At 37.7% G+C, this 121,896-nt stretch overlaps 10 protein-coding genes across 17 annotated transcripts; 4 read left to right on the top strand and 6 right to left on the bottom strand.

The window, feature by feature from the left end:
• Window positions 1-14,798: 14,798 nt before the first annotated feature.
• Window positions 14,799-21,369, bottom strand: LOC143429756 (dopaminechrome tautomerase-like). Of its 2 annotated transcripts, none has more exons than XM_076905511.1 (5): window positions 21,153-21,369; window positions 16,837-16,973; window positions 16,248-16,577; window positions 15,914-16,163; window positions 14,799-15,758 (listed from the first exon to the last, which is right to left on the bottom strand). In XM_076905511.1, exons 1-5 carry the CDS (start codon window positions 21,367-21,369, stop codon window positions 14,818-14,820), a joined length of 1,875 nt encoding a protein of 624 aa, XP_076761626.1. In that variant the 3' UTR covers window positions 14,799-14,817. The 2 variants fall into 2 exon arrangements, with proteins under 2 accessions (XP_076761626.1, XP_076761628.1); XM_076905513.1 differs by lacking the exon at window positions 21,153-21,369 and adding an exon at window positions 19,001-19,037.
• A 3,737-nt stretch (window positions 21,370-25,106) lies between these two features.
• Y-e3 (yellow-e3) lies at window positions 25,107-33,468 on the bottom strand. Its single transcript, XM_076905763.1, has 32 exons — window positions 33,247-33,468; window positions 32,328-32,533; window positions 32,042-32,220; window positions 30,918-31,381; window positions 30,534-30,777; window positions 30,257-30,437; window positions 30,013-30,180; window positions 29,926-29,945; window positions 29,805-29,859; window positions 29,672-29,681; window positions 29,569-29,630; window positions 29,415-29,491; window positions 29,320-29,340; window positions 29,174-29,262; window positions 29,046-29,090; window positions 28,857-28,876; window positions 28,700-28,777; window positions 28,549-28,597; window positions 28,428-28,446; window positions 28,230-28,343; window positions 28,132-28,145; window positions 27,927-28,030; window positions 27,738-27,813; window positions 27,652-27,682; window positions 27,528-27,592; window positions 27,400-27,471; window positions 27,131-27,357; window positions 26,896-27,059; window positions 26,423-26,638; window positions 25,961-26,232; window positions 25,533-25,665; window positions 25,107-25,426 (listed from the first exon to the last, which is right to left on the bottom strand). The coding sequence occupies exons 2-32, from the start codon at window positions 32,524-32,526 to the stop codon at window positions 25,220-25,222; spliced, it is 3,675 nt and encodes a 1,224-aa protein (XP_076761878.1). The 5' UTR covers window positions 32,527-32,533; window positions 33,247-33,468; the 3' UTR covers window positions 25,107-25,219.
• A 3,270-nt stretch (window positions 33,469-36,738) lies between these two features.
• On the bottom strand, window positions 36,739-40,799 carry LOC143429758 (dopaminechrome tautomerase). 2 transcript variants are annotated; one of them, XM_076905521.1, is made up of 6 exons: window positions 40,667-40,799; window positions 38,694-39,195; window positions 38,482-38,584; window positions 38,318-38,406; window positions 37,402-37,694; window positions 36,739-37,232 (listed from the first exon to the last, which is right to left on the bottom strand). In XM_076905521.1, the coding sequence occupies exons 2-6, from the start codon at window positions 39,192-39,194 to the stop codon at window positions 36,980-36,982; spliced, it is 1,239 nt and encodes a 412-aa protein (XP_076761636.1). In that variant the 5' UTR covers window position 39,195; window positions 40,667-40,799; the 3' UTR covers window positions 36,739-36,979. The 2 variants fall into 2 exon arrangements, with proteins under 2 accessions (XP_076761636.1, XP_076761637.1); XM_076905522.1 differs by having other exon boundaries at window positions 40,628-40,799.
• Window positions 40,800-47,184: 6,385 nt separating this feature from the next.
• Window positions 47,185-49,633, bottom strand: Yellow-g2 (L-dopachrome tautomerase yellow-g2). The gene is made up of 3 exons (XM_076905438.1): window positions 49,385-49,633; window positions 48,949-49,204; window positions 47,185-47,808 (listed from the first exon to the last, which is right to left on the bottom strand). Exons 1-3 carry the CDS (start codon window positions 49,627-49,629, stop codon window positions 47,185-47,187), a joined length of 1,125 nt encoding a protein of 374 aa, XP_076761553.1. The 5' UTR covers window positions 49,630-49,633.
• An 847-nt stretch (window positions 49,634-50,480) lies between these two features.
• Yellow-g (L-dopachrome tautomerase yellow-g) lies at window positions 50,481-52,076 on the top strand. Its single transcript, XM_076905485.1, has 3 exons — window positions 50,481-51,000; window positions 51,194-51,611; window positions 51,755-52,076. Exons 1-3 carry the CDS (start codon window positions 50,512-50,514, stop codon window positions 51,985-51,987), a joined length of 1,140 nt encoding a protein of 379 aa, XP_076761600.1. The 5' UTR covers window positions 50,481-50,511; the 3' UTR covers window positions 51,988-52,076.
• A 3,258-nt stretch (window positions 52,077-55,334) lies between these two features.
• LOC143429754 (ubiquitin carboxyl-terminal hydrolase 31) lies at window positions 55,335-71,554 on the top strand. Of its 2 annotated transcripts, XM_076905508.1 has the most exons (5): window positions 55,335-56,443; window positions 57,742-57,843; window positions 65,837-66,210; window positions 68,441-69,851; window positions 70,200-71,554. In XM_076905508.1, the coding sequence occupies exons 1-5, from the start codon at window positions 55,556-55,558 to the stop codon at window positions 70,323-70,325; spliced, it is 2,901 nt and encodes a 966-aa protein (XP_076761623.1). In that variant the 5' UTR covers window positions 55,335-55,555; the 3' UTR covers window positions 70,326-71,554. The 2 variants fall into 2 exon arrangements, with proteins under 2 accessions (XP_076761623.1, XP_076761624.1); XM_076905509.1 differs by lacking the exon at window positions 57,742-57,843.
• A 2,731-nt stretch (window positions 71,555-74,285) lies between these two features.
• On the top strand, window positions 74,286-113,011 carry Tty (tweety). Of its 5 annotated transcripts, none has more exons than XM_076905515.1 (9): window positions 74,286-74,402; window positions 94,552-94,760; window positions 104,159-104,431; window positions 105,094-105,428; window positions 105,619-106,050; window positions 106,269-106,370; window positions 106,450-106,692; window positions 107,866-108,059; window positions 112,831-113,011. In XM_076905515.1, the coding sequence occupies exons 2-8, from the start codon at window positions 94,623-94,625 to the stop codon at window positions 108,035-108,037; spliced, it is 1,695 nt and encodes a 564-aa protein (XP_076761630.1). In that variant the 5' UTR covers window positions 74,286-74,402; window positions 94,552-94,622; the 3' UTR covers window positions 108,038-108,059; window positions 112,831-113,011. The 5 variants fall into 5 exon arrangements, with proteins under 5 accessions (XP_076761630.1, XP_076761629.1, XP_076761632.1 ...); XM_076905514.1 differs by lacking the exon at window positions 112,831-113,011 and adding an exon at window positions 108,218-108,356 and having other exon boundaries at window positions 74,291-74,402; XM_076905517.1 differs by lacking the exon at window positions 112,831-113,011 and adding an exon at window positions 108,218-108,356 and having other exon boundaries at window positions 74,291-74,402; window positions 106,450-106,542.
• On the top strand, window positions 108,457-109,006 carry LOC143429761 (uncharacterized). The gene has a single exon (XM_076905525.1). The coding sequence runs from the start codon at window positions 108,457-108,459 to the stop codon at window positions 108,712-108,714; it is 258 nt and encodes an 85-aa protein (XP_076761640.1). The 3' UTR covers window positions 108,715-109,006.
• Window positions 113,012-116,011: 3,000 nt separating the features above from the next.
• On the bottom strand, window positions 116,012-119,882 carry LOC143429755 (putative pyridoxal-dependent decarboxylase domain-containing protein 2). Its single transcript, XM_076905510.1, has 10 exons — window positions 119,726-119,882; window positions 119,418-119,603; window positions 118,526-118,939; window positions 118,169-118,450; window positions 118,027-118,098; window positions 117,693-117,929; window positions 117,273-117,617; window positions 116,910-117,195; window positions 116,579-116,836; window positions 116,012-116,506 (listed from the first exon to the last, which is right to left on the bottom strand). The coding sequence occupies exons 1-10, from the start codon at window positions 119,789-119,791 to the stop codon at window positions 116,256-116,258; spliced, it is 2,397 nt and encodes a 798-aa protein (XP_076761625.1). The 5' UTR covers window positions 119,792-119,882; the 3' UTR covers window positions 116,012-116,255.
• A 690-nt stretch (window positions 119,883-120,572) lies between these two features.
• Window positions 120,573-121,566, bottom strand: Mrpl12 (mitochondrial ribosomal protein L12). The gene is made up of 4 exons (XM_076905526.1): window positions 121,502-121,566; window positions 121,101-121,344; window positions 120,880-121,008; window positions 120,573-120,792 (listed from the first exon to the last, which is right to left on the bottom strand). Exons 1-4 carry the CDS (start codon window positions 121,561-121,563, stop codon window positions 120,676-120,678), a joined length of 552 nt encoding a protein of 183 aa, XP_076761641.1. The 5' UTR covers window positions 121,564-121,566; the 3' UTR covers window positions 120,573-120,675.
• Between the last annotated feature and the right edge of the window lie 330 nt (window positions 121,567-121,896).

Consider the following 121,896-nt stretch of genomic DNA (forward strand, 5'->3'; position numbering starts at 1 on the left):
CTAATGAATCTGCACACGAAAAATTCGCACCAGCGGAAATAAGGTAATCGTAACTGTTGACCAACTTTGCGCGGGGCACAATGTGGAAATTCCACTTTCCTTCTCCCTTTCGCCGCTTCCAACTACCACGACAAAATGAACACAACATGCGACGTCAATCAACATTGCAAATCGGCCAGAAACTTTCCGCTGAGCTTGTGAATTTGCATTACCGAAGAAAGAGGACTTCGAAAAAACCGTTCCCTTTCATTAGGCGGAATATGAAAATCAAAGTTAACCGTGTGACATGTGGTTTTCAAAAAGAATTCAACCTTCATAATCTCAGCAATTTTTCGAATAGGTAAAAGTATTATTAGATTCGTACATTTTTCTCCCTTTTATATATATAATAAGTAGCCTTTTTGTTAGAGCGCTAACAAAGTGTTTTGAAATTATTTTTATTTTCTAGTCGTCGTGTATTTCTACTGCTATATTTTATATTCTATGCTTCGTTACATACTGAAATTATTATAGCTAGAAAATTTTATAACAGCCTTTAAGAGCACATATTCCAGACAGTTAAATTGTATAATGATAGATCATATCAAAGCCGTACAATTTTAATATATTTAAAACACCACTAATAAATTTTTTACTTACGAATAAGAGCTTATTTCTAAGGGTATTTTATAGTAATGGATAATCTCCGAATTTTGCATTAATAAATTACTCTTAATTCAAATATGGAGTGTTTTAAGTAATATCTACAAATGTCTTGAATTTAAAATGAAAGTATCGGCATGATAAATATTGTAACTGTTGAGTATAATGAGGATCCAATGTGGACTGTTTCGAATGGATGGAAATTCCGCGGGAAAATCAGTATCTAGGAAGGAACACGATTGAAGGGGAATAAAACCGTATTGTCGCGAAACCATACTCCACGATAGACAGGTATTTTACGGTACATGAAATTCAGCAAACACCGTTCCGGGGGACCCGTAGTTCTTATCTGAACATTTTACAGACGTTCTCACTGCCATGCTGTCGATACATAAAATTTCACATCCTTGGACATTCTTCCCAAAAAGGGAATTAAAAATGTAGGATTAGTTGTGGGGGTGGTCAGTTAACGTTCAAGTCCGAGCGATTACACTTTGCTTAAACATTTTTACAAATTGATAGCTTATGGTAATAAACAAGTTAAAAATAAATTTTTAATTGCCTCTCTACTACATTTAACTTAAGAAATAATTTTATCTATTGTCATAATACTTCTAGTTTCATTTTCCCTAGTAACTCCTTAATAATTAAACTAATTGTTTATTTAAATTCAATATAATTTTGTATAATGGTTACAATTTCTAAAATATTATTAATTTCCAGTTATTTAAATTTATTAGAAAATTCAATATTAAATCAAATTATAATTTATTTTACATAGGAAGGGATTTATCATTATTATCATATTATATAATATTTTAAACTTCAATTTAATTATATATTCAATTATATATTGTGACGTGGTGACGTCACAAAGCCTCTATCATTTTGGCTTAGCGATTACCACCCGCGCACGGAGGGAACTGTAGTATGTAATCGATAGGTTACCTCGTAGAATCGTGTAAGTTGAGGTTCCTGTCTTCATCCCGATATGAATGAGAAGGCTCAAAAACAGGCCCCCAATGGCGTCACGAAAATGACTAAGGAGGAATCCCTACAAAGACTGTGCGTCGAGGTAGCGGAAAAAGGCTCAAGGGTGGACCGAGAAAAAACAACAGTAATCTGGAAAGCAGATCATTCTCTTCACCCGAAGACCTCCGAGGGGATCGGCACCACAGTAGACCCGTCCAGCGAAGTACCGACCGACAAGGAGAATGGTGAAAGTCCTGGGCAATTGACGACCTGAAGAGGCCCTGCAATGACCCCCAAACACCACCCCCTTGATCCTGGCAACGACCAGAGCACTATATAGGGTGCAGGAAAATAGTCAACCCCCTCCTAGCCTCTTAGAGACGGGTGGCCAGACCACAAGCCTTACAGACGGGCCACAAAATTGAAGCGCGAACAACAAGCTAGTTTCAAGCTAGAATCATTCAAGACGGTACGAGTGTCAGGAGAGTGTCACGAGCGAATCGAGGAAAACGAAGAACCCCGGCCTCGTTCACTTTGCGAATGACAACGTGAATATTAGGACCCATTACAGAGAGCAACGAGCGCGCACGAGAGAGAGGGAGAAAGAGTGCTTGCGCGTAGATAGCAATGAATCATTGTATATCGCAACATTGTATGTATGTTCATAGTACCGGAAGCCACGTGCGTCAACCATTCGAGTATAAAGATTTCTCTACAAGATAGAACGATTACACTGAAACAATATTCTTACAATTCATTATTTAACTAAATCCCTTCGCCAAGTTTGTATGTAAAAACTCGCAGAGACTCAACCCCACTATTCTTGCGTTCATAGCACGAATAACTTAAAAGTTCCTGCGGGTGAACTGTGGAACGCGAACGCCACGGAAAGAAATGATCGCCGAAATCCACCGATCAATGCCCCGAATAATGCCGAAACGCACGGCCCATTCCTCCAAGGAACCTCGGGAAGGATCGCAGTGGCTTGCATTCTCCTTGAGAACATTAATACGAATAAATTGTTTTACGTTGTTCTACATTGGTATAAATAAAATATTCACTTTTTGAAATTCTTTAGAAATTTTAATGAGTAATTTATGTTCGTGTGTTTGAAAAATATCCCCATCTAATATAATTATGTCTGTTTGGAACAGTCTAACGTTGTATATCTACTATTTTGAACATGGTGGAATCAAGTACAACACTTCATAATTCCAAAGAAAAATTCTTCACAAGATACGTGATTTAGCAAGAAGTGATGAATCCGGAATTCTGAATATAAAAAAGCTGATTTTGTTATTCGGGTCTAATATTTAAGGGTTTTGCAAGGAGCTTGGGAAGGAATAGTTTCATAAGTTGGAGGGGGTAGCCAAGGGTTAAGGATGAGACATACTTGTTAAAGGTAACGCATTGTATGAGTAATATTAGAGTACATCACTGTTTGGGATAAATCCGTATTTACAAAAGATAGTAATTATGGTTATGGCGCATAAAATAATGAGTTGGCATTCAATAAATCCACTTTGAAATATCCCAAATATCACTTAATATGCCCCAATTAAAGCCACTTTAAAATGTCCGAAAAATCATCTAAAATAGCTCAATTAAAGTGACGTTAATATATCCCAATAATTGTTCAAAATAAAGAATTCTAAAAATCTTCGAAAATAATTCAGCTAAATCTAAAAAAAATCCTAAAAAATCTGAGAAAATAGCCCAAATGAAACTTAAAAGAATTTTCAAATATCTTCGAGAACAGATTAATTGGTTGTAGGATGTAGATGAGAATAAAGTACAAAACTTGATTGCTCAACGTTTACTGGGCGTATTTATTTCTGATTCACCCGAAGGTTCATACAAGAATGCCTTCTTAGGCCATTCGTACTAGCCTCGAGGACACCCTCAACGTCATGGCCCATTCGTATGTTTAGACAAGGCCCCGGAGTGGGGCGATGCCACAGGGAAATGCACACGGCCCTCGTTGACCGTCCGTGCACCCTGTTACCCGATATTTCTTACATGGTAGTAAAAAATCTTCAAAGTCTAACTAAAACTGCAGTAAAATCTCCAAATAATCTCCAAAACCATAACAACAAATGCTACAAAATAATTTTCCCAATGTAAGAAATATCGGGTAACAGAGTGCACGGGCGGTCAACGAGGGCCGTGTGCATTTCCCTGCGGCATCGCCCCTCACCGGGGCCTTGCCTAAACATATGAATGAGCCATGACGTTGAGGGTATCCTCGAGGCTAGTACGAATGGCCTAAGAAGGCATTCTTGTACGAACCTTTAGGTGAGACACAGAATAAATACGCCCAGTAAACGTTGAGCCATCGAGTTATTACTCCATTTTCCTCAACATCTTACACCAAATATTACGAAAATAGCTAAAAAGAGAAAATCTCAAAAAAATCTCCCAAACTAAAACTAAAGCAAAATATCCAAAAGCAATCCAACTAAAAGAAAAAAGAAAATTTCTTGGACAATAGCTCAACAGAAACCATAAAAAAGGCTCCGAAAACAGCACGACTAAAAGTAAAAAAATTCCCGAATATGTCCCAAATAAGACTAGAAAAATAGTTCACTCTTAGTCATTATATTCTCTAACTATTCGCTCTTTACTCTACCGCTGTTCACTATTAACTCTTACCGCTTTGCTCTGCCGCTGCCCGTCAATAACTGACTCATGGTCACGTCCACGCCATCCTTATCATTCTCAGTCATACGATTTTATCGCCAGGTCCTATCACTCGGTTTTAAACACTCTTCTTTCGCACGTCAGCCTCTCGAACTCAATCACATACAGTCACTCCATTTATTCTGTTCTAAACATCCTGTCGTCTTAAGTTTCTACGCATATCCAGTCGCACACAAATAGAATCATCCATACTCTATACTTAAATGATAGGATGTTCTTAAAAATGTACAATATTACAATTGGGATTGACCAGCATCGGCTATGTATGTTGGTGTCTTCAGATCATGGTCCTGCTCGGCCTGGTACGATAGTTATACGACTCGTCTCATACTCAAATGGAACACGTTCGTAACCATTTTAATTGTTACAACTCGAATAATGCCGTCGGATTCGGAATGAATGTTGAGTGCCCTACATCGAGGCTACAAGGTCCTCTGTCAAGCACGATAGCGCTCTCTTTGATACTCTCGGTACCACCGACTCCAAAATGTATCTTTTTTTTTTGGCCGGGAATCGGGATGACATGGTTCTTCGAATCAGAGAAAGGAATTAGAATCGACGATCGATTTCAATTGCACGGTTGTGGAAATTCTCGAGTGTCAATAGCTCAGTGTCTGCAACTCGTAGCAAGTGATACATAAAAGGTACCACAAGCTACAGAAATGTAGTGCGCGTGATAGAGTGAAGTTACGATGACGTTGGCACGCTCCCTCCGATAATCCATCCGAATTTCGTCTTCTGCAAATACATATTGGGATCATTTGGACATTTTTTTTTAGTTTTAGTTGCGTTATTTTACCTGATTTTTGGGATATTTTAAGGTAACTGTAATTGTGTTATTTCAAGTGATATTAGGAATTCTCTTCTTAGTTATAGTTGGACTATTTTAGATGATTCTTAGAATTAAGGTCTTTGTTTTAGTTCCATTAGTTTAGGAATTTCTTTTAGTCTTTATTGTACTATTTTAAGTAGTTTTGGAATATTTTAAAGTAGTCTTAATTATGCTATTTTATGTGATTTTTTGAGTTTTTGTTCCTAGTTGTAGTTGAGTTATTTTAGAACATTCTTGAAATTTTTTCTTTTTAGTTTTAGTTGCGTTATTTTAAGTGATTTTTGGATTTAGATCAGGATATAGAATATTGAATTAAAAAAGATGGCCAAAAATCGGATTTCTGTCTTAACAAAAAAAAAATTAAAACTGATTAGGGGTGTCTTTTATTGGTTGAAACTGGTGATGATTTACGAATTATGCCGAAGATGTGGTTCAAACTGTGGCGGCCTCTCGATACTCGCCACTGGAGGGACAGCACCACTTACAGTTTCCCAAAAGTATACAAACACCTATCCGTTTCAATATATATAACTTCCGACCTGTACCTAATATCCCAGTGTTTAAGGCAGGGCCTGCTAGGTACCTTACTGATGAGTCCACTAGCAGGTCCAGGACGAAACGTTCTTCCCTTTCTTCTCCTTCAATCTTTCCTCTTTCATCCTCACAGCAAATCGAAGCAACGCGCTCATTATTAAAATTTATTTGTTCGTCATAAGGTTCAGGATTTGCAGTCGAGTTACTTTCATGATCTATTCTTTAAGTTAATGCGCTTCTTGGTTTTATTACTCGGTATCGGAAGACTTTGGATCAAGTATTTCCGTATATGTTACTCGAGGATACGTCACGTACCTCAGAGTTACCTTTAGACGGAAGCGGTCAGCCTGCACTTTTCTTTTTGTATAGCTTTTCAACCGTAACGATGACCGTTACCCTTATTTGATCACCGAAAATTTGCAATTGACAAATCCGCGTGTTTCAAGTTCTAAACACGATCATCCTGAGTTTTCCTTGTCAATCACTCATCACCAGTCCAGCATTTGCGTTTTGCTCTCCACGCTAAACACTCCCAACAGATCAAACTTGGCATGTAAAACATTTAATTTGTTAAAGTATTTATAATAAAGAGATAATTCTATTTTAAACAAAACTCTAATTTCGAACTAATTCTAAGCAACTCTAGTATGTTAAACGAAGTAAGGAATCGTCTATGTCACGTTTTTGCACTGTTGATGACACATGCACTATTGATAGAATTCTAAGGATTCTAAGAATTTACCATGTGGCAGATGTCGGTCAGTACACGTTCTTTTTGACCCTGCTTCCCATCTATGGTGTCAATGCCTTGAACTGCCAACCACAGCCCTTGCCATCAAAGATAATTTTGCATTGAAAAACTCCAGTTCTTGTAGTCTTAACGTCCTCTAAGCTTAGTAATTCCAAAAGTTACATGCTCCCGACGTGCCGCGTTTCGCTATCTTGCAGCACAATGGGATTTCAGTTCTCAATCACAGAATTTCCCTCACAAATCGCACAGTCACGATCATAAAACACTTCAATCTTCTGGACCCATAACCTGTAATAGATTCACCGGTATAGATCAGTCTTTGACTATGATCCAGTAGGATCAAGGAGATTCTGTGAAAAACACATGTTGCTTCCAGTTCGGGGTTTTACTCAATACCACCAGAAACAGACTACAGGAACAGGAAACACAAAAGTATTGTAGGAACAAAAGTCGGCCGAATAAATGAATGTCACTAATTATATAAAGAAAACTGGCGCCGTTTTCCAACATTAATACGTCCAGATATTCTTCAAATTTACTTATTCCCATGTTAGGTGAGACATAATAGCTAGTCGACTCAGATTTCGTCGATTGTTATCTCTATCATGCTTATCTTAGCACAATGTGTGCCATACGTAAAGTGTTTTTTTATTGAACCCGGTTATCCGTGTTGTAGCGTCACCCGTTGTATCCATTATCCATAGATCTACTATTTTATATGGTTCTGATATTGTGAGCATATGTACGTTTAGTAAATACGCTGTTAGTTAGACTTTGTTCGCGGAGACCATTGGCGCTACGCATACTTGATACGAACGATATATGAAGCGAAATTTGAAGATTTCTCAAGTCTAAAGGCGTACATCGCCCATATAACCTCGCTTGGTCAAGAATTGGGGAGTCTTCAAGAAAAAGTTAAAAAAAATATCTTGTAGCAATGATCTTCCAGGGTTTACCCAGGGCCAGTACAGTCGTGACGTTATATGCTAGAAAACAAGAAATGATTTTGGACACAGTCATGCCTAAACTTCTAGATGACCGTCAGCGAAAAGATAGTGCAGGTTCAGTTGCTGCCAAGAAAGATGATATGCCAAACACATCGAGTACAAGCAGGTGGGTCACATCATTAAAGAATGTCGTAAGCCCAAGAGATAAGAGTCACCAACAGCAGAGGACAACAAGAAGAGTGGTAACAACAAAAACAAGAAGTTTGGTTCCTCCAAGAAAACTTTTTTGTGTCCCTTGTCTGTGAAAAGACCTTCAACTCATTCTATAGTTGTTGATTCTAAAGCTGAAGGACATATATCTTTGGATAAAAAATGACTTGAGAATTATAAAGAATATGATCATAATCAGTGTCATTATTGGTGATAACCGGAGATTATCTGTTGTGACGTGGTGACGTCATAAAGCCCGACCCCGCCTTGTAGCTCGCTGATCACCAGGAAAGCGGTACCGACTATTGCAATAGTATTAGTTTGCGAAAGGCGTAAAATATGTCCTTTTAGAACCTTTTCTCACTTCCGCCCCCCCCCCCCCCCCCGTCTCTCTCTCCATTTCATGGGTTCTCATGTTACGCTGGAGGAAGAAACGACAAGGAGGAAAGGCAGAAAAAGACGTCCCTCCAAACGACTGGAAGACAGCACGTCCCCGGGAGAGGCTGTGCGTTAAGGTTACGTGAAGGGCTCGACGGTGGAGGAGTCTGGAACATGATCAACTACGAAGACACCCCAACCAGATGAATACCAAAATAGGCCCTGCAATGATGTGACCGTTGCCTACCGTTCACAACGATGGAGAAGATGTTCAGGAGGATGATAGGGTGCGAGAGGGATCTCAACCCCTCTTAGCCCCTAAACAGAGGTTTACAAGTATAGCGGTTCTGCAGGTGAGCTGCAATTTAAAGGATCAGGAGAACACCCCCCCCCCCCTTCCCGCCCAAAGACATCCGAGGGGGCGAGAAGCAGTGATCGCCGAAACCCACCGATCGATGCCTCTAATAATGCCGAGGCACACAGCCCCACCTCACCAAGGAGCCCCGGAAGAGGATCCAGGAAGCCTGACGACAACAGGGAGAATCAATTAGCGAACAATTCAGCCAGCGAAAAGACTGATCTATAAGCGAGCGAGTTTTGAGTAAAGAGTGTGCGAAAGGAGGAAAGATTGCGAGCGAATTCCCAAGGGCCGACAGACATTCCGGATTGGAAAAGAGAGCGTGAATGCTTATATGCTGAAACGTCTCATTTCCCTGCTGCATTTCTTTTCTTGCGTATTGTATATTGCATTTTATATCCTGAAGCGTTTTTAGTCAAACCCGTGTCGAGGCAATACGAAAAGAAGGAAGCATTTCGAAGTTTCGAGGGTTCTCAGGCCCCGTATTTTCCCGGGTTGCGTAGTTTTCGTTAGTGCTACAATTCGGGTAGCTGGCGCCCAAAGTTTTTTTTTTTTTTACTCGTAGCTTCGAAATACTTTCGTACCAACGATTATTTCATGTCCGCAATCGCGTAAAGAGTTATACGTGATCGATTAGATTGTACGTATTGAAGATCTTGTATTAAAAATACATTTTCAGTTAACTGTGCTTAAATAATACCCATTCTTTCGAGCTCCCCTTGCATACTGTAGACGGGTTTCCGTCACACTGTTTAACTGTTAACTGTATTAACTTGTCTGCTGGTAATGACACAGATAAAGTGTCAGGTGTATTGCATGTACCTGGTTTGACGACTACTATTCTGTTATCTGCTAGTCAGTGTACTAACCATGGACTAAATGTCTTCTTTACCATGACTGACTGCAAATTCATTCACGCTTATGGCTGCGTGTTAGTAATTCTGTACTAGGTACTGAGTAAGACCAAACAAATGGTTTGTATCATTTGAATGGAATTGCTGGTGGACAATCTATATGTGTTGCTAATATTAAGAAACATGACTTATGACATCAATGGTTTGGTCATATTGGAAGCCAACTAACGATGTGAAGTTTGCAGATATCAACAGTGAAATATGTGTGCAGTAGGAAAACATGCAAGACGAAGTTTTCCTTGTTTAGTATCACCTAAAGTGTCTAAGACCTTGTACATGTTGACTTATGTGGTCCTCTGTTTGAAAGCTTTGATAGGGCAAAATATATACTGACCATAGTCAATGATTATTCTAGATTTGACAGTTTATTTTTTTAAAAATCAGAATAAAAATAAAGACAGATTGAAGAAATATGTTGTAAAAGAAATATGGTGAAATAACGTGGAAAACGATGTGAGATCTTATTGATAAGTCTGACAAAAGAAATGTGGTTAAGTGTAAAAAAGTGTTTAAAATTAAAAAAGGCGGTAACAGGAAAATTGTCAAATATAAAGCTAGACTTGTAACTGTTCAATGTTCTCAAAAATATGATATTGATTACCTGGATACTTATGCATCAGTTATCAGGTATAGCACACTAAGACTGTTTTTCTTGTTGTCTGTTGAGCTTGTTCTGCAAATTTACTATGTAGACATTTCCATAGCTGTTCTAAGTAGGGACTTAAAAGAAGAGATTTTTATGAGTCACCAGAGGGACTTGATATTACAGTTGGAGAAGTGTGCAGACTCGGAAAGGATGTACATGGGTTGAAACAAACAAGTAAATGCTGGTATGAAATAGTACATTAGATTTGGACTGAAATTGATTTCAAACAATTGGAGAGTGAACCCTGTGTTTACATTTGGAAGAAGAGATATAGGACTGTCATAATTGTATGTAGATAATTTTTTCATTGACTAGCCTTTTTGTAAACACCAATAGTATAGCATCTGGTTCAGGTACTTTGTTATAGCTCAATTTTGCTGCCATTTTTATTTCTTCTTCTGTGATCTTTTCCATCGTATGTTCTTGTTAATTGTCAATCTGTGTTCTTTGTACTCTTGTTACATCTTCTTGCGTGAAAACAAATAGTTCTTTTATTATATCTTTAATTGAAGTATTGTTCATTGTTCCCTCATCTGTATTTGTCCTAATTTTGTTCATCACTTCTTTATATAATTTTCCTCAAGAGTAATTGTCCATTGTTCTGATGAATCTTATGAGACCCTTTTCTTTGCTATTTGTGATTATTCTTTTAACTTCTTGTTTCTTTTGTTTTAATAACAGTTTCCATTTTTTATTTATTTTATTTTATTCTTTTTTTGTTTCAATATTCTTTTTGCCACATCTGTTACTCCCTTGTCGTACTTTCGTAACCGCTCCTCTTCCATTTCTTTCTCTCTTAGTTATAGCTTTTCCATTTCTTCATAAATTCGGCTTACACATTCTCAATTCGCGTGCTTAACGTAATAAATTAAAGCATGTTTCGCGTATTTAATGTAATAAATTAAAAACATGTTTCATTCTTCTCTCTGTCCTCGTCTTTTAAAATATATCCAATGCAATGTACCAATCAAGCACATCCACTTTTCATAATTTGGAATAAAATCCTCTATCCATCATCATAATATCTATTTTTGATTTGTTAGAATTTTTTTAAATGTATGTGTTGTCCTGTCAGATTTGTCGTTACTACATTGTACAAATCCGGTACTTGAACAAACTTTTCAATGCAACAATATAGAAAGGAGAAATTCTTAATGAATGGATACATGCTATACTTATATTGATAAAAAGAACGAGGAAAGAAGGAGAGAAAACAAATGGTTATAAACCATTTTGCATAATTCGAAGACTGCAGAAATTATGGAAGTAATTCACAGTCATAGACTTAAGAAACAGTTGAATAACAGTAATTAACACAGATTTAGGAAATTACATAGCACAATAGATGCCATAATTAAAGTTGAGAAGAGGGAAGTGAGGAGAAAACAATGAATGGTGAGGAGGAAACAATTGAAACTAATATATTCGGCAGAATACATTGTAAAGGGCGGACAAATGATTATAAGAGGGCCCAGTATTAATATAATACAACAGCAACTGATAAGAGCATAGAGTAAAACTAAAAATTAGTTATAAAACCGCAATCTTAAATTAACAACAGACAAAACTAAAATCATATTTTTGTAAAAGTGAAAGAGGGATCAAGGAAAATCCAAATATGGTTACAAGAACATCTTACAGGGCATGGATACTTTAATTGTTATAGGAAACGATAGATGAAACTGAAAGATTAAAATCTAACTTTTGTGAGACCGATCCAGACAATGCGGAACATACCCTGTTTGATTGCAGAAGATGGGAGGAAGAAAGGTGCATCCTTAGAATGCAAGTAAACAATGTTAGAGATATTACTCCACTAAATATTATTAAGAAAGTAATTAGATATAAAAAGACACGGTGAACGTATCAGACATATGAAAGAAGTATTAAATAAAAAAATGGGAAACGAGAGGTATGAGGAATGGCAGAGCAATATAGAAATATAGAAAGAAATTGAAGGGGATGGCAACTTTTATAAAAAAAAACCTCCTTAATAGCGATACAATATAATATCTAAAACAAAAGAAAAAATTAATTAAGAAAAGAATATAAAAGCAATAAGATAATAATTGATTGGACTGGAGACAATATGTTGATAACTTGCTACACAGATTAAATTGAACAATATAACATCAAAAGAGAAGACACAGATGTAGATGTAGTATAGCGAACCACTAAAACAAATTAAACAATTAGTAGGTCCTAAGAAATAAAAGGAATAAACATTAAATATAAGCAAATGTAAACCAAAGTAGATAAATATCATTAAAGGATAGAATAAAGCTAATGAAAATCCAATGAAGTTTTAAATTTATAAAAAAGCAAAGGATAGTTAAGAATGGAGCAATTTCTAATAGGCATGTAAGTGATTTATAAACTTAGTGGATAACAAAAATAAATGTAAATTAACACAACGTTAAAATAACTATAGCAAACAATAATAATTTAGAGAACAAGTAGATTTAAGATTAAGAACAGAAAACACAGAGACTAAATAAATACAAGATATGAAAATATCAAGAAATAAATGATAATAATATAAATAATCTAACAAAGAATAATAATAGAAGAATAAGAAATACTTACAGGACAGGGCAAATAGCAAGAATAAAACAAATAAGACCCCCATAAGGGATTATAAAGACAATATAACATCTACAAATGCGAATTTCTTAGCAGACACACATCCAGGTCATAGACTTAAGAAACAGTTGAACAACAGTTGAACGAATGATAAATTAGTTTAGTTGTTAGTATATAACAATACAATAAAACAACAGCAGCAGACCATAGTTAACGATAGTAACAAAGATAAAAAATAATTCAATGACAGAAATAAATAAAAGAATGCATATACATATGGAATATGAAAATGCTTAGAATCTTACATTATAACAAATAATTAAACACATAAATAGGAATTACTGTGGCGAATTTAACAACATAAATATAACAATAGATAAGAAAGACCGTAAAGTCAAAGAAATCAAACGTAAAACATACCCTAAAAATATCCGGAAAACGACAAACGTTATTGGAGCATAAAACACCACATCACGAACAAATGGGGGAATAGATGGTAGAGGAAGAAATATCCTGTGTACACGGAAGGAGGAAACAACAAGCCCGAACAGTCAAGTGTAACAAAGAGAACACCACGCTGAAGGAGGACAGCATTATAATAAAGAAACACAAATAGGGATGCAGGAAAGTAGAAAAGTACAGACGAAATAGCTACACCCGAAACAATCGACACTAAGAAGCACAACTATTGTAAAGGAATTAATAGTCGAGACGCAAAAAATGTATAATATGTTACCATCGTATTTAATATAACCCTCTGTTGTATGAATTTTTAACAAGTTGAAAAAAAATATATATATAGCTTTCTCAATAACTACATTGATGGCGATATTCGATACACGACGGTGTAGCCACATGGTAGAAACGAATTGTACAGTTTTTCTCAAGTGCTCCGTTAAATCCAAGTTATTTTAAACTTGGTTTCCTTCATTTCTAGACTTCATAGCCATTGAATTAAAGAAGACGATTTAACAAAACCTGCGAACAGGATTATAATAAAAATTTTATTTATCGCACTTTAAATTAATTTGAACGTATTTTATTTTGAATACAGTTTATTTTATCTAATGTAATAAAACTATTTTGTTAAATATTTTGTAATTATTTTCTTAAATATATATAATGTGTATAATATACATTGCACTCACGAGCAAATAAATCGACACGCCTAAAAGATATATTGAGCCATCTAGTTATTTCTATTTTCCACACTTTAAAGAATTCTTACACTTCTCTTGTTTATTTTATATAACATTTATGTTCTTATATTTTTATAATCGTAAACATATTTATAGCATAATGTTTATATTATGAGAAATTGTTGGATGCCAACTTACTATTTAATGAACCTTTGCTATCATCACTATCCTATGTAAATACCGATTCACCTACATTCGAGCCTGGACCACTATATATAAGCTAATCTATATCTCTCTGACGCCTCATCCACCCTCCGCAGCATCCATCCCCATTGGTGATCCTGAGAAATCCCGGTATTTGAAGATGGGCAAAGGAAAAGGAAGCCAACAATGTAGATACGTGATAATCCCTGAACTTAATTTGCGAACGTAAAACGTGATTGTGGCGCGCGCATTGTTCGCGGGACACAGCGGAAATTTGATTGAGACCCGGGACGTGACAGTACGTAGAAATTGTGTAGATCAGTTACCGTCGGGACTACCGATACATGATGGCGGACGGTTACCGACGGATGAAGTATCACTTGACTGTTGATATGAGCGTGACGTTAAGAACCGGAAGTGGGTTGACACATCTCGGAGACCGGTGATTATTATGAAAGCCGGTGATCGCGATGGTAACTGTTCATACATATGTTTACAATGTATGAACATCTATAAATATATTTTAAGTTATGAGCTCTTAAATTGAATTGAAGATAATAATACATGAAGAGCGTACATTTCTGGGGATAAGTGACAGGGATGACGGTCCGAAGTAATGAGTAAACCGGTTCCGGATCATCAGTGCGAGCATGGTGAAGGGTTGAGCTCTTATAAAACGAAAAGTGGCCGCCCACACGAACTCAGCCGAATCTAATCGAGGTCTGTGGAACTTAAGCATATCAAGGTTAACATCCTGAATAATTTCACCAATTCGTCTAACTATCGATTTATATGCGATTTTAATTTTAAAACGAATAAATATTTTTATCGATATCCATTTTATTTGGAACGTTTATAGGATTGATTCGGGTTAATTTAAATTAGGTTAGCGTTCAAATCCAGTTAAATTCGATTCACATTTTCTCCATTGTCCAACATACGGCACAGTAGTTCTACAAATGGTTTGTTCGCGAGTGTGCAACAGTTGTACAGATATGTTTGAATTTTTAACATATCTCATTGTAATTGTGCTCGTGGGCAGGCATAACGTAACTAGGATCGCAAACAGTGTTCTTTACCGCCTCTTGGACATTGGCCTTGTACACCCTGTAGTTAATCTTGCTGCTATCGACGCTTCCGTAAAGATACATGGCTAATCTATTAGAGAGCAACCAGACATTCTGATCGTATTCATGGTCTACCCTGATATCATTCGGAAAGACCAAGGACAGATTACTGGTCCCGATAACTCCGAGATTCTGAGGGATATATTCCTTCCTAGTGTCCCAGCACCAAACGGAATCCCTGGTCACCATATTGAAAAACATCACTCCGTTCCTATCGATCGCGGAGCCAGAGGAATGACCGTAATCTTTGGCTCTAGGTCGACCAATAGCCACGAAGTAGTCAACGTTCTTCTCGGCTGTACTTTTGTCACCGAGAACGGACGTGGACACAGCGAATTCTCGGAAGCTGGACATTGGATGGAAGAACAGAGTCCTGTCATTGTGGACGTCCACTGGACTTAACGCTAAGCCGAAGATTCCGTCGGTCCATTGGAATTTGATGCCGTGGAGTTCGTAGTTAGAAGCCAACGGATCGGGAAAGAAGAAACGATTTTGGATCCTAAAAGATGAGTCCTTGAAGAAGTCGTACACTAACAGTCCATAGCGAAACACGTCCGCAGCATAGGCTACTGCTGCATTGCAGTCATTGTTTCTGATGTCCACGACGATGTTCGCATACAAGCTGTCTTCTTTCACTTGATCCTCCGGCACAATATACTTTCTGATAAGATTGTCCGTTGTAAGATCGAAGATGAAAATCGTTGGCGGGCATACTTGTTTGCCGCCATTTGACACGTCTACTTTGCCAGAGTCGAGGACCCAGAGACGATCGCATTCGTCTACCTGGATCCTAAAGACAGAAGTTAGTCCGTCGCAATTTCCTAAAAATGCAATGATGTTTAAATTTCGATCGGATCACGCATCTATCTGTCGATTAGTTTACAATTAAATATATGCTTATGGAACTGTGCACGTTGCATAGTCATATATATATCCATGGATCTAAGTAACTATGCTTTATACATCACGCTCTAACCGCTTTGATGCCATGTCCAGTCCGGATAGGGTCTTAGCTTCGGACTTTTCGTCTTCGAGTTTTTAGGCACCGTAGTCAACGTCGCTGGAATGCCAGCCTTCCATTTTGGGAGAGTTATAAACACTTTGTCCTTCCAAACCTCGAGACCGAGTGGTAAATTATTTTCTGCGATGAAGTCTCCGTTGAAGATTGCAGAATCTCGCGCCTCGATGCTATCATAGTCGTAATCTATGGTGGGCCATGCATAAACCTACCAGATCAGAAGCAAAACTTTTATATAGTAAACAAGATTCAAATTTTTATTGTATTCTCTTTGATTCTTCGAAGAACTTACTAGTTCCATAGCAGGGCCAACATAATCATCCTCGACGTGCCCACGACCAAGATCATAATTAAATCCATGAGATTCTAGCTGTTTCACCGAATACAAGTCCGTTTTAAATACATTTAAATTTCTATTAGGCATTCTCAAGCTAGGTCTTCTCTGGAAAGTCGGCGAGACGTATTCTCTCGAGTCTGGTGTTGATCCGTAGAGATGATTACTATATTTAGGCGTAGTGGGTAACGTGTTCACTAAATTCTCCTCAGGTTTTGGCGTGTCGCATCTTATGTGGCCAGGAAGCTCATCGTGGTTTGATATCAAGATCTTATAATTTTTTAAAGACTAGAATAATATTCAATAATAATAAATATACCATTCACATAGAGACATAATCTTGCGCTTATTAGTAATCAAAGAAGTATTACACCCAATGATAATACGATAACAATTGTCCACTAATATGAAGCCCGTACGACGGCTAATATGAAACTTGCTGTGCGCGGAGAATGTGTTCTCTAACCACTCTCGTTTGCAATTATTGTTTTTCTTGTCGACGCTAATTCACCGCGATTAAATTACATCAGAAGGAAATGGTTCGTACCGAGCGAAAGCCCGAAGACATGCTCCTCTGACTCGTTTTAAGATCGCGAGAAAGTGCGTTGCTTCCAGGCTGGACCGCGATCTCCTGGAGGCCGAGCAGGCACACCGATAGTAACCAAGGCACTGTGTTCACCATGCCTGAAAAGAAAGGAAATTCCGTTGCGTATACGAGAATGGTGACCTTCGCTGACCGATTTCCCAACGAAGTTCACGTTAACCCGGTTATCAAGATCGTGGTTGTTGTATTTCAGCAGTGTGTATCGATCGTTGTTGTGTAATCGGTACGATAGGAAAGCGAGAAGATAAATCGTGCGGTTTCGATAATACTTGTGGGAAATAGTCGATGCCGTGCTAGAAATAACATTTGAATAAAATCGTCGAAAAGCCGATTCGTAAAAGAAAAAATCTTCTTGATCTAACGCATTTTATTTTATTCGGAAATAAAAATAGAATTTGATTACCTTTTTTTCCAAAAGGAGCCGTGAAAGGAGCCTTTGTTTTAGAGAAAAATTTGACGAGAAAGGATAAAATTTAAAAAGTTCGATGCTTCTTCTTTGCCAAGAATATTGCAATATCCTTTGACAGTTAGCAAAGGAAAAGCACTGTAACTCTATTCATGACAAGAGATATAATATTTATAATGACGAGAAAGACATCGTTCATTAAACTGATGAATCTACGAAAGTCAACGATGAAGAAAAGTTTGAGTGCGACTTGCAACTGCAATACTGTCCCATTCTTGGCCGTGTCGTGACTAGCTTCTACAATTATATCGTAACTTTCCCATCGATACTTCTTCTAGACAGAACACTCTTCCTTGCTCAAGTTTATAACCCAGGAAATATTTCGTTGAAGAGGGTTATATACTCTTATACGAGATGTACAAAATAAATTGTACTCTGATCTTTGAAAGTGGAATACGGCAATTTTCAAAGTGCTTTCTCGCGAAGGGAATGAATGGAATAAATGATACGCGACTAAATATTGTAAAATCAAAATTTTCGTATGGGTGTCTTACCTCGTTAACCATTATCGAAAAAAATGGTATTTGCATATAATCCAGAGTTTGATCAATCCTACCTAATTACATTCTTCACCAACGCGAAAACGAATATGAAATGTGTGAAAGAGGTATTCCGTTACAATTTAGTAGCAAGATGGATATCTATTCCCAAGCTACTATCCATATCTAAATTACAAAGTATAATAAGTATTATTGTAAGTATGTAAAAAAAAAAAAATAAAATAAAAGGCACGAAGCGGAAAGAAGTATTTAGAAGAAAATTAACAGTTTAATCGAAGGTGAAATTACCTCAGACCTTGCAGACATATCAATGAAAGTATTAGCTGCACCATAAAAGACCGCGACAAGATGTAATTAACTCGTGCACCTTTGTGCTATCCAGGAAGGCAGTAAATTTTAAATGGAAGCATGCGCGTTCATAGACCCAAGATTATTTTGCGATTTAACGACTTTCAAGGTGGACAGTGTTGCTCGACTACACTTTCCCTTGAGAAAATCCTGAAAAGTAACACGTTGCGCCCAATTGCGATTCCTATAAAAACTAATCTTATTGCGACCTCTATATCTAATGTACGATAAATTCCACCGACGTAAAAAAACAATGATAGAAACAGAACATTACGACGGGCTGAATCGCTTCTTAATAAAGTTGTCCAATCTAAATGACTCGAAAAACTCTATAGAACGCGTCAGGATCTAATAATAAGATCCGTTGCAATCACTAAACGAATTACATGTTCTCTTGCAATTGAACATTCATCGATTAAACGATGACACGTTTACCTCGTCATCGTGAATTTTCAGATTAGCTATATATAAGCAGTAAACTATTAGCTTAATACGTACGTATACGGTTAGAAAATCTACAAAGTGCAGGTTAAGCGCACCGTTATAAAGCCTATTCTAAAAATTCTTCGACGCAAGAACAACTAATTACAATGTTAGATACACGCTTATCAGCTCAATATGATTTATGAAAATAGTTTTATTTTTTCAAGCCTGCTATGCTAAAAGTTTATAATATTTTAGTAATAATTGATTAACCCGGTTCCATTGTACATAATTAATGACAGTAGAACATTGGACAACATTTAGAACGGTATAAGAATGTAATATTGCAATTATACCAATGAAAACTTACTCGAAATCTTGAATGGTAACATCAATTTTATCCCCTCGATCAAACTATCTGGAGGATTCCTAAAAATTACGAAAAACGTTCCTCAAGGTAACCCACTGACTCTCAAAGTTCCCAGCAGCCTGACGGCCACGCTAATTTTAAAAGTAACAAATGTAACGTCGAACGGTATTCAAATTATAAACACCAAGGAAGAAGAGAAATAAAGAAATTTTATTAAATCTACGATTTTTACGTTTTTTCCGATTTTCCAATGGAGTACCGCCAACACCGCGCGACAAATGCCAGATGAAGATGTCCGCTCGGGATGAGAGCGTGGACGTTACCAGACTGCCATATTCACTATCCGGGTCATAAGTATGTCTAGGTGTACTACGAAAGGAGAGAATGGCGAATCCCTTCTCCCGAAGAAGATTTTCCCTCTCATCCGCGTTACGAGAGGCTCCACGGTATAGGTCATTGGCGGCGAGTTCATGGGAGTTGTGTTTTGTGCTCGTGAAGACAAAAAACCGGAACCGCCTGCCTCTACAACTATGCTAGACACGAAAATGCCAGATCGATTGGCAACTAGAGGGACGATCGATAGAAAACGTTCTTATAAAGGCACGGTTTTGTATCAAAATTATCTAAGCCAAGAATGTACAATGTCGAAACTAATCTTTTATGCCGATAACTTTCCAGCGTCGTCACAGATAACCACATTCCGATCGAAGATCCTATTGTCTGTGGAACGAAGTGTGAATCAGTAAGCAATCCGAGTTGAAATTCGAATTCGACCAGTACAATATATCTGTCACGTAAAAAATAAAGTGACATTTCCTGATAATTGCCGAGGATGAATGATTCAAAATCCGTTTATCCTTCATAGCGTCGATTTCAAAGACGCGTTGCAAAACAATTTTCACTCGATTTCACACATTTACGCAATTGATTGATCTGATATCTAAGATAAAAGAATTAAGCCACCCGTATAATGGTCTAAATCAGCGCGATCGATGATAAACTGATTAAGGATAATGATTAGCAGTAAACGTAACTGATAAACGTAATCCAATTAACCAGTTGAACAATTCCACTAATGATACGCGATTATTACTGAGCCTACCAGATTAACTCCAATTAAATGTAAATTATGTTGTTTGCACGTTTATAAATCGAGTAACTATACCAATTAAAGGAACATTGCTACCGTATTGTTTCTCACGATCTCAAGCATCAGCGTACTTGCTACTCGCGCCTATGTTTGATATTTGGAGCAAGTTTTGAGCAATTGTGTACTTACGTATTAATCGCGTAAGGAGTCTCTAAATTTAAGTAGTAAAAGATGAAGCAGTAAGAGAAGAAGTAAAAGAAGAAGAAAGAGGGAAAGACGATGAGATAATGAATTAAACGAGGATAGATTTGAAATTCCATTGCCTCTTCCATTCTGTTCGAGGCAAAAGCATTTCTATCATACTTGCTTAATAGCCGCATATAGAAAGTGTATATAACCGTTTATATTATATAATTGCATTGCTAGCGATACACCTGCTCGACGCCTCTTATACTTTTACGGATGAAAAGATCGTATATAAGCTTTTGATAGAATCTTTGATGTGCAACATGGCGAGCACGCATAGCCGATTTATGCGATAGAACAATGTTACGCAATGATGAACCGTGCTAATTATCGCTGAGTCGAAACAGCAGAGACTGTTGGAGCAACTGCGCGTGTACGTTATTCTGGAAAGTAATTTGCTTTTACGACGTGATCCTATTTTTATGAGGACAAACCGACCCGTTCACTTACATTGTTGTTGCACGACGGAACTCGTTATGACAGCCAGTCCTATTCTAATTCTGGCTGCATTCTTTTCATTTTTAAACTTGAGCGTAAAACATCGCACTGGCGCATTATGTTCCGGTGTTTGATTTCAAAATTGGTACGTACCTACGTACCTACCCGCTTGTATCTTTCAAGTTTAGTTTCTTTATCAACGCGTTGTGTCATTTTATTAGTGTACCATTGTCATGGTTTTATAATACATTAATTTGAGAAATTAATATGCGACTGATAGGGAGTCATAGGGAGTTTTTTTTTTATACATTCCATAATTAGGCAGAACAGCTAATTCGAGTGAAGAGGGGGAAAAAATAAAATAGTAGTTAAACTGACTTGTACTTGCAGATGGACGTTTCTTAGGCAATTTTAGACCAAAGTCTTCCTGTTGGTATCTTAAAGTGGGATCGTTCAACTTGTACGCGATGGAATGGCGTGGAGAGACGTAGGCATAGCTGTTCGATCGTTCCGGCATGTCAACCAAAGTCCATGAATTTTGCGACAAGTCACCAGTTCCGGCTTCCGAAGCGATGCTCCACCTTTTTCTCCTCATGGTATGATGTCTATGGGAACGCGACGAGTGATTAGTCGCGCATCACAATTGAGAAGTGCAATTGAGTCGGCGAGAAAGTGTCGTGGAAAAAAGGTGGGTGGAATTTCATAACAGCTGCAATAACACTGTTCTCCATGTTGCTTATTCACAATATAATTAGAGACTATTATTTGAAACGATACCGTATTGAACGATACGAAAATCAATTTGAATGTCAAATGAATTTACCATTAATAATCGACATTTTCACTTTCCCAATTTAAATTAATACTTTAGGTCTGCGATATGAGTTCTGTAATTTTTTCTGAACCAGAAAAATATTGTACGTAACAAAAACTTCACTGTGCTGATACATAACTTTTACACTACGTAAATAGAGACGGTTGGTTAATTTGACTTTCAAATATTTAGAACATTAATTCTTTGACGCGACTCAACACGAAATTGATCGGGAAAACTACGATCGGTAATTTGCAACTGAATTTGGTAATTAAATATTTTACTACAACGTTTAATGTTCACTGCAGTCTGTCGTTGGCGAACGTTAGCTAAATGTGCTCTACTATTTACGTACGAAAATTTATTTATTCAATGATTTACATACAAAAAGGAAAAAAAGCCTTAGAGTTTCTTTAATTAGAGTTATATCGTTGCTATAATTAGAGAAGGAAAATAAGTGAAAAATTGCATACTAATTGTCTCTGTTGCAGCGATTAATTAAGGTGACTACTTAATGTTAATACATGGTACGCAACAAGTCCACAAGTGATACAAGTGACACAAGCGACTCGAACGACATAATTATCCTTAATATTAATATCTGGAGCATATCCTCAGAGTTGTTCAGCTTATCCGATAACATTATGGTACTTTATGATTTATTAATCATTCGCTAACATGACATGCTTATTTAACAGACGTCTCGGTCTATCAGAGATGCACCGGGAGGATGCACGTTTATGTATGTAAATTAAATGCAATGTCACCGATACAGTTTCACGTTTTCATAAAAAAATTTGCATGCATTAAAAATATACTACGTGCTCTGACACAACTTTGAAACAATGATTATCTATCGACGAAGAAGAAGAGGAATCAGTTCGCGTAAAAGATACGAATGGACGAGGATATATTACTTTTTCTTCTGTGGCCCAATCCAACTAAACGAATCGCTAAAAGATCAAGCTCATGGTCATTAAACTGACTGAAAAGAGACGGAGAAACGTATAATTCTCATTACACAAAATGGTACCGCTCTCGTTCCAATGACTCGCTTGGTAAATGACGCGAAACCGCGCGAATTCAGTACAAACGTCACTTTCCATCGGGGAATACTTTCCGTTTCGCGAATCATTTCCGCCTCGAGTCGAGAAACGGATGAGAGCGAGAAAATTATTGCGCGCTACTCTATAATTCACGATGATGAACGTCGTAGTTGTCCTCTTTGACTCACCTGACAGCCATTTCTCAACCCTTATGCTAAATTATGGTAGCGCTGGCAATAGTGGCAGAAAGTTATTTTAGAAGCTTCCTTTTATTTTCTTCGCTTATCGATTACTTTATACCTTAGTTTGACCAAATAGAAAAAAAAAAGTAATAATAAAACTCGATCGTTTACTAAATTTTTAGTGCATACAACTACCATATAAATAACCACTGGCACAGAAATTTGTTCAATTTTCACTTTTTCTTAACTCGAAAGTTTTTTTTAAAGTTGTCGATCACCAAATGACTACAAATGCTTCGAATATTGTTTTTTTCACCCTGGTTGACAAATTGCGAGGGATAATAACCCGCGAGCGATGCACAGAGCCGTTCGGTATTGTTTAATCTGGTTGACTGGCACTCGAGAACCGATTGTCAGCCAGAAATTGGATCGAAAGGTTTGGCCGAACCACGAAAGCTGGAAGCGAAGAATTTCTTCCGGGTACAGATTTTCCTTTCAGGAGGATCATTATTTCGGTGCATCAATTTAATAATCGATAATAGATAATCGTGCTTACACCTAAACGTTGCTTCACAGAGTATTTCGCGCGGTTACGTTCATATTCAATTTTATTTCGAGTTTATCTGATTTAAACAAACATCGTATGTAATATATTATATTAATAAAATTCAACCTGGAACGTTGCATTAGATCCGATTTTATAATGCTTGGTACTTTTTTATGATATTTAATACTTACTATAAATAGTTACAATCAAATGTATACTTTTGAAAGAACATTTTCGAACATTTTCACCTCGCAGGATTCGTGTTTTGTAACGATAGAATTTCATGGCAATAATGTAACAGATCAGATTTCACTACACATATTAATAAAATTTATCTATGATACTTCTAATAAATCACATGTATCGTGTATGGTTGAAGTAATTGTAGAAATCGCAGACTTGTTCGGCGCACCGAACCATCGGAACGGGCAATGTTAAGAGTCGAATTAACAATTACCTGAATTCGATAGAAAGTAACAATTTTTTATATAACACGCATTCTCAGCTAAGTAGCCTTACAGATGAGTCCATTTGAGCCAGACTCTCCCTTGCATCGGCAGCGATGCACAAAAAATAACACGCGGCTCCAACAAAATTATGTTAAGGAAAATTTTATTTAACCCTTTTATAGTACCGAACAACGTTAGATCGCCGTAAGGTAAACTTGCGAAAAATTCCGTTGACGATATATCGTTGCACGTGAATCAGTATGTAATACGATTCAACAAATTTAACATTGAAATAACCTAATCATAAATTCAATAAAAACAAATTTTTTATTATTCTTTTCTTGAAATTCCATTAAATATTAAAGTTTATGCACAACGTCAATTTTTCGTTCGGCATTAAAAGGTTAAGTCACGTATGTAAATAACGGTCTAACGATGGAGATATTTAGTAAATCATTTATTTTAAAGTGATATATCCATTTAAATTTGTCCAGTTTCGCAATATTATTAAAACTCCTACATTAGTTTGAAAAGAATCGAATGAACTCTAATAAGTGGAATTGTGCATTACGTCATTCATGATTCCAATCACGATTCGGTCGAGACACTCTTAAGCTACAATTTCAATGGACTACTCGTTCGCTTGCGTACACTTCGTGTGTACTCTTCGTAGTTAGGTTTTATTAACTGCTATTTAGAAAACCTTTTAACCAATAACAGTATGTTTATTAATATACATACAATATCTCACATTTGTTCTATATGTATATTCAGTGATATTCTTCATAAAACTGATATCGCTACCGTAGATGAGCATAGAATTTAATTAGCGTAGCGATTTTCAGGAGAGATGATAAAAGAAAATTTTACGCGTTCGATGGTTGTGATCATTGTGTGATCATTTGTTTGTAGGTATTGCTCAATAGTCAAGAGGTTTTTCAACCACGTTACGCAAGCGTTTTAAACAAATGCGAACCGACGTCTCGTTGAGCAGTGGGCACGAAAATGGCACGACTAAGATCGATGGTTCTTATTGTGATAGAAATAAGAGCAGGTCACTCTGCTCCTCGCAAGATATGACAATGTAATGGATTTTTATATTCCATATAGTTAGCTTAGAAAGCATTTCAGTAATTAGTCAATTCGTACTTATTTTAGAAGACAATCTCTTAAATATGCCTGTTTGTCAAGTTTTCATTCCTTCTCCTATGTGTTGTACAATAGATGAATGAATTTATATTGGAGTGAAACTTCGTCAAAACCTTGGCTCGTAGTTATGAAATAGTTGAAATAAATATCATGTAAATGCAAAGCGATTTATTTCGTGGCTATGGTACGGAGAAGTTTTAATTATTTGGAGTGTATACAGATATTTCGTAATATTTGTTTGTTAAAATGGCGGCCCGTTTAGATTGGCATGCAACGACTATTGCATATCAAGTCTTTCACTTTCCCGTTCAAGATTCGGAAATTCACCTCGTTGAAATTCATTGTTCCCGTAGCAACTTTCTGATATCTGTTAGTCAGAGCCCAAAGTACTTCGTCTCTACTGGAACGTTTCACCTTCAAACCACTGGTGAATTGAAGGGTCTTAGAGTTCGCGGCAACCACGTCCTACAATTTTTAAATTATTTCAACTTTTCTCTCTAAGTTTTTCTTTTTATACTCGTTGCACGCACATTTTGCTTAATTTTTTATATACGTATATGCGATTACTTACAAAATTACTTTTTACAAGTGGTTTCTGTTCATTCCAACAGCCGATTGACGTGCTATTCACGAGTCCGAAGAAGATAGCACCAGAATCCGATACGGCTTTAGCACTGGCTTGAGTCAATAGAATATCGTGGTATCTAAACATAATCAGTAGTAAAACGCAAGGTATTTATAATTATTTGTCTGTTAAAACAAGGAGGATGATATTTTTACGCTTTAAAGCAATCACTAAAAACGTGTCCATCAGTATCAAACTGCTCATAAAACGATAAACGATATTACTCTCGTGTGGAGAAACATCTTCTGTGTTGTTTTCCTTGAAAACAAAATCCAACTGTGTCCCTCTTAATTTTCAAGCATCACTCGTTGTTGCTAATTCTATTTTATATATTTTACACAGGTCAGTCACGCATGATTTATCGTTGCACTTACACTTGGTAATTCACATTGCCGTTTTGCGAATTTCTAAGCTCCTGACTCTCCACAAAATCAAAATCATACGAGGACATAGGACTGAAGTAAAGTCTGGAGCTTCTGCTAGAGAAGGCCATTCCCAGGATCCCGTCCTCTAATTTGAAACTTTGTCCCTCGATCGTGTACACGCCAGCTTTAGGATCAGGTAAGAATGCGCGCGAAGTAAAACGTTTAAACGACTGACCGTTGTACACGATTAAACCATAACCACTCACATCTGCTATGTAGACCTAGTGCAAAATAAAATTAAAATAAATTCTAATTAACTCGAAAATTAATCCGACAAGTTTGTTAATCGTTTTTAACGTATTGCTGAGTTTTTTTTTTATAAAATCCCTCTTCCGAACTCGAAGCTCGATGAGACTCATTCAGTATCGCTATTCATATATTAGATATGTTAGAGATATGTTAGATACTTACAACTGTGTCCTCGCATCTCTGACCGCGGGTATCAACCACAGGCGTGACCAACAATCCATTTCTGGTAGTCAAGTCCGTTGCAATGTTAATTGGTATCTTTGCTCTCTTCAGCAACTTTGAAGTGTGCAGGTCAAATGTCAGCAATTGTGGTGGACAGACCGCGTCGTTACCGTTGTAACCAGTGTCTAGAATCCACAATCTGTCGCATTTGTCGATCTGAGAATTAAGTATGTATGTACGATTTAATTGAATTATTCTGACAATAGAATTTAATTTTTTTATACTTGTATCGTTTCAATGCTTTTAGATGTGTGAATACTTTATATATATGTAGAAGAATTGTACATGCCATACTACAGCATAAGACGCGATAAAAAAATTCGCGATTCTTCTTGGCATCCTTAAAATCTTCGATGTATAACTGATTAATACACAAAATGGTTGTACGTGATTGGAAAAAAATGTTTTATTACCGCAACTCTGTAAACACTCGTGATACCGGAACAATTTCCGGCTTTCGCCCAGTTCCAATCAGGATACGGTTTCAAAAGAGGTCCACCTTTACCAGTTTTCTTCGATATCACGTTCACTGAGGAAGGTACACCCTTGTCTCTTAATATGGTGACAAAAGTCAGATCTGCAACAAATAATATTATAGTATCGTTCCAACGCAAACATAAAAAGAAATTCGCCGAATATTTATTTTACCGTTCCACTTATCGACGTCTATGGCGACGCTACTCTTGTAGTCGTATTCGCCAGAAGTAATGGCAGCTTGTCTCGCATCCTCGCTACCGAAATCGTAGTCGAAATATTTCCATTCGTAAATAACGTTCAGTGAATTAGCCAAATTTTTTGTCGGTGGTAGAGGAATTAGCCATGCGCGACTAACCACGGTGAAACACACTATCGATAACCACCGGATCATCGTCTCTCTATAATAAAAATAACGGACGGAAGCAGAAAAAATGTTATACAATTCAAGTGAATTCCATGTGCATTCTTTTATGCAGTTTAAAGAAACAAAAAGTTTATACCAAATAAGTATACTTCATTTAATAAATCAAGTAAAATGGTTAAAAGAAAGTGTTCATTTCCTTCTTACTTTATTTGTATTTTTTCTTTTTTTGTAGTCTGGCGAACGGAATGAACGACGGGAAGAACAATTGGCTAGATTTCGAACGAAGGAGCGGTTACGAGTGAACGAACAATTGCGACCAATGGCTAACCAATAAGTAGGTATATAGAAGCCCAAATGACCTATATTTTATAGATAAGAGATAAGAGAAAATTTATATTGTCGCATATTTAATGCTTGTTTTCCCTGGGCACAGGTAATCTATTTTTAACATCGTTTAAACTGTCGAGCGTAAGTAGACGTTGAGTAAGCACTAGCACAGTATTATTCCGCGAAATTGTTAAACAGATAATAAATTACGAAACTTACCGTGCCAGCATAAGTAAACATTTGTTTTATAATTAGTGTCGCAATTTCAAAGCATACAGCTGTAAATGTGACAATAAAGTGTAACATTCATAAACACTTTGTTAATAGGTGCTACGCGAGAGTAAATAAATGATGACCGATATATCGTCTCGCGTCTACTTCTTGATAGTTATTTCAAAATAGGACTAATTAAGTTTTATAAAAGCGGGAGCTTTCAGTGGATTTTGTTATAGAAGTATAATACATAGATGTATATGCGTACATTTTAATTAAGAACTACATATTAGATGGCTATGGTCATCCAAATATTTTCAATCTCTACATTCAATATTATAGAAATTGTTGCTTCAGGCCGATTACCTTGGACAAATTAAAATAAGACATGTTTATTCGTATTTTAATATGAATTGCGTGTCGCGGAACGAAATATGTGATTAAAAACAATACACAAAACGTAATTAAACGATACATGTACTTGGTTGATAAGGTCAATGCAAAAAATTAATTAAAAATCTATTTCTTAACCACCATTGCCATTTTTACATACTTTTATCTCACATAATAGTTTATAAGTTTACTTGGATGAAATGGTTGAATGGATGAAATTACACGATTTATTCGTCAGAATCCGGATCCGGTTGGTTCTGAACGCTTCGACATGAATAACGATATCATTCACCTTCGGTAGAAGATTTTCGGCTGGTAATTATGCGAAACGAAGAGCCTAGCTGGAAAAATAAGTAACTTTGGAAGGGGCTATGAGGAAAAAAATAAATTGATGACATCCTGACTAAATTGTTTCGTACTTGGGTCGTAAACTCATTAATTGCGCATTGTTAACGGAATTTGGTAGTTATACTTAATAGAAAATTTAGATTTAACAGTTTGAAAGGTCGCTAGTGTTTTAGCTCGTAAATATATTTTGGTTACAGTCTATCGATAAATCTTGGACGCTATAATCTAATTACGAGAAAAGTCATTATTTACTTCTGAGAATCATTTCTATTCTATAAATAATTATTACTTTTTAATCGTAATAATTATTACTCTTTGTACCCTTTGAATCTTAAATTTTACATAAGCAATCGTATAATATTTAATGTATTATATGTATAGTACGGAGATTATTTTATTAACATACACAAATAACATATGTATTATAAACTTCAGTAAGACTCTTCTCGTGAAAATATGTTTTCCTTGCAAAATAATGTACTACCGCTAATGTATAAACACGGTATTACCTAATAACCGTGGTTTTAAACTAATTGTAGAATATTTTTCTAATTTTCACTTATGCATACGTTTGTTTTTCCATCTGCGAAGAAAGTTTAAAGTGATTAAAATAACAAAAGTATTTTAATTGTAACAAGTGATTCACATTTTGAAGGTTCTGTCATTACGTTGGAAATGTTTTCGTGTTTTACGACGAAATTACATTCGAGTTTACTTTGCAGGTAACAAACGTTATCTGAAATCGCACAGATAATCGTAAACATTTGCATGGAATGGCAAAATTATAAATTATAGTTTGTATACTATTACATACGTTTTTCCTATTTTTGTAACATTTTTAATCACAAACAAAATAATTTCCATCGTACAAGGCATCACATAAACATCTATCGATTCGGTAGAAAAACATATTTTGTGATGCGTCATCACGAGGTCGAGTGGCGTTTCTTTTATTACATAGAACGTAGAGATCGCAGCAAGGAAAGCAGCGATCGCAGAGAAGTGTATTGTTCTCTGAATGCTTTACTAAAAAAAGTATATATATGTTTATATGTAATTACAATCACTTATAAATAACTATGAAGCGTTACAAATAATTATTTACTTTGTCAATTAGTCAATTAGTCAATTAGGAATCTTTCAATAAATTCTAAGTATATTTTGAGAAAAAAAGAAAGATAATAAAAAATTAAAACAAACATCTAAAATTTATAAAGCAACTGCAAACAGAATTTCTAATAGAAACTTGCTTCACCTTTACACGTGTAACAGTAAATAGTCAATAGTCAATTAAATTTATATTACACACGTATACATATACATATGCGTACACGTACTCGTCTTACGATAAACTTATGAATTAGAATAAACTTTGCGCGCACCACGAGCAGTAGCGAGAATTAATTACAAGTAAATATTTTCTTCAACTCCGTTACTTCCATTACTTTACTGAAAATGTTCACTTCTGAAATAAAGAGGACGCGAGTTCGTTGGAAAAAGATGTCGTGGGTTGTGAGAAAAGTGGTTTTCGAAGTGACGGTAATAGTGAAAAAAGCGCTCGGTCGTGGAGAACGGTCTGTTGGCGAAAGGCGAGTGCCGCCACGATGGCGGCGAAAAGTTCGAGAACTGCTCACGGTGCGACGATTTTCATTGGATTGTGTGCAAATGCCTTAAGGAAGACACGTCGCATTTGGTACCGCGGACCAACTCGTGTACGAAACCGGCTTGGATCCTAAAGTTGGTCTCGTTCGCGTGCAACGAATTACTCATGTATCTCTGAAAAGACGCCGTGAGAACCCATAACTCTTGTCTACGATTCTTCGATGTTACAATCTGTAATGAAAGATTAACGTTTCTATTGTAATTATTTTAAATAATATAGATGGATATTTGAAAGTGCAGAAATAGGTTCGATTATTTCATTTATACCTTCATGCCAGAGGGGAACTGCAACTTTTCCGAATCACTGACAACTGTTCGAATATTCTTCCCACCGTATTCAGGATAATGCTTGCTGTTCCAGCATCCGATCGCCAGCTCCGAAAGCAATCCGAAGAAAAGCACTCCGTCACGATCCATGACCTCAGCCGCGGACTGCGACGATCTCTCGTGTTCGAATGGAACGAACGACCTCGCTGCAGCCTCAGGGTTCTCGTTAAAAATGGTATGATTCCTAGATATAATCGAACAGCGATATTTGAAACCTTTCAAGGTTACCAGCCCAATAGTTTTAATCGATTACACATTGGTATCGATCACGTATGGGGAACGCAACAGTGGTCGATGCCTATGGTTAGCAGCGTTGAAACTCACCTGATTACAGAAGCAGGTACACGCGCTTCGACTCTGCTAGCCAAAGAATGAAAGTAGAGAGTTCTATCCCCGTCTCGAATAGGTCCCAAGGCGAGACCAAGGATGCCGTCCATTAAATCGAACGTATCACCTTTGATGTTAAACGTACCGTAAGGTGGATAAGGATAGAAGAGATTGTTGACGATCTTCCAAGACTTCGAGTGTCGGAAATCGTAGACGAGCAACGCGAAACCCGTGACGTCCGCGATGTACGCGAAGGTATCTTTGCACCCGCGATCCACGTCTCGAATGTCTACAACCACGGTAACGAATAACGAATCTTGTTTCAAATATTCCTTCGGAAATTTATACCGAGTGATCAGGACGTTCTCCCGTAACGAGAACACGAGGAGTTGTGGTGGACATATCCTCTTACTCTTTAAAACTCCTGTATCGAGAATCCAGAGTCGTCCGCATTCGTCAATCTGACAAATTGAAATAAAAAAATCCCCCTGAGAAAGTTCCCCACTACTTCCGCAGTGAAAAATCATTGGAACGAATTAAATTGATTTATAGCGTTTTCATATATTGTATAGCGATAGGAATCTGCATTTAGTTCTGATAACGCGTGTACGTCAATGGAAACGAAGTTAATAAAATCATTCGGGATTGATAGAAACGATAAAAAAACGCGTTTGAATGATGCAAAATAAGCATTTCCCAGCCAGATACTGATTAAATTGTAACTTGGAACTTGCGAGTTGATAACTTATCGTTCGTTGTTTGTGTTCAGACTTCTCCTCAGATATGAGTAAGCGTGGGAATTCCTTTGGATGGAACTAATGCCAGATTAGGAATCGGGAAATGTCCGCATTACGAACTAGCTATATTTTTCTAATAGTTTGCGAATAATGTAAGTCGCCATTGATCGTATCTTCGTTATGGTTTCTTTACAAATTCATCATCAATGTGTCACAAGGACACAATAGATTGCAAACTGATTGTTTACTACTCTAATGTAAATCACTTGTCATTTCAATGTAATCACCGCAATGGAGTTGCCCCATTTTCCAAACGACTTTCGCAATGAAAATTGAAATTTAAAAGTATCTTTTAAAAAGTTCTATTCAAGTGAATATGTATACCTGCATTCTGTAAACACTGGTGATCGAATCGCAGCTACCTAGAGTATTGTAATCCCAATTTGGATAGGGTGCAATTATAGGATTACCATCTACTGATACCTGCTCGGTGACATAACCCAGAGTTAAAGGCACGCCGTCTTGAAATCGTGGAATGGACACAAAGACCTTCGATTTGTGTTCTTCAATGGATAACAGAATGTACAGCTTTTACATAGTCATTGAAAATTCCTCGTAAACGTATTCATTGATTTATTTTTTATATGTTTGGAAGAGAAATGAGTTTTACCTTCAACGTAAACATCCACGTCAATAGGTACCGGGGCGCCAGGTATAAAGGCTCCATTATTAATGGCAGTCTGTTTGGCGTGTTCGTTTGGAAAAGCAAATTCCAAACTTTTCCACGAGTAAATGGTCTTCATTTTTTCAATAGCTTCTAAACTGACCGTTAGCAATAGCATTAGGACCGCCAAGTAGAATCGCCTCATCTCCAAACTGAATGCAAACAAACTTTATTTATCATATGTCCTTATTTATAATTTACTCTGTTGCAGCCTTATGCACGTTAGATGGGAAAAATAATTTTTCAATGATGCTTTGTAATGTATTGTACGTAATTGTTTGAAATTAAATACCTAGTGTTACGACATATCCGAGTGTAGTGTTTCCCGCATCTGATTCTATCATCCAATGATTACGAATGCTAATTTCGAATTTGCAATTTCGATATTTGTTTGCGAGATTAATTTACATTTCGTGACTAAAAGATGGAACATTTCTGACTTGTTAATGTTTCTTAAAGCGACATCTCCAACGATATGTGCAGAGTTTGTACACACGCGTGCGCGCGCACATACACGCATATACACAAAAAGCAAATTTGTGATTCTTAATTCATACACTTAACAATCGCAGTCAGTAAAGCATTCGTAAATATGGTAAATTAATATTTTTCTTCCATTAACGAACGTTCGATGATTAAAACGATAACAGTATGTAATAAAAATTTATTTTTCTGTCAGCTAAATTTAAAGTTACGTTGAAAAGTATTAAAAAAGTTAACGGTTGGTTAATTACAATTCAATGGAAAAAGTATCGGTAGGTAGTTGGATTTTTCTCTAGAGAAATGAGACGAATGATCGTTTAATTATCGTGTTCCTATCATGAAAAAATTGATAATGATAAAACGTGGGCATTTCAAAACTCACCTGGTTACAAAACGTAGCGAAGTGGCACACTGAGTAGCTCGCTTCCGGTTTCCAATGTGACCGCCGTGAGTGCACTTCCGTTGCCCCGAATCGTTCAGGGGAACACAACGCTGTCCTTATTGTTCGTTCTCTTGTATACGTGGTCTCCTATCGGTGTCACTTCGCTCTATCCTTCCGTAGAACTTTCACCGTTACAGAAAGGTATCAATGCAAAGTGTCGAAAAAAGTAATCGTAGAAAATGGGTTTTCAATTTCCTTCCGAACGATCGAATGATTCAATTTGCAATAAGGCCACAAAATTAATTAAAAACACTTCCGAATATCCTCAAATATATTAAACGTGATTCATTGACACTCTTCGAAGTGTCTATTCGAATAATTGTCTCTGTACGAAACGATAGACGACCGATCAATTTTTATAATCCTCGTTTCTTCGTTAAGAACTAGGATCGTGCCATTTATTTTTCAGATTTAAAATAAATGTGTACTGTGATGCAACAATGCTTGAAAGATGGCACGGACTGACACCGACTGACTCTCACATAAGAAGCAACGAATCGAATTTCGACACGATCAACTCACCGAAGATGAGACAGAGCGGAACGTTGCGCGCGATGTCGCGTTCGACCACTGACTAAGAGCACAGATGTTCGGAGAGCAACGATCCCGTCGTCAAACAAGTATTCCTTTAGGGGGATCTAATAGGTCGCCAAGTTCGAAAGAACATCATGATTTCATCGTTTAGGGTCGTGAAGCAGGTTCGTCAGAATTCATGGAACTGAACATGGGATTATCCATGTTTTATTTACAAATGATTTACAAATTACGTTAGGACAACAGAATGAAAGTTTCTCTTCTCTGGTAACAAAGATTGCTCCGTCGACATATTGCTGGATACTTACCTGCTATATTTGATTGAAAATAGTCATTTGATTGGTAACTGTCGTGATTTCTTCAGGAAATTAGACGACCTTGCTACGATTCTTAACAACTAAAAAGATTTCTATAATTATGGATAAACAGCAGCGCCTACCTTCGTGCATTTGTAAACTATTTTTAATTGACTAAAACTTTGTGTGTAAAATTGATCAAAAATCGGAGAAAGATATCGTATATTAGCACACAATGAACGAGTCGGGTATCAATACCTTATTTAATGAATATTTTGTTTTGCATACCTCTTTGTAAATAGTAACGAAAAAAAATTGACTTCTTATATGTGTAAGTTTTGCCATATTCCTCTTCATTGGGGTAAGTATTTCCAAAAATGTCATACATTAAAAAAGTATTAGAGTAAATAAAATTAGTGTATAAAAGAGTGGATAATAAAATATTCCTAAACATTATTACGCTATTCTTTAATACTAAGTGAACTTTTAAAACTTAATCCATACTTATGAAATACTGTATACAAGCTATATTCCAAATTTCATTGAATGTCATTGTAATCCTATCATTAGTTGCGAAGATATTACTTGTTTTCTAAAGGGTGCACAAGGGTTTTTCATATTTCACTAATTTTCACCCACCAAACGTATAAGTTTAGTTGACGCTGTTATCCGCTCATAGCGTGCTAGATGCTTCGTTCAAATTCGGTTACTTGAATTCTTGATGTTTTTACCGTCATGTATATTATTACCGTCATATATACACATTATGTCATATATACTTACTACATCTGATTTATCGTCGCGAGTATCAGAAGCTCTGAATTCGAAGAAATTGAATGCAGCACAAAGGGAATTTCCGAAGAAATCATAGATGATACTTTTTCGTAATCACCGACTTGAATGCATCGATGCGTGCCGCATATAGCGTAACACGCTTGAGAGAAAACACGTGGTGGGTAAACCCCGATATATCGTTAATGGAATTGTAGACAAGTGCTTTCCGTTACCGTAAGTATGAATTGTAAACTTTTCAAATAATACGACACAATGTTTGTTTTACAATTGGAAAAGTCCAGATTGTCTCTGTGTAAGAGATCAAACAGTTTCTTGCAAAATACAACGATTTTTCGAGGAATTCAGGTCAATTAATCATCTCTCTAACGGAGCAACGCCGTTGAAGACAGTTTTTCGACAATAATAAAAGCAATATTTCTCTCGGTCGGCAATACACGAGCATTGAAGTTACGAAATACTGATTGTGTGTATTTTCGGTTTTTTAAATGAGATCCTTACGTATTCGTTGCATCGTTTTAAAGTGAAACTTTATCTAACAATACGTGTTTCAATAAATCGCACAAACTATCGTCTTTCTTAATAAATCGTACTTTGTGTCTATTACATCGTTTATTATCATGTTATTATCACAGTATTATCACAGCGAGGATATTTACCTCAAAGTCCAAATCAATTCGCAAAAAATGTACTGAAATTCGAATCTATTTGTATCTTTGATTGATTTAAATTTGTTCTTATAAGCTTCAATAATAAAGACAAAAATAAACTAGAAATTTGTATAAAAAAGAATCAAAGGTCAGATAAATTATATACCGCTTTAGTTGAAATATCTCGTTTCCAAATTTTATTAAATAGAATACTCAATTTTTATGTCTCTAATGACTTGTTTAGTCTGAACGAACAATTTATTAAAATTTCAAGATATAAGTACGTAAACGTATATTGAAATAATAAGTATATTTATAGATGACCTCATTTAATTACGTTCCTTTAATCGGCAATGAGACTGACTCCATTACACATAATATCATCAACCTGTGAATGATAGGTGACAACAAGTGAAAAACAAATTTTTCAAATAATTTATAGTCATTTTTTTTATTCCAACAATTGTATGACAGAATAATTTTTATGTATGAAATTACTCTGAGGTGTATATGGTACATATGTATACATATAAATGTACACGATAATCGTATAATATCATCAATCATGTAACTGCACGTACAAGGCTTATTTAATAGATAAATATAATCGTATATCCCCCAAGGTTATGAATTTCCAATTCATTGATCGTTAATTAATTATTTATTTCCACGAAATTCTATGACATCCCATCAGCGCAGTAAATTCTCTATTGAAAACGTCATTTTGTTTTTTAAATTACTTTGCTGTTCTGAAACAAAAGGAGGAATGCATATTCTGAATAAATTTACACGTAACCCTAATTGTTTTCGAATGATTTATTGATACAGTGTTCTTGGATGCTTGGTATAAAATTTTGCTCTCGCTAATTTTTTAATCATTTTTCATTTACAGAGTCTCTCTCGAAGTACTGTATATCTTGCAAGTACTTTTGAAGGAGCTACAATTGGATGTGCAGCGTGAAAGGAATAATTATACAAGGAAAGAAATATCGTAGTTGTTAAAAACCAATACTTATCAAGGAACAAATAGGTCAATAGTGTAGTAAATATTGTTCGTCACGGTGAAACTTAATACCCTACGTAAATCCTATTCTAAAATTATCATCTATTTTTAAATTATTTAACAACAGTATCTTGTATATATTTTCTTCTACTAAATATTTCTACTACATATTTTTAAAATTATTTTCGTATTCTACAGTATTATATACTACAAGAATCAACGATGAGCATTTTTATCATCACTGACTGATCATCTATTAGGGCACTCTGACAAAAAAAATTCAAAGGACACTCTCGATTCTCTTTATTCGATGATATCTCCATCTCGATACAATATCAGGGGAGTTTAACCGAATCTCCTATCAGGCGTGAGTGAGCATTCGATTTCCCTTCTCTCTTTTAGAAAGCTATCGTGTTGTTGTAGAATGGCGATGGGAAATAAGGCTGCGTGAAATAATTAAGGATCGCAGATTTCGTTGGATGTTGCATGGGCATCAATCTCATGATTCGAATGTTGACATCGCGCGCGTTCACCTCCCGAATGAAGAATTTTTGGAATCTACTGGTGAGCAGCCAGAAGTTACCGTTATCGCGGTCCGCCCATCGAATCTCAGCGACAAACTGTAACTTCTCTGGACTATATGCTAAGATTCTGAAAAATGTATTTAAAGTTAACAGAAAAACAAAAGTTGACGTGTAATAAAAATATCGTAAAAATTTCATTTAAATTAATTATAAACAGAGAAAACGATGTTTACGTAAAAGATACAAGGTGTGTAACGTGTTTTCTCGCACGAGTATACTGAACAATAAATTGGTACCTTTGTTGATTGGTCCGCGGTTGCCAGGCGGCGATCGCCGTTTCTGTAAATGGCGAGAACAAAATCGTATCGTCACGGGGATCAATGGCCAGAGCGAGACCTTGACTGGACTTTTTGCCCACCAAGGTCACAGGTAGTTGTTCGCCAAATGCTGGAGGGCCTGCCTGAAGCGCGGTGGTTGGCACGCTGAACAGGCGGTCCGTCGCCAGAGGTTGATAGTATACCAATCCACGTCTCGCGGAGAACGTTAGACCAACGATTCCATCGAACAACTCGAACGTGTCATCACCGATCTACGAATAATAATGAATTTTATGGAAGCATGCACGGGAAGACTCGTGCAAAAATATTTGGTTTATTTGGTTAATCGTGCGATTTATTCGTGCTGAATATCGTGAGTGACGAATTGTTCCACTTCTTCTTTGAAGAATGAACTTTTTAATTTAAATTTCACGTTGGTTAAACGAACACCATTATTTTTGTTCTATTACCTATATTATACTTTTCCAAGGGTGCAGTTTGTCCTCTAATTAGTTCTTTACAGTTCTCGTATTATGCTATGTTCGTATTTCATTTCATTCGCACGGTCTCATTATCGACTGTTCACTTTTTACGGATCACAAGTTGCGTGCAGCGGTCACCTCAGCGTGAAATTCCTCGAGATCTCTTGAGTAGAAAAGTGCGCGGCGCAAAAAATAAAATCAAACCAACCGTTGCAGGATTTAACTTGAACGCGTAAATATTCAATGCTAGAGAAAACCACGCATAACCATGAAATTCGTTCATACGATTCGTTTACTTCGCGCGTACAGCCCGCACCTTATACCTTCAATTTTTTGAAATCGTAATTCGCTTATACAAAAATTAATAACGGTTCCAAAATGCGACTGGTAAAACAGTATCGATAGAATCTTACCCTGTACGTTGCGAAATCTGGATTAGGGAACATCGAGGCGTGTGTGACGCGCCAACTTTTGCTTGCCGCGCCATCAAAGACCAGCATACCTTAAAAAACAGAAAAGTACGGTCAGAAGAATCTCATAGGGAAATCACATATAGACCCTTGGGAATGTTAGTTACCGGGTCCTGCAGTGTCAGACATGTAAAGAAACACGTCGTCACAGGTTGTCGCCGCGACGTCGTCGATGATTAGGTTTGTCAGTAACGTGTTAGGCCTCAGAACCTATATGCAAACAGAATCGTTAAAGACTGTTATTACGCTTTGTTAAAAAAATATAAACTCTTTTCTAATGAAAATAAATTTAAAAATGTGTATATTTTCAGTTGCCTACCTCTCGTGGGAACGTGTACTGCCGCGTCAGAAGGTTGGTTTTCAGATCGAACACCATTATTTTCGGCGGACAAACGGGTCTGAAGTCGTCGATCGACGTCATGATACCGCTGTCTACGACCCATAGTCGATTACATCTATCTAACCTTGTTCTATACACCGAGATCAACTTCGTACAATTCAGGTCGCCTATTCCAGCGGTGTGCCACTCCCAGGATGGGTAAGCCTGAAGCTGCGGGCTGCTCTCCGGCGGAATATTCCTAGGGATGTAGCTTAAGGTCGCTGGGACGCCTGCTCGTAACCTTGGAATGCTGATGAAGATCTTGTCCCAAGTGATTTCGATACCTGTCGGCACTATATTTTCTGGACGATATCGATTGAGATATTCTTGATTGTAAGGGAGAGCAAAATCCAGTAAAGGCCATTGGGCCATAGTTTCTAATACATCTGCGGTTCCTAAGACCCAGGTGAATCCTATCAGGTGAAGAATTAATAGCAGCATCCTGCGATGAAAGTAGACGAAGTAATGTTAGAAAAAGAAAGAATGTGTATATAAAAAATGATCGAGTAATTACATTAAATTTGAATGCACGAGCGTAATTTATTTTGCGTGTAATCCGTTAGGCAGTTGAAGCAGAACTCTAAATATTTTCCAGTAGTTTGCACAAATATTAAAACCTAAAACCCTACCATCTTTGGCAATGTTATGAAATAGAGGTGGGAGCAGTTAGTGAAAGGGAATTACCAGTGTTTTTGGCGGTGAAAAAAATGAGGTTGTACATATTTAACAAAAGGTTTCCATTTTTATGTGCCACAACTTACAGAGAGGTACGATTAATATATGAAATTTAACATTTGTAACCTTGTAATATATAATTCAGGTTTGCAAAACAGTTTCAAATTTATTTGAGTTGTACAATGTTTAGATACTGACCACTGAATTTAGTTACCGTCACTGTATCTGTCGATCTACAACGTGGGCAACGTATTTGTATCTAAATATTTTCGATAGTATTTAAGATTGAGACAAGTGTGAAAATCACGAACGCACGAATACTGATTACATGACTGTGGATAGGCGTTTGAATAATTGTTTGCCAATCAATAATCGATTAAATCCTATATCGCGTATGGCAAACGTGTGTCGAGAAAGCTAACGAGCGTTGCTTTCCGTGTGTCTTGTAACAATCAGTGATCACAATGCACGCGATACAATGATGTTGATCGGATATCTGTTAACAAGAACATCCACCTCTCGAACGTTATCGCGCAATTTTTTTATTTTGAGATTTCTTTCTTTTGGAAAATACATTCCATTTTATTTGAAATAAATATTCGATCGTTTTAGCAACGATCGTAATAATTCGAGAAAAATTTGAAGCAATTAATTTAAATTTATACGATTGTTCACCCGTTACGAACGATATCGTATAACTTGTTCTAACGTATTACCATTATGCAAAGTTGTATAGTAGAAATATAAGGATGTAACACTCGATTTCAAATTTGATTTTTTGACGAATGGAAATGTTTAAATAACAGAGGAAAATATTTTTTTTTTTAACTTGATTGTTATTAAATTTATTGCGTTCGATGTTTCGATTTACGTCCGACTAATGTTTCTAACGAGCCAAATGCAATCGATCAAAATATTTGAAATTGCTTGGAAATCTCTTTCACTTCATGAAGTTAGAAATGTCAACCTTTACATACAAGTTATGTCAGTTTACTACAGTCACACTTCAACGGTAGAGTAACGGAATTTAACTTCATCCTAGTTAATTTCAGATCGTTTATACATCGTTGAACTATATCATAAATTCATCAGTTACATTATAACCGAAACAAGTAATATATTCATTGACAAGTTCACAAGTTCGTTATAAAACAATGGGTCCTCCACCACTAGAATTCGAACGAATTTAATACAAATACCACCTGAAGAACTTCGAAATTGTATGCGATAAAACCAACCTTATCGTTCGTATAAAAAATCGTGAAGCTCGGATGAAAAGTTGAAGTAATCCTCCGGCACAACAATCACCTTCAACGAGATCGTGCAACCAACTCGAACCAGCTGCGAGTCAGTTCTGCGAGCGCGAACCAAGTCCCGTCGTCTGGGCACCAACTGATCCAATTTCCTTGCATCGGTCCGAGTCCCCCCAAAACCATCATATCGTGTAACCATACATACGGCGGCTCGACATATCGAAGTCGGACCTTCTTGATATTCAGAAATACGCCTTCGCGGAATGTGTGCGCGTAATCTGGGTGTGTTCGTTTGTTCGAAAGGTTACCAGCGCTCCTCCCACTGGTTAATTCGGCAACCCGTTCGATTTTCTATTGAAGCTATTAAAGAAATAGATTTTGAAAAAAAAAGAAAAAAATAAGATCGATGTGAATCATGATATCTCGTGTTTCCATTTTGTATTCGATGATCATTTGCAGTATTTCTCCTATAATCGTCTACACGACCTCGTCTATACCAAGGCCGAGTAGTCAAATAAACCGTAATAATTCGATGGCAAAATGTGTTTAAAAATGTATTTCAAATATTTCTGTTTACGGTATATGTATTTTAAGGGATTTGATCGCACTGGACGATGATAAAGCCTAGAAGTTCAGATAAGGTGTGTGTATGCTCGATGCTATTTTATAATCACTATACTGGGGAAAATGATTTACGGACAGTTGCCAGCCATATATGACATCTGGCAAACGCCCACCCGGAATGTAGTAGCGCAATCATGAAACAGGTGAGAATTCGAGAAATTGTATTCCAGCCGAGAATTGTATTTCCGGCAACAAATAATTTTAATAACTCTGATAACTCTTTAAATCAATTGATCGAGTCGTTTTAAAGTTGCAACTAAAAATTACGCACACGCATTCACGGCGCTGGCATTGACTTTTATGAAAGCGTCAATGATTCGAATATCATCAGTCTAGTATCTTTCCACAGTTAATTTAGCATACTTTTATTTATTTATTTTTTTTCTTTTTTCTTTTCATTATTGCCTATCGAAAAACGTAGGTGTATTAGGAGCAATGGGTGTGGCCTTTAGCTCCGGGCACTTTCGATCGAAGTTACGTACCAAGGCCTTCCATATAACATTTACCCAATCGTATCATAGGCTCACACAATTGCCATTTGCTTCACAAACTGGTCGCAACTACGTGTATCGGTGGCTCTGAACTCGATTTTAATCGACATATTTATTATCGTTTCGTTTTCTATTAAACTATGCTTCAACGTCTATTCTGCGGGCAAATCCTATGCGATGATCTCAACAGATTGAAATAGCCACGTTTTACTGTACCACATACAAGCCATTCGCAATTCACCCTGATTTTGTTCAATAATATCAATCTTTAACATTTATATTTACAATTGATTCAAATGAAATAATAAAATCAGTATAATTGATTATTCTTATGGCTTGCAATGCTTATTGCTAGTATCTGAAAGTCAATTATAACAGCGTAACTATTGCGTACGCCATTATAATACCATTAACTTAATCGAAGATACCAGGCTGTTACGCTGAGACTCGCATCCGATACGCGAAATAAGAAGAAATGACGAGTTAGGACGCATTCTAACGCTTTATCTTACAGTTATTTTATTTACATAACGCTTTTAGAGAAAAAAACTGTCTCCAGTTGGACACAACTGTTTCAGGCACAGGAACGAAAGACAGAAGGGATAGAAGATATCCTACTACTCTTCCTTGAAATAATTTGGAATTATTTATAAAACCGGATCCCATTTTTATCCGAATCAATTGGTGGACTCGAGTGAATTCATATGAATAAGAGGGATTAGTTCGTATTATAGAAGTTCGTTGACTCTGCCTATCTACCTACAACCGATATCTTTTCGCAGAGCGACGCTTGTCGATAGATTAGGTAATTAGGTACTTCTCCAAGAGGAAAAGGAGAATCAGTGAACGCAACCACGCGTTACACGTCAACTCGCTATATGTTATATTAATTATGAACCCATTTGTTAAGACGTAAAAGGCAACCAGCGAGCTATCCTTTGCTGATTTTCGAATATAGCCATATTTGTTAAACAGCTGTCCATAGCGGGAATAATATCCGAAAAGCCATTACTTTCACAGTCAAGGTTTAATTATTATTTACTACAGATACCTACTAACGTTTTCTCTTGTGTCGTTATTGCATTGTTCAAGACGAGCCGTTTGTTGGGTTTATCGCTTACTACATTGATTGCACAATTTTCGTTAACCAATTAGCTTCAACAGTCGCTTCTCTCATCTTTCAAAATGGCAATCAACGAATCCGCTTGTCCTAATTACAAAACACACACAAAGTCTTCAGCAAGATTTAAGCGAGTTCGAAACAAGATATCATAAGATACACACCTACAAAACCTTGCCCAAAAATTATAAATTTCTTCATCTCCCTATTCGTTACCGAAGTATAAATTACAATAAATACGTGTCGTTGGGGATCATTAGCTATAAAAGTTAATTCCTCAACCATACCGCCGTTAAACTAAACGGGGTCGGGAAATAACAACATTAACATCGAATTATATTATATTATGTAAGTAAACGAACAACGGTGAACGTAAAAGTAAATAATTAAATGGTTTCTATAAATACAAAAACAGGGAAAGTTAAGAGAAAATTCAATGACGAACGCAGGGAGAACGTTTCTGCTAGTCGATACGAATCAAGACCGAAGGAAATTACTGGGTACCAACGTAAACATTGCGCAAGAGTTCCCTTCATCCTTCCACGTAAGAACAGAAGCAACGAAATGTTACGAAATCTTACCGATCATCGCCTTCTACTATTATCGATCATGCGAAACAGGATGGAATGTTCAGCAAACGAGTAGCAACGGAACCCATTCGTCAATTCACCTGATTTTCGGTCGTTAACTTGGTGAATAACAGTTTGCCGAGATGTTATGTCTGTCGCGCGTTAAATTGCAAAGGCTAGACGATTATGGACAGTGAAACAATTTAACGCTAAACGTATCAAGCGGGGGTCAAATGACCCATTTCAAAGTTTGCTTTAAAATTATATCTTCATTGTAATTTCTTTCACTTATTTGATTTTTTGTAAATTCTTATTACATCTAATTATTCAATTTCTCCTGTTCTGTTTTCCTTGTAATTTATTTCTTACCCAGAAAAATTCTTTACCTACCTTATGCACCACAAGGGGTTAGTTGACCCCTAGGAAACTTACGTATTTTTCAGCAGTTTTCCAACATGAAACCTTAGTTCTACACTCACATACGCTTCTTGAGTTAACGTTTCATGTATCTGAATCCAATATGTCCGTTTGGTTTCAGTGTGAGCACTAAAACGACCTAATCGAATCCATATAACGTAATCCATAAACAGAAGAGAGTCTTATCAAGAGCAAATTATTTCCTTTAATAAATTAGTAATTTTCTTCAGCAAATTAACGTTTGTTTCATAAGGGGTCAAATGACCCCTCGTGGTAGGAATAGGTAGGTGTAAAATACCAATACGTTTAGTGTTAAAATACGGTGGTCCGCGGACATGTATCTCCATACCGAATTCGTTTCGATAATTCACCGCGAAACGCTGCTACGTGCATACGTATCCGCTTTCGAAAGTTCGAACGTGACCGCTCGACCGTGTACACTATTATCGTACGCCTTCTGGGTTATCAGACATTTCTTTTCTTTCCCTTTCGTCAAGTTTTAGTGTGTTAGTTTCTTACCTTACTGACATACCTTGTTCGGATTACGAGAAACAAACATTTCATTCGTTTCTTTATTTTTCATGACAAATCTTTTGTGCTTTAGAAATGACCACGTGCATAGTGCACCTGAAGACGACAGAAATAAACATTTGGAAGCGCTTTCATATATTCGTCTACGTTAATTAGTCTATATTATTATGAGGAATGTAGAGTGTTTTGTTTATTTTATTCCACTCAGATTGTTATGCGCCATTATTTTTTAGGTGAAATACGAATGTTATCCTTTTCCACGATGAACGAAAATGAACACGCACTTAATAGAAAGTAAATTAAAGTTTAATACAATAAAATTCATGTTGATCAATTATAAAATTGTTGCGTTCCGGTTATTCACGGTTCTTAACCGTAACAAGAAAAATAGTTCGATATTATCGTTGTTTGCTCGCTGCTGGAGTTCCAATTTACAGTACATAATCGTCCGTTTAGTAGATGTTCGTGTCAATCGAATGAACGATCAAAACTTAAAAGAAAAGGACTAATTCGATCCGAATCGGTAAACAATTATATTGTACGCTTGAACGAGAGAGCGGCCAAAAATCGGACGTCGATCGCAGCATTCCAGCACGCAAATCTTTCGTCTCTTAACCGATTCATCGAAGAAACGTTCGTAAGAAATTATAGGGTGAGAAGCAGTAGCAATAGGAGTGAAGCAATAGGAAATCAAAAATTTCGGGATTTTCAATTTCTAAAAACAATTGAGACTTTCAAATAGAATCGAATAATTTTTAAAACTTATACAATCCCATTTTGTAGAAAGTAAAAAAATTGCGGAAATCAGTTTTCCTAGCCACTCCGATAGTAGGTGATTCCGTGAAGTTTACGTCGCGCTATCATTACGTATTAATTTCTGTTATAAATAACATTTAAATATAAAGCTAGGCTTGACAGGGTGAATAGGTATTCAACGATTGGATAGTTACGTTGAGCCTGTTTCAGAGAAACAGCGAGAACGGAACATAAGGTAAGGTGGTTCTATCTTTTCCTGTTTTTCAGTCTGTAACGATTGCTGAACGAAGTTTGCGTGTCGTGTACGTGCTTTGCCACACCTGGAATATACCAAATCGAGAGGTAATCAGCTGCTTATTATACGAAGCGAGTTTGTAATGCCTCCTTACTTTTGGTACATGTTTTCCATCACTGGTGCACTTTTACCATATTAAGTCATTTAAGTCAGCGAACATTTTTTTATTCTTTCTCAAAAAAGTTTGTTGAACACACTTGGTATTGCTACTCGTTATAAAGTGAGCACTGATTAACCGTAATGTTCGAACTGTATTTTCGTATTGTCAGATTAGAGAAAAGGCCTGATAAATCGTGACAAATCGTGCATAGATAAAAATTCACTTTACAAAGTGAATCGTTAATCTTCCCGATAAGTGAACTATAATTGCCAGGCTACCTAGTATACTCCCAATTACCACTGTTTTTCCCTGTGATAGAGGGACATAACCTGGCAACGCGACGGCCACATGTCGCAAGAGGCTGATTAAATCATGTCCTGATCCTAGGCCATCACGCGTATCACAAAGAAACGACGTTATGCTGCTAAAACACAAAGTCATTCAATTCGCATGTGCGGTAAGATTTAATGTTAATAATTCGTTTTTTACGCATTTATTTAATTGAAAAACACGAGAAAAATTATGGAAATTAAAGTTTTGAAAATTGAAAAGTTAGGGGAATTAGAAAGTTATCACAGACAAAATGGATGAAATTATAATATTAGACATCTAAATTTCTTGATATCGAAGTAACCGACGCTGTAAACAACTATTGGATAATACTTTAATGTATTAGTAGAACTTTCACCCTTAGCCATCCAGGAACCGAATATCGATACTGAATATCAACTTTCATTTCTTGAAAGTTGTCTCTTGCTAGTAGTAGTTTACAGAAACATAACATAAGCTGTTATAACAAAGATACCACAATGATTTTGCTAGCTTCTCCGTTCACGAAAAAAAGAAAAAAATATAAATAACACATATATTTATTCAAAGCGGACCGTTTCTCGTCGTAAAGTAAACGCCGACTAATCGTGATTCAAAGAGCAAAGGAATGACCGTAAGAGAAAGGTTCTATTTTTTTAAACATAGTTCCACGGCCGTTGCGTTAAAGATACAGGATACATGATCGCGAAACTATTTGCATCTTGATTTATAGAGCTGGAGTAGAAGTAACGGCGGCCCATTGGCGTAGAAATAACGACTAGCAGCTATATTATTTTTATTACGATTAATTAACGTCAGTCATTAAATTGTTTTCCGAGAAGTTCGAATCGTATAGGAAATAAGTGATAAACGTAAAATCTCTGATAACTCGCAGACTGCATCGTGAAACTCGTAAATGTAATTCCATGTTAGACCATTTACGTAAGAAATTCAACCGAGCCACAAGGCCCGGAAGGAATAACATCGCCTCGAGGATTTTTTCACGAGAAAAGGGCAGGTCTGGAGCAACAGATACAGCTTCAAACTTTATTAGAATAAGCTTTCGTTATCGATGCCTCGGATTATATTCTACTTTTTCTCACAATTACGATAGTTCTTACAATTGTAAACACTTCTATTTTCGCTATCGCTAGTTAATAGCGATATACCTTTCCAGAGGCAATGTGTTTTTAATTCTCAGCACCGTTTCGTTCGGCAGACAAAGGGAAAAAGCAATGCAACTTTAATTGAATATATTTAGTCCTAAACGAATAATGTGTTATGACGAACGTTAAATCAAGGTCAACGCCTGTGAGGCTCCGCATCCAACAGTGTCAAGCATATAGTCCGGGAAATTCGACTCGAGGACGCGCATCCTGTCCCTCTTGTAATCAGCAACAACGTGAGTAGCCAGAGAACACTCCGGGCTGGTGTAGACCAGTTTGAAATATCGGGAATCGAACGGCTCCATCGCGTCCCATCTGTAGATATCCGCCTCGCCTTCGTACCGGAAAAAAAGAGCGCTCCCATTGTCCGTGCCCAGGAAGACCATCTTCTTCGGCTTCTGGCCAAGATCGTGGATTTTCCCATGAGCTGAACCATTGCGGAGGTGTACGGTTCTTATAGAGAACATACGGCTGCTGCTTAAATAAGTGAATATTAAACAGGTGCTTCCGTCTGAACGGCGTAGAAGGGCGAGGTATAAAACGTCACGCCGGGTGCAGCCTATGGTGACGGCTTGAGGTAAAACGACGCGATAACCGCGACCTGAGGTGACATCGTAGACGAGTATGGCCCTTGAGGCAGCGTCGGACACGTAGACGAACACTCTGCCGTCCTGACTGTAGTCGGCCACCACGTACTGCAGACGAGACGTGGAGGTTGTCAATCCTGTTAGATCCGCGGTCTTCAATAACTGCGAAAAAGCGAAGGATTTAGGTGATAGTGTACGCCGTTGCTTTTCAGTATTGTTAAATCTATTTTGTTGTTGAATCATGATAGACTGTGTAATTTCGCTTTTAGTATTTGAAAGCGGAAGGAATGATTTCAGAGAGGAACTATTTAATGGAAATTGTTGAATTAAGTGCACGCATTATGATGCATTAAAAAGAACACGTAACAAAAATTTTAAGATTCTACTTCAAAAATGAAAGAAAAAGCACTAGCCAATATTTTTTAATAATTAAATTTTTAAGTTTCAGTCGATTAATGTCAATTTTAGATATGAATATTACTTGTATCTATATATTATATGTAATTTCGCTCTGCTTCGAGTTGTCATATTAGTAACTGTGATGGTTGACGGCTACTCATAAATGAAGTTTCGTCAATAATAACAAAACGGTACAAAACGTGTTACATTACCGATGTATGCACATAACATCTAATTATGTTACATAATATTGGCGAACGGAACAAAACCGAACAACCACTACGAATAAAACGGAGGTCATGGTTCAACGTGTTTCGAGTCGTGATCGAAACGCGAGGTATCTACGTACATTAGATCATTGAAAGCGCGGAATAGTTGAAATCATTGTCACGTTACAACTTGTCACTATCGTGACGGTGTGGCGAAGTAATCAATTGGTCTATACTTGAAATTCCCTTTCTTAAGAATAAAGCCAATCATTTTTCACATCTGCCAACGACACCCATGCCAATCAACGCAGAGGCTGTAACTATTTGAAATAAAGAAATTTAAATAAAAATACCTCGCGAACGTCAGGTGAAAGGATTAAAAAGCTAATAAACTTCACGTAATAATAGAAAACCGTGGTTGCGGTTTGACAGGCAAATTTTACGATCGTGCTTGGCCTTTGATTATTTAACGTGTCTGTGCTTTTTAATGCTTGCGAAACGTATCGATTATTGTTCGTAAAAAACAGTAGGTTTCTGCATCGACTTTGCTTCAGTGATTTTTCACTTTTATCAGAACGTAAAAGAATGTAAAAGATAATGACTTTCATAGTGGACAAAATGTTACCTAAAATTATACATATATAATAGAACGAGTTACGAGGTACTATGTTAGGTAGAAGAAAGTGGAACGTACCTTTCCCCTGCTGGCATTGATGGCTAGAACTTTTGGAGGACATTTGCGTACTGGATCGTCAAGGGTGTTCACCACTCCGGTATCGAGAACCCAGAGGATATTCTGTGGATCCAGGTAAAGATCTACGACGTTCTGTAGAGCTGTACAGGTTCCCTCTTCTTGGAGAGACCAGCAAGGGTAAGGGACCAGCGTGGCTTCGCAGTTTTGATCGTTCTGAGAGATCTTTGCCAATGTCACTGGAACACCGGCCTTGAACCTGTGTTGAAAACCGGTTTGTTCGGGGTAATCAATACGTAATATAAATATAACATACATACGTAATCATATGATAAATTGCTGAACTTTTGAAGATCGAACATTAAAATTGGTTCCTATTTTTCTACCAATCTGTATACCAATTTTTATTGAATAATAAACATTTCTACTTTGTTTCTACCTCGGCAGAGCGACAATGGCATCATCGTCGTACATTGCCACCCTAGTCGCAATTACATTCTTCGGAATGTAACGACCGCTACTTCTGAACATGTTCTTCGTTGTGATGCACGGCCACTCGAAGGTTCCACCGGTCCATTTCACGTTTGCATCCAAAGGTGAATTTCCATTACTTCCTACTGCAAGAACGGCGACCAAGATAATCGTCGTTCTAAGCACTGAAATGAATTGCCCTTCGATACGCATCGTAGTTCTCGTATTTCTCGTATTGCTAACCACCAATTGAACTGACAAATTTTTAAGATTACACCAATTATATACCGGATGATGCGATCGTCATATGACGAAATGGAACAGTTTATTCAAATATAATATTTAATGTTTTCGTTAAACATCCATCTCTTCCGCGGTCTGACGTTCTTTGATTTAATTGTTTTTCGTGCTACGTGTCGGAAAATATTATGAAGAATTGGTTGTTTAACAAACTAAATGTTACCCGGTTAAACTGTTATGATGAAATAGTCAAGGGTATGTAATTAGTTACTATTATAGTACAATTATTGCGTGTTGAGTGATGTCGCAATAGCTAGGAAACATTTCTATTCCACTATATTTATTTCATTTTTCAGTTGATCACGTTCGAATAGGTACGTATATCGAACCTCGTACAATGTAATTTTACATAAGAATTTGGTATTGGTGGTGAATATTGTCAACGAAATTGAAGTGAGAATTATATATAATGATATAGATAATAAAATATGTTATAGACGAAGTGCTCGAAATTATCACATTATTCAATAAATATCACCGAGAATACTTCACTTCCTTGTTGCTTAAAAGTGTTCATGGAATCTCACCAGGGCGGAAGTGTTGCAACAGCAGGAAGAGCATGCAACTTTATAAATATACAAGGAGCATACAGTCGATCGATTCCTCTGGCACGTTTGTATATAAGCATACAGTTGAATATAAAATTCGTGTATTCAGGCATTCGCACCCACTAACAACGTAAAGACGTGTAGGTTGCCTTTCACTATCTTTCATTTGACTTGTTCATTCTTGCAGCTGATCCTCTCCCTTTTTTTTTAGTCACCTAAAACGAAGTTTTCGACAAGAAGCAACAGGATGAAAAGATTTTTCTGCATCGTCTTCTGTTTGACGACTTTAACAGAGACAGTGCCTGTAATTTATGGCAATCCAGTGCTACCGCAACCATTGGTCCTCTCAGGACTTAGCTTAGATTGGCCATGTCAAAGCACAAAGAGCATTTACGAGACGAGTGGTCGATACATATCAAGAAATGTGATCGCTACCAGAGCGCAAATTTACAAGGACCAAGCTATCTTAGCACTGCCACGTTACAAGCCAGGAGTGCCATTCACTTTGGGCATTGTTTCGTTGAAGTCACAGAGTTGTGAACCAAAGGTAGCTCCTTTCCCTTGCTGGGCCATCCAGGAAGAAGGAAATTGTCAAGCTTTGCAGAGTGCTGTAGATATTGTCTTGGATGTGCAAGACATCTTGTGGATCCTCGATATTGGCATCGTTAACACTTTAGAACAACCTGTACGCAGGTGTCCCCCTAAGGTCGTTGGAGTCAACGTTAAGACCGGGAAGGTGAGTAATAAATTTGTAATCAGTGATATTGAGGAAATTTAATTTTTTTCTTCAATTACACAGTTAATTTTTTATGGAATCATTGAAAGAAATGAAAGCTTGAAAGTAGAATTTTGAGTTATTAGAAGAAGTCTGTATCTTTGTAAACGGCACCGTCAATGGTACAAGACTTAACAATGGCAATGAATTTTAGGTTGTGAAAGTGATCGACTTGACCACTCTAGTGGACGTCTCTTCCCGCCTCCAATATATAGCTATTGATTACGCCAAGGATGGCCAAGTCTACATCTACATCTCCGATGCTGGTACTGGTGCCATCATCGTTTACAACGCCACCACTGACAGCGGATATCGCGTGATTCTCCCAGCGGCCGTAGCATCCGGCACGGATAAACCGGATGCTCTCTACCTGGCACTCGCTAGAAAACAAACCTGCAGCTCCCCGATTTTGTACTTCACCTATCTGGGCTCCAACAGAATGTTCGCCATTAAAGTAGCGAATCTAAGAACCGGAAATGCAGATGGTTCCATAGTAGAGATTGGAGAAAAGAAAAATAAAATCGTGCTTTTGGGTACCGACAATGGTGCCGCTATCTTCTTTAGAATCAAGGGTGAGGAGAATTAAGATAATAATTCTTTATTAAATTTCAATGATATAAAATTGCAGTAGATGGTAGAAATTTATTTTAATTTACACTTGTGTCAAAAGTTCAACGGTTGATTAATTTTGTGATTGTTTAAATTATGTTCTTAGGTGACTCGACCATCTATATGTGGAACACCGACACTCCTTTCGTCCAGGACAACTTCCTGTTAGTCGAGAAACCGGGTGAATGCCGGCTACCAACTCAAGTTATTCCTGGCTACGGGGGACTGATGTGGGTGATCGAGAGCAATTTCCAAGATTATATTGAAAATGCTGTCAGCTGTTCCGGAGCATCGGTGGCTCTTCATCCATTAGTGAATACTTGCGACGATCAGTATTGAAATTTTCGATCAACGTGTCGAACGGGACACAGTTCCGTGTTGTAAATTCTTAAATTGATGCTATTAATCTTTCAAGTGTTGCGAAATATTAAAAAAAAAATTGCTACATCTCCATGCCACTAAAGGATTTACATTTAATTATGATTAATCTTTAATATGAAAAATTAGAAAAAATGATCGTGATGACTACAGTTGATGCTTGAAAGGTTAATCTAGTCAAAAAGCACTTCGTCGAACATTCCGTGCAAAGATAAATTTCTCGTCGAGAAACATCGAAGCTGGACAAATATCGACCAGTGTCAGATACGAGGATTCAACGGCCGTTTTCTAGGTGGACACACTTATGTAAATGAATAAATTTGTCCTTAATCTAATTCACCGAATGCTAAACTGAGTTCGTGTGCAATAACAAAAATTCTTCAGGTCTATGAAACGCGCTACTGATTCCTCATCACTATAACGCGTATTATAACATTTACTCTTGTCGTTATTTAAAACACGTCGTGGAAATTATGACAAATCTGTCTTGTATAATATGTATTACATAAAACAGGAGCAGGCATAACACATTGAACAGACGTGTGCTGATAACGTAAAATTAAATCGTTTTTATTGACATATGAGCATTTTTAAATTCTCACTAACTAATGTCTAATCTTGTTTAATGGTTATATAAGTATCGATTTCCAATAATCATTACTTAACGACTGGTTTAAATTCATTTGGGTTTACGACTATTGATTTTAATCCCTCGAATCTTCGATGTTAATCTATCTTGCAGCACATAGAGACAAACGTTGCCCACTTGTTTCAGCTTGCGTTACGTAATGTAATAAGAAGTATTTCCTTCGAGACGTCTCGGAACAGATAATATCGGAATTGCGTAATAGACCTATTAGGTGTTGGTAATATTTATGAAAACCAGAAAATAGTATTTGATAAAAAAATTAAATTATTGCCGTGGTTAAATGGTTACCGCGTATATTTAATTCAGCATGACAAAAAATGAAAACCGTACATTAGCCTTTTACATAAAGGGTAGTTGTTGAAGTTTCTCTGAAATGCATATTTATAGTTTAGTAATTAAATGATTTTAAAATAAATAATTGTACGATTTCGTAATTCAAACTAGGAACAACAGTTATTTGCTTTCTAATTTATAGAAATTTCGCTTTTAATTACAACCAAATTCCAGCGGCCAGATAAAACTAACGGAATTTTAACGTTCATCTCACGAGACCGAACACCTCCCAATTTGTGCTGCTCTCGATTTAAGAGAGATATTAAACGACGAGTGAACAATATGAACATCCATTGTAAAGGTACACCGTGGATTTACCAAAGCCCACAAATTTCTCTATCCGTCCATTGCGTAGTCGCTTATACATGGATAATTCTGACTCTATACATGCACTGTGTTACTTTCTGCCTGAAAATAAAAGATGATACTGTATAACTTAATAATAAAAAAGAAAGGAAAAAAACAGTTCTTTTTTTGCGAAACAGTAATTATTTTGCTTACGAAGCTTCCTGTCCTAACGCACGTTCGTTCTCTCCGGAAACATGAAATAGCGAAGATCACCATTGACATAATAAAAAAGGCCAAAGGAAGTGTCCATTTTGGTATCGCACCAGACGATCGTTACATTTTTTTGCTCTTGGTTTACCATATAAAAGTAAGGACTAAAATCAATTCATCATTCAACTCAACTTGAATTATGCATAATTAAAGAATTTTGATGTAACCATTGTAGCGTACATCCTTGCGAAGTAATGAATTTGGATCGTTCCATACTTCTTCCTATATTGACCAAGTCGAGTGTATTAGAACTTGTCATGTACAGCATCGAATTCTTTACCGAAATGGTAAGATCGGTGCTGAAAACATGCAGTATTTCCGACCCATGAATCATCTTCTTTCCTCTGAAATGAAATCCACAAAAAATGGAATTTTTATTGAATCTTAATAGTTCATTCTACTACCATTCATCTACTACTTTCATTCATCTACCAGGCACAAATGCTATAATAGATTCATCTCCAGGATATCCTATGTACGCTTTATTCTTCGAATAATCGACGACGAGGGCTCTTAAATTTTCTATCGGAACATTGGTCAGGTCGGTTAACAACATCTTAAAAGAAAAAATTGGTTAATCAGACATAAATAAGAAAGCGTTCCTCTAGAAAGTGAGAATACACGCATTCCTTTAAAATTTTAGTATGGCAAACGTCCAAATGATCGTTTACATTTTTTAGCAATAATATAGCGTGTTCATATTGAGAAAAATTAGTTAAATATTATCTATAGAATGTTTATGCTTTACTAACTGATTGTTTCGTTTTAAATTATAAGTGACGATCCTGACGAAACAGTCTAGGTCATCTGAGATTTCCAGCAGCCATAAACGTCCTTGAATATCGACGTCCAATTCCACAACTGATCGAAGACAGTTCTTATCGTTTCTACGTTTACAAAGCAATGTAGATGAGAATACTTTTCTTGGTTTGACAAGCGAGAAATTTGATTCCGGCCAAATAGCTTCGAAAAGAGTCACTCTCTTCTTCAAAATATCATTTTCTCGCCAACTACAGACCGTTTAAATGAAACGATTGTTATAAGATGTTATAAGATTTAGTTGCGAAACCTTGTATAATAAATACAAATGTAAATGATAAAACATGAGTACCTTGGAATGGCCAGAAAGGCACGATTTTGCCACACAGCGAATTTCGAAATAAAGACGTCTTCCGGTAGCTTCACTGCCGCAAACTGCCAGCAGATTGCTATTCATGGAATGCAAACAAACGCAAAGAAACGAAATATCGTAATGTAAAAAGAAACGGTTGTGCGAGTTTAAGTGATCATGGCGAAAATTGACATGGCCGAAGATTTTAAATTTTAAGGATTGAGTAACGTGTTGTGACCGTATCGTCTATCATAAAAAAAGCTGTCAGCAAATGTTGAAACATTCGCAATTAACAAACTAGTAGTTTTATATGACATTCGACAGATTCTGAAAACGAAAGTTCTGATCCTACATACAATATATGTACACAGTTATAACATTCTACACACTATTCTTAAAAACTGATAGATTGTCTTGCGAAAGTGGTGTGATTAAAAATATGTAATTTTCCTATTGCATAAATAAATATCATATTTCATATATGTAGTTGATAAGTAAAGTGTATAAGGAAGAAAAATAGAAACCGTCCCAGAATTTCTTGATCGTACTTCCAACACTACCCACCGTCGATAAGAAAAATAGTTACCATGCCGATTAGTCAAACCACTTTGAAAGAGGGTGCATCGATCGTGATTGTCATGCAGCCCACAACCAACAGTTCCGCTCAGTCTATGGTCGAAGCGTCACGAAATCGTGGAAGCCCGTGATAAAGGCAAATGGCCGCCGTAGTGTACAGGAGCGGGTTACGCGTATGACGTTTTTCCGCGGAGAATTTCTGACGTACGGTATGTAAAAGACGCGCGTGTTGATCGGTCGGTTAAAATATAGCGTCATGTGAACGACAAGCGGACGGTTAAACGGTGTTTCCGTGGCCGGCGATGGACAGTGAGAAGGGCAGTGTGGTGATGAAATCGGTGTCGGAGGGTGAGCTGGGCGTGGAAGAGGTTAAATTGTCAGAGCGAAAAACACGGGATTCCAGTTCCCGTTTAAAGCGTACGTTCACGTTGCCAAGGAATCCTTTTCAAAGTGCTAGGTGTAGGATGTCGCGGAGGCGTCCGAAACAGAATCGCGATTCGAAAGACGGCGGCAGCGTGGCGGGCATCAAAGACAGTCGAAACAATATGCAGCATCAGCAGCAAATGGAATGTATGCAACAAAATATGGGTCGAATACACAGCAGTCAAAGCTACCCGGAGAGACCCGGCGTGAAGAAAGTATTCCGTAGGCCTTCTTGGAAAAAGTTCATCAACAAGATGGTCCAGCACATGTCGAACGTGGGCACGCAGAACCACAAAACGTCCCACAGAGACGAGCTGGGCTCTAGCGCTGGAGATATCAGGGTGCCTCCACCTAGGCCGGCGCATATACCGGCTGATAGAGTACCCGGGGTCATAGGTTTACGCAACCACGGTAACACGTGTTTCATGAACGCCGTGTTGCAGTGTTTATCGCATACGGACATACTCGCGGAATATTTCGTGCTGGACCAATACAAGGTTGATCTCTCGAGACGAAACAAATTAAACTCAAAAAAATATGGTACAAAGGGTGAAATTACAGAACAGTTGGCCCTTCTATTGAAAGCCATCTGGAGCTGCCAATACGATCCGGAGATAAGTACGGCGTTTAAGAGCGTTGTCGACAAATACGGGAGCCAGTACCGCGGGAACTTGCAGCACGACGCTCAAGAATTCCTGCTATGGTTACTGGATAAAGTGCACGAGGACTTAAATCAAGCCACCAAAAAAAAATACAAAATCATCAAGGTGCGTAAAGGGCGAGAAATTTTTTGGGGTTTCGTATAATGGCAACAATATCTACCCTTCTGTTGCGTTACGTCAGCGTCATTGGACAGATTTACAATCATTCGCGGCAATCGATTACATAATACGTATAATCGTTAGCCAGCTTACGTTAATTCGTTGAGCCTCGTGATTTTTTTCTCCGACTGTAGAATAAGGTTTCGAGCTGACGGGGACACGGAATATTCACGACGGATTTCCGATTCCTCCCGCGACTCGTTTTCTCGTATGTAACAAGGTATATTTGTTACTCGGAGAAACAGCGGTAGAGATCGGACCTTAACCTAAATTTGTTTCACTTTCTTCGAAAAGTATGTCGTGTCGCGCTTTAAGAACGGCTCCATTGAAATCGTGACAAATCCGCGGGAAAGTAAACATTCCGGAAGAATCAAAGGGAAAATACAAAAGGCATATCTGTAGTATACATATACATATATATGTATATTTATCGCGGCATACACTCTTTTGTTGATACACATATTTTCCGATATTTTTGACTGTTTTATTATACCATTAATACACGCTTTTGTTCTTGTTATACATTGTACGTGTAGCTTTTTTTAATGTCCATTGTGAAATGTTTCGAAGTGTTTAATTTTTTAACCATGACGCGCGTATCGATAAATGTCGGAACATAACAATATAATATTTGCTTATCGTTAATAGGTTACAAGCTACAAGTGTCTTGATCGAGAATAGCTTAGATAATTAGTAAATTATTATTGGTATCAATATCTTGACACTTTATCTCGATTTTGATATAGCGTGCAAATAGTAATTGCAAGAATATAATAATTCATATATAAATCCTATCTCGTGATCAATTATGGTATACGTAATTGAATTTAATAATAAAACTTAAATTCTAAACCAATAATGCCGTATAACAGGTGTATAAAATAAACAGAAGAATAGTCTTGAATACTTGTAAAAAAAAGAATCGTCCGTTGAAACATAAACGGAGGTGATGGTATAATTTTGAGACTAAATATAGTTGGCACTCGATAAACCGCGAAGTTGATGTACATAAATAGTGGATCACTTTTTATGCCAATGCGTCATATAGAAAGAGATTTTAGTTCACTGATTCACCGTGTCGAGATGCCTGCGACCGATAAGTGACGTGACAGGAGAAAACGTACGTATCACTCTCACCGATTAATTAGACTCACCGTTTTCCACGAGTATCTTTTTTCTGCCCGGGATGCGCTCGATCCGGTCCCATGTATACGTAATTGATGACGCTTTTTTCGACCCCGTAGGTCGTGACAAGATGGTTTTTCTGCTTTCGCGCGATGGGCGCTGCGTTCTCTTGCCGGCTAAATAGTCTGCAACGATGCGGTCGTGATTACACGAACGATGAGGTAAGAGGCGAAGAAAAATGACTGCAAAGAGAGAAGCGTGATTCATCCCGTTCGTCGAACAAAAGGCGAGCAGTGCTCGTGGTCGTGGGCCAAGGACGAGAAAAGTCAAAACCAAGCCATAAATTATTTCTGTTTCTTCTTACCGCTGTGGATGCGCTAAGAATCAATCAACCGTTGGTATTCATATCAGTGCGCATCTTTACGATCAAGCATGTGGGGAAACTCGATTCTTTCATAATAAAAAATACCATTACTTTTTTGCCTCAACCCTCTATTATGCCTCATACGTACATATTATACGTGTCAATAATAATTTTATTAAGTATCATAGTACGATCGTACAGACGGCGACTTTTGTCACAGTTTAGAAATATCGTTTAAACGAGCTGATGGAACATATTGTACATAGTATTTACACACGTATTATTTTTTAAGTTATTTGTACATTCTTTTATCTGGCGAATGCAATTTCAAGTATTTGTCGCATGGAAAAGCAGCGATTATTCATAGTCGAAGAGAAAATGTGAAATTATTTCGTTTCGGTCCTGCGTAAGTCTCTTTCCTTCTCTAGTGAGACTAATAGCTGAGATGATTAACTCAGTATAATTTAATCGCCAGTTATCTAAACAGCTGAATTTCCATTTAATTTACGTATTAACTTTCTATTTTACATTGAACCTTAATTAAAGTTTCATTGTTCGTCAACTTTTTATTGTGCCTTGCCTCCATCGTTTCATCGCAGGGAATTAGTTGACTTTTATATCAACCTTTCTCTCTAATAAGATATTTGCCTTTTCTAGAGTTTCTTTGTCTCTCTCGTCTCGTCGAACGGTACTTCGTCGGACTTTTTTATTTCTTTTTGTTTCCTCCCTTTCTCTCTTCTCGAGCAAAACCGTAACCGCAGATTCAAGCGTTACTTGTTCGAAACATTTGACACGTTTACCATAAACTTGTTACCAACTCGATGCATCTCGCACACCTCCCTTTCCTTCATTTGCGCACAGTTCATTTTCTCTGGGTATACAATTCCACTTGGCTCGTTATCTTATCAGCGATTTCTTGTACACCATTCAACTGTTTGCCAAGCATCAGATAAGGGAAGCGATCTTCTAGCGGGCAAGTCGATAATCCAGATCAGGAATCAACAATGTGTCCGATATGTTGTCCGCGTGGCTTGTTAACTCGCTACTCGTGCCACTTTTTCGTAACCAGTTTTTCCCTCGAGTGCCCCTCGGTCACGTTGACCGACTTCTTTAGAAACCGGTCATTGAAACGCCTTGAAATTTCGAAGATGCTCTTCGAAGATATTCACCAACACTCTCTACCCGTAGAAAGCCGTCGCGCGTGTATCGTACATGTTTGCGCGTGTTTCTTTTGTTGCATGCTCACGCGTAACGATTGATTGGTAGCTCACCAGTCAAATAATGATTTCATTCAGCGAGAAGTATAATGAGTTGAGTAATCCTATATTGGGGTAAAAGACATTCAGCGTTCGTACTATGACAATTCCATATTTTTAAGGAGGTGGAAAGAGTAATGTTAGAAAGATAACTTTTGAGAAATGAAATAAACTGTTTAAGATAATTCTTGGAATATTTATACAAATACATAACCAAATATTTTTCTTCACCTTGCAATTGTTATATGTAATATATAAATTTCGACAAAATGATAGATTTACAGTTTCTATTTGAAGAATTAAACTGTCAGTTAAAAATATTTTTAAAACTTTTTAAAAACATTTCCATTATGCTTGTCATTCATTAAGTGAAACACCATCCATTTTGGATATTCAATGAATTTTAGCGGGTTTTATACATTTTACAGATTTGTACATCTTCTATTCACGTGTATCACTGCTTCGGGAGGTATAGATTTTTATTTAGAGGACAGTATGTCATGTGTGTCCATTATATATGCAACGCAACAATCCCGAATAAATCGACACCTTGGAAAGTGTTCCAGACGGGCCCGACGCTTCTCAAAATGCGTGAAGTCACTCCAGCACCTGCTAAATGACATCACGTATATCGTTGACCTTCGGATAATATCGTTGGCTCTTGTCTTTTTAAAATTATAATATTCGGTTTACGATAGTTAAAGATATTATGTTACCTACATTACTATCCGACATAAATTCAAACATAACAGAACGAGAGAGAGAGAGAGAGAGAGAGAGAGAGAGAGAGAGAGAGAGAGAGAGAGAGAGAGACCCTTCAAACTCCTTTATCGTAAAGAAAAGTGTCTTGGCGAATAATTGATACTTTCTGAAAACCTATAATTTACCTTCGAAATTGTATGCGTGCGAACGTGACGTATGCAAAGGAGCTAAATATGTTCCAACTTCGTTTATAAACGTATCTCAATGCGTCATTAAGTCGTATCACTACGTTATCATCGTAGCTAGTACTTACGTAACCAAATAATAATCGAATTTTTACGTCATGCGGAAGCAATGAATTGTCATTTCTAAACTTCTTTATTCTAATTATCGGTCGATAGAACAGTTTTTTATCGACGTCATACAATCGCAATGATGCATTTTATTTAGGAACGTCTTTATCCGTTGCACACGATTACTTTCATGCGACGTGTCACGTGAATCAAGTTCGTAATGTTTGTAAAATCTTGACACTCATGGCGTCCGTGAGCAAACACCACGTGTCCTCGGTCGATCATTTTACGATTCTCATTACCTATGCCCCTCTTATCGTCATCGTTTCGTTGCTTCCTCGAGCCTTCGACTGTGCGTTCATTGCGTGACACGGCCAGGAGCGCAATTTATCGACGTCCTTTGTTGCTTTTCTACGATTGTGTTTATGTCTTTACAATGATTTACTATCGGACGTCAACGAGCGCGAAAGAATACACGATAGTTATCGAAGGTGACAACTGTTTAAATTCGAAACACCGTGACTGCGATGCTTCGTGAAAACGTTACCTTCAAAAGAGACCTTGTCGCGCGCGTGCAACGCGACGCGAGTTTTTACGTCGCGAGATGTGTCTCGCTCTGGTGATCGGAAAGAAAATCCCAAGGAATATTTATACGTTTCAATGTAAAACCGAGCAACTCTTTTCATATTTGTATTTTAACCACCACATGGAATATGTCAGAATAGATTCATGAACATCGTGTTATTTCAATTTCCATAAATTACGTATACCGTGTCCGAGAAGTATGCTCGAAAAGTTTAATTTTCGAATATCTTCCGTTTGCCATTTGTATCGATCGTAAAAGAGTATAGACAACCAAGTATTATCATTATTCATCGAACGAAGCTAATATTGAACGGAATGTCTGCGGATAAGAGTTGCAAAACAAAAAAACCAAGAAAGTCGCTCAAATATTAGTTATTAAACAGATGATCATCATCGTAAGTTCCACGTTCGAACATCCACTCTTGTTGAAATATTATATTGCTCTAAATACTCGCACATTTGTAAGTGAAAACGACGAGTCGCTTTTAACGCCATTGTATATCCCTATCTGCGGACTTTTGCAAATATTTAATTTTATTTCATCAAGTTGACGTTGAAAAATTTCTGCGCGTAATTTTCCATCGAAAACCGAGGGACTTACAGTTACTATACTCTCTCACGACTCACTAACGTTATTCTCAGCAGTTTGCTGTGTTTTAACAAACGTTGCTGTAATAAATTTCTCCTACGGCGATAGAGTTGTTTCAATTTAAAACAAACCGATCATATTTTCATCCTTCCTGATCCTTCGCAATTATGTTGTCGCTCGATGTGTCACAGATATCACTATTTTATTTTTATAAACAGTTTAAATCGTTGGTCGAGTTTCTGTACGGTTACGTTACGAAAAAGTTGTATTCAGTGGCACTGGACTGTTGCGGTACCGTAATAACAGTTGACCTTGAACGGGGCCACTAACCAGTCAACGTTCTAGAGCTGTATTACAAAACACTGTCAACGTGACTTTATATACATATATAACTACCATTGATTTATCTTCTTTTTTCCATTTCGTTTCATTGCACATGCGTGTTATTCCATGTTATCGTAATTATAATTATGTTATTTTCACAGCTGTGTAATTGAATTTTATTTAATCTCGCATGGACTGAACGACTTAACATGCAAACGTAAGATTACGTAACGCAGTAATGATGAAGAAAAAAATGATAATATCTGTGTAATTTGCCAAACGCACGTAATTTAAGTAGTTCTTTACTTTTTTCTTTCTTACTTTCTTTTCGAAATTTTCAAGCTCGACGGTTTTTCCTTAGCTCGTTGTATGATTTTGGGAACACAGCATGCTGGTCGTAAAAATATAAATACCTTCGCATTAACAGGTTAACTGACCAGTCCGAATTTCAAGGTCGGATATTATCGCATCATTATTCTAATTAGGACTGTGATCTGTTACTTGTAAAGCTTGTTCACAGATTAATGTGTTAGGATCTCGTAAATCGAGGAATAAACACGTTTCTAGTTTCTAAAAAAAGTTTCATCTGTGTTCTTTTTATCATTCGAATAATTCAATTCTAAGATATATTAGTAGATTTTATTAAAGAATCAAAAAATGTTTGGAAACCTTTTTCCATCTCAACAAATGTAAATTCATTACTAAATGTAATTTGAGACGTTAATCGTTTACACAAACATAAATAGGTATCTAGAGCTTCAACTTCTTCGTTATGTTCGATTACGATACCCCGTATCTATGCTCGACCTTCGTGTTGTGCTAAACACACCGTAACATCGGATTAATTACTATTTCTCTGCTTGTCTGCCATCATTACTGTTAACTAGAACTAGTTGACCCTGACGCAAACTTTACTCTTATTAACGAACGAAAGATTATTAAGAACAACAGATACGTGGCAAACCGAGTAAAAAAAAAGTGAAATTCATCCAATGCATCAGTGAGAAACTTTTATCAATGGATCGAAGATAACACTACGTTACAAAATATTCCGTATGCCTTTATTGTACTATACTGTATTCTACATATTAAAATTAAGGGCAGTATACTCATATTACATGCATAACATTGTACGTAGTAAGAAATACAATTAGAAATGCTTGGTTGTATTATCTGCTTTCGAATTCCAATCATAGAAACATTTCAACGCATTTAATATCTATCAGGTTGGAAGAAGTTAATTACAAGTTACGGGTCGAGGGACGCTGATTGCTACTGTTACGTAAAGAATGTTTAGGGAGATCAAATTTCCTGTCTTTTGTTTTGCGGTTGTATAGGAAGTGAACAATCGATGCGCCGATAATTGTTGCATTTTGTCACAACATCGTCAGGTTTCAAACGCAATTAGTTCTGGTCGGTGTCGTAAAGTTCTGATGGATAAGCATCGGAATCGTAGATAGTTTTACATATTGCAATTGTAAAGTCAGAAAACGGAAATGTTTGGTGCGCGATTGAATCCAATGAATTTATTTCTGAAAGGATTTCGACCGACCGACTAACCAATGTTGTCCAACCTTCGCACGAGTTACGTATACACGCGACCGGTGTGACATTGGCCAATTGTGAAGATGCGAATTGTAATATGACTCGTTACAACCTGTAAGTATCGAAAATTACTTCCGGCAACGGGATCGGCGATATATCCTGCGAACGGATCGACCGTTATCACATTTCGCGACTTCTACATGTATGCAGGGAGTGAGTATCGTTTGCCGGAGACATTCGTCTTATCACTTCCCTTTTAAAAAGGAAACGTTCTTTTTAAGTGTAATACAAAGACAAATAACAATTCTGTTTTTGGTTTAATGATAATTGTATTAATTATCTTGTTTACATTTAAAATTTGTTTAATTAATGTTTTATCACAAAGTCCACCGTTTCAATGGTACACCTTGTAAAGACAAAATGAAAAATCTGTTAAATGTTAACAAATTTATACATCGATTAAGAAAATTGCGCTCCTTGATAACCATACTTTTTTTTAGCGAAGTCAGAACACAAATTTAATGCTACACATCGTTTCGAATTTCATTATAGCAATATAGAATTTACTTTTCCTTCAAAAATGTTGTAATTCAAAGGTCACGAAAACACAAGATTCGTGATCTGATTAAGGGAAGCCTTCCATGCCGACCGAGCGTTCTGTCGCGGGAATCCGTTGATGCAAAGGAGGACAGAAAAATAGCACGCGAAGCTTACCGGAGTGTTTCTAAATACTACCGATGGAGCTAATTGAATTATCATTTAAAAATTTCTAGCTAATGCAAGCGATGATAATAATGTAAATATAATAATATATATATGTATCTTCATATAATTATATGTATTCAAATAATGTGTTCAAAATTGATGGTACATACTTTTTTAAAATTACATTTTGGTTCATTGAAATGGTATTCCCGCCTACTATCACAGAATGAATCGCAAACAAAGTTGCGTATTTTAACAGCTCTGCGAGAATTGTCTGGCGTTTATTAGAATATTCCATTTGCGTTGTTTCTTCTGTTGGGCTTATCGCGAAATCGAAAAGTGCGTCGCCACATAGATGGAAACAAACTGTCGGTGAACAATTATTATTAGAACGTATATATTATAAATGATCATTTTATGAGCGTCTAAAAAAATTAATCCTCCAGATTCCTCGTTCTACATAGATACGCGTTTCTGCAAACTCTTAAACGCGAGCAACAACGCTACCGTTTTTCAGAATTAAATAGTAATTTCTATTCCTTCTATAACATCGATAGCAATTGAACGAGTCACTTGTATGTTTATACAAAAATTGCTTATCGTTGACGTCGTTTTATTAAATTCTTGTTGGATATGTCCATTTGTGACAAATATTCCTTTTATCTCTCGCTTATTCATACGTTATGTAATATATGATGATGGTCATGTAAAAACTGTACGACAAAGTTTTACAATTCTAAGTTTAGTTTCTTTTGTTTCTACTTTTCCAACGTGCTCCGTTTTAGTAACTTAATTCGCGTGATATATTAGTTGTTTGGCTTCTTATCTGGTCATATATATATATATATATATATATATATATATATATATATATATATATATATATATATATATATATATATATATATATATATATATATATATATATATATATATATATATATATATATTCGTGACGTGGAGTAAAATGTTCGTATGATTGGTTAAATACAGGTCCATAGACGTGTATACTATTGTATTATTTGTATTCTCATAGAACGTTATCAACAGTATTCGTACAGTTTTCTTGATAACGAATTCGTTATTTACGATAATTAATATCTTAGCGATAGCTATATTGAAAAAGAAAGCGCATCGCGATATAAGCATAGCGTGAAAGTTGTGAATTCTCGTTGTTGCAATTTCAGTACGATAATCTGGGCATAGTGTGTACTACGATATGCCTAGTTCATAATGCATTCCAGACATTCCGAACCGATACTTAATTAAAACCGCCAACGAACGATAGAGCAAAACAATGTTTCGCAGGTTAGAAAGTTTCTCCGTTTTCTCTTGGAACATCCACTCGTCGCATTTCCCCTAAATTATCGCCTTACTTCTTTTGGCGATAAAAAAAGAAATAATCGATGAGCATATAATTTTTTGATGTATTAACAGAATTTTTAATAATAAATTATATTCATTCTTACTTTGGATTTGAACGAATGAAAAATGAAGAATTCATGCAGCAAACATTGAAATGCAAATTGATAATAAAATGTTTATAATTTTTGTATAATCGTGGTGGTATATTTCATCTATCTATACCATTTGTACATTATTCATAAATCGAAACGATTGGACCTATTTTTCTGTTATGCTGATTAAAATTCATAAGAGAGAAAGAAAAGAAAAATATTGCGTCGATATTCGTATCAACCTCTTATCTCGACTTGTAGTTATTATTTAATCGTTATCTTATTCACTGCGAAAGAATGCTCACGATGAAATATTATTTACTATCATAAATAACATTATTGTACATTTATTAGGTCTATTAATAGATAAACTTTGTTTTATGTTTGTTTGCAGAATTCGTTTGGAAGGCCAGATGATATCGTCGCGGCGGAAACTCTGGCGAATCATGTCCGCTGCAACAATTCGTTCGTGCACGCGGTATTCCAAGCCCAGTTTCGATCTAGTCTTACTTGCCCAAGGTGTCACCGGCAGTCGAACACGTTCGACCCTTTCCTATGTGTCTCGGTGCCTGTACCGCAGCATCACCGCCAGATGAACCTTTTCGTGAACGTCCTCTACACGTCCCAGCAGCCGCGGCAGGTGAAGATCGGCGTCAGCGTTAATCAAACGGCCAATGTGAGGGAACTCAGAGAGATCCTGGCCAGTGACACTGGCATCGACGAGAACCACATGTTACTCACGGAAATCCATGACGAAGGATTTCATAGGTAGAATCTTTTTTACTTCTTCTAGAATGAAAACTAGTGCTTTCGCAACCGCTGTGCCACGGCATACTAGACTAATTAAATCTTCAAATTACCACATTAATTGGACCTTTTCCGACATCAAAGCAGTGTTTCTCTCAACAAACCTTTTTAACACTGGTTCTAATTACAAAGCGACCATGACTAGCACGACCTTCGGCTAACATTTTTTAATATACAGTCAAATATAAACCGTATGTGTTCATTAAAACAAACTCAATTATCTCATTAATAAATTAGTTACTATGGTTAAATTAACATTGATTAAATAGCCGCAAGTAAATACCGAACAATAAACTGTATATTTAAATCTGAAGAGGAAAATTAGTTACTCATGATCTATAACTACATGTTTTTGTTCTTGTGTTGATATACAATTCAAACAATTTTATATGAAACTTAAATAAAAGTAAATATTTACATACATAAAGCTATTTTATTGTGTTTTTTATCTAATAAAAACATGTATACGTATTGCTGTAATACAATATTATGTATTTGCAAGTTTTTACTTGTGGTGTGCCATGGAATTGTCAAAAAAACGTTGACGTGTCGTGAGAGATAAAAGGTTGCGAAGCACTGCTCTAGACGATACGATATTTTTTACTTTTCAGTGTTACGTAACGAATTCTGCTATCGAAATCAGTTTTAACGTGTAGGTATGTAATTGTCTCGTCTGTCTTCGTGAGGAAGTGCGCGGTTTAAATTTTAAACGCTATTTATCTCTGAAGCAAAATGTAACGATTATATTAGAATAATGCCGAGATTAGAATCCTAAAGCAGGAAAAGCGTATTTGCTGCTTGTTTACTGGCTCATTTTGTTGCTCCTAGTCTGAAGGATGAACATTAGTATCGAGCGCATTTACGGGTTCGTAGTACGTATTGAATGGTTGCAGACGAACTGATAAATGGATTCGTAACGCATGGTGAACAGTTTTTTGAAACTCATATGTACGGATTCGTGTCGCTGAAAGGGTTGAATCTAGAACAATATTTAACGGAAAGTAAGTTCATCCATAGATCTAAGTAATATTCAATCTCTTCCAATTTCAAAAAATTTAATTAAATCCAATGAACGTACATTTAATTAATTTGTGCACTGTTAGCCGTACATAGAAGTGTTTAAATCTAATGTTTGGTGGATGGGGATGATTTTCATCGAACTTGTAACTAGAAAAACGTTTTTTACGCGAAGACCACTGTCCGTAGAGAAAAGAAAACGTTTTACGTGTCGTGATATTAGCAATCGTGCAAACGGATCGTTACGCTCTTTTTATCTTAAAAGAAAAATACAAAAGCTATATCTGTAGAAAGTAATCGATGTATATAATGCTTTGACAATGGCATTCGATATCAGAGGAATTAGATTTAGACTATAACATCGGAGTTTCGAAGTAGTTTCAGGTATAAAACAATGTTCGTAGAACATTACATTATACGTAGTATATATGCACTCACGAGTAAGTAAATCGACTTAACCTCCAGATACGTACATAAGGTAAATATTTCAAAAATGGTGCAGCTAATGGACAAAAAACATATTAGATTTTAATTATTGGGCATTTAGCTTTAAATTGATAGCAACATCATAAAAATTGGTCCGCTATTTTTCAAATGATGTGATCTGAAGTCCCATGATAGAAAAAAACTGAAATATTCTGTTGGAAACGATGTTTTTATTAAATTAAAACTAAAAATTTAAGTTTAACATTGAAAATTTATTTAATTTATTATATTTCAATACTTGGTGTTACCTGGAAAATATACCTTGTTGTCATCGTTAATTATGGATCGCTGGTGCCTACGTTCCATCGTAAGGGAATAGAAAACGTAACAAATTAAATAAATTTTCAATGTTAAATTAAAATTTTTGCTTTTAATTTAATAAAAATATCGTTCCCAGCAAAAAGGGATATTTTAGCTTCTTTTGTTCACTGGAATTCAAGTCATATAATTTGAAAGATAGTGGACAGTTTAAAGCTAAATGCCTAATAATAAAAAACTAATATTTTTTGTCCATTGGCTGCAAGATTTTTGAAAAATTTACCTTATGCGCGTATCTGGGAGGTTGAGTCGATTTACTTGTTCATAAGTGTATTACAGGAAGTGTAACGTGCTCCAAAAGTAATTTTTAGCGTTAGAAGATTGATAAATGCGTAAATATTATATTAACTTTATTGTTATCTTGTTGCAGAACATTTTCCGATTGCCAACCCTTATCTGTGATCACGGAAAACGATCCACTGTACTGCGTAGAACTGCCACAACTAAAAGAACCCATGGAGCAGGCCTACATCTTGCTCGTATGGATTAACGTACTCACGAAAGGAGACCTGAGGCAACGTTTCGGCAGTCCGTACACGATGCAAGTGTCTAGAGAAACATCGTACGAGGATCTGCAAAAACTGTTGTTAAAGGAGATGCACAGCATCCTGGCCGATGACGTTCTTACATCGAGTCAGAGTCCAGGGCTGTTTAATATTCGCGTTGCAGATCCTGCCGCTACACCTATACAGGACGAGCATCCTTGCATAGACCCTTGTGTCGAGCATCCGCTTTACACGGAACAGATCGAACAAGCACTTGCCCTTTGTGCCGATGACTCTGGCCCTCAGCACGTTAAATTAATCCTGGAGTGGGACGAAGCAACCAAGTGTAATATCATTCAGGACGATAGTGATCAAATCGAAGAGCACGCCAGTGTAAAACAATTGAAGACCAACTCGGAACTAGGCGGAGCTGTCACTCTCGAAGAATGCTTCGATCTATACACCAGAGCCGAGATACTGGGCGCAGAGGACGCGTGGCATTGTCCGTACTGCAATAAGAAACAAGAGGTTGTAAAGAAATTAGGACTTTGGTCTTTGCCCGATATTTTGGTCATTCACTTGAAAAGGTTTCGACAGCAATCCAAACAAAGATCTACGTCGAAACTGACCATGTTAGTCGATTTCCCTTTATATGGTTTCGATATGACACCTCACCTGGCTCATAACGGAGTTCAGCCGCATAATAATGTAGGAAGCTTAGGTGGGTTAGGTTGGTCGCCCTGGAAGAAACCCAGACCTCGCCAACAGAACATCCCAAAGTACGACGAGAATGTCTATGACCTTTACGCAATTTGTAATCATCATGGACAAGACTTGCAGGGCGGTCATTACACTGCCTTCTGTCGAAACCCATACGATACACAATGGTATTGTTTCGACGATACCCGAGTGGAAGCAGTGAACGATACCAACTTAATAACCAATGCCGCGTATATGTTGTTCTATCAGCGTAGAGGTTTGACTAATAATTCAGGAAATTCCTCGGCCGCGTCTACGAGTTCGGCTGGATCTGGACTTGATCATTGGGTCTCAAAAATGCCACCTTTTTACTTCAACAATAAAACCAACAGCAATATTACGAACAACAATCAAACTAAATCGCAGGAAGTGTTGTGTCAAGATAAGATCGTGGAAGAGAAGAACCTAACGAACTTCAATAGGGGATGTCGAAATTATGCTACATTGCAACCGAAGAAGAGGAACGTTGCGACAGAAACGGATGTCGGTCAGATAGACCATTACTCGGACGACGAGGCACCGTGTACCAGGGAATGGGTAAGTTCCAAGAAGAAGATACGTGTGCACGGTGAAATTTGTGTCTGGAAACGGTGTGATACGTTTCGTAAAGTAAATGAAGGTATCGATAGTTTAGTTTCTTTGAATAATTGTTGATGGTACAAATCATTCTTGCAGATGTGAAAATAGCGAAGAAAAACCAAGTTTGTTTCTTTAAATGAATAAACGAACTGTACATACAATAATAATGATAAAGTAAATTATTGCGTATGAAATGCATCATTTTTAATGAAAACCATTCCATTGTTTCTCAGTTGAAAAAGGGCATTGTACAGGATGCCGAGCAGATTTAAAATTATTGGTCTAATTATACACTTATGGTTTCAGGCCTCACCGAAACCTGTGCGAAAAATGTCGTCCATTACGTTAACTCCACACGTACCACGATCCACGATAATTCATAGTGCCAGTAGTGATCCGGACACAACGATAATCCACGAGTCAACGTTGTAACACACAATTTAAGCCAGACCTGATCTGGCTCGAGCAACGCTCAATGTCTTATAGTGCCTGGAACATAGTGTGCGAACGATCACGAAAGTACTAGAATCGTGAAATATAAAGACAATTTCTCGTTGAACTTAAAGTTGAATAAAGTAATTTGTTTCGTATCGATGAATCGATATAGTCTGTTTAGGAAGGAATCTGAAAATCCTTCACTCCAAATTTACACATACGAAAATGTTTTTCTCCTTTGTGATTAGGAGTCGACCGAGGAAAAAAACTATCGCGCGAGAGCCTCTCTATTTTCTTTCTTCTTGATATTTAAACGGGTAAAAAAAGAAATTGCGAGTTTTCTATACGAATAAGTATATATACGAGGCATTATAGTGATTTTTGTATTTATAATGTGTTTATATACAAATTGCGTGAATTGTATTATACATTGTAGCTGTTGATAAGACTTTTTAAGAAATGGGCAAATATTATTCTTCGGTATTAAAATCTACGAATCCCTCATTTACGAATCGTCTATTGTTAATATACACTTATACCTTTCAACGCAATAGGTAATTATTATCCTACATAATAAGTCTAGCAAGAATGCAACTGTGTCAAAGAAACTTTGTGCGCGACTTTTCCCCTTGAACAATTTATAAATCGAAGTTGTCGTATGCGTCGCGTAGCAAATAAAACTATGACAATAACTGAAAATGACGCGTGACAGGATTCACGTATTACAGTGATTTCACTTTCGAGGACAATTCTTGCTTGGACGGTACTATGTAGCCGCTAACCATTGCTTTTGATCTATGCTTAAGTATAATATTTATATTGTATTTATATCATCCACTAGTGGCCTTATCTGATTAATTGTAGTATGTAATATCGATATGTAATTTGCAATTGTATAAACATACTACTTCGACACGGTGTTTCATAATATTAAATATCAACATTGTAAACATCGCCAAAGCCACCAAACTACAAATAAGCGCATCGATCATTCTTCTTTGGATTCTGACGAATCGACGACCAAAAAATCAGTACACTTCCAAACGAAAGTCTCGTTCTTCCTGCAACGATCGGCACAACTGAATTTTGTCATTCGAAAAAGACAAGTGTGTCGTCTCTCAGCAGAGTGGCTTTCTTAATATAGAGGATATCCCAGCTTTTCAATCAAATTGTATCAGTATGTTTTGTGAGCATAAATAAGATTATTAAAAAAGTCGTAACAAAGAAACAAAAGTGAAACAAACTGGTAGAATTTAGTTAGATAAAGTTTTAAGTAATCCTGTATATATTTTTAAACGATCTTCTTTTCCTTCTGTTTTGTATTGTCGAATACTCTAATCTCCCAGTTGTAACGATCATTCCACTTACACATGTTTATACATAGGAAAGCAATGGGAAGCAAAAGCGTGGCGTGTATAATTAACGAGCGAAAGATATTTATATCATTTTAAAGATAACATTTTTATTACTAGTCACACGAATTATAAATGCGGTTAGTATCGAATGCAGCGTTAATCGTACAAGTGATGTTATTCGATTGATGTCATATAGCAAAAGGCATACTTCGGAAAGATATATTCGGTTGAACGATGTTTTTATTACAAGTTGATTCCTGTGAAAAAGTGAGACCGAGTTGAGTGCCATGATAGCTCAGACGATGTAATATTCGAGAATTAATTCGAATTTTCTGTTGATCGGTCACCTGAAAAGGTTTCTCCCTTCAAATCTAACAATTGAACTAATTCTAATTCTAATTTAAGGTTTATAAAAAAAAAATAATATTTCTGTAACCATTCCAATTATTGACTTGAAAATAAATTGTACGTCAGATGGCCAAGTGTCGATTAGTTAAAAGTAAGATGTTCTCTTCATGGCGAACGAACTATAAACGATGCAGATGAATGTGTAGGATTGAACGTGGTAGTTGAAAGAAGCAGTAAGGAGCCATTACCTGTTCGTTATTCTATGATATTTAAATTTAAACGACTGAGGGATACATTATTAATTATATTTATTATTAACATTGAAATATATAAATGAAACGTCATTCCACTTTATGCACGCTGGGCTGCATTAGTTTTAATCTATGATTCTGTGTACTTCTCGTTTTTGAAGTAACTGTCTGAATGAAGCTTCTCGCGTTTAATAGTAGGAATTACTTGCGTTTCTTACGACTTTTTAAAGAGCACGCTCGGGTGAAATTCTCTTGCGAAATTTTGAGAAAGTATCCGTACGGAAGAAATATCGACCAATTATTCACTAGTCTGATATATTTTATTATAGCCTGCGAAACACGATAACTTGTAAAAACAACACGTTCACACTCGATTTATTTTAACGACACCTCTTTATAAACCATAGATCGTAGATTGTGTAGATGAGGTAAATTTCAATTCGAAATGAAACGTTGTATAATATTATTATTAAAATCTAATGTAAAAAGTTTATAAATAATTTAGCTATAGAATAAATCGTAATATACGGAGATTTGTCAATAAAAAATAATATTCATACGTAAAATATTTGGAATATAGTAACTTAAAAATAACGATTCTGTATTTGACTATTGTTTACATTAAAAATCGATTCTAAAACATGAATTAATGTTTAACGAACTCCTCGATTTCTTTTATTATTTATTAAAAATAAAATCTTTGTCTCGTTGAAGTACGAACTTCTTGTTGTAAATATTACTTATTTTTCATAATAAATACCGTCGATTGAAATGTCGGTCGTGTAAAAAAGGCACAAATTTTGTTATACCCTCTATACAATTTAGAGTGGAGGGTTCAAGAATGAGATTTCTCCCCCTTGTTACAATATTCGTATTCGTCACGGAACACGTTAATTTCTCGCTTTTGTAAACATGAGGACTAAATTCTTTTACAATTTATAATTAAACGGTACTTCAGTAACCGAGTGAAAGTCTTTCAAGTTTTCAATCAGACTTTTCAATTTTTTATTTAAATTGTTTGACATTACTTTTACTGTTTGTGTATAAAACAGACATTCGATGTATTATTAACAAGATCCTGCTTTTTAATGTGTGCAACAACTCTGTCGATAAGTAATAATTATTGGCAGTCGATAATGAATTATGTATCTTAAAAAAGAGTTGGTAATATCGAGCGTATAAGAACTATATTTCACAAAAAAATTAATTCAGAATTTCATTACATGAACTTCTACGTTTCTTCTATGGTGCTCCAGGTTCTTGAATATATAAATCATTTGTAAATTTAGTAACTATTAAATTTAATTGAAATATATATAGTTGCTTAAACTTGAAACAGCCCACTTATGTTGTTCGGTCTAATATACTTTATTACGTATTAAGCAATAAAACTTAATCTTGTTCAAAAGCATTTTGGAACAATCACTTAAACGGAATTATTCTTTCAAATTGAACACAGCTACCTATCTAATTAGTGGATTATATGCGTAGGCATTATATTTTGCAAATCTTATAAAAATGTTAAATAATAAAAGAGAAAGACGTAACCGATAACGACAGGACCGAATTTGACTTCATAATGAAATGATACAAATTTAATTACAAATCATCAATTTACTTCACCGATCGATATTGTAAAGTTTCGGAATATTTGATTTGCATACGTTTGAAGCGTGTAGAATGCAATATTTAGTTAACGGATGTTTAGTTATTCCATATATTAAAAATCCTTGATACATTCTTTGCGCCGTAGAACGACATTCAAGTGATTCCTAGATATGTTACATTGATACTAAAAAATTTCCTTTAACCAACACAATTAGAAGGTTGACCGGATGGTTAGCGATAAGGAACAACATTCAAAGGAGTTTAAACGAGGAATACGCTGAGCTGCAGGAGCCTTCCTTTGCCAATATTTACTCCGAGTGGAACAATTCATCCGAGCGAGCCATACACATCAGTCTTACGGGAAAGATGAAATTGCGTACTAGTACGCTGGGATTGGCTGTGTCGTCACCCCACTCCGCAAAGGGTTTCAGTCGAGCTCGAACCTTCGTCGGGTGTGGAGTGTGTGACGTATCGTTGTGTGTTAGTGTTCAGATTATTCACTGAAAATTAAGGTAAGCAAATTTTATCATTTAATACGTAATTAAATGCATAACAATTGGGCGTGTCCTTTAAATGTATCGAATAATCATGATCGATGTATCGCGATCTGGCGAATCGTTGTACAAAAACTGTCCTTGTTCTAGTTGTTAACGGTTAAGGAGTTACGTGGAGACGGAGAATGTGGTGCGCGATCGAGTTTCAATGATTTCTTTGCTCGCGCTCGAAATACGTACCGGGTGTAAGTAACCGTCGGCATTCTAACGAATGCAATAACAAGAGACAGCGCCTCTCCCACAAGATAAAAGAGACGGAGAGAACGTGGTGGCGCTCAAAGTCGTCTTCGTGTGTACTCTCGGGATCGATACGTACAGTACACACTTGGCGCGACGTTCGTGTAAGGTTACGGTTTCGTACGGGATCGCAAGCGAGTGTGTATGCCTCTTTTCACGCTTGTCTCTCGTATCGTGGTTGTGTTACGTACTTGCGTGCATGCCCTCTTATAGAGCATGAGCGAGGGTGGATTTTCGGTGTAGCTACGGAAAAATTCAAAGAAATCGAGTAGTATACGTCGTGCTATGCGGGTACCTCGTGAAACGCACCCTCTCTCGTGGTGCGAGCGCGCCGGTAGTCAATGCTGTAAAAAGAAAGGCGCGTGAGAATGACAACTAAGTGCAGCAAGGATTTATTTATAAAGGGGAACTTTTCACTTGAGGCTTGCCTTTAAACTAAAATAAATACATTAAAGAGATATATTCTATCGATGTCAGTTTTAGAAGTCAGTTAGTATTTTGAAATTCCGATAAAGGTAGGTAACAACAGGTAAATTTACCCATGCGAAATATTGAAAACTCTCTTATCCAAAACTATCAACTGTTCGTTTGAGTGTCAATCCACTAGAAGAAGAACTATAATTACGCTCGCATGACACACCTCTTAATCTTGATAAAAACAAAATATATTCGATGGCGATATGCGTAGCGTGACAACGCGCAATGATGCGAAGAAAATTCTTCTTATAGCGACATAATATCTACCTGTACTTGCTACCTTTCCTATATTCTCGGTTGGATTTCTAATGGGAATATGCTTCTTTTTTACCACCAAATCGAAAATTAAATGCACGTACGCGCACTGTTGTACGTATAGTACGACTAGCCGAACGACTATTCATATATCGAACGAATCCGACATTTTCTCGTATATACTTCTGGAAGTTGGTATACAATTCAGTGACCGACAATAGGATAATCATAATACGCTCGACTGATTGTGGGAACCGAAGAACCGCAGCTCGCGCACGATCCTACGGAGATTAGGTAGCTCGTCGCCAAGCCGAACTTTTACGTAACGCCTAATTGTAATATTCTAACCTATTTATCGATGTTGAATAGGTAGTACACGTACATTTAAATGTTAATTTGTTTAATTTGCGCGTCATAGGTAATGAAAGTTTCAGGTTAATAACTTAGAAGAAAGTGTGGAAACTAGAAATATTTAGATATCTCGATATCTTTTAAGCGTGTTTATTACTACCCAACCCGGAGGTTCGTAGAAGAATCGGCCATTCGTACTAGCCTCGAGGACATCCCGAACGCCATGGCCCATTCGAATATTTAGGCAAAGCTCCTCGGAGAGGGGCTTAGCCGCAGAGAAATGCACATGGCCTCGTTGACCGCTCGTGCATCCTGTTACCCGATATTTCTTACAAACTATTCTTTAGATAATAAATTCCACAAAGCAAATTAACACTGTGTAACATATTATTTATTTACAATTCTTAAATAAGCTGTCGCGTGAACCATCTGCGAATCGTCCGTCATCCTATGACTGACTCACACCCATGACTTTGGTTCTACATTTTCACCTTATTTAAATAGGTAAGCATTCTCGTTGTATGTTCTTCTTTGTTTCTTTCTATTGTTTCGCACTGGTCGCGCATTATTTCCTCGTTACCGTCACGACAATAAAGATCGAATATCAATAGATTTGCAACATATAAATTATGCGTTTAAAACACGTTGACTGTTCGTGTGAAACGATCGATACATCGAAACGAAGAACGAAACACAAGGTGTTTCAATGACCGTAAGTTTTGCGTGAGATTGCCTTTATCCGTGTGTACACTCGACGAGATAGATTGATAAACGGTAAAAAAAGACCGATGTACAAAATGTATATATTACAGTAGTAATGTATCGAGGGTTCAAAACCGTTGGTGATTTCTCGTTCTTTGCTTTTACCAGTGATATAAAATCGACATTATTCGCATGTGCTCGGAAACCCACGCGTATAGTCACGAGAAATAAATATATACAAAAGTTATCGAGAGATGTATCAAGTCAATAGTGACCTATTGAAAGTGATATTAATTCCAATAAAAGTAGTTGACTGAAAACTTTACGAGGTATTATTCTGTTGAACGGTAGGCGGTGAAGGTTAGTTTCGAGATGTGTGGGACAAATTCAGATTTATCGACCGAGCTTGGCGAAATATTTCTATTTTCGACGAAAACTGACTCTCCGTGTTGTGTGCACCACGAACAATACAGCGGCGTTAAAGATACGTGCGAGTGATCGCGGGCAGAGATATTTAACCAGGTAAATAACGAACGAAATAGTTTTTGTTATCTTGTTCGAGTTGCGGTTAGCTCGTTAAATGCGCTCATGACCGACCGATTTCCATCGTTTAACGGCACGAGGTAATTATCTGCCATTTTTTAACTTATTTATGCAGTTTCAGTGGTAATTAATTTTATATCAGTAAATATTATGTTTACACCCATAAAGAGGAATACCGTTAAGCTTTAGAAAAGTTATAAATAAATAACTCTCTAGGAATTATTAAATTTATTTAGGAACTTATAGTTAAGAACTTGCTAGTCTGCACAGTATCAGTATCATTAGCGAATGAATGGTTAACATAGTCGACCAATCATTCATTCGTCATCGAATAGATTCAATATTTCGAAGTAGTCGAGAGAAAGTACAACGAACGATACGTATAAGAAAACAGTCGTCCAATTGAACTAACTCGTTGGAAATAATTGAGCCAATCAGTAGTCACGACTCCACTTAGTTCATCCTTCGCTTCTAATGTACTTAGCGACAAGCAAAACCATCGTAATGTGTTTGTAGACAGTAAATATGTCTGAATTATTAGATATATTCGATCTATTATTTATGTCACAGAGATCAGTAACGGTATTCTATCGTAAAAAATGTATAATTTTCATACATGTAAAGTTCATCGCACACGACAATAGTTAAATCAAATAATTTTGTACATAACAGCTATAAACGTCATCTATAGCTTGTTGGAAAATTTATTTTTCGAAAGTATTCGATGCAGAAGAATAATTCATAATTAATAAATTTAGCTAACCTTGTCTTTTGTTAACGTGAGTGTTTTAACTCTAATGTGTTACGTATATACCACCCGTGTTCCTTATTTTCTTAAAAATACATTCGTATTTACTTTGATTCCTCTTCGCACTTACTTTGCTCACTACTGATCCAACGAAAGTTTTTTCTCCGTTAATCGTCGTTCAGTCACCGGATGCGATTACACGTGCCAGTCATAATTGTCGAGGGCTGGATATAAAAAGAGGTTGCGTGTACCAATAAAGAATAAAAATACCAGGAACATTATTGTGCTGGGGGGAAGTTTGGAAATGGGAAGTTTTTATATATAAAAAGATATGTAATGCAAGGAACAATTTTCTCAGCATATACCACTCATTCTGAGACCTCTAGAATTTAAATGTTATTATGTATGCATTACGTAACAGTAGACACAGGTAATTTAGAAAATGACCATTACCAAGTCTGAACCTTATCAGTAAAGCATTGCATTCATCGAGAAATAACGAAAAAAACGCAAAAAATAAAAAGGGATGAATTTAACGTAAACAATCGAAAAAAGGAGCAGATTTTCGCGTAGCACGCAACCACGTTCTCGTGCGTATTTTGATGCTGCATCGAACGGAAGCGTTTTCTCATTGGAATGCAATGATGCATCGCTATATATATACGTAGGTCGATACAGTGGCGCTCGCCGGTGGTCGGCAGATCTATAGCGCGTCTCAGGCTTAAACAAACAATCGGTATGCGAGGTGAAGTGCTCGATTCATTCAAACTACCACGGGGAATGGAGAAAAAGCTGACAAGTTTCCGGACAAAAGCAATCGGATGCGAGCTTTGACCGAGTGGGAAGTCTTCCCGATGCCCGTTGTTCGCCTGTCGACTTCCTTGCTTCTTCATCCTTGAAAACGCTGCTGGGAAATCTGAGATTCCATCTGAACATACTCGTTCCGCTCTGCTGTAAACGCGTCACGCATATGCTCTTATTTTATTTGAAACGATATTTTTATGAAAAAGTAGATCGCCGGAAAACAATTTTTGTTTTCGATGCCATAAATGTATATCATTTAATCAGGATTTTTCTATGTTTAATGTTTCCAGGAGTTTTGGGTTATTTCGCGTTCGATTAATCGAGTATTTAAACTATACTCGAGGATTGATAGTATACTCATGGGTGGTGATTAGGGAAGCTCTCGTTATCCAAGTGAAACAATTAAAGAGTTACGGCTCTTATTCGTTGAGATGAGATGTCAAATCCACCTTGAATGATTCATTACATGCTTCATTAAAGCACTGCACCCGAGCCCTGGCAATACTTGCGAAACGTTCGAATAATTCTTGGTAAAGGACAGACTCTGAATCACTGAGATAACTCGTTAATAAGTCTTGTTAAACCACTACGGTCGAATATAAAATACATTTATCACTGTATCTACTGTCCTTGTAGATTTTGAATGCCCACATTCGATCAATTGATCACTGTATAGAAGATATATTATATTGGTTAGATCTTGTCTAAATTCATTTGTGGAATATTATGGTTGAAACGCGTAATATAACTTGTATCTAGATGGGTTTTCAATTTAACGAATTATTTGTAATAATAGTAAAGTGAAATAGCGTTATGTTTTGCGTTTCATAATTTATTCTGTTTTATTATTTCTAATTAACTTGGACAAATGGAAAGTAGATGTACCCAGACCGATGAGTTGGCTATATATATCGAAACTGTATCGAATTTCCCTCGGCATGATTTAAGGTAGACGTTATTACACGATTGAGGAGCGTTAAAAGGGTTTCAGACTCGATTAACAGGAAAGAATCGGCGACGAGTAACACAAACGAATCTGAAACATCAAGCTCCGTGGAACGGAAACGGAGTTTGCTTGAAATTAAAAATCACGTTCGTTCGGAGAGGTAAGCAGACTGGTTAGGAAACCGGCTTATCCGCTAACTTCTTTCAGAGCTTTCTCTTCTGCTTATCGAGCAACCGTCGGGCAATAACCGTCTCAGTACGAAATTACGTAAATATTTTCGAATTTAGGATCAGGTATCCCAACTAATCCCGATCGGATAAAGATCGGAATAAGCTTAAAGTTCGAGGTTTCAAGTATTTAAACGAGGTTCGATTATTCGACAAATATGCGTTGAATCTACAATATTGCAGTAAGTAGATATTATTTCCCATTGCCAATCGAATTCAACGAAGTGAATTTGGTCGTAGTTTGGTACTTTCGTGTAAGGATTTACATAAGGAATCGTGAGTACATTAAGCACGATCCCTTCACTAGTCATTCCTCAACGATTGAACGGTCCAATTGTGCACACGATAAACTGATCTACAACGCCGTCCAAGTCTTAGAACAAATTGAAGCTTTCAAGAGCTCGACCGTTTTATCATCCGATAAACTAGTTTGATCTAATCGACTCGACCAGCTTCGGATCGTTCGTGGAGGAACGCTTCAGCGTTACCGTATACTTATATGTATGTATTTTAGTCGATACCAAAATGACTGTGCAGGTTCGCTGCTTTAGCAAGTCGATGCAACTCTAGGCGCCTATATCGAAAGTAGCTTGCGATGAAGTTTTAATTAAAAACACGACCATAGTAATCTTTAAAGCGACTCTGCCATTTTTCTTCCGATCTGTCTGTTTCAACAGCAGCGTTGGAAACAAAGCCAGCCCTGTAGCGTAAAAATGAGCATGCCGGTCTCGAAGGATTAACTGAAAACCAGAAGGAACCAGCTTTCAGCCAGCTTCTGCCGCAAATTATCATTGAATTAACATTGCGAAATATCGCTGGGTTGTGCGACACGTTCGTTTTCTTGCTATTCCACGGCGACGTTCCTTTTCACGGAGGTTGAATTTTCCGTGCAAACGCTTCAGGCTTCGTTCGTTCTGCGAAGATGCTCCGCGAGACGAGCGGAAAGCAGTTCAGGGTAGAGAAACTTTTTAGGGACAGAATTGCAGAGCAAACTATGCAGAATTGCCTCGGGTGCAGTGTCGCTCTTTATCTTCTTCGTGACTTGGTGAAAAGAAAAATTACCCCCGAGAAGCAACCATTCGTCGACTTCAACACGTTTTTCTAATTATTTCAGTCGATGGAAATTAAACGACGCCTCTTATTAACATCAGGAGACGTTAATTTTACTTGATTGGTTCATTTGTTTGCTTAACTTTAATACGTCTCGAACAGAAAGAATTTGAGACTCGCTATAAATTTTTTCAGAAGGATCATAAATCAAAAATATTAGTTATGATTTTTTGTAACACGCGTTTCTAATATAAATCTCTATTATTAAAAGTTTGTAACACATGGGTTTGGAAATAGCTGTAAAATTTGTCAATCATAAAAATAACTTTGTCCTCCGCCATTAATTCGTTGCTTACTCCAAACCGAGCAATAACGTTGTAACACCACGTTCTCATTTTAAAAAAGAGACATCGAATTTTAGAAACAGAAATCTCTGAGCTTTTGCAGCCACTGTAGAATGACAAATAATCTCTAATTATTAGGAATACATAATAATAACGTTTTCTGTAAGAAGAAATAGGATAATCAGGCATCGGTAGGTACATTTGAAAAGATGTACGAGATCGGCGAACGGACTAGTGCGAGAAGAGCGGCCAAAGGGAAACTTTTGTAATTAAACACGGGCCTGGAAAGTAGCGCAAGCAGCGTTGATCCGTCATCGAAACGCACGAGCGCGCAGCCTTGCGTGCATTCAGCAACAAACGTCCAGCATAGAAGCGAATAATAGACACGGAGGGAAGTAATTACGATTACGATAAAACACGAGCAATATTAAAGTTAAAGCTAAAGTTGGATTTCTTTTCACGAATAAACGAACGCGAGTCTGTTTGCATTCTCGCGGCCCTCGCTGAGACCTCTTCCGTGGATAAATTCAGGTTCCCCTTTCTTCTTCCCACCTTTCTTGTTCCGTTGTACGAAAAACGAACGAAGCGACGAGAAGGATCTCCGAAGGGTGGTAGGAATAGGTGTTCGTCGGATGTGCGAAACACCTTTCGATCGATATTCGATTATGGAGAACGTTTCAGTTGAAGAATTCCTGTTTAAAAATGATTGAGAAAAGTTATATATACGGATAGAAAGTCCTCGAGGATAGAGGGATAAAGAACGTAGCGAGATGAAAGAGAACCAAGTACAAAGAAATGCAAAGAAAAATGTAAGCCGTCTTGCGTTAACGTTGTTTTTCCGTTTGCTTTGTTCCAGTTGATCTTCTTTTCACGTTATACGCTGTTCCAGTAACCTTTTTAAATGTACAAACATACGTTAAACCATATCGTTTACTTCACGCGTTAGTTGGCGTGTGCATGGCACCATCGGAAAATGTTAAAACATATATTTTCTACAAGATTTGGTTCTCGATATCAAAAGTGGTCAACTTGAATAGATATTCAGCGAGAAGAACAGTAGGAAGCAAGGTGACCGCGTGGAAACGCGAAAGGTTGACCAGGGAAAAATTTCCTAGACACCTGACCGATGATTCTGTTTACGCGAACGCATGCCACGTAACCGTCACGGAACACTGTAAATTGTTCCGTTTTCTATCAAGAGATAGCACACGCTTGATGGCATCTGGTCGAAGAATCCGTCTCCCCTCGCTACCTACCAAAGCCCGAACTATCTTCGGACCAAGATTTTTCGTCGGATCTCATGGTAGATGTCATTTCTCACCCTTAAAGTCCGCCTCGTGGGTTTAAACGGCTAAACTTCCGGCTAATGTGCTCGCGACGATATTTATTTTGAACTCGTTGGATATGAAGGACTATTTCTCGAGCTAGTTTTTATTCACCGCAGCTCGAATCGTTCGAGTTAGATTTATACAGCCTTTTGGCGCGACTTTGAAATATGCAAGCTGGGCGAGCGGTATCCGTTCTGTGGACTCAACTACACCTTGCTCGAATTTCTCTTTTGGCATGGTGCTCGTGTACGCATAGTTTTTCACATATTTTCTTTTAACGAGACTTATAGTTCTTAGCTAACTATAATTGCTGTTTCCGGAAGATCAATGGATGTCGCTGGTTGGCGCGTGAAGTGGAACCGAGGAGCTCGTTCGACTTTGCTAGCGACAATCTTTTGGAATTAACGGCAAGAAAACCGTAACGAGAACGGAATGTCCTCTATAATTTTCCAATATCTTTACCGAACTTATATCTATTTAGAATATTACATAGCGAGACATCAAATGTATTCGTATACGCGAAAATATTCTCTACATCTCCGCATCGTGTCATATGAAATAATTTCATCAGGCGGAATCAGGATCAATTCGAATCAAATCGATCTATTGTTTCGAGAGCTCGCAATTTTCCACGATATAGCTAGCCTCGGGTACCGGCTCGCATTCCCATTGAGGAACTCGATTCGGTATTTGCATTCCGTAACCATTCCTCGAACGACATTACTACGTCTCCGAAGCAAGGGCCCGCGTCCAGGATAATACGAAGCATTGAATGATACTTCTTCCCTAGAATAGGGAAACGCCTTAGAAGATTTGCGAACAGTGTTCGCGTCCCATTTCTTGACCCCCTTTCGTTCATAATTCTTCTCGTTTTACCGGTTCCGGCTTTCCGAAGAAGTAGCAAAGATTAATGCTCCCGCACTTATGCACTTTTGATGACGTTGAATGATTAGTGAAGCTTGAGAGGATTATTACGGATAACTCAGACTTTGATATCTTTTGTTAATTTAACGATCAAATGTCTCGATCGGTATATTCTAGAACAGTACAATGTGTAATTATTGCATAAAATAATTGAGCCCTCGTTTTCTATTTACACAAAATTAAGATTATTAAACTGAAAGTAACTACATATGATATTATAATACATAAGATAGCATCCCGCTATCGTTATCTCAATTTTGAACAATTGCTCTTGTCCTTCGCCTGACACGTGACCGGTCGAAACAAGAATCGATTTGGCGAAACTTCAACCCCCGTGTATCCGATACGAAGCCCTCATACGCGTTATTTAGCCGTTGAACATTTCTCGGCGTTGCTCCATTCGCGAATAGTGTGCTAATTGGAACAATCGTTCCCTGGAAAAGGGGGAGAGAGAGAGAGAGAGAGAGAGAGAGAGAGAGAGAGAGAGAGAGAGAGAACCATCAAACTTCTTGACCGAGCAATTAACTCAAAAACTCTAAAACACAAATCACGGCAATGACGGTAGTGTATAATATTATCCGGCGGAATATTAATTTTCGGTATCGATTGGCCGAGCCAGAGAGAGGATCGGATATCAATGGCAAGAACGACGGATAGAGTTTCGATCGATCCCGTTCAAGTGCCGATAACGAGGCGAAATGTGTATCGGACGGGCAGGCGTGGCATAAAGGAGCTCGCTGAAGTTAACTGCGAGAACGCAGAAATCGATCGGCGGAAGTTGTTGATTCCTATCTTTTTCTCGCTTTCACTCATTCTTTCTCGGTCATTCTCCTACATCCCTCGCCCTCATTTTCTTTCTCTCGTCGCGTAACACTCCACCGCTTCATCTTCGACGTATCGCTGACATTGTATCGGATAACGTACTGCCCCGGTGAGAGAGGAATTGAATCGGTTGTTGTGCCCTAGTTAAGTCGAGCACGAGGATTTTCCGGGATAGTCGCCGGTGCATTCGGGTCAGGTTAACTCTATCGTTGCGATGCTAGAAAACGAAACTCTCTTCGTTCCAGTATGTTCGTTCCTAAAATGTCACCGATATTTGTTACGAGAATGAATTAACTTCTAAATCAAGATTGAAACGTAAAAATTATACCTTGAATAAAAGTATTGCAGAATCGTCGTCGAGGGAGGCGGAAACTCTTCGACGAATTATATTAACGAACGAATAAAAATGTACAATGCAGTTTAAAAATTAAATTAACAACTCGATTTCTATAATTTCTATAATTCTGCCATTTAACATTTTTCGCGTTTTGAGATTTTCTGCTTGCAAAAAGCTTGCACTGAGATGAAAATGCACGAAGACAACTTCTAACGTCGACGATTTCACGCATCGTTTCGATTCGACGTCGCGTGTAGTAAGGGAATGCGAATTGGGGCCACGAACGAGGAGAAGTTAATGAAGTTTGACCTATTTAAAGGGATCTTGTGTATTTGTCACGGTATTTACAAACAGGTTTTGGAATTCCTTGTTTCTTATAGCTATTGCCTATGGTCAGTATAAATTGTATCTAAAGTATTATATTTCGTTATGCCATTATTATTTTTAATTTTCGTTACTATTTAAGTTTCAAGTAAATGAAAAAAGGGACAAATATATAAAACAGAGCAAAGTACCACGCGTGCAGAAAAATTCTTCCTTGCTATCCTCTAATGCTATCCTCATATCATCTTATTGAACGTAAATCTTGCTATCGCGTTTTAAACGCTGCGCTCGTTTCGAGTTACTTCGCACAGTCTATGCGTCTGTCGAGATGTCGTTAATGTTATCCGAACCACGTGGTTATCGACGCCGAACTCACTGCGCGAATAGCACGATCGATATTTTTTCTGTAATTGAAATTGGAACATGGTTCGAGAACCATGTAAGCACGGAAATGGTTACCACACCCCTTTACCGTAATCCGCTTTCTCCTAAACGCGCAGCCGTTGCCATTATGTCCGTTTCTGAATAGCCGGCTCACTGTGGCAGCAATTTTCAACGTTTCAAGCCAGCAGCTAGCTCAAAACCGACAAACTTGCCCCGTAAAAAATGTTTTACCTCTCGAAACACATCGGACGCAGATTTTACTCCCGTCGCTTTCACGGTGACTGCTTCCAGACTTCTTTCTAGCAGCGTATTTTAAAAGCCCTCCAACAAAGAAAGGAAAAGAGTGCTTGTAGCACTAGTTTCCCCTGGTTTTGCAATGAAACACCAACGATGTAAACGTACGTAAATCGCGGATGATAAAAATTCATCGTGTCGTGGCAACTGGGAACATTGAAATGCTCGCGAGTCTGTCCGTCGTAGATATGCGTGGCCGATCGTAAAGAGGAAAGGGAAAGAAGAAGAGGGAAGACAGATTTCTTGGGAGACGCAATGTCTCGATGCAATTTCATCGGGAATGAAAAAAAGATTTCGCTAGGAATGATAAAACGAGACAAAAAATGGGTAAAGATGAGAGAATTGCAATAATTTCACATGGCACCGTAAAGTATGCGCTCTCTCGTAAAAACCGTCTCTAGTAGGTATGTGTATATGTACGAGTTTCTTCTGTGCGCGAAGGATGTTGAAAAGCTGGGAAAAGCCCTCGTTGCCTCGTAAAACGATGGCGATAATCGGAAATTTTCAACTTGGTGTGCGAAATCTCCTTCTCTTCATCTTACGTGAGAAACAAATATATTTTCCAAAGATCGTAAAATACGTAATTTGTTATTAAATTAACTGATCGATAATGTCCCCGATAAAGAAATGATACAAGTATTCCACAATTGTCAAAGTAAAGTCCTTTACGAGAACAACGTTTGCGTAACAAATTTCGTAATATCGTTATATATTATCTACGTATCTGGTGTAACTCTGTGTTCCTGAATCATCGTTATGAATCACGTTTCTCTTTCTACCAGAATTTCGACTCCATTTTTCCACAAAAAGAATAACAAGCATTATTCTGATCATTTATTTGTATTAATATTATAAAATGAATTTAAAAAAGAAATTTTCTTTTACACTTTCATTGTTCAAATATTTTGTAATAGTTTTTACGAGAAGAAACATAGTTGTTATGCTATATTAAAACCACACACACGTTCCACTTGCGCTAAAGCTTCGACCCCATACGTCTTCATCATTGTTTAGCTTCGTTCGGTGATAATTCGGTTTGTCCGTGAACTTTTGGCTCGTGGTTACGACAGAGGCTATGTAACTACATCATTTCGTTGAAAAGTATAATCACAGGCGATAAGTTGGCGTGGCATTGCTAAAGCCGTTCGCAATGAACTAGATTCAAAGTTATACTGCGCGCCTACTAGGTTCAAGTCAAGTGTCGGTAGAATTAATTTTACAGGGACAGTAGGGGTGGTACGTACGTTTCTCTTGTGCGAGGGATTCAGTGTCTCGGAGAATTAAAGTCTTTTAGATTCGTTTTTTAAAAAATGAAAAATTCACTTACTCGAGATGGAATTAGTATTACATTATAGGTTATATTTATTATAATTCAAAATGCCCAACCAGATTACGCAGTAATAAATATGAGTTATACGCGGGCGTGACTAACCTGATCTGACCTGGCCTGACCTAACACCATTAGGTGTTATTTAACGCATCTCGCTCTTCGCGAGTCAACCATTTCGATGTACGTCATTGGCTAATGCGTGTAATTCAAGAGATATCTTGAATAAATCTTTAATGAACATTCGATAGCTGGAGAACAGTCTCGAAACTTTAAATGCGATCAGTCTGTCGGACAATGAGTAATCTAGTATACCGCGACGATGATTCACGATTTAATGTCTAATTTGATTGCTGATGGTTTGCAATTGTGGTCATTAGAGGTAACTCTTGGTTTAATCAATTAACCGAGGCAATAGTGTAAATACTTTGTTCAGATTCAAATTCATACTCAACGATGCAGTTCACATCGCTCGAAATGTATGAAAAATACAACGTATTGGCGAGCGAAACTTTCCACAGAAATTCCGAATATCCGCCACGCTTGAGTTGCGTCGCGAGAAAAAATCAAGAAAAAAAAGAAGTCGGAGAGTTGATTGGCGAAAGTTTTCTCATTGTCTCAGAGCGTGGAAAAGTTTCGTTGCAATCTCGAGGAAGATAACTATCGACAGCTCGTTGTACTTTGCCAAAAGGTTCGTATCCATCATCGAGCTTCATTTGCAACGACTCTTTAACGTTTAACAACGTACCCACGATTCGATGTTTCGGATAAAGGGAAGGTTTCGAGGAATGTAAATCGAAAGTGAAATATTATATAAAATATTGAGTATCAGTCGCGTTGTAAAATTAAACGGTTCAGAAGCTTATTCCAGGATGTTTAAGCCGACGAACGTGAATTTGAAAGTTCGTAACGCAGAATGGTCTCAAGTAAACTCAGCAGACGGGATTAACAGCAGACAATATAGAACGTGGTTCTATTTGAACTGAAACCCTTACGCTGGTAGCTGGTATTTGTTCTTATGGGCAAAATGGTGATAAAAATTGGTTTCTGCGAGAGGGAGGTTGCGGAGGCGGTTTGAAATGGATTTGGACACTTTTCTGAACTGTCAAATTATATTTCCGTTACGTTCATCGTCTTTGAGAGTTTCCCTTTACTTTAATGACACGACCTGAAAAAAGTTCTCTCTCGATCTAGGTCCGTATCCTCTGTTCTGAATTTACACCGAGCATTTCTCGAAAACACTGTAGCCAATTTTCATAGTTTATCTTTCTCTAACCGGTGGATCTTATTCGATGTGTTTCTCATTAAAAAATATTTCTACCAAATCGATGTGCAATCGATCGGTTCCAAACTTTTATGATTTTACCTTAAAGCACAGGCTTATCTGGTTCTTTTTATTTTAGCGCTTCGAACTGTGGTGGAAGAATTATCATAAGATGAAAAGTCAGTTGAAAAAATGACGAACATTCGAGTTTTAGGATAGGTATTATGGAAATCGATCGTTGCAAGTACCTCGTATAAAATAATTAATATCCGTAATTTATCGAAAAATCAACGCCTAAAAAATAATAATTTATGCTTATATCTTGAGCTATGTCGTGAATTCCAAAATTAGGATAATCCCTGTGTTTACAAGGGTCGTTTAAACAATTTCGCGGCCGCGATCGATTAATTATTGACGTATCTCGTGTGAATCAGCTATAGCTCGCTGTTTATTCCGCTTGAGCTATTTCAGAAGACTAACCTATCGAAAGAATTAAAATTCCTAGGGGTAGGTCCTACTAAAAATCTAAGTAGTAAGCATTTATAAGCAGTTGTACTTACTATTCTGTGAATGAAGTTCTTTCAAGTTTGTTAGCCTTTGTTATTCAGTTTATCCTTGAGGAGGGTTGTTTTTAGTATTCTCAGTTGCATACGTAATACATTTTAGATTTAGATTAGTAATGATATTTACATCGGAGTCGATTAGCATCGCTTAGAAATCCTATGTACGTTTTCCTACGTGAAACTTAGTAATGCGTATGAAGGTTGTGCCGCAAGATATTGGAAACTTGTACTCTCATCAAGCATCGATGTACGCTACGAATGAAATTTCAGTAGGGTTACGGTAGTATTTTTATTTCAATTCAAATACCACGGATTCAATGTTTATCATAGATGCTCAGAGATCTGAAAAGTGGGAATATTTTTGTCATATCGCCATTATTCGTCCTAATAGTCACGAATAGCGCCTTGTGGGTTGATACGGACCATGAAATATGACTCAAAGTGGTGTACCAAGAAAAACCATGATGGAACTACGCGAAGCGCACTAAAGAACATATTCTGATAATATCATTCTGATAGCCGTGAAATCGTTGCCCGTGCACATTACCGGGGAAACAAGAAATTCTAGCTGTTTCCTAACATCTTTTCCATCTAACGGGAAGAATGAAATTTAAATCTTAAGAGGAATAAAAAGAGAAGTTTTGCTTGAAGCGTTATATTTTCAGTTTTGGCAAAAGGAGGCTAGTAGAACTCTAATGAGAATTTGACCGACCATATCTCTAAGATGTTTTAGTCTAGCAATATTTTCAATTGCAAATTTCCCTTTTGGACTCTCTTAACAATGAAATTAAAAGCTTTTCTGAACCAGTTATCCACGCAGCTTCATGATTATTTTCTCTAAACGATAGTCACAGAAAAATCGTCCCAATAATAATATTATTGTCTATTCTCTACTGCTATGTTATTTTCTTCAATATCCACCAAACGTGTTCCATTTCTATTCGAGCAACGTTCATACGTACGTACCAAACGGTTCCATCTACTTTGCATTCATAGGGTGACATCAAAATAACATAACTTACAAGAATATGGTACACGGTACGATGATACACGGTAGTTTTAAGATATAGGTATATTTGACATGTTGCCTGTATTTCTTCCACCCTACAATTTCCAGTGAAATTAGGGGTAGTAACGGTATTTAGTTATATCGAAATTTATAGCACGTATATATGTTTGCAAAAGTTGTACATTTTTATAAATCTTTTAATTAGATATACCAGGCTATTAGATCAGTAGCTGTTTTCCTCGTGGACAGAGTTAAGAATGCAGGTATGGAAGTATGGAAGCTTGGAGCAATACATGGTAATAAAGCCTGAAAGCAAAGCTAAAGACAATTTATATTGTATGTAAACCATACAAAATGGTTGCGTGTTTTCTTTTTCTTATCACATCGCTAACAACATTGTCCTCCGTTTCCAAATTATTCTTTCCATATTTAATGAATAAATTATTTCTCGCGTCACAACCGAACCGTCTCATCACGTATAGCAATTAACCGAAATTGTTACTTTCCTTCCGTGGAGAAACTTTAGCTCGTTTCTCCCGATTCTATCCAAGAAACGGCAGCCGTAGAGACGCGTACGGTGAAAAGACGAATTCTCGGGAATGACCGGCAGTATCGTATCACGGTAGTCTAGTTTCTGTCGCGTGCACACACCAAGGATGTGACGTGGGATTCTTTCGTGGGCCGATCGGAACACGGGTCGAAAATGGTAATCACCGTTATATCCGGTGAAGCTAATCCAATCCGTTGTAGAACGAGCTGGTCCCGGTCCCAACGAAGAGATCGGATAATCCCTGAAACGATTTCGTGCCTGTACGCTAATGCAACGCGTATACGAGCGAACAATTTCCGTAGCTACGAGCCAATCGGCGGACTCCCAGCTGTTTGTTTCTCCTGCCGTTAAATTAGGACGGGAATCCAGAGTCGGTGCTCGATCGTGTTCATGATTGATTCCGAGAGGTGCAACTCGTGATTGTTGACAGGGAAACGTCGGTCAATCTGGTTGTGTCAATAAGCACGCGTAATATCTTGAGAGCTACCCATTCTAAACGCGCGCGACTGTATTTGTCAAACTGTTGTACTTAACGCGTCTCGTGTTGCAATTCCCTTCCGTAAATATCTTGAATATTTTTGCCGATATGGTAAAACAGATTTTTGAATGTGTAAAGTTGATAACTTGTAATCAAAGATACATGTGTTTCGAATCTAATCACCATATGCATTATGTTCACGCGAGACGATTCGAATCTAGGTCACTTTTTCTCTCTTCTAAATACTGCTCAAGATATTACAGAGCAACGGACTCCGCGTGAGTTTTCAAATTCTTATTCCACAAAATTCTTTCCTGCGAAATAGTTATCTTTTACTTTCAAAGATACTTTAAAAATCATTCCTCTTGTCACGCGATCGGTATGCCTATTCGAGAACGGTCGATCTTGCTTGTTCCCGTGACGTTTCCTAAAATGGATCCAAAGAATACCACTCGAGCAGCTGGATGCCTTTCCGAAAGAGCCAGGTCACAATAACGACTATGATCGCGGTGATAACTTGCTAATCTTCTCTCGAACACCCTCTTGCCCTCCATATGCCATGTACGCATGCTTGTACCTATGCCGAACCCGGCAATTCTGCGGTGTTGTACATTTTTCAGCCTTTCCTTCTCATGTTTTGGAACGTAGGATTTTTGTACAACTGGCCCGTCACGGAAAAAATGCCGGAAGATTGGTCATATAATTTAGACGAGATTTAACGGAATCGACTTTTTGCTTTTTGTGTATAATACACGAGGCTGATTTGTCTCTGTTGGATAGAAGGAACTCTTGTAATATTTTCTTTGAGTATATATTCTTATTATTGTATACAATATACTTTACAGCGGCTGAATAATAAAATAACACGTTTCTCACATTCGCGTAATTGCCAGAAAAAGTCAAAGCTTTACGTGTTGCATAAACACTAGACACCCCCATCTTGTACAAATCCTTCCGTGCAAAATACATTATACATCAGGTATAAACCCACCCAACTATTATCCTTGATCCCCTCTGAGAGCGTGCCAGTAGAACGCCGCGTACCTACGAACTACGCGTTAAACTATGCTCGCTCGTAGTATTTCCCCTATCTAACCGACGAATAGAATATTCAGATTTAAATTCACACGAACGGTCCGCTCTTATCCCGTATCCCCGTAGTATTTACGATAAAACCCAAAAGTTTTGAAATAACGCGGACGAGCAGGACGCCGGCGGAAACGTTTCTATAGCCGATATCGTGTCAAGAGAGCGGCCAGGTGTATTGTAGTTTAAAGCCGGTATGCGGCAGCTGATCTTTTCCCACGGTGTTCGCGACTGTCCGAGGAAGTTCAAGAATGGACCGAATTTCTTTTCATTGCTTGCTGCCAACCGCCGTTTTCTTTTTTCCATCGTTTTGTTTCAAGTGCCCCGCAATTTCTGCGGATCGACACATTTATAATTCTGGCGACCACAACAAAGAACTTATTCGGAATGCAAAACGAAGCTCGTCTTTGACCGCCATACTGGACAATTTTCGGGAAACTTGATAAGGTCTTCTATTCTGGAATTATCCGTTAGGAAATGAGTGGAGTTTTCGTTCGAAATGAATAGTTTATTATTTTACATCGCAATTATCAAGAAATTTTTACTTTCAATTCATCCGATGGAAATATAGAAGATTCATACTGGTCTTCATTATAGAGGATATTAATTGATCATTTTATATCATGAAAAGAATAGATGTATGATCGGTTAGTTAGGCACGACTGGTTTAGTTTCACGTAAAGACTGCCCAATTTTCCGGTCGGTAAAGTTAAAGAACAAGTCTACACAGCTTGTTAGAGAACCTTGTCGCTCCCTTCTAGAAAGGAAATATTATTATACATTTATATTATTATACATATTATACATTTAGATGTTCCATTTATTACTAAAACGAAGAAGAGGGAAGAACAGTGAAAGCCCGAAAGGAAGAGCCCGACACAATCGGCGACGGCGAATAATAAAGAAAAGGGGTTCGTTCCGTATCACGAGCAGCGCATCGAATAGAATATTCGGATTCATCCGCGATTCACGGAAAATTCTCATTTCTAATAACAGATTAGAATCTCCCGTTTCGATGACTCGCCAGCATCCTCGTGTGTACCGGCAGAAAACTATTTTCTCCGGTTTAAACGGTCATATCCTGTTGTATTCCTTGTCACGACTAGGAGGAGAGAGAGAGAGAGAGAGAGAGAGAGAGAGGGAGAGAGAGAGAGAGAGAGAGAGCACTCGTCGATCTTCGTGCAGCTAAAGATCGCACCGTAGCCGGGTTTTACTTCCATCCAAGATCCGACCGGAAACCGTAAATTTTCTGCGACGCTGGATGCGTTAATATTCTGTTCCCGATTCGAACTTCACTCCGAATTCATCTCTCGGCATGTCTACATCCAGGCGGGTCTTTGAACCGTAAAGAAATTTCGTTTGTTTTCACGCGCTCATCTCAATTGCAAAATTTCACGAGATACGGTTCTGGACGATGAAAATTGTATTCGAAAGACGAACGGTGATATTCGAGGAGAATGAAGGGTGCACACACGGGTATAGCCCTCTTGAAAGAGAGATGGAACGAAAGAATGGAACCCGTAGCGGTTATGTAAATCGAGTGCACGCGTCGGACCATTTTGGAACGCATTTCGAATCATGAATTCTATTTCGTTTTACCTAAGTGTCAGCACTCTATTAATCACCAGATAGTTAGCAATTCGTTTCAATTTCGTTTATAGATTTTTAAAACATGAAAGCTGATTCTTTTAAATTTCGATTTTTCCTCCGACTATCCGAGATATTCTTTTCTGCCACTTTTTGAAAAGTTTTCTGAAAGTATTTCGATTTCGAAGCGGTCAGTCTTTTTCCGGCAAAGTTAAACTCGTTAAACGTTCGTTTATCCACACCTTCGAAACAATGATCGCGGAACAATTAACCGAGAATTTCGCTTGAACGCAACAATGCATCGATTAGCAAACAATGGAAACAGTCAGCGGTCAGATCGGTGAAGGTAGTATCCGTACAGTTAACCGAATGTCGGTCCGGCGCGATCGCTTTCTGAGCGCAATTTAAACACTCACCCGGTCATTATTATTAAATGTGCTGAAAAAGAATCTCGAGATATTTCCAGAAGAATCACGTGTTCTCGTTGGGTATCGTCGCTGACAAGACAGAACGGAACAGAGCAGCTGGCATAGATTTCATTAATTAAGTGCCCGTTGCTTCCACAACGGCGCTTCGAGCGTAATTAAATCAGGTCGGGGCAAAACGAGACGGTTCGTACGAGAGTTAGTCAGCGACGGAGATAGGGAGGATAAAAGAGAGAGGACATCATCGGGCGACATAGACGTGTCTAACAAAGATTAAACTACGTTGATAGCCCGTTCAAACGAGCAACCGATTCGATTCGAAATTAAACGTTATCCGCTAGGAATTGGATACCGTCCCCGCCCCTTTTTCGTGTGGAAACCGCAAGTTTAATTGCACACCAAATCGGATAATCGGCTCGCGCTAAATATAACAGAGTCTTGGAGGTTTCTTTCTTTATTTTCGTTCTTCGACCAGCTTCCTTCGCTTAATGCCCTTTCGCCTCAACTTTAAAACGGTGTTCGAATTCTGTTAGTCCCAACATGCCTACTCCTGTTGGATAACGCGTTGCATAACATTTATTTTACATTATTTAAAAAATGTCTGTTGCGAGAATAAACGACGGAAAAATGATATTTCCTCGTTTCTTATTTTCGATACGTATGAAGAAGTCACAAAAATGCCGGGAGCAGTCTTCAACCCGTTGATTTGGCGATGTTACAGGCTTCGTAGCATGTCTTGACGAGTAGGAGAGACTGTTCAACGGGGTTTTCGGCAGCCACGGGTTCTCCAAAATGGCGGGCGGTCAGCAGCTTCTCGAACAGTACACGGTACCACAGCTCGCCAGGGTTTTCCACAGCCTGCCGCACCTCAACGTCTCTCTTCGCTCGGTCAACAACACCTTCAATCCACATTCCGAAATCTATCTCGAGGTAAGCACAATTTCCCTTTCTCGATTTCAATGAATTTAGAAGCTTTCAACGTATCGTTTGTAATAAAAACTTTCATAATTCCATTTTTTTCGTTTCATGTACCAATTAGTTTTTTTCTAACTCTTCTGAACGATATTAATTAAAGGAAGGAGCGATTCTAGAAAAAGGGTGAACCAAAAGTTATACGGTAATAAGACCAAAATGGAAATTGTACTAGATCATTACTACTCAATCTGAATAATAATTAAGAGTTACGAATTTTTAAGTCACGATTTTTCCGTACAAAGTCGATTTTGTGATTTTTCACTGATCAGCAATGTACAAATTGCTTCCTCGCAGCGCGGATAAGATTCAGCTGCGTCAGCGGATTAAATGGTATGCCGCGCGCTTAACAGGGTCACGATAGCAATCCACCGTAGCTGCTTGCTAGTTACACCAATATCCAAAAGCGATTCCAGCTCGATTCTGTTTTCGCCAATGTATTATGCAAAGCATCCCCGTTCATTTCCAGTAATATATCCCTCGGTCCTATCCATCAAATCCCGAAAGAACCACGGATTCTTTAGCGGTACTCCTCGAACCGAGCATAAGTTGATGGGAATACACGTAACGAACTTTTATGAAAACGTGGTCGATTGCGCTGATCGTGTTATTAATGATTCGTTACAGTTCAAGTTTTCACGAAGTTTAAATAAAGCGAAAAGAATTAATTAAGCTAAACTCGTTACGTACCTATATGCATCCGTGGTAATTGTAAACTTGCAATAATTACAATTAGCAGTATGAGTTTTGTCGGTAGAAAAAACGGAGTAAATTGTAACGCACGATGGTTAGCGTGCTAATGGCAGCAATCGCGTTTTAAAAGCCATTTGATCCCGAGGATCGAGCGCTGAATATGAAGCGTGAAAATGTCGATAAACATTTTTTTGTGTCGCTTAAAACCAGTGGATCGGTTTCCAACGAAGCCTATTACATCGATTCAGTTTTTTCTTTTTTTTTCGCAAAAATATTTTCCCGAACTGCGCTTAATTAATGGAGGCCGCGCAACACAGCAAGTCGTTCCAAGGAGAAATTACACGGTATTGGAGTCTCATGACCCATCGAACGTTCGAATTCTCTTCTCTCTCTCGTTGCACTTTATTGATTGATCGTCGCACACGTGCGCTCACCAGTAGGCAGACCTTGCATTTTCGTACCGCGCGACGGAAGAAGACGCCGGAGTGTCTCGTTACTAGGTTCCACCGTTCCAATGTTTGAACCTAAGCGGAAACTATTCCATTTTCATACGGTTTTCAGGTGGTCAAATGACTTTAGCGTCTTGGACCGATTACCTTCGGGTCGCGGTCGCGTAGTACACGAGCGCTCTTTTTTACCGCGAAACGTTCAATGAGAGCAGCGAAGTCACGGTGACCTGGCCCGAAGAATAAGAATCCCGGACACCAGCGAGAGACAGAGTCCCTAGTTCCCACCGTATTCTCTTCCGGCAGAGTGTTCTCGGTTTCTTGTCCCGTCCAGACGGCTGTCCGAAAGACAGCGGAAGCTTCTGTACGATTCTTCGTAGCAAGATGGAAGCGAGAGGGATAGAGAAGAGAAGAAGAAGAGGAGACAGGACAGAAGAAAAAGATAAAGGCTGAGATGAGAACGAAGAAGAAAAGGGCGAGGAGAAACGCAGCTGGATGCGACGAGTAGACGAGTATCCAAGCTGTGTGTAACTGAAAAGCACAATGGCCGGGAAAGCTCAAACAATGCACAAAGGCTTTCGTATAATACACCTGGGGCAACGTGTGGGCTTTAACGGGCTTGAAACGTCAGACCCGCTAACTAGCGATGGGCTCAAGACAGTTCGAGCCGGTTCGAATACCGCCCCGAAGCAAACCCACTCGATATTTCGAAGTTGACAATTACTAAATTACACTGTTACCGCTCGGTCCTTTTACTATGTGAGATGTTTCGAGACTCGGAACTGAAGCTATTGCGAACCGTTATCGTTCGTCGAATCCGCTTTACGTTGTGTTAAGCGTTTAAGACTTTGTTCGATCTCTACAGATGAATCAGTTTGTTCTTCTATGCCGAGTTTCGTTCTTTTCTTTAGTTTTGTCAGGAACATCGCATTAAAGGAATAGGAATTTTTTGTCACTCTAAATTGAATCGATTACCCTGCAACTTTCATTTTGATTGAGGTTGCCGCGTACGTTACCAGAACAATAGCGATATTTCATGTTTCGGTAGGAGTCTCTTGCCGTCGCTGCAAGCATAATATATTCCCTACCCGTGGCATCGATGGCCCATTCCACCACTCGAAATGCATCGTGCTCCTCGTAGCTCTCAACAAGAAGCACGATCGCCTCGCACAATGTCTTTCGTTGCAAATGTCGAGAGCGCACGGGAACTTATTATTATCAAATAAATCAAGATGGATATCGGGTTGTTTTCGAGCTACTCGATTGTCGTTCGTTTTCGCGACGTCCTGGCAAAAGGTGGTTGGCGCGACGGTTGTGCTCGGCGTAACTGATTCGCATTCTGTTCTCCTCCTTCTGTAACCGTGCGATTACGATGCGAACGGTCTTCCTTCGGTTATCTTTCCGGCAGGTGCGGACTAACGAGTTCGAAAAAGAAGATAACACGCGCTTTGAGAAAGTTAACGCGTACCATAACACCGTAAACGGGTTTCGTCGAAAATTCGATTCCACGTGGTTAAAGCTTTTTCAAGATTTATTATATACGAGTCATTATTACATCATTTATTATATGCGAGTCAGTGTTTTTGATGCGCAGTGTGTTAACAGCGCGCGTAAATGTACCTTTTAATACGAACGTGCAACTTCTATTTCAATCTCGCGATGTTAGTTAAAAAGATACGATCGTTGGAAAAAATTTGAATGAACGAGAACGCGTAATGACGTGGGTAGCAGTCGCAAATGGTGCGCATTTACCGGTTACCGAGCACGTTCATATCGATACTGATCGCGGCTTATGCTTTCATTACCGCATGCAGCACACACTTCCTATTTCCTGTTCCAGTTTCGCGTCATTCATACGTCACGTGTTTCTTGCATCGCGGGCTTTCAATCATTTTAGAGAAAACGGTTTCCCTTATGTCGTCGCTTCTCTTATTCAGTTTTTCTTCGCCTCATCTTTTGTCCGTCACTCTCCATTTACCCCTCTTTTCCGTCTCGCTCTTTCTGCTTCGGCTAACCGGTGGATATTTCGATTATCGTTTTCCCTCCCCCTTTCTTTCACTCTGTTTAACATTTTCTTTATGTTGCTCCGTAGTCCCTATTTACGTACCGCTTTATGCGTTATTTCCTCCAGTTTACGCTTTTGTATCGAAACGAAGCAAATTGCATCTGGCGTGTAACAGAATTAAGTAACGAGCATTCTGCGTTTCGTAATATTCCTTTTTCCTGCATGTATTCCTATATTCTTAGAACATTTTTAAATTGAACTAGTATCGCAGCAACAAATACATTAAAAGGCTAAGAGAGAGAGAGAGAGAGAGAGAGAGAGAGAGAGAGAGAGACAGACAGACAGACAGAGACAGAAAGAGAGAGAGAGAGAGAGAGAGAGACAGAGACAGAAAGAGAGAGAGAGAGAGAGAGAGAGAAAGAGAGAGAGAGAGAGAGAGAGAGAGACAGAGACAGAGAGAGACAGAGAGAGAGAGAGAGAGAGAGAAAGAGAGAGAGAGAGAGACAGAGACAGAGAGAGACAGAGAGAGAGGTAGCATGTCATTGTCCTGATCGAACATGTGTATATACATTCGTAGACGTACATTGGACGTATATATGGTGAGGTTGAGAGCGTGCGAAACTTAGCTGGTGTACACACATTTCTCTTGCATGCGTCGGTAGTGTAGGTACCGGCGAAGGAGCTGCCTTGAGGAAACGCCTGTCTGAGCACCCTTGATGCAACACGAGCTCTGGTAATTGGGTCCCCAGCTATTGTTTCTGCTGCTTGAAAATATTTCACGAGGCGCCCGCTGGTACCGGCACCCGGCGGGTAATTAAATCGTAAGACGGCGTTTTGTCATATCTTTCGTCGTTTGTTTTTTGAGTTCCGATTCGACAGTTCATTAACAATCTTTTTCTCTCCTCCCTCTACTTCCATCGCCGTCATATAACGGGACGTAATCGAAAGGCAATAAATGTTCTTTTTTTGTAGGAAAGCATTCATTGCACCTAACGTTAAAAATAGTAGAGGTGCATGATCGTCTTAAATGAGAGTGCTGTATTGTAACTAAGAGGATTTTCTTTGCAAAGGTATCTTGCGTAGAAACACCTCGAAAGGAATCGGAAAATGTCCGAGTACAACGAACCTGCTCGTAACCCTTTCATTCTGTTTTCAGATTAGCATAACAGGCACAGGTACTATGACGCGACTTAATTACGTCGTCACAATTTAAAGAATTACCATACCGTAAAGGTTTAAGCCTAAATATACTTGCAAATAGGAGCATTATCGATTTAGATTGGTCACAAAAAGCACCGTAATGAATTTCGTACGCATCAATTCCGTTGTAATTAAATATCATCTTCCTATTTCTCTGAAACGATAGAATCCTCGGTAACTTACAATTCTCTTTACGGTCGTGCTAAAAGGTCATGCCATTTGTAACATTTTACCAGTTTTAAGTTTATAATTATGAACTTATTTTACACGAAAATTGGTTTCAGTCAATTGAGAGCGATAGATTACATTTTGCATGAATCAAATTACAGAATTTGATGTAAGTCGATAATATTTTAGAATCCATAGAAATACGATGGTCGTCGAGGGCTTGTTCCTACCTGATAATTTACTCGTAGGCTACATTCGCATGACAATAACGAAAACTAATTATCGTAACTGCTAATACTACAAAGGGTTTGTTTGATCCGACACAAACGCGGAGGGCTTTTCCTGATTAAAACTGATTTACAATGAATCCAGGTCCCAGGTAATTTCTTTGAACATTGTTCGGGATAGGTTCATGTTTCGCTTCCCATTTGAAACGTGTTCGTATCCCTTGAAGGAATACATTCACCGTTTTGTCGTAGACAGGCCGGGCCGAATACTAACAAAAAGACGCGTAAGGTGTTCTCGCGAATGTGGGCTAACGAAGTGATATGTTAGGCGGAATGCGAAGCATGCGCTTCGGTTTAGATTAGGTTGAAGCGGCTGCGCTGCTTCGGTTTTCGCTGTGCTGTAAAGATGGAGGAAGAAAGAAGGAAGGAAAAGAGAGGGGAAGAACGTTTCGTCCTGGGCCTGCTAGTGGACTCATCAGTAAGGCTACCTAGCAGGCCCTGCCTTAGACGCTGGGATATTAGGGACAGTTCAGAACTTCTATATATTGGAAACGATGGGTCATCGGGTACTTTCAGGAAAGTGTAAATGGTGCTGTCCCTCTAGTGGCGAGTGCCGCCACAAGGTTACAGACAGCTCCAATACCTGGAATACTTTGGAGGTCCTTCCGGCTGACGACAATTAGAAACGTATTTACCCCCGACACAGAGGGGGCTACAAACCCGTATTTATTCATTCAGAGATTCACGAGCCACCAAAGAGAATCCATTTGTGATTTTACATGCTATCTATCCCCCTTGGAGACGCGAGTCCCATGAATTTCGAGTTCTGTTCTTTCTCTATGCCTCTCCATTCTGTTTCTGCCACTCTAACTCTTCCTTCCTTCCTTCCTTCTGTGGCGGCACTCGCCACTAGAGGGACAGCACCGTTTACACTTTCCTGAAAGTACCCAATGACCCATCCTTTCCAATATATAGAAGTTCTGAACTGTCCCTAGTATCCCAGCGTCTATGGCAGAGTCTGCTAGGTAGCCTTACCGATGAGTCCACTAGCAGGCTCAGGACGAAACGTTCTTCCCCTCTCTTTTCATTCCTTCTTTCTTCCTACATCTTTACAGCACAGCACACAAGGAAGCAGCGCAGCCGCTTCACTTCCTTCCTTCCTCCCCTCCTACCTCCCTCCCTCGATCCATCCATCCATCCGCCGCTCTCGTTCCCTCCATCTCGAGCGCTTTTCCGGATTTATTCGAGAGCTTGGCATCTCAGTAGGTGCAACGACCATCTTCGCTCCGCGTTCCGTAAACAGAGAATTCCTGTCTAGACACGATTCAGGCCTCGAATTTCGATTGCTTTTTCGCCCATCTGTTGGACTATTTAACTGCTGACACGAATAATTAAACGTCTGTTTCGAGCTCGTCCACCCCTTCTTTATTCTGTAGCCTTCCTTACTCCTTTGTATAGATATGTGTCTATGTATACGTATACATACCGCGTTTAATCGGTCTGAGTTGTGAAAGCAAATTTTTGAAGACAACATTAAATAAGCCTTTCACATTTTGCTGTCGGAAAAATTACACAAAAAAGGATTGGTGAAACTTCGTCCGTCTAATCGGCCACTTTTAGCGGGCATTTTTGAAGAGAGCGGTAAAAAGAAAGCAGGTTCGAGTTATTTCGATTTATTCATCGATAAACCAGTTTCGTGTTTAACTTAATAAACGAAACTCGCCTTTCGTTACGGTTGTAAAGAAAAAGAAATAATAGGTGTTAATTCGAAACTAGTTTTACCAAAGTGCATACAAGTACGCTCCGTATCGAGTGCAAAAGGGGTAATGCATACGTAATTGACGAGGCGAGGAGGCAAATTTTCTACTTACATAAAACTTGAAATTTTCCAGATGTTCTTTTCGATACATACTTGGTGTATATGTATATGCATAAGCACAATATGATCACGGGAGTGATTGCACAACCTCGTAGGAAAACCGCGGCCTTCTTCTCCTAGTTGAGTAAACTTATGAAGCGAAATTCTGCTCGTTGCGCAACGAAGTTTGTTCGGGACGAAAAGCGTATCCGTCACCGAGTGGGAAATGCCGCGCGGGAAGAAAGATTTCCTATAAATTCGCGCGGACCCGAGCTCTCCTGTTTCATTCGTCTTCGGCTACTCCAAACTGTCGGCGAAGTTCTCGATAAAAGTGAGAAACAGATATGTCCCTGTCCCCGCGATTGTGGCTCGCGATGACTTCCGTATTCCGGCCTTCAACGCGACAAGCTTCTTCTTCTGTTGAAACCATTCTCCGTAACTCGGTTTGTCTTGCTCATATTCCTTGCACCACTTGAAACGGCTTTTTTCATTCGGTACGCAAACTTTCTGCGATTTTATCGCGTTTCAAAATGTAATTCAATTTTCATTTTATACATTGGATCGTAATTAGAATTTTTATTGTTCTCTCAATTTGAAGGAGTAGTCGAAAGACGTGATAGTAGCAGATGAAAAAATGTGAAAAATGCGAGATACTTGAAGTAACACTTTCCGTAATCTAAACGTATTACTTACGAAAAGGTGCACAAGGTATAGGTTAATTCAGGAATAATAAAGATAAAGTATGAAGATGAGGAGGGATAAGAGGAAGTGAGCGACATTCATTAGGAGAAAGAATGTAAATGTGTATTTTTCGATTATCTACGCGCATGCAGAACACAAGGAGCAATGAAATGAATGTTTCATACGTTGCAATCAAATAAACTAATTTGCGGAATTACACTTTTATTGGGAAATGAATTTCATTTGTGAATTTTACAAATTGAGAAACGCCATTGTACAAACCTATTGTACTCGACCCTTTTCTGTTGGTTTCGTTTTAACTATTATTTTTTTCAAAGTATTGTTCGAGGTAATGAAAAAAGGGGAAAAATGCACCATCCTCTCGTTTTCGATACTCAGCCCATTATGTGAAAAACAATAAAAACAGTCATATTCCAGTTTGAAACGAGCGCTCCTGCCAATTAAACAAATTACATATTATATAATAGTAAGGAACATAACGAATTAACGAATGAAAATCGTTCGTTTTTGATTTCGAATATTATTCGTACGCTCTAACCACCCGTAATGGTCGATTATGTGACGAAACATATGTTCGTACCAACAGTATTCGCGACAAATGAGGGCTTCGAACGTTACAGGAGAAGTTCATCGACGTCGCGTAATAACGAATGCGATACGTATATTGTACACGGGTCGATTTAGCGAGTTTCACGGGGTGGCACGCGAGCTACGAGGGTGGTTGACCCCGTGGCGGCATGCAGGCCTTTGAGTAACACGAGAGAAAAATCAAATTTTCCGTGAGCCGCGACGACGTCGAGTGCGCGTTTCAAGCGTACCGAGTTAGTTCGCGAAATGGAATACGCGATCGCGCTTTTCGGGACACATTAATCCACTCTGCACTCGTTCGAGTTACCCGAAAATGCATACAGAATAAATAGAGTAACGATAATGAAAGTAATTATATTATATAAATATAAACGAAACTGTAGCCTGCCTTTGTTGGTTCACGCTATCGCTCAAAGCCATTTAACTAGGATTCATAATATCCTAGCACTTCGAAACTCTATATCGATTAACGATTGTTTTGCCCCATCAAATTGCTTTGGGCGATCGATAGAGATTAAATTAACTAATAGTAGAATTGACGATCTACTTATGGAATGGATATGGAATTATGTTGTCTAATGAGAAGAAGGATTTTACTTTGATTAAAAAAGAAGAGGAAGTGATTCTTGAAACAATGATGACATTCGTTTCCGATATTGAATCAAATAATCCGAAGATGATTCATCGTGCGTGAATCACTGTACGCACCGACAACAATTCGTGGAAGACGCGGATTCACAATCACTTTCGACATCCTTGCAAACAGCTAATTACCACGAACAAAAGCAACAAGTCGACTCTGTTTCTTTTGCTTCACGTCGCTCGCTAATGTATGGTAATAGGCGCTCCGATCGAGCGTAGCCGGCGGTCTGATTAGTGACGACTCCGTCGCGAATCGGTTCAACGTTCGCGTTATCGAGCCCAGAGATTATTAGAGGACGTTGATTCGTAGCGTGGCCGTTGGCCGAAAATTGAAGGACAAAATTGTTGTCGAGGTTTTTTTGGCAAAAACAATTGCACTCTAACAAAAGCATACGGTATCGGCACATAACGGAATGCGTTCTAGTCTGGAAAGTCGGGGTTCAGTCTTAATTAAACAGTGCAGCATGGTATCACGTGAAGACACCGCGCGAACAGCAGATACGGTTAAAGGCATTAAATAGAAAGCAGTTGGAAGCACTTCTGATCTCCTTGCGGCGCCATTAACAATGTTTCTCTTTTCGTTCTTCTCTGAGAATTTTAGAAAAAAAAGATGAAAAATTAAGTATCAGAATAATTTAATTAAGCTGCGAACGTCAATTGGTAAAAAATGTAAGGAGAAAAGCAAAGGGGGCTATGAAGCTGAAGGTGTGGGAAAACCGGAACGAGATCTTCGGATGAAGATGAAGATGAGATAAGATGAGATAGCGTACGCGAACGATTTCATTAAAGATGCACGCTGATAATGAACGTTTAACTTTAATTAACAGAGCCTCGGGATACTTGGGAGTATTCCCGCAGCCTGGTTAATCCTGACGTTACTGGTGCTCCTGGTCTACCTGGTAACGAGATGCTGCGACCGGAAGCCGCGCCCCAGGAGGTCGATAACCGTGCTGATGTGGTCGCTGGCCATCCTGGCGTTGCTCTGCTGCGGAGCTGTTGCTGTCGGCCTCTACGGTAATGACGACGTGCACAACGGTTTGGTGCAATTTGTCAACTCCGCGAAGAACGTCGATAGTATTCTCATGGCTGTATGGAATCAGGTTGGTCGCTTTTACGAAATTTTTAACGTCCGTTCTGTATCACCCGGACGCGTTCTTCTAGTTCGATTTCATCTACTATAACTAGCTACGATATAATATGTATGTTTACTGAACAATAAGTGACAATCGATATAGGAGTTATTGGGAGCGGTTGCAACTATTAGGGGTTAAAGTCATTTTAATATCTTATCCTTTGCTAGATACGCGCGTTTAAAGTATAAATATTTATTTTCTAAAACGATTAAAGAAAGGGGTGGTTGATAAAAATAGAGAACAATGAAATCGATCCGTTATGTTTGCCAGATTTGGAAATAATTTATTAATTAAACAATATTATAGATTCTACGCTACAGATATAATTATTTCAATAGTTTGTTCATATGTTTCGTATCGTTAAACGATCGCAGGTCTTTATTATTTAAGTAAAATTTTTTACCCACCACTTTTTCGCTCGTACATTCGTATCTACGCTTTCATCGCGCACGTCAGAGTTATAGTTATAAAGTTATAGTTAATGTGCTAGTATACTTAGTTTTTTTCTTATTTGAACACTTCTATATTTTTTGACTAGTTGTTTAAACGAAAACTCGAAGATCGCAAGAGGGTCGAACGTGTCGCCTTCACCATTTGAGTCGCGCTTATGTACCATTTTTTTTTTACAGACCGACAACATCGAAATGATATTAAAGAAGAAAGTGCAACCGCAGTTGACTGCTCTGGAAGACGCTTTCGACGCACCGGTCAGCAATAAAACTATGCTTACTCTCCTGTTGCCCGCTGTGCACAGCGTGAAGCAGAACGCGAGCATAGCCATGAATCGGAGCTTCGAAATTCGCAAGCCGCTGACCGGTATCAGCTTGGCTGGCGCAATCAGCGTCGGAGAAAAGATAGAACAATTAAGGTGGCCCATAACAATGGCCGTTCTTAGCGCACTTCTCGTCCTCTGCGTGGTGCTCATCGTCGGAGTCGCAAGACATTCCAGATGCGTGCTCATTACGTACGTGTTTTTGTATTGTACTGGCTGAAAAAAAGTGTGCGAAAGCAGTTTCGTCGCCCCACTCGATTTAAGTCTCTGAACTCGCCTGCCACAGTCTTGTCCCCTTTTATTTTATAACGGTTTCTTGGAAACAATTATGGTACTATATATTGTAGTCGAGTTTTGACTCAACATCAAATATTCTTTACAGATTTTCCGTGTTCGGACTCTTCGCGGTTATAGTCTCCTGGCTGATGGCTTCGCTGTATCTTGCGACTTCGGTGGCCTTAGGTGATCTTTGCGTGTCTCCGGACGGTTACCTGACTAGGGTGGTACCATCGACCCTAGCATCTGAGGTTTTTTCCTATTACACGCAGTGCGAGAATATACGCACGAATCCGTTCACGCAGAAATTACGCGACGGGCAGAGCGCAGTGACCAACATGAGGGAAAACCTGAACATCGTGACCAAACTGGCACTGGAATTGTTCAAGGATCAACAGTTACAACCGAAATTGAACAGCCTCTCGATCGATATCAACACCGTCAGTAAGCTTACATCCGGGTTGGCTACGTTGCTCGATTGCAAACCTCTTTATAAGCAATACGTTCACGCAGCAAAGAGTTTGTGCCATTTAGGATTGTAAGTGTACCATTAATTTCACTTATTTCTCTGAGATCTTCTTAGTTTTTCGGTCGGGTAATTATGTTCGAGAGAGCAATTATACGCTGCAATTGACTGCAAAATTCTTTTACAACTCCAACGAACAGTATCAAAATTAGATATCATCTCTTGACGGAGTATTATTATATTTCTGTGTTGTTATGTACCGCTTAGTAGGCGTTTTTAAAATTCTTTAGGTATGGATTAACCCTCATGCTGTTGGCGAGTCTAGCCGCAGGTCTATTCTTCACCGTCCTGGTTTGGGTGGACTCTCATACGTGGATCTACATTCGAAAGCGGTGAGTGTGCGCATCTATCGTGCGCATTAAACGGGACGATTAAACGCGCAAAATATGATTAACGTGGTCTTTGTTCTAGAAGAGATTACCTTCAAGTCGACGAGCAGGACCCGTATCTACCGCCATCGGCAGCTTCGCAGGCGATAGCAGCGCGGACCCTTCGTGGCCAAGGGTCGTACCCGCCTACAGCCCCTTCTGTATTTTATCCGAATGCTCATGGCACACAAAATACCATTAAGCAGCCTCTATTGCTAACGCCGCCCCCGCCGTCCTACGCTACTGCGACTGCTCGAGCACGTCAGCTGCACGAGAGCATGCTGAAGTTTGTGCATGAGATTTTTTTATTATTCAGTTTCGTTTATTGCCAATTATCGTCTATCTTTGCCGTACCTTTTGTCGAACTATCCAAAGATTGTTACATTGCGTAAGCATTTCAGTCGGTTTCGTCGGAAACGTATTCTGGATACATGCCCTAAATGTATCATTCGATGACAGTTGACCAAGCTATGGTAAAGGTACCAGATATACCGCAGCGGTAGATGCTTAGGCTTTTCAAAAATGTAAAAGTTTTTTTTCAACAGGACTCCACTTATTGACGTTACAAATTACACAATACGGTTACTTTAATCGGAGATGAATAGTAGATCTATAAACGTTTAGTACGACAAAGATTGGGGATGTTGAATAGTTGCCAGTTTTCGAAATTAATTTTACGATGATTCAGTTTAAAAAAAAATTCAATTTTTTAAAATAGCACAATCAAAAGGATGGCATCATTTACTATACGAATAGAGATGATTCTTTTTTATAATTGCAAGCAAAGCAAAGACTCGACGTGGAAATTAGTAAACCACCGATGTTTTTTATTCAACTTTATGAGATGCATTGATTTTCCTCTTTCTTTTTTTTCCCCATACGTCGAACCGATTCATTTTACGATTTAGAATATGATTCTTTAATGTCAATTGATACTGTATTTTGGTCTGAATGTCGCTTTAATTGTACACAACACTCTGGTGGCAATAATGCAAAACAGTGTAGTACAGTTATTGATCTTGTATTCTCGGGAAGAGGGAGAGAAAGAGAAAAATGGTAAATCCAACAGTATTTATCGACCTGTGAACTAATTTATTATGATTAACGACTAATTATTTCTGAGAACAATAACTGTACAATCGTTTGGTTTTCTCTTTGGTGTTCTAATAGCATCCTGTCGAATCAAATTTTATTCAATATTCATGGATACACGTTTCAAATTCTTTCGATTAGTTTTGGCGATCAGTACGTTCCCCTATATCAACGGAAACATTTAGCAATATGCTTCTGCGCGGGTTTTCGTTTCGAAGTAGCTAGCTATTGTCTAGATGTTCTTTTTCGTTCACGAGATGAGTGAATGACATTCAGAGTTTTCACGATAGGAATTAGTAGACATCAGAGAACCGTCCGAGAGAAAGATAATGCTGCAACTTTGTTCGTTTCGATTTGCCATTTACAGAGGTGGGGGTATTAACGGGAGCGGAGGAGGCGGGGATCACAAATCGTCTCAGCATAATCAGCAGTCGACAGGTGGACGAGCTGAGCACCGTTCTGGACTCGGAGATCAACCTGGCCAGTACGCGACTTTAAGCAAACAGTGCAAGACTCTCGAATCCAGTGATTTTTACTGAGGGCACGCCCCCGCAGGGCCCGGTAATTTCAATTCAATATTTCTCGTATTGAAATTTACATTTATGTCATGCAACGACACTGTTACTTAGCGAGCAATCAAATTTTTATTGCTAGATTTCTGATTCGAATTGATATGTTCGAGTAAAAAAAATATCGAATTTTTCCTACTGAAATCGCAGGTAGAGAACCACCTTGGACACCAAGCGTGGCGTCCTTTACCGGCACCCTGTCTCACAATTCTCACGGACCAGCTCACCTGGCCACTTTCCAAGATTCTCGCAAGACACAGACATTAGATCCGAAGAATTTGGCGAATCTAAAAAGGGGCCCGACTCCAGCTTGGAATCAGAATCGTCCGTTGCCGCCGAATCCCAGCAGTCAACCAACCTGGGAGTTCGAATCTCGTTCGCAGACCAACATGAATCAATTCCGGTCTCTGGTACGAAACAAAGCGTCGAACATTCGTATTCAAGACCAGATGCAAGATCAAGTCCGGACGTTGGACAGAAATTTTACTAGGAATCAGTTCAACGGCACCACACAAAACAATGCCGTACCGAATATGTACGGGACGTACAATCGGGCACAATCGAGGCAGGAGAACAAATCAACGGTGGCGACGTTGAGCCAAGTACAGGGTAGCGATCCCAATTTGTACGCCGTGACGGAACTGTAAAATCGAAAGACAAACCGTGAGAAACCGTAATGCGAACTGCTGTTCTGTCAAGAATATCGGTACATCGAGGGAAATAGGAGGTTAGCTGAAACACTGACTTTCACTGAATATATATCTGAAATTTGCGATACGTCAAAGCACAACATCACGGTTCTCAAAGGACTCGTTTTGAAAACGTTCTACATTTTTTAACTATTTGCGTAACAACGTGCGTATTTTAATATGTGTAATTTTTCTTTAAATGATACTGCGCAGAGCTGAAAAGTTGATTAGTAGAAGGAATGTAAGATTAATTGTTTTTGTCTAGGCCCTATAGACTCATCTTCTCTAATAACATTCATAACTTGAACCAACTATATAGCACCGAATCTTGTTCTTGTCTTATACTATCTAGTCAGCTATTTAGCTCTATGCCGTAGTATGTAGTGAAGAAGAAAATGGCTCAAACGTTTGGTAACTTTTGATAAGAATCGCCAAGAATAAGATATATATATATACACGTTTATATACGTTTAAACGTAAGATTTCACAAAAAGGTCGTTTTAACGAGTACAATCGAAAGATTGCGAAGCTAGAATATTCACCTACGTTTTCCGCGACTATGTTCAAGATTTTTGGGGAAATCAAATGAACAGCAAAGAAAAAGGAAGAGAAAGAACATTCATCTTTTATAGACAACATCATAAACGTTCGCGCGTTTAACGTTTCTCATCAGTTTCGCGAATAAAAAAGGCTATGTCGACGTGTTCGAGCTTTCATGAAGCTATAGATAGATGCGAGCAAGAGTGGCGATCTAGTCGAGAAGGTCTGCGAGTAATGTTAGTAAGAAGTAGCGGGGGCAAAGGAAGTCTTGGAATTGATAAACGATGCGTATCGTATTACAAATTGTACGTTGAAGTGGAAGGACGGGGCAAGAATAGGCAAAAGAATTCATTTACATTAATAATCATAGGTACATTTAGATTAATTAATCGCTACTCTATGGAATTTCTGTGGAAACTTTTGAGAGCTAATAGGATGACATTTCGTCTTGTCGTTTGCTTGTTGGAAACGATAGACGTTCAAGCCTTGGGGAAGTCTTGTATATCCGAGGTTTTGTACTTGTATATCATGTACAGTAATTATTATCATTCTACGTTTTAGCTTATTCTGTAAATGATCATTGCTTCTTAACCGAGCAGACGAATAGTGAACCTACTATACTACGCGAGGTAGGGAGGTATACATGATAGGAAATCGCCATTGTCGTATTTATTGCTTGTTAATCATTCATTTTCATCAATGATACATGAGAAAGCACAAGTATACACTTCACGAATTAGTGTGTACGAATCACCTATAGGGAATACATTTATCAGCGATTTTTTAAATCGCTGATATGTTCGTAACGTCTGCTTTACTGTTTAAATATTTACTCTTTCTGAGCTGTGATTTTGTTACTAGAATGAATCCAAATATCATTAGCGTTGATTAGGATTGATAAAAAGGAACGTACGAAATAGTAATGGAAAAGTAATTTATTTAATTATATGTTTGTGTGCATGTACACACATACGTGCGCGCGCGAACCTACTTTTGTGTTATGATATCCGTCAATAGCTCGCAAAGAGTTAATGTTCATCAAGTTAGTCAATACTGTTAATTTTCACTTATTATTGTGGCCTACTACTTTCCCTTTCACATTACTTTTGTAAGCTGATTGCATTTTTGCTCGTCCATACAAAGGCATTTTATTCCCTAAAGATATTTTTCAGTTGCGCTAGGTCTTTAAGTTACCCGAATATCATATTGATCCAGAAAGATGGGATTTTTGAAACGACTTTTTACACGAATCACTTGACTATAAAACCGATTCAAACGGTACGGTATTACGGATACGATTTTTATGTACTTTTTATACTTTTTATCGAGAATCGTGGAAGACGAATTAATCATTAATTTTCAAGGTGAAGCAATTCAGTATATATACTTTAGTATATACTTGACACGTTTGCAAGTGTTATACACGTTGGTATAAGAAGTTATTGCACGAAATACAAACGAGTGATACGAATATATATCGTACATGAATATTTATCACCATTAATATGTTTAAAGTTCGTAGCTCAATGCACCGCGATTAACTGAAACCACAAAAATAATTATTAACTAAAGAAACATAAATTGAAAAGAGAAAGAAAAGAGAAAGAATTTCTGCCAATACTCAAGCGAACGTACGCTTTTAAGTAGGAAGAAACACGGTGAACGCACAAGTGTTGCGTGTGTCAGCAGGTCTTTTTTATTTTTTATATGAGATCAAAATTCTAGAATCTCTTCTGACGTATCGATAGAAAATATCCAGAATGCATTTTCAGAATGTGGATTCTAATCTCTGGAAGTGGAAAGCTGATCTAGCTTAAGATATTTTTACGAAATTCTGGGAGCATAGGTTGATGAGAAAACCAACTAAGAAGAGTTGAAGAAAACGTATATTTATCGGTGATCGAGACAATTTTATTCACATTCCATAAATGAACCGCATTTGCGCACAATTTCGTAGCGATTATTCACGAATGTAAAAGTCGTTTTGATATTTTTCTTTCGGAGGATCTTGATTCTCTATGCGAATAAGTATTATCCTTTACAGTAACGGTATTCTTATGGACCATAGCGAAATTTTCCAATAACATCGGTGTTCTTCAGCCGAGTAGAAGGAGACAGAATAATCGAGATTGAACTATTTGCAGAGCGCAAAGTCTTCCTTACGTAACGGTGCCCACCATCAACAAAAAAAAGTTCGAACATGATCATTTCACCGATCATTCTCACCGAACAAGAAGATATTTGCAACGAACCGGCAGACAGCTTTATATTCCGTATCCTATTCAGCCAGAATGTGTGTAAATAGACAGTAATGTAATAGACGTATGGTTGTCAAGTAAATGTGAGAAAGAAGAAAAGAAAAAAAGAAGTAAGAAAATGTACGTGTGATATAACTTCAATTTAGATGTTACAAATTTTACACAAAGATAATATCGTGCTCTCCTCTACCGTTTTCGTTTCTTATCGTTCCTTCGCGAGGAGGAGGAAAGGAAGAGAAATTTTGTAACAAGCGGCAACCTTCCTGGGAAGAAGGTTCGCTATTTCTATAAACGAACATTTTATTATATTCGTTTGTGTTTCGATATTATCAGGAGAGTTTAGAGAGGAGGAAAATACAATTTTATGTTCACCGTTCGCAACGAGCATGAAAACAGCGTTGGTAGAAGAAGCATGATTTAGGGTATAAACGCGATTCATCTATTGTACATAATTGTAATATTTATTAAAGAGGAAAGAAAAATACAAGGAGCGATCATAGCGCATAGAGCATAGCGTCACATAGATTTAGCTATTAATCGATTAGAATCTTAAGATCGAATTGGCAAACGAAATATAAACGGAAACGAGCGGGAGAGAAAAAATATGAGCTTCGTTTCCTTGAATTAATCGAAAAGAAGCATCCTAGTCAGTAAAAATATGAAGGTTCTTTTTCGTAACACGTTCAACTTTGGCTGTTACACAAGATAAGAGTTTCTTGCCAAATTTTGTTCATACGACTCAATTTTTCAGAAAGTTTCAAAGAACGATAAGTTGGTTCTTGGGGTTACCGTAATTCGTTACTCTATCGTTAGTTTATTGTCAACAGCGAACAATTTTTTTATCTAATTCACGAGGGAATATCATTGAATTCAAATGATCCCAGCCACTTTTAGGCGTTAGGTAAAATTGATAATAATCTCGAGTACACAAAGCTAAAAATGAATCGACGTGATCTTCGGTATCCCCTTTTTAAACCTAGGCTAGTAAGATGAAGTCGAAATGATTTGTATTTTCTATCGCAACACTTTCCTTTATATAAAGGTGTACATGTACATTGTTTTTTTTTTCTTGTGCTTAAAATTTTAATGATACTTGATGAATATATCGAACGATTAATAAAAATATTAATTATTAATTATATATCTAGTTTTGTTTTATAATTTGATATATATATATATATATATATATATTATATTGACTTCGTCCTACCAGCACAGAAAATTGAATATTATTTAAGAGTTTTAAATAATAGAATGATGTGTCTAATTTTTGTAGGATAATTGGAGGTAGGAAACAAAAGAAGAAAATGTAACGAAAGGGCACTGTGAATGTGGTTGACGCGAGACAGTCGAAAGAATAATTTTGAACTTTTGTCTCTGTCGTTAAAGACTGTTGTATAACATGCAAACGGGATCAATACAGTACTCTCCGAATCTACGAAAACTTTTTAGAAGCTTGAAGAAGAGATTTTAACAATTCAAAACAAATAACTGGAAAGATTCAAATTAAAAAAGAAAGAAAGGAGAAAAAAAAAGAAACCATCTTGCACAGAAAACGTATTTTCGAAAGAAGAAAAAGAAGTAACGAGAGATTCATAGATTCACGAGAAATATGGCGAGAGAATGGAAATATTGTGAAATTCTAAATATGCAAATGTATAGTCGAGACGATTGTTGACGAAACATTGATTCTAATCGTTTGTCAATTTGTATCGTTGTATCGAGCAGGAGCCTGTGCGAGATGAAATTGAGAACTACCATTTTCCGATAAGTACAACCGCATTTAATTTTCACGTCGTTTTGATACGGTATGGGCGTGGAATACAAAAATAAAGAGATAAAGACAAAGAAAAAATACGTATGCGAGTACATGTGTGAGGCTATATGATAATGGGAGAGAAAGAGAGAGAGAGAGAGAGAGAGAGAGAGAGAGAGAGAGAGAGAGAGGGAGGGAGAGAGAATTAGTTATTTTTAGAAATGCTGATATACATATATATAGAGTAATAGAATGATTTTTGGAAATTTTTCGAATTGATACGTTGTTGTGGCCTATGGAACTTTTTAATTAATTTAATTAATAACGTTAACAATTTATATAGATGAAATAAGGAGTAAATGGAAATCAAAAGTGTCGGAATAAGCAAATAAAGTATATCGACCAACGTAAAGACGAATTTTTTAAATTTGTCTTTACAACGTATGCACCATCAATTTAAGTAAAAAAAAAAACCGAATGACGTTCCCGTGCCAGATAGTCTATATCGCTATCTGGTCCGTTCTCGTTGCACGAAATAGATTTTAATGATGGTTATCTCGACAGCTCGGACGAATAACGAATTCATAAGAAGCCGAAATAAGTTTCAAAGGATTCTAAAGTTTCGTTCGATTGTAATTACAACGACAAATCAAAGACCTAAACACTTACCGATACACCTCGGGATTTAAGTTCGATAAATTTGTTTAGTATAGCTAACTGTACAGTGTGTTTTTGATTCTATAGATTAAGCTTTCACGACAGATGGAAAATCTATATCAAGCATCGAGCAGTACATAAATCGAGTAACATTGCAAACTTTTAATCGGTAATAATCTCAGATTTCAAAAATGTTTATTGCAAATCGGAAATCAATTCATCGAAAGTTCATGTTGCACACACTGTACAGTTCGTGACACAGTTTCCACTTGTGAGAAATAGATTTTGGTACAATTTGTGTGCACCGATGAACACGTGCGTTCGATCGATCGAAAAAAGATGCAATTGCGCTTCCTAGGCCTTAGAACTTAGATTCATGAAAAGGTAGACGTGTTGTTTTCCTGTTTTCGCGTTACTTCTCTCTCGGTGTGCGAAAGAGGTTTATTTACAAAGTGTGCAGAGGCTATTGAGACATTACGTAAGTTTAAGATTTCTATGGTGTTTTTGTACGCGCGAAAGAAAAAAAGCATTTTCAAGCGTGTATTGTAAAGATTTCTTTGAGAGGCATACAATACAAAGAGCAAAACAAAACTCGTTAATCGATACCATTCTTATACATTGCGAATTACATCTAACTGCCATATTCCAAACTTAATTCCTCCTATTGTAATGCTAGTACGAATATTATAAAAAAGGAAATAAAAAACATACGATCTACGGTTGTCTACATTCAAGCTACATCATCTAATGTACGTTACATGGTCGATACTAAAATTGCATAATTTTTTTAGGTACATCTCTGGTTTTTAGTAGTAGAATTGAATGTGATTTTGTAGGTATTGTGATTTCGTATAACAAAACATAAACAAATACCTTTAAAAAGTATATCTTGCAAACTAGGACATTTTTAAGGAAGTAATTATAAATAATTTAAATAAAAGTTTACATACGTTACTTAAATACTGTTTACAAGATAGGATAAATGCTTTACTATGTATGTATAAATATAGACAGGTCTGTTTACTTTGTAATATTTTTTCTAAATTATGAAGTTTTGTCTGCTTAAAACATTTGAATCTCAATTTGATAAAATAGTAAAAAGTTACAATTTATTTATGACTTATTTATTCGATTGTAATACTTTATTACAACAATTTGGTACATAAATATACATACAATTTAATTTCTTTTCATTCAATGAATCTGTCAACAATTTATTGAATATTGTAGTAATGTGAACAATTTTTATATTTTCCTTTAAACTCCACAGAGTTCCTACCTTGCCGAAAATTACATATTATTACATGGTTACAATTCGAAACGCTCGAATGTAAATCTTCGTATCTGGCTATCATTTAAACATCGAAATATTGTTCTGAGTTTTCCTTTTTTGCGCTTAAATTTTGTTACATCTTTAAGGAAGCTCAGCTTCTCTGAAACAATTTTACAATGCGGGGATACACGATATGTGTGTATCTGTTTATTCTTAACATATATGTTGTGCTTTATGAAAAAAATTCGCTTAAATCGGTGTGATAAATGCAAATTTGCATATTTTGGAAAGTAAAAACTGAAAAAGTATAACGGCAATTTGGTTAAGAAATTTATTTAGTACTTATGTGCACATAAAATCGTAAAACGCTATCGTTGGAAACTTAATTAGCCTATCGCTTAGTTATTTTAATTTTTTTGTTATAATACCAATACTTATTCGACTATATAACCGAAAGATCAATGGAATAATTCTTTCAAAGTCGCGCAATAAGAGTAATAAGATACACTTCTGATCGTTGTGCTATAAGAAAAAAATACCTTAATAAATGACAAACAGTTAATACTTGTTATCAAGTGCAAACTCATGGTAAAAGCGACATTTCTACTCGACATCGGTCTAATAAGTACAGAAGCCACGTACGACAGATCTTGTAAGCGTCCTTGAAACTAGATTATTAATGAAAAGAAGAAAGAAATAAAAGCAAATGAAAACGAGAAAAAAACACGACTGATGCAATATGACAGAAAAATAGCCTATAAAGTATATAGTTTATACGGGAAAGAACGACAGAAAGGGCTGGATGTGCCTTTACCTTTCGTCGATCAATCGTCAAGCTCTTCGACATATTCTTTAGGGATGCTAAATTCTTTTGCTGTACTCTGCGAATGTAAAAGATAGTTTTTGCCTGAAACGCGTGCTCGTTTCACCTAGAGCATCGTTCCTCTGTCAAGTCCGGAAACTTGAGCTCACTGAACGGAACCATCTGTCGGTCATCCGTGTCCTTTAATGTTCACTACGACTTCACCTCGCCGGATTCCTCTTTCACCTGCGGATGGGAAACGGCGTTCGTGATCACAGAGATACTTTTACCGCTCTGCAAACTGGAATGGCTCGACGAACGGCTGTGACTTTGACTACCCGCGCCGACTGGAGTCTGTACAAGGGGCTGGGGTGGAGTTCTAGCACCGGATCCATTGATCACTGCAGAGTTCGGTTGTAATTGCATATGATACTTGTAAATGTTCTCTGTACTTTCGACGACTCCTGCCGTAAAAGAAAAACATTATTGATTAGTTAATTTACTATGTACCATTACTACGGCCACTTTGTACGTACCGGCTTGTAAATTTAAACTGCGACCACGAACTCCAGTTTCCTTTGATGGTGGGTTCCACCAATTAACAAAAGTTCCAACAACAGGCACGTGTCTAAGAATGCCGTCTTGCCATAATTTCTCAGCATTTTCTCTCTCCAAGTCTGTCTGTGCCGCTTCGATACCTCGTTTCACTACTTCGGATATAGTGTCCAACAACTTGGAGCTAGCTTCCACCTCTTGACCAACTTGTAGGACTAGAGACAGCAATTCGGCTACGTCTACAAAGAAATTTAGTTTAAACTGCTCGATGGTATCAACCCATTATCAAAAAAAATATGTCTTTGGAATTACCCGTATCTTGTGTAACCATTCCGAAACGTACACAAGCCAACCCATCGGCACCCTCTCCCAAAGAAAAGGCTGCATCTGTGTTTCGCAAAGCTTCGACCAATTGCGTGTTTAATCTGTTCAATTCCTCCTTTGCTTGATCGGTCATAACGTGGATCCAAGTGGGTGGAGCGTATCGTACACCACCCAAACCTGCCCAACCAGGCATTTCCACTAAATGTAAAGAGTCATTCTGTGATACTAATCGCATGAACGTCGCTTTATGCTGGACCGTTGCTTGCAGTATATCCTGTTAAGTAAATGGCAGCAGTCGATTAATAAATTAAGATTAACTACGCAGAGTTATCACAGTTTAAATAAACTCACTATCTGTTGTTCGAGACAAGTTACAACAGTATCTATGTCTTCGGTCGTAGGAGGGTGTTGTGGATTCTCCAAAGGACAAACGCGGATGGCAATACCATGGTGTTCTATTTCGCATAACTCTATTTGTACGTTCTCGATGTCTCGTTGAAGAATTTGTCCAAGCCAAGAATTTAATTTGTCGTAATAAGGAGGAACACGTTCTGTTGCCTGAGGGTCTCTATCTGCAGGCACGAATTGGAACACGAGAGAGCTGGCTACAGCTTCGAATAGTTGCGGATTGTTTACGGGATTTGTTAAGAGTTCGTTTATGGTGTAGGACCCTGTTTCGCCTCCGGGTGGCTGGCTCTAAAAAGAAGAATTAATTCCTTTAAACTGCGAGAGTTTGATTTACGAAGAGGCGTTAAATTTCAAATGAATTACCAGTATCCTTATACAAGAGAATTTCTTGATTTTATTGTATAATTCTTCTACAGCCAAGAAGCACCTTTTCAACCTGTTATATACACCATCCCTACCTAACACTTGCAACGTAGCCCATAGTGGCAATGTTGGTAAACGTCTAGATAATGAATCTGTCATTAATCCTGATACCAAAGACAGAGTTGTGTCTCTAGGAGTTGGACGACCACCTTTCGTGTCGGTTAATCTGTACAATGTCTACGTATGTATTAAGGAAAAATTCAATATCATATTGTAGTAATGAGTTCAAAGAGTAGAAAGTTTCCTCAACGAAGTATTAATTTAAAGAGGATACTACTACTGGCAAGGATGGTATACCGAGCCATACCCCAAGAGGTAAAGTAACACTATCCGCGACTTTTGAAGGCTGAAATTAAAAAATGTCGATATTACGTATTTATGGAAGGTAAATACAACAAAATAGAAGGTAAACACACCAAATCTTTTGCAGAATTATTCAACGCTAAGGCGGCTAGAGAATGGCCTCTAAGATGGAGCCAGACATTGTATTTGTCGCAAATTGCACGTAGTCTGGCGATATTATCGCAATGCCCCGTTAACACCGATCCCGCTTCTGCCAACACTAAAAGCGGCGTCACACTATTTGACTGTGTATCCTCCGCCAACCTCCGTTCCAAGGCTGACACATCTATGCTGTATCGCGATCCAAACATTGTATTATGAGGAATAGGTCTTACACAATGGAGTGGCAACGAGAGCTATAAAAATTTAACATAGATGGATAACTACGGATTTACATATTTTCTAATAATAACTACAGAAACGTGATATACCTGTTTGCATAAATGTTGAACCACACCTAAAGGAGCAGCTACAGAGCTGTAAATTAAAGGGGGAGAAGCCGTGAGCGCGGTGAAACCCTCCTCTATATATCGAGGATATTTCCGATGCAGAGCCAATCTGGTCACCCTGACCAAACCTTCTAGATGGTCCTCATGAAACGAAGAAGCACAATCGATGAAACGAAAAATATGGCTTAGCCATCTGGTTGTATCCGCAGCCAATCGACCAGCTAATCTTTGAGCGTGTGATTTTGGAAGAGCAAGCGCGTAAGCGGAAATTGTATGTGCAATCAACGCTAGTTTCGCAGATTCCGTTAACGACGGTAATGTGGTTACTTGGCTTGTTGCTGTTTCCGTTGAACCATCATCGGTTGGTTGCGGAGCGTCTTCGTGTATCACCAGATCCTACAAAGTAATATGTGATTATATCTCGGTCGGAAACATCGTACTTTTTTGTTTTATACATACTTTATATGATGTAGAATTGTACAATTACATAAAATTTGTGAAAAATAAAATTTTATCGATTGTTCGTACCAAATTATTTTTGTTAATTACATTATACAGAATACACAATCTGAATCTCTGTTTAAACTTCTAAATGGGGTGTATCGTATTTAACGAATTCGGTAGGTGTTTTTTCAAATAACAGCGTGAAAAGATTCAAAACCACTCAAAAACTATTCTTTTTAATGTTACTTTCAAATATTTCAAAAAAGGCCGCCACTCCATCTCTAATTCTATAAGAACAATTAATAGATCCGTGACAAACCACGTGACGGGTAGTTGTCGAAATTACAGTATCACCGACCAATCAAGGTGAATATCGTAGAGAAACAACCAATAGTCGTCGACTAATGGCTTCTGCTAGCGTTGTATTTACCTGAATTAAAGTTAATATCTCATCGGGAGTTTTTGATTGCGAGAGGAACCCGGACGGATTATTCCAGGTAGTACCGCCACCATCAGCTGCTCTCTCCACAGCTTCCTCGAGCCTCGATATCACCTGTGAGGCTTGAAACTCCAATGCGGCTACTTCGTTCGATGCAGACCCACCTCCGGCACTGACCTGTCAAAATGATCGAAAAAGCCCGGGATAATAAGGTGTTGTTGTCGTCCAGTTTTCTTTCGACATTTTCGAAAGGCACTATTACGTTATTATACACTGTCTTGATTACGTCTAACACGAACCTCGAGTATGTTTTGCGCTATACTTTCCATCGTCGCTTTATCGTTTGTATCAGTCTCCTCGGCCATCGTGGCAATAGTCGTCGTGGCGCAGTACCGTCGCAATCTGCTTTCCGTTTACGGCCGTTGATCGGTAAAAAAAAATTTCCTCGCCGTTTTCCCCGCCCCGAACAGAAATAGGTTTTCTATAAATGAATACACTCCAAGTGGAATACTTTTTTGACTTACTTACTGGAGTTACTTTCCTATCGGAACCAAGCAGAGAGGTAGAAGAACCCGAACCTTATACTTAATTAATACGGCCCTTATTTTATCGATACGGCTGTTATTGCAGCGCCAGTTGTTCAATTCATTGATGGGCCGGAATGCTATGCTTTCTATATAAATCGTATTATTAACACATCTGTAGATTTAATTCGATCGTACACCGTTCTTTAACAGTACACAAGATATTAATTATGATTTGAAGATTAAATTTACTGTCAAGTTGTTCTTCAAATGCATCTATGTATACAGACATAGAGATTATTTACGCGTGTGTTAGTGCATTTAAGTACAATATGAACGTCCATGAACATTTAAGGTCAATCATTTATTTTACAGCTACAGTTTTTAATGTTTTATGTACAAATGACTTACATTGTTTAAGTTAAACTACAATTCAAATGTACACTTTTGCTTCTCAAAATTTAAATATTCTGATATTACTATTGAATTGCAGAAGAGTGATATAAAAAATAACTTACAAATCAATTATTCTGTGACATATGTATTACCTGCCAAAATAAAACTAAACGTGTCTAGGTACAAGACAAGTACTTGTAAAATGAGAGATTAGAAGAATTGTTTTTATTTTGATCTCTAATTGTTATAGAAACTATATAAGTTCAATATAAAATTCTATCATGCCTAAAACGCGAATTTTTCTTATGTGTGTATTTGCATTGAAATAATTAAATAATTTCGGCAGTACCACCACCCTTTGTGATTGCTTCCATTATCTGATCAGCCTCTTCTTTAGAAATATCAGCTTTTACTATAGCTGGGGCACTTTCAACAAATTTCTTAGCCTGTATAAGAAAAAATATGTGCATGCAATGAAATAATTGGTAATGTATTATTAAAAATAACACGCGCATGTCAAAATCATTACAAACCTGTACAAGATTGCAATTAGGTAATATCGCTTTTATTTCTTTTATAAGGGCAACTTTTTTCTTATCATCAAAACCTGTTAATCTAACGGTAAAAGCAGATTGTACTACTTGTGATTGTACTTCTGGTTCCTAAAATACAATAGTTATATATATATATATATATATATATACACATTTGATGTGATATTGCGATTTCTATGCGACAGAACATATATGCGTACTTCTTCCTTTGTAGGAGCCATAAAGTTGCCCATAGGCATTATAGGGGCATCTGGTAAATTTAATCTCTTTTTTAGTAAATCACTTAATTGTGCTACCTCTATGAGGTTTAAGGAAACAATTTGATTAGCAATTAGTTCTATTTTAGAATCAACTGCTGCTTCAGTACGCGTGGAGACAGACTCAGATACAGGTGGTATGCTAGCTGTTGTGGCAGCTGCTGCAGTTTCCGTTTGTTGAATTACACTAAAACATTTAATAAACAACTATTATTTGCATTCTATTTTATGTACTAAGTATTATTTATAATATATTATAGTATTGATTTAAAACACGTCCAGAAGAGTGAGGTTATGTAATCACGTTTCGTTCGATTACGTATTTACAACGTGTTAGTTTATACCATTTATGAAATTGTCGAATTTGATGAATATTTCGTTGATACGCAAGTCGTAACGTATTCATTGTGTTTATTTAATTACGATTTATTTATGTTTAATTCTAAACTTTACACACGACAATGAAAGTCAGTGAAAATCAAAATGTGTAGAACCTCAAACGAGTAAAGATAGACGCAATACGTGTTTTATCTGGACATCTGAAGTATTTGTGCGTCGGTAAAAGTAGAATTCTTATAATCGTTCTAAATAGTTACTAAATGTTAGTGTTATTAAAAATATCCGAAAATTAAAATGATACATTTAAAGTAGTCAAATGGCAAAATTATTTAACGTTTTCCTTGTCATAAACTTATATTGTAAATGCCGCGCCTTTACATTCAGTAACTTTGTAGTGAAG

This window comes from Xylocopa sonorina, chromosome 12 (assembly GCF_050948175.1).
Source record: "Xylocopa sonorina isolate GNS202 chromosome 12, iyXylSono1_principal, whole genome shotgun sequence".
NCBI classification, from domain to species: domain Eukaryota; kingdom Metazoa; phylum Arthropoda; class Insecta; order Hymenoptera; family Apidae; genus Xylocopa; species Xylocopa sonorina.

Bases quoted from the DNA above. Each gene is read 5' to 3' on its own strand.
- LOC143429756 (XM_076905511.1), bottom strand. From the start codon at position 21,369: ATGAGGAGAAAAAGGTGGAGCATCGCTTCGGAAGCCGGAACTGGTGAC. The intron at 16,974-21,152 runs GTCAGTTTAACT...CTTTCTTTTCAG, and splicing joins ACGTCCATCTGCAAGTACAA to GCATGGTGAACACAGTGCCT. The intron at 16,164-16,247 runs GTAAGTTCTTCG...CTGATCTGGTAG, and splicing joins TTGGCCCTGCTATGGAACTA to GTTTATGCATGGCCCACCAT.
- Y-e3 (XM_076905763.1), bottom strand. From the start codon at position 32,526: ATGAGGCGATTCTACTTGGCGGTCCTAATGCTATTGCTAACGGTCAGT. The intron at 27,683-27,737 runs GCATTAAATATG...TATAAAATATAG, and splicing joins CCTGTGCCCAGGGAAAACAA to GTCATTTGGGCTTCTATATA. The intron at 26,639-26,895 runs GTAATAAAACAT...CTTAATTCTCAG, and splicing joins CGAGTGTTTACAGAGTTGCG to ATCGACAAATGCGACAGATT.
- LOC143429758 (XM_076905521.1), bottom strand. From the start codon at position 39,194: ATGCTGCTATTAATTCTTCACCTGATAGGATTCACCTGGGTCTTAGGA. The intron at 38,585-38,693 runs GTAGGCAACTGA...GTTTGCATATAG, and splicing joins AGTACACGTTCCCACGAGAG to GTTCTGAGGCCTAACACGTT. The intron at 38,407-38,481 runs GTAACTAACATT...CTGTTTTTTAAG, and splicing joins GTCTGACACTGCAGGACCCG to GTATGCTGGTCTTTGATGGC.
- Yellow-g2 (XM_076905438.1), bottom strand. From the start codon at position 49,629: ATGCGTATCGAAGGGCAATTCATTTCAGTGCTTAGAACGACGATTATC. The intron at 49,205-49,384 runs GTAGAAACAAAG...TTTTCAACACAG, and splicing joins GCCATTGTCGCTCTGCCGAG to GTTCAAGGCCGGTGTTCCAG. The intron at 47,809-48,948 runs GTACGTTCCACT...GCTTTTTCGCAG, and splicing joins TCAATGCCAGCAGGGGAAAG to TTATTGAAGACCGCGGATCT.
- Yellow-g (XM_076905485.1), top strand. From the start codon at position 50,512: ATGAAAAGATTTTTCTGCATCGTCTTCTGTTTGACGACTTTAACAGAG. The intron at 51,001-51,193 runs GTGAGTAATAAA...AATGAATTTTAG, and splicing joins TCAACGTTAAGACCGGGAAG to GTTGTGAAAGTGATCGACTT. The intron at 51,612-51,754 runs GTGAGGAGAATT...TTATGTTCTTAG, and splicing joins TATCTTCTTTAGAATCAAGG to GTGACTCGACCATCTATATG.
- LOC143429754 (XM_076905508.1), top strand. From the start codon at position 55,556: ATGGACAGTGAGAAGGGCAGTGTGGTGATGAAATCGGTGTCGGAGGGT. The intron at 66,211-68,440 runs GTAGAATCTTTT...ATCTTGTTGCAG, and splicing joins CATGACGAAGGATTTCATAG to AACATTTTCCGATTGCCAAC. The intron at 69,852-70,199 runs GTAAGTTCCAAG...TTATGGTTTCAG, and splicing joins CACCGTGTACCAGGGAATGG to GCCTCACCGAAACCTGTGCG.
- Tty (XM_076905515.1), top strand. From the start codon at position 94,623: ATGGCGGGCGGTCAGCAGCTTCTCGAACAGTACACGGTACCACAGCTC. The intron at 105,429-105,618 runs GTACGTGTTTTT...TATTCTTTACAG, and splicing joins TCCAGATGCGTGCTCATTAC to ATTTTCCGTGTTCGGACTCT. The intron at 106,051-106,268 runs GTAAGTGTACCA...AAAATTCTTTAG, and splicing joins AGTTTGTGCCATTTAGGATT to GTATGGATTAACCCTCATGC.
- LOC143429761 (XM_076905525.1), top strand. From the start codon at position 108,457: ATGAATCAATTCCGGTCTCTGGTACGAAACAAAGCGTCGAACATTCGT.
- LOC143429755 (XM_076905510.1), bottom strand. From the start codon at position 119,791: ATGGCCGAGGAGACTGATACAAACGATAAAGCGACGATGGAAAGTATA. The intron at 117,930-118,026 runs GTATCCTCTTTA...ATACATACGTAG, and splicing joins TACCATCCTTGCCAGTAGTA to ACATTGTACAGATTAACCGA. The intron at 116,837-116,909 runs GTAATTCCAAAG...ATTTCTTTGTAG, and splicing joins AATGGTTACACAAGATACGG to ACGTAGCCGAATTGCTGTCT.
- Mrpl12 (XM_076905526.1), bottom strand. From the start codon at position 121,563: ATGAATACGTTACGACTTGCGTATCAACGAAATATTCATCAAATTCGA. The intron at 121,345-121,501 runs GTATAAACTAAC...TAAATGTTTTAG, and splicing joins ATTCGACAATTTCATAAATG to TGTAATTCAACAAACGGAAA. The intron at 120,793-120,879 runs GTTTGTAATGAT...TTTCTTATACAG, and splicing joins CTAATTGCAATCTTGTACAG to GCTAAGAAATTTGTTGAAAG.